This window comes from Magallana gigas, chromosome 8 (genome assembly GCF_963853765.1).
Source record: "Magallana gigas chromosome 8, xbMagGiga1.1, whole genome shotgun sequence".
Lineage (NCBI taxonomy): Eukaryota > Metazoa > Mollusca > Bivalvia > Ostreida > Ostreidae > Magallana > Magallana gigas.
The window spans coordinates 15,615,513-15,757,055 of record NC_088860.1 but is presented as its reverse complement, the minus strand read 5'-3'; the positions used below and the strand labels follow the sequence as shown (position 1 = coordinate 15,757,055).

Below are 141,543 nucleotides of genomic sequence, written 5' to 3'. Positions count from 1 at the left end.
TTTTTAATATCCAATAAGCAATATCCAACAGAACTTGGACTCGACGAACCCAATAAATAGCCTAATGTGTGTCAGTCCGTCTGTCTGCCCGTTTGTCCGTCCGTCTGTCTGTCTCACTTCAGTATTCCACACTTTTGTTCTTTATGCGTTTAAGGAATAATATGAAATTTGTTGCACAGCTTCAAAATATCAAACTACAGATCAAGTTTACACTTTTGTAGCGTCTGGTTGACATATTTTCGAGAAAATTTATTTTCTATATTCCAATTTTTTAATGTTCGGGTTCGATATTCTGCATAACAGTGCATTGTTATAAACAGGTAGGGGATGTGTATTGCTTATGCAATACTCTCAGAATGCTTGTTGTTTTTATTGTCTTACTGATTCTCGTGAGAGTGTGAAGTGGTGAAAATTGCCATGATTACAGGGAACTACTGGAACGATTAAAACAATGCATTACTGGTCTGATTTACTGAAGCCGAAAAATCCGTTAAATGAATGTGCAACTAGTACGAATATTTTTATTCACACACGCCTTGCCGGTAGAGCTTGATTCGCGCCGGCGCGGCTCGCTAAAATATTACATGTAGGGCATGTGTACATAAAAAAAAATTATTGTCAATTTATGAAAAAATCATATATAATCGACATAAATTGCAATCTATAATATTTTAAATGTGCAAAAATTTCATTACTGTAATCTTTTAAATCATAAAAGATGTATAAAATATCTTATGTTTAAATGGGAGCTACAGTGCCTACCATAGGAAAAATCTGCAATTTACGGCGCACAAAAAATTGCGCTAGTTTGGACTTATTAACCTTATTTTCACACAAATTCTGTAAAAAGAATTAGTACCATTAATTTCTTCAGCCAATTTACTACTGATATCGTCACGTTACATGCCTCAGACTTTCTCTTAAAAATGATAACCGACCTCAGAAAATGAAGTATGTTAATTTACGTCGAGATCGGGAGTCGCCATTTTTAAATGTAAACAAACTTGCACCACTTTAATTTACAGGGCTGCTGATGGTGTTTAAAAGAATATCAGATGCAAGTGAAGTGACGATATCTGTAGTAAAATGTCCGAGGAATTTTTTGGGATCAAATATTTGTACAGAATATGATCGTAAATGAGATTAATCGGTCCAAAACTAGCGCATTTTTTTGTGCGCAGTACATTGCAGTTTTTTTACTATGGGAGGCACTGTAGCTCCCAGGTCGTCCATCCGAATTTTTTCAGACCGGGAGCTACAGTCGTGCAGCTCGTCCGTCCGAATTTTTTCATACCGGGAGCTAGAGTCCTGCAGCTACGCAACTGCGTGATCGGCCCAAAATCGGCCCTGTGGCACAGAAGTGGTTAATGAAATATCGGGCAAATCATCAAACATAAAACTATCTAAAATTCCACATCAAGCATTTAATATCCCAGTCTGGCAACCTCCACCCCCACTCCCGACACAAAAAATACTAAGGAGGTATAGCGCCTTTTCCCATTATTTCGCCTACACCTTGTATTTGGACGGGAAGTACCTGTTACTAAAAATAGCTTCAAGTACCTAGCTGTTGCAAACCTGGATGGTGTCTGTAATAACTGATTTGTCATAAATTCGGGAAAATCCTCTGTGTATAAAAGTAGTTGGTATTCTAAACCGTGATAAGTTTAAGCAAAATAGAATAGATCTAAGTGTAAATAGAGTACATGAACATAGTGTTAAAGAAGAGATCTATATATATTGGGTGTGCTCATACTCAGAATGAATTAAGGTAGTCCTATACTCGGCATTAAATGGGCTCAATCATTAAAAGCTTAGCTTTAAATGATAAATATACATTCTAGCAATACATATACAAAAGAAAATATATATGTTTACATGCTAGTTTGTTTGTTATCACCTCTCAGACGGGTGTACCCCCTTGCAAAAATTATTTACAATTATGACATTTGCCAGACGTCTGTTTTTCCTATAAATAATTACCAATTTTGGGAAAATTAGAACTGAACATACAAAATAGAGTATAAATATTTATCTAAGCCATATCTCATCAATAATTTTGCGCAAATTTTTGTAAGTAAGTACGCTTTATGGACCTGATGTATCAAAATAGAATACAAAAAATGCAATGCTAGTATCGCGTTTGGTAATTTTTTTTACTATTTATGGACTCAAACTTAAATTCATGGTGTTTATTCTATAGATTGACATCTTAGAAAAAAGATTTGGTAAAATAAATTAAATGTTGACGGATTACTTTTCACGCTATAAGCTCTAAACCAAGTAGACCCTGACGAAAACATCCGTAAAAATCACATTTTGCTACAGTTTTCTGCCTAGATCTGTCAACAATGTTAGATATCATTTAAACATTAATTAATTGACAATTCATTAAATTCGAAATAGCTTCTGTCTCTAAATTTAAACCGGTTTTAGTAAAAGAAAAAGAAAAATTCCGGGGGGGGGGGGTCAAAACAAAGAAGATATAAGCATACCTGAGATCCTGGTTAATCAGAAACTTCGTTTTTCATTTTACTTTAACAGAATCGAGTTTCTCAACATTAATCATTTCTATCTCTCATAGAATACATATATTACCGTTCTAATTGCTTATTATTGCCATTGTTTACAACAGCGATGGAGAGCAAAATCAATACCGGGTATAAAAAACGCTTTGTAAAAGTCGAACCAATATTGTAAAATCCGTATTATGACGTAGTGCGATACTCGGACTACTTTAAACAAGATATTTTTTTTTTTAACCAGAAGAATAGATACATGTAACTTAACCTCTCTATTCTGTTCATGTTTTAATTTAAGTGAAAAAAATTACTACTTAGTGGATTCGATCCAGCGGCCACAAAATCATAAACACCTACGCGTTACCACTAGGCCACGCATATTACATTTTCGTCAGATGCATTTTCAATATATATTGCTTTATACATGATTGTATTAAAAAAGACACTAACTGAAATATTTGTCTTATTTTCAGTACGAAGACCACGTTAAACCAAAGCTAATTCAATGTAAACGTGTACTACAATACCTGTAGAACATAATTTATATCGGATGTTTTTGGTTTATAGTGGTTCAAATAGTCAAATATCCAATTCTTTATCGTATACAAACTACTTTCCTATATATCCCTAACAAAACCTGAATATTTTAATGATGTCGTGTAAGATAATTAAGACTCTTAGAGCATGGTGATTGTGTAAATTGCGTTTCTTTGAATATATTTAAACTAAATATTGTTTAATATGGAAAATGTCTGATGTTTGCAAAAGGCTATATTTGAGGCCAAATGGTATATCAAGTGCGCTATACCTCTTTGTCTGGTTTATAAAAACATTGAATAAACATCTGTTACATATTATGTTTATTCTATGCGCCTACTCCGGAGCCCTAGTGACCAGAATATCTGATACACTCGGTAAAATTTTTAGGTAAAAGCAACTGTAAGATGAACGCAGTTGTAGAACGCAGGCGCTTGTCAATTTCTCTTTATAAAAAATCAGTAACCTCCGATGCTAAAGAGTATCAAAACAGTCCACAGTTTCTTACATATTCATGGTATTTTTAGTACTTTACTTTACTGATAAAGTATCAGTAAAGTAAACCATAAATTTAATTAGATAAAATTTAACAAATTTTCACTAAGTAAAAAAAACAGTAAAACATTTCAATGCACAAGTATTCAACTAAACTGGAACCCCTAGCATCGGAGGTTAAAATGGCGACAATAAATCATTGAAAAATCAAAAAGTTCATACAATGTATATTGTTGGATTAACCAATAAAAAGAACAAATCAAGTTTGTGCTAGGATGTTAGAAGGATGTCTAATGTGAAAGGGTAGAGCGGGTAAAAATTTTTTTTTTATCAAAATCGCTGGGCGAAGTTTGGGATTATTTTTCCGGATCATTGTGTGACACTCGTCGGAGATTCGGAGAGACGTCAGATTTGAATTTTCAGTCTTGACGAATCTCGCTGAGTTTAGCTGCGTGCTACCTGCTTGCTACCCGCCAAAATATGTTTACAGAAAGGAACTTTCCTTTAAAAATTAAGAAATGAAAATACATAAAATACATAATATTCATGAAAGCACTCAGACACATTATGCATGCAGCATTGTGCACTATTAAATGCATACATTGACAATGTTAGCACGATAGGCCATAGTTTTTAATGCGCCCATGATTGACATCATTGATAATAGTAATATATTTTTAATAATTCAAATCTTCTTAGGCAATCTGAGGTTATTTTTCGACAATGTTTGAATTTCTGTTAAATTACATTACTGCTTTTGACCTCAGCTAACGTGATCTGAACTAATCTCTTCTAATCTTCAAAAGAATCGTCTAGTTCGTCTAGCATGGAATAAGAAGGATAAGTGTCAGAGTAACGCCCATCTACTAGAGTGATATCATCTCGCCGATCGTCCATTTCAATAGCCAAATCTTTGGACATGGGTTTAACATTTGATCTCAAATGAAAATAATAATCATCACTTAACCTGCTGACTGCGATAGAAGGGACATAGGGCTTTCCAAAAAATTTGCTAATTGTTGTGAATTTTGTTTTACTATCAACAAACTTTAGAGAGCTGTGTGATGAACTCTGCAAAAGAATTAGCGCCTGTGCAGGTTGGCATTTAGCGGCTTCATTAAGATTTTTCTCTAAAGGAGAGACATGTTGCTCTGCATCATGAAGTTTTTGATCAATCACATTAATGTGTGATTCGTGATGTTTCTTAAGTATTTTTACATTCTCCTTTAAAACGTCATCAAGCTTATCTTTTAGAGATTGGTGTTTTACTCTCATTCTTATCTCTATATCGCTCATCTGTTTTACTAAAGTGTTTTTTTTCCAACTCCATTTGTTCTTCAAATGTGTGACCCCGTTTGATTTCATTATTAATCCAGGACAATTTGTCCTGCAACATAACATTGAGGCTGATAAAGCTGTGATTTTTGTGTTCAGATATTTCAATACATAATACACAGACAGGAAGTTGGCATTGCTGACATGCCAACGTGTAGTACTGGTCTGGATGGTTGGCACATGTCTCAACACAGGCCAGATGATAAACTGTATGCTGACTTGTCACCTGAAACAATGGATTTAAAATTACAAAGTTAACTGTTAACTGTCTTTTAAACAATTAATTAAAAAAAAATACTGTTAAAGTGGTTGTGCAATCAAACTCTAAGTGAACTTCACAAAATTAATTTGCATTACGTTTGAAAATCATTCTGTTTTGTGAATTTATTTGTTTGTAAAATCTATCTTTTATTGCATACCTTTGTTATCCTCTGTAAGTTCTTGGTCATTCAAACATACAATCAAATCTTCGGCTGTGAAATCAAAACTGGCTAGATAAGGCGGATATAGAATGATCTGCAGAATTTCTTCTCCAATGATTCCTCTATCAAGGTCTTTTTTGTAGTGGCTATAAAATTCCTTTGAGGAAAATGTTACTGAAAGGATGATGCTCCCATACTGGCACCGTATTTTTTCTTCATTTTTAGGTTAAAGTTTAAAAATTTGTTTAAAAATATTTATTCTGTTCTTCTCAACCAGGTTTGCATAAGCCTTAATTTTTTCTTCCAGTCTTTTTAACAAAACTTGTAGTTGATCATCTTCAATGTCTTTTTTGTGTTCCTTTAGGAATTTTTTTGTTGCTTTATATATTTTATTTAATTCTGATTTTGATGTCAATCTGTAAGTCGGATCCACCATTTTATTAAAAATACGAATATATACATCAGTAAATGATTTCACAATATATTTCTTATGGTCTTTCCTAGCTTGAATTGTGATCTCCTCTTTAGATGTAAGGTATATTTAAAGAAAAATATATTTATGCCCATGCATTGATCTTAACAGTTACCAATAAAGCTTATTCCATTAATATACTTAAATCTTTCGTTCCATCTATGAACTGCAGCTTGTTAATTTTTTACCTTAAAAACAACAAAATGGTCATTGACGAAATAATGTCATTTATTAATGACGAATCAAAAACTTGTACAAATAAAGCACATCACAAACAGGGAGATCCCTGACAAAGTCAATACTTAAACTTATTAAAATGACTTATGTAACAGGTACTGTGGGATCTCCCTTATTAGTTAAAAACACCTGAACAAATATTGAGATCACCCGGTAAAATATAACCAAAAATAGTAAACAACAATGGCAGGGTGATCTCCCTTAATATAAACATGTAAAAAATTAAGGTGGCATATACAAAGTTCTGCCATAAATCTAATAAAACCATGATGCACACAATGTAAACATTAGAATGGATTTCTGATATTGGCACAAGCTATTATGACTGTTTTAAATTATAAAATTATTTGGACGGTTAGATGGGGATGGTGGTGGGTTAAACTTTACAAATCGATCAATATCTTAGGTTACGAAAACACGTCCTTCTCACACTTGAGTTTAAAACAAAAGTTATATACACGTGATCGAAATACTCTCATTTCATTGGCTAATGACACGGTACAAGCACAGGCATTTATAAATAGGTACATGATGGACAAATTAGCTAAAAATAACCATTAAAAACCGGAACTTAAATTAGAATTTCTAAAAATAGAATTAGCGATACAATGATGACATAAAACATATTATTTGGCAATAATATTTCATTATGCCAATGCATTGATCTTAACAGTTACCAATAAAGCTTATTCCATTGATATACTTAAATCTTTCGTTCCATCTATGAACTGCAGCTTGTTAATTTTTTACCTTAAAAAACAACAAAATGGTCATTGACGAAATAATGTCATTTATTAATGACGAATCAAAAACTTGTACAAATAAACCACATCACAAACAGGGAGATCCCTGACAAAGTCAATACTTAAACTTATTAAAATGACTTATGTAACAGGTACTGTGGGATCTCCCTTATTAGTTAAAAAACACCTGAACAAATATTGAGATCACCCGGTAAAATATAACCAAAAATAGTAAACAACAATGACAGGGTGATCTCCCTTAATATAAACATGTAAAAAAATTAAGGTGGCATATACAAAGTTCTGCCATAAATCCAATACCCATTGGATTCCCGCCGGTATTGGATTCCCGCCACCCAAAGGAAATATATGGAACTGGAGACTTTAATAACTGTATTATGCATTGTTTTAGTAAAACTTAGAACAATGTGTAATAGTATGGCCTACTGAGATGTAATTATAATAATTGACGTTTTTGATATGACAGAATATATATGAAATATGATTAACTGATTTTGACGGATGGCCAGCAACATACCCTATTAATACAAACACTAAAATACAATACTAAAAAACAAAACTATGTTTTCTAAGGACAGAGTGGTAGCAGACATTTATCTGAACTACATGCAAAAAAGGGGGGGGGGTACACTAACATATCTAATCTAGAACAATGAAAGCAGTGGGGAAAAGTAAATGCCATGATCTAATTCCAAGATGACAGACATAGTAGCAGACCTGATCTGAACTACTATCAATGTAAGTTGTATATATCATAATTATGGTAGCAGACTTGATCTGAACTCTAGACAATCCTACCACTTTGAAGAGGTAGTAATAAAAATCACTCACAGGCAAACAACAGAGCAGATCTATAGCAGACATCATCTGAACTAGTTATATAACGTTATCTTGCTGATAACAACTTATACCCAGGAATGATATAGATTAATTTTAAGTCAAGTGCAACATTAAATGAACCCAATCGAATGTATCATTTAACAGCATCAGACTTCCATCTACCCATATTCTGAATCGCATTTTCAGAGAAACCAACCTTAGATGCATGAGTTGCAGCACCAATTCTGAAGCTGTGACCCTTATATTGTTTTGGATCCAAACCAATATTTTTGATCACTTCATTTAACTTTTTTGCCACAAAGGAATAAGGCACCGGACAACCATCTAAAAACTGGAAAAGGGGGCCACCAGAATGGCGATAATGTTTTAAATAGTAAAACAATGCATGTACTGGACATGACTTAGTGTTTTTTGATGCTTCTAATGTAATAATCTTTGGCTGTCCATAACTGACTGTTTTGAAATGTTTCAACACCACTTGCACCTGCTTTAGCTTTCCATGAGCTGTCTCAAAATGGACATCCGATCTCTGAATGACCTTATCTGACTGAGTCTTTGATTTTATAACCAATTCCCCTAACCTAAAAAACCCATGAAATGCCATCAAAAACAATGCCTTAAGTAACAATGAATGTGCCCTAGTTGAAACAGATTGATCTAGTGAATTCACAAGTTTTTCAAAATTTCACCTTTAATTGGAAGACGGGTAACAAACTCTTAGCAGCTTTTGTACTAGGAAACACTGAGCAGGATCTGGAAATTTTAACATCTTATGAATATATGTCAAAGCCGAAATGTGGGATGCTATTGAGCTTGGTGAATAACCAATTTCGAATAAATGACCTATAAAATTACATATTGTAATGTAATGTACAGGTAAGGATATGGAGCCTACCAATTCAAGGAAAATATGCCATGAATGTAGATATGCTTTCCTTGTTGCAGGGGCTAAGGAAGCCTGTAGAAGTCTTTTTGCAGAGTTTTTCAAATGTAAAGAAGATCCACTGGGATGTTTGTTTGTTGTCTGTGTAAATGAGGTGTTTCTTGAAAAGCTTCCTTGACCGTCTTGTTGTAATAACGCACTAAGTCTGCAATATTTTGCTGAGGCTGGTTGTCACTAACTGTTGATGTTGTTGTTTGCTGACTTGTCATTGGATGAGCGTGGGCGTCGATATCACCCTGGTTTTGAACAAATGGCTGCAGGATTTCCATGGTGGTATCACTCGAATTTGTCTGGTTTTGAGACAAAGTTTGGGATTGTCTTAAGATTGCTGCAGCTAATAAGTCATAATTAATAGCATCACTCGACACTGGTTCTGCATGAGTAACTGGTTCATCAGACACTGGTTCTGCTTGAAGACTTAAGTCATCATTTCGTGGTACTTTTGCCGGTCTCCTCCTTTTTGTTGACCGCCCCTCTAAAGCCCGCTTAGGCATGGTTTTCTGAAGTGAAATTTTTATACTTATTAATAGACATGCTTACTACCAGAGTATTAGCCCTTGAGGGCTAATTGACAATTTGTTTCTTTTCATGGATGGTTGTAACTTATATTTACAAAACATGTAACCATCTTTAAAGACTTGCATGACTTGACTTCTGTGATACACCTTTGTATCCAATTAGTAACTTAGAAATCTAAGACTTTGTGTATGTTTTCTTATTTCTTTTGATATAAACACATACATAAAACAGATGATGGCTTACTTAGATATAGCCAATCTGCTCATGCTTCAACTTAGAAAGGGCTTTAATCAGAATATAACTTAGAATTCTGACAACTTTCCCATAAGCAGAAATCATGTATTTTAAATTCTTATTTCTTCAAATACATATATATCCATTAAAACAGATGATGACATACTTGGATATAGCCCATCCAATCATGTCTCAGCTTTGATAAAGGTGTGTATCATAGACATGAACTTAAATTTTTTGGTCACTCTCGCAATTATTGCTGTATCAATCTAAAAATTCTTACTATTCCTGCATTACATTGAAACAGGATTACAGTACTGTACTTAAACTGTACAGATTGAATTGAATATTCTTTAAATATCTTTATAGAATATTTCCAAAATGTTATTCCATATGCTTATGTAAACAAAAAGAACTTGAGTCAGCAAAGTGCTATATATGGCCTATTAAATTCATGAAAATACAGTGTACAATATATAAAAGTTTTATTGTGTTTATTCCATCTACTCCACGTGGCCTGTTTACCTGTGTGTCATTTTTGTCACACCGGATGTTGATATGGTTTTAACAACTGTTGAAACCTATCTTGGTTGTGAGCTTTCCGGAATTTTCTTCATATTTACGAACATTTTTCTTATTTTAACATGGGGCGCATTCCTCGCGGAAAAAAATAAAAATACAATAAAAAACATCAATATAAAATAAACAATTCTGTACCAAATTTTTTTTCCGCGAGGAATGCGCCCCATGTGAAAAAAAATAAAACGTAATTATCGTCTGATCAGCTGGCGTTTGCAACTTTCCAAGATGACAGTGTTGACATCCGCTTGTGTCATAGTTATCGATTTGACAGTTGTGCTATAAGAATTTCTCATTATTCAAGGTAAGAAAATTATTTTCTATCTATCTGAACTGATATGATAAAAAATTTCACGTTAGACTAAACTTTTATACATGAAGAACAAAATTCTTTCTGCAACATATTCTGACACGATGTATTTCATTGATAACTGCAGATAAAGACAGATCTGGAAATCCCCATTTTTGAAATTATGTTTGCATTTGTAATACATTTGCCTTATAAACATACCAAATTAAAAAATAATCATTTAATAATTAATTGACAGGTTAAAGGTCACAACAGTATCACTAAGCAGAGAAATCGTATCGGTGCTCGCACATCGAACTGATCAAGTAGCACCGTTACAATCGTGTCAATCGAGAAAAACAAAAACAAATTGGAGACATTTACTATTTTCTTCTTTTACTTATATAAACACAGACACACATTAAATTTTCACGCATTGTTTCCTTCCATGGCGGTTTTGTGGAGTTTTTATTGCAGAAATCAACATTCATGTCTGCGATGCCCATTTTGTCGTCTGAATGCATTTCACATATAACGTTATGCGTTGTTTTTTCTCTAAAATTTTTTACAAAAGACGTTTTTTAGATCAACAAAAAATGTGTTTCAATACGCATGAAACAGTAATCGTAAACATTCCCGATTTATAAATTAAACAGTAAATATAAAGTAGGTTAACCCTTACCAGTGCTTTCCGAAATTCCTCAACTTGTAACTCCATCTCGAGTCGTTATCCAAAACTTTACAGCCACACACAATAATTATCCGTACAGATAGTATAAAATGGTTTTGTCGAAATAAATCTCCTTCATTTTACATTTAAGCCTTGGTTTAAAGTATTTCGTCCATGTTTCACACATACGCTATGTTCCAGATAAACTAGATCTACACATGTGAGGCGAAGGTCGTATTGAACCGCGTCACAACTTCTAAAGATTTACTACACTTACTCATGCAGTGTATATACAAAGAAATAATGTCTTGTCTAAAAAAAAAAACCCCACAACAATATTCAATATTTTATGATTTTAAGAGAAATAATATTACAAAAAAATATATAATCCAACAAGGGAAACAACTCAAATACAAAACATGTAACTCTAGACAAGCAAACATTTTAAAATCAGATTTAGAAAACAAAAAGTTAACACACTGGAAAAAAATGGAAAATGAAAACCATGAAAATTAACATGTTTAAGAAATTATATATATACATCTGTATTGACATAGATGCTTCACTGGTAATAGAATAATTTCTTTCAATGAAAAATAATTAATGAAATTTCAAATAAAACATAGCATTAAAAGTAAGGCCTAATTTTGTGTTTTACTTAAAATTTTAGATGCCTCGTTCAAAAAGCTGTGGACCTAAATCATACGGTTGTTTTAACTGCCAAAGGAGAACTCGCCAGAAAGACAGATACCCTATCCACAAGAAATACAAGTCTCTTCTGTACAAACCTACTGGTAGGACACCATGTGAAACAGACTCTTTATGCAACAGATGTCGCCACATGTTTGACTCTATTCTGCGAAGGAAGGATGACAAGATAAAGAGCAGCACATCACTGCAGCAACCTGAGGAAAAGGTCCTTCACCCCTCACAACAGGCTCCATTCAGTCCGCCTTCGGTTACCCTTCCATTTCCCTGTACCACCAGAGGTCATTCTTCATGTTGCCTATGCAAGAGACCTGGTCCAAAGCTAGTAGTGGTGCCCGTTGACGTTCGACACAGGATTTTCATTTCCCATGAAATTGTCATACCAGCTGGAGCCCGTTGTTGTCCCAATCATCTACAGAGAAACATAGAGAAAATCAGCCCTTCAGCAGAAACCACTACAGTGAACAGATCCTATATATCTCAGCTCATAAGATTTCTAAGAACAGAAGTACTGAAAACTGAGAAGACCAGGCTGAGCTTCGACAATTCAAGTCACCTCATTGACAGCGACTATGTTGATCTTCTAGGAATTCCGAAAGCTGCTTATGATGATCTCCTGAAATATGTGGACGGCAGAGTGAAAAGTACACCATCAAGAACTGTCAGGACAAGTCTGGCCATTTTTCTCATGAAGCTGAGAGGAGGAGATTCCAACAAGGTTCTTTCTACTCTATTCAACATTTCAAAGTCTGGGATAAGAAGAAGCATTAAGGTCATTCGCTCTGCTCTCATTGATGGAAACTTTGTTAAAGAAAACCTTGGGTTCCAGCACATCACCAAAGAAGAGATCATACATCAACACACTCGTCCACTTGCACAGACCCTCTTCGGAGACAACACACAGCCACAAGTTATACTCGTCTTGGATGGCACATATATCTATATCAACAAAAGCAGCAATTTTAAATTTCAAAGACAATCCTTCAGCTTTCATAAAGGGCGACAACTTGTCAAACCCATGGTCATTGTTTCCACTTCAGGGTACTTTCTTTCAGTTTTGGGGCCCTATTTTGCCAAAGACAATGATGCAAGCATCTTGACCCACATAATGAGAAGCAACCTTGAAGATATCCGCAATTGGGTTGAAGAGGATGACGTCTTCATTGTGGATAGAGGGTTCAGAGACTCTCTGATGTACTTGGAGGAACTTGGAATTCAAGTCAAAATGCCCTCATTTATGGAAAAAGGGGATAAACAGTTGTCTACAGATGCAGCCAATACAAGTCGTTTAGTAACAAAGGTAAAAAAAAACAATTGTAAAATATATAAAAATGTAATTAAAAAGTTATTTATCTGCAAAATAGATATTTTAAATACCAGTATTATCAAAATTCCAAACTAAAATACATGTATAAATTTTAAAAAGATCATAGAAATTGGCTAAAACAACTTGAAACACTTTACAGTGTATTCACACTCAAAAAGTCAGTAAAATATCAATTCCAAACAAAAAACATCAATTAAAAATAAATTTAAAAATTGATAAATAGATGTTTAAAGGTATTAATATGTGTGCCATTACATGGATCATGTAAATGTTAATTACATTTTTATTTTATCTCTGCATACCTCAATTTACTTTACAGATAAGATGGGTTGTTGAGAGCGCAAATGCAAGAATAAAACAATGGAAATACCTCAGTTACATTTTGCCATCCAGCCAGATCCCCTTTATAGGGGATTACGTCAGAATTGTATGCAGCATTTGCAACAGGTAATTAAAAATTTACTTTTAACCTATTTTTTTTTCGTTGAAGACTTGAAACAGTTCTAATACATTTATAATATTTTAATTATACTTTTATTATGGGTAAATGTTTAAAAAAAATTCAATTTTTGCAGGTATTTGAAACCCCTTGCCAGTGGGAGTGTTGAAGAGGACCAGGCTCTTGGAGCTAAGATGCTGTTCCTGTCCAAACAGGTCAACCAGCTGAAGGAGCAAGTGGAGGAACAGCATCTAGACCGCCGGACTGTATGTTGGAGAGAAGTGAGCGAGATGGTTGACTTCCCACAGTTGGATGAGGAGAGGCTGCGTGAACTGACGTGTGGAAGTTACCAGCTCCGTCTATCCCCCAGCTATGCTCAAGAGCACATAGAAGGGGGCTGTACCATCCACATGCACAAGGAGGAGGAGGGACTATTGAGGATACGTATTCAGAGCAGGCACATTTCTTCAATGACCTACCAACTCTGGATTAGGTACAAGGATGGTGACATTGTTGCATGGTATTGCAAGTGTAGAGCTGGTGCGCGGGTTGTTGGCATGTGCGCTCACACAGCATCCATTGTATGGTACCTTGGGTATGCGCGGCACAGATGTAACCCAGGCAGAATTGGAGTGCGTGACTGGGGAGAGTTCTTGGAGGATGCCACAGCCGTGGACGAGTCTGAAGAAAGCGACAGTTCAGGTGATGAAAGTCCTGTAGAGGAATAATTTCATTTTCTTATGCAGTCTTAGTTTTAGGTACGGTATTTAAAAATTCTAGTTCAGTTTTCTACAAAAAATGATTAATTAATATGTATGGAAAACATTCATAACATTAATATATTGGTATTTTGTATTCTGTAGAGACAAAGTATGATTTTATCACAAGAATTTTCTTCTATTTACATGACCATTGACCAAGCATTTAATCATATTAACAATTACATGTACTTTTTTATGTCAGCATTCATATGTCCTTGTGTTCCAATGTTATTCCCAATGACCTAAACTAGACTGTTAGTGTTAGATGTTTCATTATTGATGAATATATTGTATATTTTGATTTTTTTTGCAATAATTTTTTTATGATGATGTGATTAGATAAAAAATTTTATGTTGCTCTCTCATTTTTATTTCTAACAAGAATTTTATATTTTAATTTGCTACTTTGTAGAGTGAATTTCATAGCATTGGAATTTTTTTTTACAATAAGAATATTAATGTCTGGTTTAAAGGAGCTTAAACACTGAACTGTTTTAACGGTGTTCAGAAAAATAATAATTTTAATTGTTGTAAATGTTAATGAATTACATTTTAATTAAGATAAACTTGATTGCAGTTTAAAAGTTTAAATGCTTTACTAATTTTAGCAATATGCTATTACTGAGTGAGTGAGTGAGTGATATCACTGAACTATGGACTGAATTATAAGGAAAATGCAGAGAGAGAGAGAGAGAGAGAGAGAGAGAGAGAGAGAGAGAGAGAGAGAGAGAGAGAGAGAGAGAGAGAGAGAGAGAGAGATATGAAGAAATCTTATCATTTTGGGAAAAAATCTGATATACACATATATACAGTCTGTATACACACTGCATTTTGCTGACGGGCATAATTTAAGTACAGATGTATAATTCATAATAAGATAAATTTCAGTTTTTGTTAAGAGAGTTCATATCTTAGATTTGTTGTTGTTGATGGTTGTTTTGTTTGTTTGATTTCATGGACTGAATGTGAAGATTACATGTATAAGGAAAATGCAGAGAGAGAGAGAGAGAGAGAGAGAGAGAGAGAGAGAGAGAGAGAGAGAGAGAGAGAGAGAGAGGGTGGTGAATGTGTGTGTGTCTGTTTACAACTTTACAACAATCCTAGATTATAAATATTCTTCAAATAATTTGATTAGTTATTATATAAATGACAATTGATTGATTTGAGTTGTTTGTTTTTATTGCGTAATGTTGACAGAAGACAAAAGTGAAAGTAGGTTACGAGTGGTGCATCAGATCTTTAATTTCTATGGCTATATTAATAACTAAAATACATGAATTAGCTAACATAAATGCTAAAACATGTATTAAATAATTTGAATGAATTTTAAACACTTACCTTTTAGTCTTCTCACGACTTCTGTCATCCACATAATCCGTGGTCACCACGGTGGTGACACCATTTAATTGAACGGTGCCCAAATAGCATCGCACCATGGGTAACTCGAACCCGGATGTTTTATCAAAATATTTTTTTAACATTGTTCATTATAAACAAAACTCCCAAAACAAAACTCTATGAACAAAAAAAATCCTATGTTTATTGATCAAGTTTATATCTTTATTTTGGAGGAAAACTTTCAAGACATTGCGTTTTTCCTAGAAATGACGTAACTTTCAGGTGACAATAAGAAATGGATATGTGTAGTTCAAACTCATGTAACACGCTCATTTTTGAAGTTATTTAAAAAAGAAAGGTATTTCTAGAAAATACAAAGTCTCAAGATATTAATAAGATACACATTTAAAAGTTTTTAAACTGGGCCATTTTTAGTACTTTTTGACTCAAGTTCTTTACCATGTTAAGTATGCATACTCAATTTCTAAGAAAATAACTCAAGTTATACTCATTAAAAACTTTCTTGAAATATCTTCTTTAAATTTTCTTTGACAAAGTGATGTTAATTTACTGGCCTTGAGTTTTTGAACTCTGTTATGCACTGCATATTTTATGCTCCTCAAGTATTTGACCATGGGTGCTGGATAACATCCATCCGAATCTACCCCAAGGTGAACTCCATCGCGCCCAAGGTATGCCAAATTAGTCCAAAATCCTCTATGTTTCCAGAAATGGACATGCTCCTCACTACTTGTCAAATGTTCCAAGTGTTTGTTTATACTGATGACCTCCTCGTTATATCCAATCGGTGATTTTCGAGGGTCGCGGCGCAACAGTTGACCAATGATCACGGATTTTACACCATATCACTGTATCAAATAGTTCGCAAATGAAAAAATGTCTTGTGCAATGACATGTGCTGGTCAGGTCGTCGCATCGTTACCCCCTATCTCAAGAACACATAAAGTAGGAACTGCCGAAAACGCGCACAATCTTGACGAGTTAGCAAGTCCGTAAATAGACAAACCCCCTTGGCTCCGAAAATACACATTAATTTGTTCTTCATCGAGACCCAAGTTTTCATACACAGGGTTTTGTAAAAATAAATCGTTCCAATCGTTTTACATACGAATGCCCAATAATGCACACTGATGTTCGATCTGCCATTTTGACTGTTTAAATACCCCGGGCGCCGATGGTAAAAACTTACACAGTACACCAATTTTTACACTTACTTTAACTAAATAACAAAGTTCCAAAGCAAATCCTCCCGCGTCCAATACTTCTCAAACTATCGGAAAGTACATGGCCGTGAATTTAAACTTAACAAAGCGATCAATATCTTAGGTTACGAAAACACGTCCTTCTCACACTTGAGTTTAAAACAAAAGTTATATACACGTGATCGAAATACTCTCATTTCATTGGCTAATGACAAGGTACAAGCACAGGCATTTATAAATAGGTACATGATGGACAAATTAGCTAAAAATAACCATTAAAAACCGGAACTTAAATTAGAATTTCTAAAAATAGAATTAGCGATACAATGATGACATAAAACATATTATTTGGCAATAATATTTCAGCTGTAAACTTATTCGGCATACATAACTTTTTAATAGGTCGAACTTTTTTATAAACAAGGCGTCTGCTCTTTCTAATATCAATTATTCCAAATGTTAACAATAATTTCCATAAGAATACATTCTTGTATTTTCAAAGTTAAGGTAATTATTTGGTTTGTATATTCATTTCTAATGAGCAAATGTGACTCCATCAATGATTCATATATAAATGACATAATTATTGTTTTTTGTGGGGGGGGGGGGGGTAATAATTAATAATAGTTGGATGTTCACAATATATGAGAATAAGTACTACCTTTTTTTTGGACAATTTCCAGTAGTAATGTTTTGACAGACATTTCTTCTTTAGCAAGTTCTTTAATCTTGTCAATATATGTTTTTTCCATGTCTGAATCTATTGTTCTTATTTTGGACTCTTCCAGCATTTGGACATAATTGTGCTGAATATTTGGTAACCTAGTCTGCATTCGTGCACAAACAGCGTGAATTATTCCCCATTTTTCATTAAATTCGGTTTCGGATATTGCAGGAATAGAGACCATCACACTGTGGTTATGTTTGTTTCTAATAAGACGAATGCGATCTATGTCATCACCTTCTGTTTCCTGTCCCTTTTCTGGCATTTCTTGTTTTCCCCAACCCTTGGTGGGAGGTTGAATACTTTTTTTTTTAAAGGAGTTGCGTAAAAGGGTATACAGCAGCGTGATATCAAACTCACTGTAACCACTGGCCTTTGCATTGTTCACTTGAATTATCTGATGTGGTACTAAATGTTCAAGACCTTTTTAATGTTTAATAACCTTTTGAAGTAACATATTTGGAGATACTTCTCTATACAGTACATCTTGTAATAACAGTGGTAATTCTTCAACAATAACTAAACTTAATATGCAAAATCTTGTCCTGTCCTCATCAGGTACTGCTTTACTCATGGCCATTCTGATAATATTAAAAAGAGCTAATAAAATGGTACAATAAAATTAAGGGTTTTTTGTTTTTTGGGTTTTTTTTGTCATTTTGTCCCGAAAAGACGGGAACAGACGACAAAATGAAGGCGAAAAGATGAGAAACACAAGCCGCAAAACTGCGACCTAAAATCTCGTCTTTTCGTCTTTCGCCTCGCAGTTTTGCATTTTTTCGTCTTTTTTGGCTCGCAGCAAATTTGCGACCTACGTTTTCGTTTTTTCGTCTTTTTGCACCGCAGCAAATTTGCGTCTTTTCGTCTTTTCGTTTTTTCGGGGCGAAAAGACGAAATTGCAGAAACAAGCCACCATATAATGCTGATTGGGGTTTCATAATAATGCTCGAAAACTTGGTTATTTTACAATACTTTGAAAACAAGTATTTTAATAATGAATAAATTATGGCATGTCAAATGTTGCAATATTCAATCATTCTATTTGTATTGTATAGTAATCCATTTGTATTGTATATTTGTCCACTTGTATTCTATATATTCCATTTGTATTGTATGCTCTTTATTTGGATTGTATAATTTTCCATTTGTATTGTAAACGTTTTTATTTTTCCATTTGTATTGTATAATTTAGGCTTTCTGTTTCCAACGGAAGACCTTATTCTTATTGCTTTCTTTCTTTTTCCCTATTATAATTAATTTTTTTCTACTGATTTTTGTGCACGCGATTTCTCAGAAATGGCTCGGCCGATCTCCACTATATTTTTAGATGTGATCGATATTGGTCTGAACATGATAGCAAGTTTTTTGTATTGATGACGTCACATCCATTTTTGAGATATTGAGATTTTTCTTATTTTTATATGGGTATTTTGTCTTCTGTCATTCTTCTAATATATTAGGAAATTGACAAGGCCGGGTCTTATTTTTTCTGCCCTAGATTTTTGAATGAAATTTTTTACATGAATTTCTATTGATACAATTATTATCTTTAGATAAAAAAAGACATTTACCACACCGTTTGTTTAGGGGATCATCTCAAAGTTTGTTAATTTTTAACATAGGAGCCTATGGGATTTTGCTTGAAATGAATCAATTTTGCACATTTTTTTTTTTTTACAGTTTTCTTAAACTTATGCCCTAGGGATTTCTTTTTCTGTTCAACATATTAAAGTTTTTGCTAAAATGCATCAAATAGTCAAATAAAAATAAACCTTTTACCTCCTGGTTTGTTCCAGGGATCTTATCAAAGTTGTTTTTTGTATGCCCAGTTTCCCAGTTTGTCAGATGATGGCTGTTTTTTATTTGACAAAGACACAAATGGTGACCTTTATAGTATTAATAAAACATTTAGACATATTTTAGTAATAAATTAATATATAACATCACATATTTAAGGTCATTAATATAAAATACATGGTTACTGTTTTGAAATACATGAATTAAGCTATATTTAGGCTTGTAAAGAAAACGTGACAGAGGGCTAGGCTTGCTGAACCCTCTTCACGTTTTCAACCCGAGCCCAAATATAGCTTATACTTCGAGACATTTTATGTTTATTCTACAATATAATATCAATTTTACGCATCAAACGAGCTATTTTCAACAAATTACGCTGAATATCTGCAGTTGAAACTCTCACGCCATGGCATCAACAAAGCGAAAAGATGACGTCACAATACAAATGAAACGCTGCGCAAAAGCGTGCGTACTCGTTCTTAACTCGGCCTCGTTAAGCTAAAATATCTACGGTTGCTAAAGGAAAGATTGAAGTTTTGCATGATTATGGTCTCATATGTCTAGCACTACTGGCGCCAAAGCTCGCTAGGACTCGAAAATTGAGATTAAAAAAGCGTCGTGAATTTTTGTGCTTTTCTTTCTTTACTTTTTTCTGGAAAATATTGTGTTACAACATGTAAAGTAAAAAAAGTTTAAATTTACAAGACCTTTCAGCGTATATCAAGAAAAAGGGGCTCGTCCCTCAATTTAGGGACCTAGAGGGCTCTGAAGTCTTTTACCCATAGCTCTTCATCGAGGGATATTTTGTTATAGATTATATAAGCGAATATGTTTACCTTACAGTTATGAAGCCCAACAGTATAACGATTTTCTTATGTGTTACGTAATTAGGGTTTTTAGGGGTCAAAAGTCCAAAACTTTGATCACCTATATCTCAAAAAGGAAAATATTTTGAAATGCAGTATAAAAGAAAAGATGCTCAAAATGATGTACTTAACAACATGCAACCTTCAAAATTTGGTTCAGCGACTCCAATTAAGAGATAAGGGACTGGCCCCTAAATCATTCTTTCTCAGATATCACAAGAATGGTAACGGGTTTTTAAACAACTGTTGAACAAAATGGTTTTAAAATCAAATGCCCTTCCATTTGATACCAAGAAAAAGATTTTAGTCACTGTAAGTGATTGAGACACGAACTTTTATAAATGATAGACAATCAATTGAAGATACGTTTGACGGGTTTTCTTTTGTCAACCGTCACTTCCGGTACTCACCAGAAGAGTTCAAACAATTCATTTTTTCACAAGTTTAACTGATTATCTTTGGTGTTTCATCTTCCATGATTAACAGTGGTGTACACTAAACAAATGTATAAAAAAAAACCAACTTTTATTTTCATACACCTCTTTTGTTCGTCCGTTTCCGGTCTCGAGACAAAAAACGTAGATTCACCAAGATCGCAGATTTGGCAGACAATAGGGTCTGTAAGTCTCGTCACGTGACTGCCGAGATATTGCGTGAAAATCGACTTCCGGGTACATCGCTTCACAATGGCGTTATCGATTGTATACTGGGCGAAGTTTGTGGAGGGACACACGAAGTTAACTAGAAAAAGCGAGGCAGCGGTAGAAAGCGGACGAGTGCTTCGGTTTGATATGACGAATTACGTGTCATAACAGCGTGTGTACAGGCATCAATGAAAGATACATCGTACAAAGTACAGGTACATATTTTTGCATACACATGCCTCTCGGATGTGATGTGAAGATTGTTTATATGAATTTTGTTTATTTCCCTTGGAGGTAAGATTGTGGAATAAATTTTTATCAAGTGCTTGTATCATTGTTTGATGTAACTATTGTAGATATTTTTGGACGCTGAAGACAACGGCATTGTGAAAGATTTCACATGTCAGTGCCCTATGGGACAGTTTAGATGCCACCATATGGCTGCAGCATTGTTGTTTGGGTAAAGAAAAAAAACTTGTCGTTTGAGAAATTATAATACTTATTGTCTATATTAATCAACAAACATGAACTCGAACATGTATATTGTTTTATTCTAGGTACAAACGTGCAAGTAAAACGGATGTCAAATGCTCTTGGCTGAAACACCCCAAGTCAGCACCCCCCAAATCAACTGTAACAATGTCTGATCTTTATCCTCCTAAACAGCAGGAGTACAGTTATGTCTCTCAAAGTGACACCCCATCATTATATTTCGATGAAAATTTCTTTACCGTGGACAGTAGGGTTTTTTTTAATAATATAAAGTGAATAAACATGTTTAGAGCACTCACAAGGAAAGTAACAGATGATGACAGAGCATTTTTATATAACCAGCTGGGACAATTAGGACGCTTCACAGGTTGCTCTTCTGTGGAGTTTATTTTTAACAGTTCTGCGTTGTTTGCAATATGCATTGTATTGTTGGAGATTGAACTCTGATTCTTTGTTGATGTTCTAAATTTCAAAATTCAAGATGTTGATCTTGTTGTCATGCAAGGATCCAGAAATATTTTCAGGGGGTTGGTGTCTGACGCATAATTTTGTCTTCTGTGGGAGGATGGGGGGTGGGTGGTTCAAGGCCTATTTCATGAATTTAACTAATGCTTTAATTTTCAGGGGTGATCCAGACCCCCCCCCCCCCCTTTAGATCCGAGCATTATTGTTGTTGTTTATATTTGAACATTTCTTGTTACATGTTCAAGAGTATTTACTTAAGAAATTTTATAATTAATATTAGTGTTGTTAACAAACATTCTTGTTATTGATCACATGTTAATTCAATATGCAGTGGATGTCATTATCACTCATGTAATCGAATTTTGATATTACACTGTGTATTGTTATTCAACATTACAACATAATTAAACATTACCTAGTTTTAGGCTGTTGATGGATGTAGAATGAAAAAGTACAAATATAATTTAGTTAAAAAGTGTGATGTTGTAATTGTAATGCATTTTGTGCTGTTTTATTATTTTTCATGATTTGATAAAAATATGTTTGAAAATGAATTGGTTAGTTGTTATCTTCAATATATGATTTTTATCCAACTCGTGTGTTTTCTATCCCCACACCAATGCTCGGGGATAGAGAACACACAACTTTTTAGATGAAAATCATATACCATTGCAAATCATGAGAGACCCTATATATTATGTATTTATTATTGATTACAGCTTTACATTGGATTCTCTCTGAAGAACCGAAAGCACAGACTAGTCCAGTGCCTCTGATTGAGGACTTGCTCATGAGTACAGAGTACATCTCAAGTGAAGACCCAAACACATGGCTGCGGAAGAACCTCATTCTTTCTCCAGAAATGATACTGGAAGCTGCGTTTATCTCTTCTGGACAGAGGGAAAATGCTTTGTGGGCTGCCATTAGAAAACTTAGGTTTACAGCATCCAACTTTGGGCAGATTATTGGAGCTGCAAAACGCAATAGGTATTTCCATATCCAAATATTGAATAAATTATTTCAAGTGTTAACTAAGATATAAAATTTCATCTTTCTTGTTAAAAAAAACCTGAAAAAATTCAAAGACTTTTTACCTGGCTAAAAAGTAATTTTCTGTAATTTTTAATGACATTTACTTAATTTTTCAGGAAATTTTAATATGCAGTGCTATTAAAGTATTACATCCAATCTTTACATATAAAACTATATAAATTTAATATTTCTGTAGATTGACAGAGTCTTTGAAGAAGAGAATTTTGAGTACCTACAATTTAGAGAGAAGAGCGCTGATACAATGGGGCATTACACATGAGAGAGTTGGTGTGAGTGAATACTGTAAAGCAGGTGGAGTAACAGTGTTGCCAACAGGCAAGTGGTGCTATTTTTGGCAGTATCATTTGCATTTTTTGTACTTCATTCAAATACATGTAGGTTCATGTATATTAAATTTACATTGATGTGTTAACTTTTTTATTTTAAACACTTAAAGACACTGGAAAATAACTTTTGGGATATAGAAATAGATCTTTCTTTTGGTTATTTATATACTTATTACTTTTTATAGTTCGATATGAAAGTGTAGAAAAATCATTGCTATTATATCAAGTTTTCTTTATATCTATAAACATATCATTACTATAATTAGGTATATGGCTCCATGAATCTGGTGTCTTAGGAGCATCTCCTGATGGTTTTGTGCAGGGAGATTTTTTAAAATCTCCCATTGTTCATCATCAGCAGAAGAATCAACCCCCGACACTTCCAGCCATCATTGAGGTGAAATGTTCTTTCACAGCAAAAGACTTGACAATTGCCGAGGCTTGTTCATCTATCAAGGACTTTTACTTAGGTATGGTAAATTCAGAGAGATATGACAAACAAATTTATATTTTTGTATTAACTTGTAAAAGCCATTATTTGCATGTGAAATAAAATTAATAACTTTTTAAAATTAAGAAATATATCATGTGGAAACTCCGATGTGTAACCCTTAGGTATTATTTTTCAGTAAAAGATGTCGGAGGATTGTCCTTAAAGATGACACATGACTACTGGCACTAAATACAGGGTCAACTTTTCCTCACCGGAACTGAGTGCTGTGATCTTGTGGTATGGACCACCAAGGACCTTCAGATCATAAGAATACTGAAGGACAAGACTTGGATCAGCAACATTGCAACCATTCTGGACTTTTACTTTACAAAGTTTCTTGAAGGTTAATAAGACAACAACACAGCTGAAAAATTTTTGTTGACAAGTGTCTATACTGAGCTGGAATGTGATTTAGTATGTCATAGTTTTTAATTCGCTCATTAGCCCTCTCTACATGGATCCTTGCTTTTCCAATTTTGTAGCACAGCTTTGCCTCCTCCTTCGTGAAATGTGCCTTGTTTGATAAGAATGGGGGTATGTTCAAGGAGACACCAGACGGCAGCTTGTCAAAGATATTAAAACCTTTGTCTGCTAATATCAAATCACCTGCATGAAGCTGGTTCAACACACCACAGTGGTCCACAATAGCAGAGTCAGATGTTGAGCCTGGATACAACTCGGAGGAAAACACTAGAGCACCATTTGGAGCCACGCATGTAACAGCCTTCACAGTGTGTCCACTTTTATAGCTGCTGTATGAAAGCGACTGGCAATTCATGTCTGAGGGAACGTCCTGGATAACCTCTGTTGCATCCATAGCAATGCGGGCAGAAGCAAACTCCTCAAAAGACTTCGGCAAAGACCCCTTACATTTAAGCTGACTAGGCATTCCTACTTCTTTGAGAACACCGTCAAAGAAGATTTCATGAAGTACTGACACATATGTGTTTATAATGTTTGAAACAGTAGCACGGCTTGTCCCAAACCTCACTGCCAAATCCATGTCACGGTAATTCAGCCTCAGCTTCATAAGTGTTATCAGGAGCTGGTCCTCAATAGAAAAGCAGGTCACGGCCCAACCAGCATAATAATTAAACGGCGCCATTCTACTGAGCATACCGACAATGACATTGAAAACATCAGCTGGGAAGGAGGTGTAGAGCAACATCTACAATTGAATTAAAGCACATAGGAAAATGTTCGGTGTGTTCGCTTTCATTTCCTGTTACATATGTCAAAGCAGAAAAACATTCCAGACACTTCTTGACCATTCCATTTGACCAGTGTGTTAATACATAAATTGGTACTTAGTAGGAAACTGTGATCAATATAGAAGATAAACCTATTGTTATTAAACTAGTTCAGTCATTTCCACCACAAATGTGACAAAAAACAAAACACTAAATATGAGTTTTTATCTTTCTTTATTTGTAAATCTTTATATTTAATATAAAACAAAGATTAAATGTATTGGTATCCCTTCAGGTTCAAATATTTATGTACAAGGAGATATTGTGTTAATTAAGCATAATAACATGTTTCATTATCAGCACACTAATTGAACATGTTGTAAAGTCTATATTTACTAATATATCCACATTTATGTAACTCACCTTTTCAGTATGATCTATTATGTCGCTAATCGACATTTTTGGCTTCTGTAGCTTTAATCGTGTAACTTCTTCTTGTAGCTTAGCAATCTGCTTCTCCAAGACTGATACTGTAATTTTAATTTCTACATATAATTGTAATCATGTGTTGTCGGTTCTTCTCCTTTAATTGTTTCATTATCGAATGTGAACATGTTAAATAAATTTCATTGTATTAAAGATAAATTGTATTAAAGGCTAAGTTCTGTGAAGTCATTAATTCATGTAGAACAGTTTTTATGTATTAAATACTTTTTTGTGCTTTTGTGGGATTTCAATGCATTCAGTATATTGTATAAAAACTTAGTCTCATTATTTTAGGGAAGATATTTGTAGTTAAAGGAAATCCACAAACACTGAGCCATAATGTTATAAAACAATTTCAATTGGTAACAGATGATGTAAGCAATGTCACAAGATAAACACTTATGTTGACTACCTTCTTTAGACTGATCCTTGGAGTGTGCTTGGCAGTCAGCACTTGTGTCACAATAGCTGTGATCTAGAACTGGATCAAGGGGAGTACATGTAGTTGTTTCAGGGGGGTTTAAAGAACTGCTTAACCGTTTCCTGAAAGTATGTTACAAGTACATATATATAATTTAAACTATTTTGGTTGTGTCAAATATCTTAAAATTTAGATATGTCTCAACGTACAAAATGATAAACCAATTTAATTTATTTTATAAACTGTATTGAGATGGTTTTAACAAACTTGATTTTTAGCTACCTTTTTGTTGTTAGTATCTCTGGGAAATGACCTACAATCTTGCTGTATGAAAAAACAGTAGGGCCCAACTCCTTGTTTCCATCTTGGAAATGGCAGCTACATATCCTGTCATTGGTATTCCATTCCCTGTCTGCTCGTCTGAAATACAATTTTTTTTAAACATTTGAAATTTAGATTTTAAAAGTAGTATCATGCTATTTAATTACTTAAATAGAGAATAAAAATTTAACAATTTAGAAATGAATGGTACTTCATAAAATTGGTGTTTATAATATTCGCCATTGAATTTTTGAAAATCTTATAAACAGGGTTCCGGGGCTTTTTTTAAAAGTTGAATAATTATTTTGTTTACAAAAAAAGGGGGGGGGTTACATGATATAACGAAAAAAGGACAACTATTTTGACTGATATTATTATGTCAGTACAATAAAATATGGTCAAAATAAAGCTGCTAGAGATTTGTAGAAAAAAATGTTCCCTGAATAAACTTAATATATGCCAACAACTTTGTTTACGAGTATATCCTCTCTGTGACCTCTAAAGAAACATTGCAGATTCAGTGACATAAACATTCTAATCTAATGAATATCACAATTTTATTACCTACATGCATCGTTCTATTCATTTTTTCTTTTCTTTGGCATCGGGTGGGAATCTAAACAAACTACAAGTCGCGAAGCAGTATACCATTGTGTTACTACGAACGCTGATGTACCCGGAAGTTGTAAAACGAAAGTGAAACCAAACGAGACTTACAGACCCTATATCGATATTATACTTCAGAAAAGTCATAAGATATAACATTGCAATAGCTTCCAATAATAGCTCTAAAAATAAGAAAATCAGCTGTTTGTAGCCTGTATTCCCCTATAGAAAATTTAGACTCACCCACTCTCAGGTAACACACCTGAGTGACCAAATCGATTGCTTTCAATTTTAGCTCTCGAGGTGTGAAGTCGATGTGTTTTTCGTGCGCGTTTGATGGCTCAATCACAGCTATCGTCGCCATACGCCGAGGGAAGGCAGACTCCTCGGAACCAATTACGAGTTGATGTTTCCGAATCTGAACAAATGGAGACAGAAAATGAAATTTCAGGGAACGAAAGTACTTACACGCCAAGAAAGGGCACTAAAACACGTTCGCCAGTTATGGGCACAAGTAAAAACACGCCGTTTCGGGGCACGAGAAAATCGCCTGTTCAGGGCACTAGAAACAATACAGACATTGGGGTAAGAAGCTCGTCTGAAAGTCCAGAACGTGAACGTTTGAGAACTAAACGCAAACGTAAGTACAAGGAATCCAGTGACGAAAGTTCAGATAACTTATCATCATCAGAATCGAATAATTCTAGCGACTCCAATTCGGGTCTTGATTCGGACACTAATTTTGATCCTTCCAGCATTATAGAAAAAGGTTCCAAGGTTCCTAAAAAAAATCACAAAATACATTGCTAAGTATGCAAATCAAGGTATCTCAAATAGATCCGACAGGAAGTCACTAAAAACTGTGGAATTCCAAATAGTAAACAATTACAACCTAAGCAAACAGACAGATTTGTAAAGAAAATATTTAGAAAAAAGTTTAATCAGCCTCTATCAGATAAGAAAGAAAGAACTATTATCAATACTCAGTCACGAATTTTAGACGCAACATGCCCTTTGGCGATTTTATGGAATGAAGCTGAAAAATTAAAAAAACGGGACAAAGGCGTTGATCCCGTTGATGTCATCAATATTGTTCAATGTGCCTTAGTTTTAATTGGGAATGCCCATTTTGTTTTCATGACCGATAGAAGAAAGGGTCTTTTGAGTAGAATCTTACCAGACTGTGTAGATTTAGTTGACGACAGCATGGCTAAGAAAGCCTTATTAAAGTCAAAAAATTATTAAGATTTTGACAAATGATGGAAAAGATTACAAAGAACTGTACGAGATGATTCCCCAACGCAAACGGGTACAAAAATGTCTATTTCGGTCAAAAGTCTCATTACAGCTCAGAGAACAAGTAGCAACAACAGCAGTTTTTTCGTTACGGGCCCCCAAGCAACAACTTTCGGTTTGGGGGCCAGACCAGCAGAGGCCGATATCAGAGAAAGTATTGGCCACGAGATCAGAACCAGACAAGAACGATCAAGAACTAATACAGGTAAGAAAAGCTTGTTTATTTCCCCAAAACCCAGAACAATCATCAGTGCCAATCGCAAGGAGAATAGAATATTTCTATCAGAATTGGAAAGTTCTTACGAGAGACCAATGGGTATTGCATTTAGTCCAAGGCTTAACTTTGGACTTTGTTCAAACCCCAGTTCAAACCCACCCCCCTTTTCAACCATCTTTCAATCAGATCAAAACGGATCTAGTCGACCAAGAAATAAAATCAATGTTAGAGAAAAGAGCAATAAAAGTAGTAAAAGATCAAAAGGGTTTCTTAAGCTATTTATTTCTGGTACAGAAAAAAGGAGGGGGGGGGGCAACGCCCTGTTGTGAATCTAAAGGAATTAAACGGGTTTCTGAAATACCAACATTTCAAGATGGAAGGCATTCATTTAGTAAAGGACCGGATATAATACAGGAGAAAGATTGGCTTGTGTAATTGGATCTAAAAGATGCATATTTCACAATACCGATTCACAAAAATTTTCAGAACTTTCTGCAATTCAGATGGAAAGAAGAAATTTACGAATTTACATGCCTTCCATTTGGAATATCGGTAGCACCCCTTGTTTTCACAAAAATGATGAAGGTTCCAATCAGTTGCTTGAGAAAAATGGGTGTTCGTCTGGTCGTTTATCTGGACGATATCCTCATTATGAATCAGTCGAAACAAGGAGTTCTGACCGATTGCAAGTGCGCGATAAATGTATTGGAAAGCCTGGGTTTTGATGTAAATTACGAAAAGTCAGTGTTAGTCCCATCCAGTGTGATGGAATATCTAGGATTTACAGTAAATACAATAGATATGACTCTGTCACTTCCAAAGCAAAAAATTCAAAAGATAAAGGAGCTGAGTCGACAAGTTATTCAAAGCAATCATGTGTCGATACGTTTTCTGTCCGAACTGATAGGGAATTTAACTGCGTCAATTCAAGCGATATTCCTGGCTTCGTTGCATTATCGCCACTTGCAATCAGAGAAGAACATGGTCCTAAGACAGGATGGGGGATACAACACAATTGTGACGTTATCCGATCAAGCCATAAAAGAGGTAAACTGGTGGGTAAATCAGGTAGAGGTGTGGAACAGAAAGTCCCTTATAAATCCCAATCCCGCAGTTATAATTCAAAGCGACGCAAGCAAAAAGGGGTGGGGTGCAGTATGCGAGAAAATGTGCATAGGAGGGATTTGGCTGTCAGGGGAGTCTCAAAACCATATAAACGTTTTGGAACTTTTAGCGGTAACGTACGCGGTGAAAGCATTTTTAAAAGAAAAATCGGATCTGCAAGTTCTAGTTCAAACCGACAACAAGACCGCTATGACGTATATAAACAAAATGGGGGGGAACCCAATCCGCTCAATGCAATCAAATTGCCCTCTATCTCTGGGAATGGTGTCTTCAAAGAAACATAATAATAAGAGCAGATAATATACCAGGTGACCAAAATCTTATTGCAGACTGGGAATCGAGGCATCATTTGGATTCGAGCAGTTGGATGTTGAACCCACAATTGTTTCAGACACTTTGTCAAATGACCATAGATTGCAATGTAGACCTTTTTGCCGATCGAACAAACGCTCAACTACCGACTTACATGAGCTGGCTCCCAGATCCCCATGCAGTAGCGTACGATGCTCTTCTCCATCCATGGAACAATATCAAGGGATATGCCTTTCCCCCGTTTTGTCTTATAGCTCGTTGTCTCAAAAAGACGAGAATGGAAAAGACGACGATTCTATTAATCGCCCCTGCTTGGACAACACAACCATGGTACGCAACTCTCCTAGAGATGTCTGTACAGGACCCAGTTCTCCTCCCGGTCCACCCGCAAACTTTGATAGCCCCGGACGGTCAGACTCACCCAGTTCTTCAGAACGAATCCCTACAACTAGTAGGCTGGGTTGTTTCAGGAATAATCTTAAATCGTATTCGCTATCAGAGGACACTGAAAAACTACTTTTCAGTTCCTGGTCAAAAGGATCAAACAGTTCTTACGACTCAGCCTGGAATAAGTGGACACTCTGGTGTCTGGAAAGGCAAACTGATCCCTTTTCGGTATCTATAAGTTCCGTGTTAGAATTCTTGAGCTGGTTACATCATAGCGGTTATCAGTATCGTACAATTAACGTTCATAGGTCCGCTATTTCATCCGTTTTGTGGGATGTAGATCTTGTACTTTCATATTTAAAGGACTTGCCAGATAACAAAGATTTATCTTTAAAAGTATTCTCCAAAAAATTAGCTATATTGTTAGCTATTGCAGCCTCAAAACGTGTCTCTGAATTGGCACGTTTAGATATACGTTTTATGAAATTAACACCCGAGTATGTTGTTTTTCGTTTACCAGGTATATCAAAAACCCAGAGGGACTGCAACGCTAAAGAAGTCACCTATCACAGGTTTTCTGACGAACGCATCTGTGTTCTGGAGTGTTTATGTGTCTATTTGGAAGCCACAAAAGGTTTCAGGAATGGGGACAATGCTGAGGTAAGCGATCCTTTGCTTCGTGCAGTAGTCAAGCCTCATAAAGGATTAACACCAAACACCATTTCAAACTGGATAAAAAACATTATGACTTTATCTGGAATAGATACTGCAAAGTTTCAGGCGCACTCTGCGAGAGGGGCGTCCACTAGTAAGGCTAATAACAAAGGAGTTTCTTTAAATGAGATTTTGGATATGGCTGATTGGACAAATGTATCATCTTTCAATTTTTTTTTTTGCAGACCAGTCTCATCTCCAGGTTCATATGGGAATGCAGTATTATCGTGTGGTGAGTGCACAAATTTATAAATTGTGAGCTTTGAACGTGCAATGTTATATCTTATGACTTTTCTGAAGATTTTATGAAGGCGCTTTAGCGCCTGATATAAAATATAGATTATACGAAGAAAAGTCATAAGATATAACATTGCAATCCCGCCACACCATAACCCTTATATACACTCTTGACTTTGTAATATACAATATATATATATATATATATATATATATATATATATATATATATATATATAAGTTTAAAGCAATTACTTTTGTATGCTTTTAGATGATGTGGATGCAGCCGGTTTTCCGCCTTAAAAGGATTCCTGGAATTATTTTGTATATAAACTGAAAATAAATGGTTGTATAAGATTTATTTCCGATGTTATTCATTAAAAAAAAATTGAAAGCAATCGATTTGGTCACTCAGGTGTGTTATCTGAGAGTGGGCGAGTCTAAATTTTCTATAGGGGTATACAGGCTACAAACAGCTGATTTTCTTATTTTTAGAGCTATTATTGGAAGCTATTGCATTGTTATATCTTATGACTTTTCTTCGTAACATCTATATTTCATATTAGGCGCTAAAGCGCCTTCATAAAATCTTCAATTTCATCGTCTCATATGAAAACATAATCGGACGGAAGACCTACTCGTTACTCGTAACGAGATCTAGTCTTTTGATGTATTTGAGAAACATTTGTATTGTTATCTCAAAGTCAGGAAATTTATTTCTTTTAAATGAAATATCTGCAAATGCAAATCATCAAACAAAAAACTATCCAAAGTTCCACATCAAGCATTTAATATCCCAGTCTGGCAACCACCCACCCCACTCCCGACACAAAAAATACTAAATTTGTCTTGGTTATAGAAACATTGAATTAACATCTGTTACATATTATGTATATTCTGTGCGCCTACTCCCGAGCCCTAGTGACCAGAATATCTGATGAACGCGGTAAACTTTTTAGGTAAAATTAACTGTAAGATGAACGCAGTTGTAGAACGCAGGCGCTTGTCAATTTCTCTTTATAAAAATCAGTAACCTCCGATGGTAAAGAGTATCAATACAACAGTTCACATTTTCTTACATATTCATGGTATTTTTGCACATAAAGTGTCAGTGAAGTAAACCATAAATCTCATTGGATAAAATTAAACAAATTTTTCATTAAGTAAAAAAAATCAAAACATTTCAATGCAAAAGTATTCAACTAAACTGGAACCCCTAGCATCGGAGGTTAAAATGGCGACAATAAATTACTGAAAAATCAAAACGTTCATACAATGTATATTGTTGGATTTAACCAAGAAAAGAACAAATCAAGTTTGTGCTAGGATGTTAGAAGGATGTCTAATGTGAAAGGGTAAAGCAGGTAAATAATTTTTTTTTATCAAAATCGCTGGGCGAAGTTTGTGATTATTTTTCCGAATCATTGTGTGACACTCGTCTGAGATTCGGAGAGACGTCAGATTAGAATTTTCAGTCTTGACGAATCTCGCTGAGTTTAGCTGCGTGCTACCTGCTTGCTACCCACCAAAATATGTTTACAGAAAGGAACTTCCCTTTAAAAATTAAGAAATGAAAATACATAAAATACATAATATTCATAAAAGCACTCAGACACATTATGCATGCAGCATTGTGCACTATTATATGCATAAATTGACAATGTTAGCACGATAGGCCATAGTTTTCAATGTGCCCATGATTGACATCATTAATAATAGTAATGTAATTTTAATGATTCAAAGCTTCTTAGACAATGTGAGGTTATTTTTCGACAATGTTAGAATTTTTGTTAAATTACATCACTGCTTCTGACCTCAGCTAACCCGTTCTGAACTAATCTCTTCTAATCGTCAAAAGAATCGTCTAGTTTGTCTACCATGGAAGAAAAAGGAGAAAGGGGATCGGAAAACCTTTTGCTCCTTATAAACCGATCGTCCATTACAATAGCCGAATCTTTGGACCTGGTGTGTTTTGAATATTCAAAATCTGAATCTTCCTCATCATCACTAGATCCGCTTTCTTCGCTAGAAAAGGCAGAGAGCTTTCCAAAAATGTTGCTAATTGTTCTGAATTCTTTTTTCCTTTCATCAAAACTTGGTTTGTCGACCTTGTATGTTTTGAACAAATCCTTTTCAAGAGAGCTGCGTGATGAACTCAAAAGAATGAGTGCCTGTGCAGGTTGGCATTTAGCGGCATCAATTAGATTTTTCTCTAAAAAAGAGACATGTTGCTCTGCATCATTAAGATGTTCATCAATCACATCCACGTGTGATTCTTGATGTTTCTTAAGTCCTTCTACATTCCTTTTTAAAACGTCATCAAGCTGATCTTTTAGAGATTGGTGTTTTTCTTTCATTCTTAACTCTATATCGCTGATATGTTTGACTAAAGTGCTTTTTTCCAACTTCATTTGTTCTTCAAATGTGTGACCCCGTTTGATTTCATCATTAATCCAGGACAATTTGTCCTGCAACATAACATTGAGGCCGATAAAGCTGTGATTTTTGTGTTCAGATATTTCAATACATAACACACAGACAGGAAGTTGGCATTGCTGACATGCCAACGTGTAGTACTGGTCTGGATGGTTGGCACATGTCTCAAGGCCAGATGATAAACTGTATGCTGACTTGTCACCTGAAACAATGGATTTTAAATTACGAAGTTAACTGTCTTTTAAACAATTGATTAAAAAAAAAATACTGTTAAAGTGGGTGTGCAATTAAACGCTAAGTGAACATCAAAAAATTAATTTGCATTACGTTTGAAAATTATTCTGTTTTGTGAATTTATTTGTTTGTAAAATCTATCTTTTCTTGCATACCTCTGTTATCCTCTGTAAGTTCATGGTCATTCAAACATACAATCAAATCTTCGGCTGTTAAATCAAAACTGGCTAGATAAGGCGGATATAGAATGATCTGCAGAATTTCTTCTCCAATGATTCCTCTATCAAGGTCTTTTTTGTAGTGGCTATAACATTCCTTTGAGGAAAATGTTACTGAAAGGATAATGCTCCCATTTGAGCAAGACATACTGGCACCGTATTTTTTCTTCATTTTTAGGTTAAAGTTTAAAAATTTGCTCAAAATATTTGTTCTGTTCTTCTCATCCAGGTTTGCATAAGCCTTAATTTTTTCTTCCAGTCTTTTTAACAAAACTTGTAGTTGATCATCTTCAATGTCCTTTTTGTGTTCCTTTAGGAATTTTTGTGTTGCTTTATATAGTTTCTCTAATTCTGATTTTGATGTCAATCTGTAAGTCGGATCCACCATTTCATTAAAAATACGAATAGAAACATCAGTAAATGATTTCACAACATCTTTCTTATGGTCTTTCCTGGCTTGAATTGTGATCTTCTCTTTAGATGTAAGGTCTATTTAAAGAAGAATATATACTGTAAAGTTAGTCTGTACACACAACTTTTATATAGGTCGAACTTTTTGTATTGAAGGCGTCTGTTCTTTTCTAATATCAATTATTTAAAAATGTTAACAATAATTTCCATAAGAAAACAATCTTGTATTTTCAAAGTTGAGGTAATTATTTGCTTTGTATAGTCATTTCTAATGAGCAAATGTGACTCCATCAATGATTCATATATAAATGACATAATTTGTGTAATTATGGGGGAAAAACCCTAAAAATTAATAATAGTTGGATGTTCTATGATCAATCTATGAGAATAAGAACTACCTTTTTCTTTGACAAGTTCCAGTAGTAATGTTTTGACAGACATTTCTTCTTTAGCAAGTTCTTTAATCTTGTCAATATATGTTTTTTCCATGTCTGAATCAATTGTTCTTATTTTGGACTCTTCCAGCATTTGGACATAATTGTGCTGAATATTTGGTAACCTAGTCTGCATTCGTGCACAAACAGCGTGAATTATTCCCCATTTTTCATTAAATTCAGTTTCGGATATTGCAGGAATGGAGACCATCACACTGTGGTTATGTTTGTTTCTAATAAGACGAATGCGCTCTATGTCATCACCTTCTGTTTCCTGTCCCTGTTCTGGCATTTCTTGTTTTCCCCAACCCTTGGTGGGAGGTTGAATACTTTTTTTGAAGTAGTTGCGTAAAAGGGTATACAGCAGCGTGATATCAAACTCACTGTAACCACTGGCCTTTGCATTGTTCACTTGAATTATCTGATGTGGTCCTAAATGTTCAAGACCTTTTTTATGTTTCATAACCATATGAAGTAACAAATTAGGAGATACTTCTCTATACAGTACATCTTGTAATATCAGTGGTAATTCTTCAACAATAACTAAACTTAATCTGCAAAATCTTGTCCTGTCCTCATCAGGTTCTGCTTTACTCAAGGCCATTCTGATAATATTAAAAAGAGCTAATGAAATGGTACAATTAAATTTAGGGTTTTTTGGTGTGTTTTTTTTTTTGTCATTTTGCCCCGAAAAGACAGGAAAAGACGACAAAATGAAGGCGAAAAGATGAAAAACAGAAGCCGCAAAACTGCGACGTAAAATCTCGTCTTTTCGTCTTTCGCCTCGCAGTTTTGCATCTTTTCGTCTTTTTGGCTCGCAGTTTTGCGACCTGGGTTTTCGTTTTTTTGCATCGCAGCAAATTTGCGTCTTTCCGTCTTTTCGTTTTTTTCGGGGCGAAAAGAAGAAATTGCAGAAACAAGTCACCATATAATGCTGATTGGGGTTTCATAATAATGCTCGAAAACTTGGTATTTTTACAATACTTTGAAAAAAAGTATTTTGATAAATAAATTATGGCATGTCAAATGTTGCAATATTCAATCTTTTCTATTTGTATTGTATAGTAATCCATTTGTATTGTATATTTGTCCACTTGTATTCTATATATTCCATTTGTATTGTATGCTCTTTATTTGTATTGTATAAATTTCCATTTGTATTGTAAACGTTTTTATTTTTCCATTTGTAATGTATAATTAAGGCCTTCTGTTTCCAACGGAAGACCTTATTGTTATTGCTATGTTTCCTTTTTTCCTATTATTGTAATTAGTTTTTTCTACCAATTTTTGTGCACGGGATTTCTTAGAAACAGCTCAGCCGATCTCCACTAAATTTTCAGATGTGATAGATATTGGTCTGAACATGATAGCAAGTTTTTTGTATTGATGACGTCACATCCGTTTTTGAGATATTAAGATTTTTTCTATTTTTATATGGGTATTTTGTTTTCTTTCATTATTCTAAAATATTAAGATATTGACAAGGCCGGGTCATATTTTTTCGGCCCTAGATTTTTTAAAGATGAAATTTTTTACATGAATTTCTACTGATACAGTTATTATTTTAAGATTAAAAAAAAGACATTTACCACACCGTTTGTTTAGGGGATCATTTCAAAGTTTGTTAATTTTCAACATAGGAGCCTATAGGATTTTGCTTGAAATGGATCAATTTTGCACATTTTTTTTTTTACAGTTTTCTTAAACTTATGCCCTAGGGATTTCTTTTTCTGTTCTACATATTAAAGTTTTTGCTAAAATGCATCAAATGTTCAAATAAAAATAAACCTTTTACCTCCTGGTTTGTTCCAGGGATCTTATCAAAGTTGTTTTTTGTATGCCCAATTTCCCAGTTTGTCAGATAATGGCTATTTTTTATTTGACAAAGACAAAAATGGTGATCTTTATAGTATTTTTCAAACATTAAGACATATTTTAGTAATAAATAAATATATAACATCACATATTTAAGGTCATTTATATAAAATACATGGTGACTGTTTTGAAATATATGAATTAAGCTATATTTAGGCGGGTAAAGAAAACGTGACAGAGGGCTAGGCTTGCTGAACCCTCTTCACGTTTTCAACCCGAGCCCAAATATAGCTCATACTTCGAGACATTTATGTTTATTCTACAATATAATATCAGTTTTACGCATCAAACGAGCTATTTTCAACAAATTACGCTGAATATCTGCAGTTGAAACTCTCACGCCATGGCATCAACAAAGCAAAAAGATGACGTCACAATACAAATGAAACGCTGTTCGAAAGCGTGCGTACTCGTTCTTAACTCGGTCTCGTTAGCCTAAGCTAAAATATCTACGGTTGCTAAAGGAAAGATTGAAGTTTTGCATGATTATGGTCTTATATGTCTAGCACTACTGGCGCCAAAGCTCGCTAGGGCTCGAAAATTGAGATTAAAAAAAGCGTCATGAATTTTTGTGCTTTTCTTTCTTTACTTTTTTCTGGAAAATATTTTCTTACAACATGTAAAGTAAAAAAGTTTAAATTTAAAAGACTTTTCAGCTTTTATCAAGAAAAAGGGGCTGGTCCCTCAATTTAGAGACCTAAAGGGCTCTGAAGTCTTTTACCCATAGCTCTTCATCGAGGGATATTTTGTAATAGATTATAGAAGCGAATATGTTTACCTTACAGTTATGAAGCCCAACAGTATAACGATTTTCTTATGTGTTACGTAATTAGGGTTTTTTAGGGGTCAAAAGTCCAAAACGTATATCACCTATATCTCAAAAAGGAAAATATTTTGAAATGCAGTATCAAAGAAAAGATGCTCAAAATGATGTACTTAACAACATGCAACCTTCAAAATTTGGTTCAGCGGCTCCAATAAAGAGATAAGGGACTGGCCCCTAAAACATTCTTTCTCAGTTATCTCAAGAATGGTAACGGATTTTTAAATAATTGTTGAGCAAAATGTCTTTAAAATCAAATGACCTTCCATTTGATAACAAGAAAAAGGGGCTGGCCCCTCAAATTAGGGATCTAGATGGCTCTAAAGTCTTTTTCCTTTAGCTCTCATCGAGGGATATTTTGTAATAGATTACAGAAGCGAATATGTTTATTTTACAGTTATGTAGCCTATCAGTATCATGAATTTCTCATGTGTAACGTAATTAGGGGTTTTAGGGGTCAAAAGTCCAAAACTTTGATCACCTATATCTCAAAAAGGAAAAATATTTTGAAATGCAGTATAGAAGAGAAGATGTTCAAAATAATGTACTCAACAACATGCAGACTTCAAAATTTGGTTCAGCAGCCCCAATAAGGAGAAAAGGGACTTGCCTCTAAAACATTCTTTCTCAAATATCTCAAGAATGGAAAAAAAATATTAAACAATTGTTGAACAAAATGTCTTTAAAATCAAGCGACCTTCCATTTGATACCAAGAAAAAGGGGCTGGGCCCTAAAATTAGGGACCTAGAGAGCTCTAAATTGTTATTCCTATAGTTCTTTACCAAGGAATATTTAGTAACAGTACTATAATGATTTCCTTATGTGTTATGTAATTAGGAATTTTTAGGGGTCAAAAGTCCAAAACTTTGATCACCTATATCTCAAAAAAAATGTAGTATCAAAGAAAAGATGCTCAAAATGATGTACTTAACAACATGCAACCTTTAATATTGGTTCAGCGGCCCAAATAAGAAAATAAGGGACCGACCCCTACCACGTTTTGCACAGATATCTCAAAAACGGTGACGGATTTTTAAAAACACATTTTGAGCACAGCTCGTACACCTGAAACAAAATAGGATCTGGTCCTTAGAATGTAGACCGTGTTTTCCTGTTCTAAATCATATTTAGCTATTAAATAGCAAAATCAAGATCGAACATAAATCTCAAGTTCTAGAATCAGGCGGAAGACCTCCTCGTTGCTCGCAACGAGATCGTGTCTAGTTTTTTATTTATATTCTATCTTTTCGATTTGTATTGTATAATTTTCAATTGTATTCTATATTTTTTATTTGTATTGTATAATTTTCATTTGTATTTTATATTTTTGATTTGTATTGTATAATTTTTCAATTCTATGATATAATTATACCCGCACTTTCTAAAGAAAGTTCGGGTATATTGTTATTACCCTGTTCCGTCCATCCGTCTGTCTGTCCGTCCGTCCGTTTGCCACGTTTTACTTTCTCAAACTGCTCTTACATCTTATAAATAAGCAAACTCAACTCTTGGTGTTTGATATATTTGGGGTATCATGTTGTTTTGTAAAAAGGTTTTAAAAATTCTCTGTTAGTCCTGGGGTCAAATAATTGGTAAAAAATGACGTTTTTTTAAAAAAAAACCCTTCTTCCTCGAACATTTTCAACAGTAGACAAATCATCTCTTGGAATATGTTTTAGGGTATCCTATAGATGCGCAGTAAGATTTCGGAATTTTCAATTTTGTCCTGGGGGTCATTACATGGCTGAAAAATGACGGTTTTTTTTACAAAAAAACTGGTTTCAAAAATGTCATTTTTTTTTTTTTGGCATTAGCCAAATGATCTTCTAGAATATAATTGGTGGTGTCATATTGAAGTGTGATCAGGTTCCAGATTTTTTTTTTTAATTAAGGGGATCAGTGGGCAACAAAAAGTGATTTTTTTTGCAAAAAAAGTATGGTTCCAAAAACTCCTCTTACAGCTTTTGGAGTAGCTACGTCATCTCTTAGGATATAATTTGGGCTGTCCTATAGATGTGCAATAAGGTTTTAAAAAGTTAAATTTCATCCAGAGAGTCAAATAGTAGCAGGAAATTGACGTTTATCACTAAAAAAACAAACATTGATCCAAGAGCTCCTCTTATGATTTAATGGAGGACACATCATATATTTATATATTTACAATAAAGTCTACGATTCTTCCTACAAGGTTCAATGTTAGACCCCTCCCCCCTTTTGACCCCCCCCCCGGAAAAGTGGTTGTCTAACCTCAAAATGAGAAAAATCAAACCAGGGTGCACAACTAGATATGCAGGCCTATCATATCGTAGAGTTTTATACAATTCTGTTCAGCCATCTCTGAGAAACAAGTTCAGAGCAGGAAAGAAGAAAAAGAAGAAGACGAAGAATAATAATACATGTATTAAGAACCGTACAAAAACAATAAGTCTCAAAATTTCATTCGGGAGACTTAATAATAAAGATTAAATAGAGATAGGATCATCAAACATCAATAATTTAAAGATGATTGACAATCTCTGATTCTAAGGGGGTCAGGATGACCCCTTAGGGTCATGACTTACATGCCTAATTATCTGATGCGATATGACCTAAGGAGGAATAATATCTTTGGATTGAGGTGGGGATCTCAATGGTTTTTATGATATTTGTTAATTTCAGGAAGTACACTTGGGATCATGACCTACATACCATCTGAAATGTCTTGAACAAAGAAACAATAATATAATATGTACATGATATATGATTCAATTTAAGAACCCAGATATAGATCAATCACTATGTTTTGTAATACTTCCTATGTATATATACATGTATAAGTTTGTGTTTTGTTCTATACTATTCATGTTCATGACTGTAGTATGGCTTAGTCTTATTTTAAATTACATTAAAAAAATTGTCAAATATATGACTTGGAACCCCCACCCCCAAACAAACTCAAATATAAACTGTTCATCCCCCACCCCCTTAATTGTCGAATGTTCTATTAAAATCAAAATATAATTTGCGTGTCTAAAAACTTTCATAAACCGGTAAAAAATGTTATTTTAAAAAAAAAAATTATATACACCTTGCATAATTGACAAATGATCTATTGAGATATGATCAGAGGTCATATTTCTACCTTGGGATCAATAACTAGTATTCATTGACAAGTTAAAATTAATAACAATAAATGATTCAAATTATAAATGTTTATACTCAACATTCACCCCCCCCCCCCATCTAACCTGGTTCTAAAGATTCAGTCTTCTTAATACATTCTTACATGTGTACAGTAGCAAATTTTAAATCATCTCTTGATTGCTTTTTCTCTCCTGATGCACATTAACATTTTGGAAATTGCTTAATTCAATTTTTAAGATTTATAAACAAAATGTTATATGCATGTGTATTCGCCTATTTGGGGCAACTGTAAAGTCTCCTAAACAAAGCCGTGTCATCATTAGGCTAGGAATTACCCACATGGATCAAACACTACATATGAAATGGATAAAATATTCTATTATTTCTAGTTCTAGAATGTCAGAGTGTCTCCATGGGGGCATAATCTATATACAATTTTAAGTGTAATGACACAAAGAGCAAGAATAAATGATATGGTTTAATTAGGGATGAGGATCTCAGATCTCAGAAGTTAACAAAATATACAGTGTATCATCATTTCCTATTTCATAAAGGCGGGGGGGGGGGGTGTTAAAGACAGCACCTTGGGGTCATTAATGTATTTTACACCATATGATGCATCAAAATGACATTACAAGATATTTTGTATTTTCCTGTTTGGTGGGGTCAGAACAGTCCCATAGGGTCATGACCTACATTGTATTTGATGCATTATAATACATTAAGAAAGAAATACTCCTTCCTTCCTATTATAACTCATATAAAAATGATAAGTGTCTACACTTACTTACATGTAATATACAAATTTAATACGTAATTATTTATACCGGGTCAATATGGGGTCAACTCAATAGTGCAAGTCTGACATTTAAATGAAAAAAATAACTTTTGCAACTAAAATGACAGAAACTTTACAAATGCGGTAGGATAGGTAACGATGATAAACTTATTTAAATATTAAAAGATGATGATACAGTATGCTGTCAAAGGGAGATCACATTTAGAAAGTGAAAGTAGAACTTATGTATGCTAGCTGGCATCTCATTATATTGTGCTACTGCTACTACATGTATTATGCTTACCTATATTGGTCAACATCATAATGATAATCCAATTAAAACACAATAATGAATTCCTCTAGCTGATCTTAACTTAAATCCTTTTCTGCATATGGAAAACACATACATATATGTATACACGTGAACCGGCCATCTAATCGAAGAACTGGGTAAAACTAGTACCCGCTGATGAGACCCGCAGATCTGTGTTGTGTACGTAATTTCAGACAAGGATCAGTTATTTATAACATGCATGTATTTTCATGACCAATTCTTCAAATCCACTTGCACTATTTTATTAGGTAAATAACAGCGTTAAGGTGGTGCATTTTGTGATGTATACTTCCTATTGAGATAAGCAATAAAGTATATTAAATATTAATTAAATATTTACCCCCCAAATAATGTTACCTAACATTGAAATACAGCATATACAGCACTACATGTATATAGGCGTTACTTGCACCATGAAACGGTGTTGATCAGATTTCGGAATGGGGTCCGTGAGGGGACACGTACCCCCCTCCCCAGGAATCTGGAACTTAGTGGCACACCCTCCAGTTTTGGCGTAAGGCGTCTAGAGCATATATACTTTTAGAGCATATTTACTTATCGAACACAGTCATATTTTTATAGTCGATAGCGATTGACTGAGTAACACGTGTAAATTTCCCGGAGCACCTCGGGCATGACCAATTTCGATATATGATTAGATTAAAGCTATATGGTCCGATTTATTTTGGCATTTTCAAACAGAGAAATGTATCGGTTTTTAAATCAAGCCATATAAGTTATTAACTCTCTGTAAATTATACATTTCCAATCAATCACGTTAAAAAGAAATGAAAGATTTATTGGTAATAATTATTTATTTGCCGAGTCGGCCAGTAAAAGTAGCAAGGGACAGCTTCAATATTTTTGTAAAATTTAGAGTTGCTGTACTTATAGGCTTATGAGTGTTGCTAAAAATCATGAAATGATTTTTAATGATTATCATTACTTAGAGGGATGTCTCTTGTTGAAATTGATATGCAATATGTAGGCCCCAAATTTTAGGTACATGAGAATCCGAAGTACAATGCAAAACCTGCGGCTATGACTGTTGTGTTGATTTTACACAATGAAATTGCAAGTTACAGACGGGAGGTGTTATATAGTGCCTCTTCCCCCTACATGCCCTAGCCATCTTTCCCCCCGGAAAAATGGCTATATAGCAGTTTTTCCCCCAGGGAAAGCTGACTATATAGTGGGCTCCCCCCTTTTTATAGCCAGATTACCCCCACGGTAAACCTACTATATAGTGGATTTTCCCCCTTTTTTTACATTCTGGCCATGTATATGGGTATATCCCTCTAACTATATTAAGAATCGGTAGGACAACAAAGTAGTGCCTTTAAGCAAAATAGTCCCTATACTTGCAGAGTGTATATACATTTATTGGGACATTTTAAATCAGAATGCTTGACACATGTCAGAAAAGAGGATTTTCAATTTAAAAAACAAGTGTCAAAATTGAATTATCATTTGAAGAAAAGAATTGAAATTGTTTGATGTACACCCTTTCCAAAACTGAGAAATTCCCTACTTTTACTTTCATTTTCAGAGTTTTTCAATACAGACGCAATTTGCCGGAAAACGAATCTGACTTCAAACCACGAAATTTTAACAGGAAAGAGACAATTTGATGAGCTTTCATTTAAGAGGTCCCTCGTTGCTGAACGAAAATTAGGGCCGGGGCTATAAACCATAACGTTAACATTACCGCCTATGGAAAATGCATTAGTGGACTATACCGATATGGCGGACCATTCGTGGTAATAATTTGCAATAATTGATATGATATTAATTTCTCATAAAAAGGATAGTTATGGCATTTATTAATACATAGAATAAAATAGTATTACATGGTTTTTTTAACCCCAAATTTGAACTAAGGCACGCGCCTCCATAACATTCATGTGTCATCATCGTTTATTTCACCTGTTCTTACACCTTTTTGGAACACCTTTTACACGGATTTCGGAATACCTCGAATCTTTTTCATCTAATCGATGCTTATCTACAGTTCCGACTTCGATGTTAAGAACACGTGAGAATACATTTGAGTAAAAATACGCTGGTTTGGAACTTTAATTTTCCAATGTATTACCATCTCCGAGGGAACTAACTGACCAGTCTTGACCTAATTTTGTAGAGGAAGGGAATAAAAAGTGGAAATGTATTACTCCCTTCGTCCAAAAGGCTATCAATTTTAAATTAATACCGTTCGAATTGACGATCTTAAAAACAATTATATATTTCTTCTTCTAAATATCAAACGGGAGACAGGATGCAATGATATGATGATAACTGAAATGTTTTAGTTTTATTTTGATTGATGGGGTTCTAAATCATGGGTAAGGGGTATTTTAATTGATTATATATTAAAAGCCTGTGAAGTTTTAAAATTTTGTTTTAAAGTTACGCATATTCATATTTTTAGCACATTTTTTACGAAACTCGAGATTTTATGATGTAAACATTTTGTTTAAAAAAATGAAATGTCTTCACAACCAGAACAATGTCGGTATCTTTGCTGGTTACTTTGGAAAATGTGAAATGGAGCCTGAACTAACCTTATGTATATATTTACACTCACTATTTGCTAATTTTTCCATTTTAAGTTTGCAACGTGATTTATAAATATACAATTTTGAAAACGATGCCAAATAAATCAAGATATACGATTCACTTACCTAAAAATCGTATAATTCTATTTGTTTCATATTTTTGCAATAAAGATTTACTTGTGTACCATATTATTGCTTCGAACAATGAAACAAGGGTTATTTAAAAAAAACCAAAACCCCCAAAAAACCAACACATCTATTGTGATGAGCTGACTTATTTTTTTTTTAATATAAGCTTGGTCTTCTAATCAACTAACAAGTAAAAAAAGTCGTATACATGTATGCGCTTAAGTTGGTTATTTATTTTTGATTTTCGGTTGCTCCTTTTATGAATAAAAGTTTATTGATTTATTTATCTAGTTATCTATTATATCATTAGTCATCTTATGAATTGATTAAATGTTTTGAAAAATAATGAATTTACCCGCGTACCTTTTTAAAAAATTTTGTTCGTAAACTTTGGACTATATATGATATGGGCGCCTAAGATGGTCCCCTACATCGTCGTTTTACTTCAATTCTTTTTTTTCTTTGTACAGATTTATATGTGATGTTTATACATAATGTTCATTTTGATTCAAGTGCTCACATTTAAGAAATATGACATCGTAAAAACAACCTTTTTCCGCCAATTTTGCAATTTTAGCATAAAACAGCTTGTTTTCAAGCAGTTTTTCTCTCAGAAAACATAGAGCGCATACTTGAACAAACAAAATAGTTTAATCAGAGATATATATATAGCCAAGACTAATAAGTAACAAAAAAATATCTTTGTTCAAGCATGCGCTCTATATTTTCCATTCGTAAACGGATAAGAAAAATGTCAATTTTTGACCGATTTTGATTGAATTGTAGTATAATAGCGTAACTTCTGACGCCATATACTGCAAGTGAGTGCAAATAAATCAATGAATAGGTAAAAAATATATTTTAAATCAACTCTTCTAAAAAAAAACATAACATTTTATTGTACCCGAAACACAAAAATTGCGAATTATGGGGGCCAAATTTAAATCATATTATATATAGTTCTTAAAAAAGAAAAGCAGAATTAAACGTAATTTTCAATCATTTTGGAAATATATGAGCGATTGTGTATTTTTAAATGATGTTTTTTCTTTTAAATGACCGTAAAAATACGTTCATGTGGTCATCTTGAGTTTTTGAGATATGGGGCCCTAAAAAATACATTTTCTTTTTAATTGGATTTCAAACATCGGACTCGGAAACAACAAAGGTCCCTACCCTGCATGGTGGCTAAAATTTTCAGTGTCATCTACTAGTGGTATAACACTATCACTGTGAAAATATGGTTAAGTGGTCATCTCTAGAATATGAGATTCGGATCCCCACTTATAGAACACTATTCAATCATTATAATGAGGTTTTAAACATCGGGCCCTGAAACATCAAGGGCCCCTACCCTGAGGGCTGAAATTTTCAGAGTCATCTACAAGTGGTAAACCACTGCCACTATGAAAATATGGTGATATGGTCATCTCTAGTTTATGAGACATTGAACCCTTAAGAATATGCACTATAATCATTATAATAGGATTTTAAAAATCGGGCTCTGAAACATTGGAAACAAAATCTCTCTAAAACAGAGGTTTAGCCTGGATGAAATTTTCACAAACAGGCAGACAGTCTGATAGATTTATCAAAACATTCTTAAAACATTTTCGCTTAGTACAATTTCAGAACACAGAATTATGCATATAAGTGTTTAACTTGTAAAATAAGTATTTTTTTTCAATTAATTACTAAAATTAAGTTTCATGTGTAATTCCATTACACACATGTTCAATTTTCAGCATAGCCTATAAAAATAAAAAATCGGCAAAACGAAACTTAACCTTTATAGATGAATGCAGTTATACATGTATGCAACCTTGGAGTGTAGAAACATTAATTATAATCCTTACTGGATTTCCATCAATATTTTTTTATAAAATCTGAACCAAAAACGTGAGGGAGAAACCCTACTATGGGGGAAAAGCTACTATATAGTAGGTTTTCCGGGGGGAGAAGCTACTATGGGGGAAAATCTGCTATACAACACCGGTAAGTTTCTGACATGTGATAGTGCAACATTCATGTGGTACGGAAGGTCAACCCTCTGCAGGGAATTAACTGGGGGAGGTCTCAAAAGCTGAAAAATCATGAAAAATTAGCAAAATATGAAAGGGTCAAAATCTCATAAAAACCAGTATGTAGAGAATTTTACAGGTTTTGACTAGTAATTTTTATCAGAAATTAGTGATTGGCGTTATAAAGAGTGAATTAAAGATATTTGTGCTGAATGGGACCTGGGGAAATTCTATTTACAGAGTTCCGAAGACATGCACCCCTTGGCTACAATGAATTGTATCCAAAAAAATGTCTCCTGCCACCTAAATGCCCCTACTTGAATTATTTATGAGCACGTGACCTGAGTTTAGAAGGACGAAATGTTGGTAGCAGCATTCGGGGATACAAAAGAAAGAAAACGACAGTGTACGTAGTGCGAGCAAAAAAATAATGATAGCATAACAATGGACCATCTAATTTAGGCGCGAGTTCCTTACTAAACAAGTCAGTCGCACAACAATGGATTTGGTTGACTGTCGTTGAGGGGCCAGGAAAAGGGTAATTTTGGCTAGTCCGACATCTTATCTTGTTTTAAAATTTATGAACTCGGGTATATATGTATATTCTTTTTCTTTTTGTTACCAATCCTTTTGTATTGAATGGTGTAAGGTTTTATATTTAAATGACAGTAAATATTTACATAATATGAAAATAATTTCCTACGACTTTTTTAAAATCAAACCTGCTTGCCCTTTATGTACCCTTTTCCTCTCTTGAATACCTTTGCCGCGCACATTCTCAGATCCAGTAATAATGGCAGTCCTTCATAAATATGCATTGGAATGTTATTTTCTTTTTCATTGTAGAACTTTGCTAGTACTAGATTTTAACCCGTGCGTGCACGGGTTGACATAGCATATGATATCAGACATTTACGAAATCTATACATCGATACACCGTATGTTGTCGACATTTGCAGAACCAAGTTTTAAGCCTACAATAATCTACTAATTTCACTACACTCTGCTGAGTTTGAATAATGTAACTGTGTCTGGGGAAAGGCCTTCACCACAGTTAAAATGCCTTTCATGTGTATCCGTAATGTAACAGAAAATTGCAGAATCGCCCCTAAACGATTTTGAAGAAAATTAATAAAGTTGCATTTAAAATAACAATCAAATTGTTCATAACAAAATCATTTTGAAGCTGTAAATACCTTTCTTCGAAAAGTGTAATTCTATAATTGCAGAATTCAATATTTCTTCAACAACGTTTTTACCAGTGTTTACAGACCATGTTGACATTCAAAACTCTCAGGATTTTATTTAGTAAATGTCCTGTGTTAGAGTTATCTCCCGTATTTTCTTTGATGAACAGATGAAAAAAATTCCAATGCATGCGCAAGATTGTAAAATCCAAAAATATTATAAATGATTTCCGGAATTTTTTGAGGAATTTTCGTTCATTATTATTATACAATACAAATAAGCATTATACAATACAAATGGAAAATATAGAATACAACTAAGAGTTTTTAGCTCACCTGAGCTGAAAGCTCAAGTGAGCTATTCTGATCACATTTTGTCCGTCGTCCGTCTGTCCGTCCGTCTGTCTGTCCGTCTGTAAACTTTTTACATTTTGAACTTCTTCTCTAAAACCGCTTATCCAATTTCAACCAAATTTGGCACAAAGCATCCTTATGGGAGGGCAAATATTAAAAGTCCGATCTGTATTCAAAGCGGAGAAAACCTTGAAACTGTAGAAAAAGGGGGGTGCATTTTTAAAAATCTTCTTCTCAAGAACTACCGAGTCTAATTCAACGTAGTTTAGCATAAATTATCCTTATGGGAAGGAAAATATAAATTGCACAAATTAAGTGCTAATTCTGTTTCAAATCTGAGTTATTACGAAAATAATAATAAAGGAAAGGCGTGTTTCAATCAGTTTAATAGCTTCGGGTTCGGCATACGGTAAAATGGGTAGGCAAGACTTGGCCTGAGCAAAACAAAATATTGGCAGGTATTAATCTGCCAATCTCATTAAAATTTCAGGATATTTGATGGACCAGTATATTTGTATTCGCTGTAAATATTGCTGCAAAATAATGCGTATTTGGAATTGACGATTGCCGATCTTCCCTGGCTTTTATTTTGCCACGGCCCGGGTTTGAATACCCATTTTACCAAGACTCGTATTCCATACTTCTAAAACGAGGTTCTTTGTTTAAAGCAGCCATGACATTAAACGAAAAAGGGTCGATCTGACTACGATGAATTCGCTTGCTATGCAACAGTTCGCGTATGAAGGGAAATTTTTGAAACATGCAAAATATATTGGTGCCGATTTTGTGAAGTAAATTGAGGCTAAATATTTCAATGCGTTGACAGTTTTCACACATGACGTTGGTGTTACCTTGTTCGAATTCTGATTTTCGTTTCGTTTTCATTATTTATGCTTTGTAACCTGGGAACTATCGTCTGTATTTCGTGATTTTTACGTATCAAATCAAACAGAGACTTCGGTAAATCAAACAGTTAACTGTTTACCTGCGCAAATTAAGCAAAATCTGATGTATCAAAAAAGTACTGAAATACTATCGGTAATTCGGCATTATCTTTAGCGTAATGGTAGATTAATGCAGTAGGTTTTGTTGAGATGCTCGGCATTTTCTCGAGTTTATTCAGTTTAAATAGAGTTTGATATCGCTGACGGAAATATGTAGGTATATACATGTATATATATGATTCATTTCGAAAAAATAAATTGTGTTCTTTATTTCTTATAGTGCATGTTTTTTGTGTTTAATTGTTTACAATTTCTATTTACTAACCATATTTGAGTGTTAAGCTTCGAATTATAAGCAAGATATAGAGATTTGCTCACAATTCTATGTTTGTACACAGATCTTAAAAACTAAAGATTAAAAAAGTAAAAAAATTGGTCAATATTTATTAAGAAAATTTTCAAAGTCTGTTCTTCCAGAAACCAACTTTAAAAACTAATTGTATTGTAAACTTAACCTTTTTTCGTCATTATTACTCCTACTGTACATGTGATCCTTGACTGTGTTTGTGTTCATTGGTATAAACTGATTTTGAAGCTCAAATACCAGTGAAATGGTCTTGAGTGAATAAAAGAATTGAAAATCTAAGGCCATTCTTTTTTTCCATTTTAAATGCTGAATAGGAAATACCAAGTTAAAAATCTTAAGCTGAATGTAATAAACTCATGTGAACAAAATATGACTCAAACCTAGGCGAACTATGAGCTTTGTATCTTGCTTATAATTCTACGATTGACGCTGAAATTTTGGTTGAACATTAGAAATTCTATATGAATTAGAGTATGTTAAATACTTGTACAAACAAAATAAAAGAATGATATTCTGTATATACCTACTCTCTGGGGCCCCCTCTTTATACAATAAATAATGTGAAATCTACATTAATTTTGATAGTTTTTCATACACGAGTAAATAAAAACGACATCTTTAAAACAGTTTTCATAGTTCTGACACATTTCTGTTGCGGGGATAAAGTAATTATCGCTATTCCTAAGAAAATATCACAGCGAAAAATTATCCTGGTTTGAACGCAAAGTAAATAACAGTCATTTAATTATAATGGAGAAGACAAATAAAATTTTTGAATGTTTTTAATTTGAGGAATTGAACACATTGAGGTACAATTTTCTTCTTCACATCTATACATGTAGGATTTTTAAAATAAAAAAACAATAACTATTATATATTTTTTAAATACAATAACTAGTAAGTAGTTGATGAAAAAAATGTACCTATATGCTCTCATATATTTTGATCGCTTTACAAAGTGGGGGGGGGGGCAGGACGAAAATATAGGGAATTGGAAGTTAACAACCTAACAGTGTACCCCTACCAAATGTTTAGTTTTATATCTTGCGTAGAATTTTCTTATTCTGGTAAAAATTAGTATTTTATGAAGGTTCAATGTCACAGATTACGTGTATGCAAAACTAAGTGTAAAATTCGAATACTTTACAATATTTATTTTTTGTTATTCTACCGATGAACCATATGGCACAATATCTTTTGAACGCCCATTGTTGCTCAGGTGAGCGATGTGGCCCCATGGGCCTCTTGTTACAATACAAATGGAAAATTATACAATACAAAGAAAGAATTACACCATACAATTCTTTTTTCGTTAAGCTGGACTAAATGTGATTTTTAAAACCTTTTTTACTGTTCCAACCGCACCCGTTTACTTCACTAAAATTAGAAAACGCTTCAAGTGGACCGATGACTCCTGACATTCTGAATATGCTACCTTCTTACATATTCGCATTAACAGACATTCATAACTGTAGATAAATTATATGTCTACTTACCTTATTTTTGTAAATCTAAATCAGAAGTTCATATCAAATCGGCCATTTTGGCATACGTTGTTTGCATAAGATGGCTGACTTGCAATGGTTATGATACATGTGTCACTACAGTATGGCTGAGGCAAAATAATTCCGAATTTTCCTTTGAATTTGGGGCGTTTCCGCTCGAGAGAGGAGCCGATTTTTTTATGAGATGAAAAACAATGTGTAAGAGGTCTAATTTAACTATCCCCATTTTGTAATAATGCGAGGTCATTTGAATTTTTGATGCGTGTTGTTTCTGGGGTTTATTCCCACGTAGCTAAAAATCTGAAATTCTTATTCCCACCTAGCTAAAATTGTGATTTTCACACCTGAGTGAGCATTGTGTATAGTCTGTTTTAGGTGTGAACTACCTGTATAGAAATCACCTGTGATATATAGTTACATGTATATATTCTTGACAATAAACATTAATTTTGATTTTAGATCTATCAATTATTGAAAGGTTAAATATTTATAAATTGAAAAAATAGAATAAATTTAAGAAAAAATAAAATAAATTTTATAGGCCTGGCAAGCAATTGCGTAAATAAACAACACACCACAGAAATTGATGGTTTAATTAGATCATATGAAACTTCAATCAAACTAATGCTTGATTTAAATGCCATTAAATTTCATTAAATGCTATACCATTAACTATCATACATGTACATTAAATGTAGTTTTATGTGTGTTCTTCTAAAATGTAAAGGTTCCCAGCCCAGTCCATCATACAAACATGATCTTTTTGAAGCATATATAAAAGCAAAATAGATTTTCATAAACAAATTTCTATCTATGACACGTTTCAGTATTGTAAGTATATTCAGCCTCTTACAAGCCTTTTCATGTATATTTGTTACAATAGTATATGATAAGTCAAAGTTCCATCAGCCTGAAAATGCATTCCTAAATGTACATGAGCATTTGATTTTTTTTTATATAATCACCACCGTAGCCATGGTGTATCCTGTATGATGTGATAATTTCTCTGCTATCTTGTAAAATTAACATTAATTGTTTTTCCGCTATTAGAATCAACACCCCAAAATTTGGACCATATAATTTTTATTTTTTTCAAGATCCTCAATATTAAGGGGCATAGAAGGGGTAAAAATGTCATTATCAACAATGGCAAACAGAAATGTATCATCAGCAAAAAATCTAATGTTATTTAATATGCCATCAGCAGTATCATTAATATATGTCAAAATCAAAAAAGGGTCAAGCACTGATACTGGCCCTTGTGGTATCCCAGATCATTAATTTCAATCTCAAAACCCCTTTACAATGGTATAAAGAGACTATGTAATACATAAACATTTCTAAAAAAGAGATTTTCTAATCAAATAACAATTATCCCAGCATGTATAGTTTTATAAGTAGATGAAAAACCTTCTAAATTCACTCTATGTTAATTGTCTATCGGAAAGATAAGCTTCAATCCACCCCAGGATATTTGCAATAAAAAAGTAAATTATAACTAACTAACATGCTAAAATATTTATGTACATGTATATGATATTCAAAATAAGTTATAACTGCTAAACAGAGTTTGTTGTTGACTGTGATTGTACATGTATTTAAAATAAACTTTGATGCAACTATGTCTGTTTCCCCTCTCCTCAAAAGAATGAATATTGAGTAATTTTACATACAATAAAATTTAGCTACTATCCATCATAAAACAAACCCTTTTAATAATCAAAATTTACTTCTATTACATGTATGTAAGTTTTTAAAATTTTGAACAAAATCTTAAAAAATTGCCTGGTATTTTTTTTTTATTTAAGGTCAATAATTGAACAGACTATAGTTCACCTGTAATTAATTTCCTTTGTTCTTTGACACCCTTACCTGTGCACCATTCCCACTTAGCTAAAATCAGTCACCCAGAAAAAATTCAGAATTTTAGCTAAGTGGGAAGACACCGTTTCTGGAGGGAGGTGAAATTTAAAGGCCCGGGATTGATTTTCAAGCACATGTGTAAATTCGAGGTTAACATTTTTAAATGCACACATTCAAGTAACCCAATAAGCAATGATTGACACAGTGGGCGTCTGACCCAAGTCGACCTAGGATATGCGAGTAGGCATACATCGTACATTTACCTTTTAAAAAAAATCAATGATGATTTAAACACTTTTTTGAAATGGTATTGTGTGTCACAGACGACTTCAAAATCATCCGGTACCCAACACGACACCACAACAATGGTTGACACAGTTAGTGTACATCTCATCAATCGGTATTTGACGTAAAATTAAATAAAGTTGGGGCGACCTTAGCATAATTGAGTGAATTATGCATAAAAAATGATATCACTGTATTAAACTTTTCTGGCTTCATTGAATAATGTTGCGTGTAAAAGACGTTCAGGTACACCCCCCCCCCCACCTCTGTGGTGGTAGTTAAGATAAATTCACAACGAATAGATCTGTGAACAGATGCCTTGGTAAAAAGAAAATTTATCTCAAAGATTACCACATTCATAAAGGATTTGACCCAAGTAGGGTCTTGATCATCGTCGGAACCCACGGTTTCAACAGTGTAACGGATAGAAAACCCGTGGGTTCCGACGATGGGTCTTGATATGAGGGTCATGTCTGCAGATTACGATTTGCAGTTAAGGGTATTGCACAACATTTCCTTTTCTGATTAAATGAGAAAATGAAACAATGTTATAAATTAAAAAGACTTGCTCTCTGGGAACTGGAATCTTGCTGACTCCCTCACCAGTATACGTTAACTGTATATTATTATACCTCTACTTATGTTTCACTTTATCAAAGTAAATCGATAAATTTTGCTGATTTCCTGAAAAAAAGACTATTTTCCTGCCAAACAGACTATTTCCCTTGAGAAAGGTGTTTTAGTCTGTTAAACTGTCACACACCTATTCCGAACATTTTGCATTTTCTAAGAAAGCAATTTGAAATGTTCAATAAAATCATGAATATTCTTTATCAGACGATCAATAAGATCGCGCAATGTTCATTGTGACGTGAATTTTTGACCTATGAACTGATGAATGTTTTTTGCGTATTAGAGAAAATACGTGTAATCTTGCAAGTGAAAATTTTATTGACTCTTTTCGTCATTTGTGGTACCTGTTAAATGCGAAACTAAATAGAAACAAAACGAAATGTTTACATACCCCCCGAATTAAATATCGATCTATAATTATTTAACCAAGGATGGTTTAACTTTCTAAATGAGTTGACAAGTTTACCTAAGCTATTCACTAATCAAAATCACCGAAAAATCGGCAGGGCCACGCTTACATGACTGGAAATGCAGGTGCTAGAGCTCGAATTTCCTCTATGTCAATCATTTAACATTATCATATTAGATTTAGCTTGGAATAAATTAAAAAAGAGTTTTTGCATAGTTTGATAAGGACATGATGATAATATACATTATTTGTCAATAGTTATTGATACAGAATGTAGTATTCCCGTCTGTAGTATTGAGCCCTATCCAGGAAATGTGGGATTTCATTAAAAAGAACCTACTTAATATCTTAGAGGATAGTGTACCATCAAAACTCTCGTCAACCAGATTTCACCAGGCATGGATAACGAGAGATATTAAGAGATTATCAAGACGAAAGAAAAGGAGCTTCATCAAAGCACGTAACACCAACAATACGGCCGACATCAAAAGATACCAACGCCTAAAAAAACTAACAGAAAAAGAGCGTAAAACAGCCTATAAGAACTACATCGAGGACATGATCAGCCCTGAGCTAACAAACAACCCAAAGCGATTCTTTAACAGTGATGAAGATGTAAGTACCATTCCAAATAAAGGGCCAAGTCCACACCCTGCCATGGATAACATCCGATGACAGAGAACGGAGTGTACAAACTGCTACGTAACTTAAACATCCATAAAGCAAGTGGCCCAGATGAAATACCAACTCGACTTATTAAAGAACAAGCAGAAAATTTAGCTCCAATTTTTACAACATTCTTTCAGGCCTCCATTACACAAAGAAAATTACCATCAGACTGGAAAGAGGCAAACGTAGTTCCAATCTTTAAAAAAGGAGAAAAGTGTAAAGCTGCCAACTACAGACCTGTTTCTCTCACAGTAGTCACATGCAAGATCCTAGAACACATAATATGCAGTAGCATCTCCAAACATCTGGAAAAACATGGACTTCTCACTGTTGCCCAGCATGGATTTCGAAAGAACAGATCATGCGAGTCCAAACTGATCCTGACAGTCCAGGACCTAGCCAAGAGTATGATCTCGGAAAACAGACAGACCTTATCCCTTTGGACTTCTCCAAAGCCTTCGATAAGGTCTCCAACGAGCGATTACTATACAAGGCAATGTATTACGGAGTAAGAGGGTCCACACTCCAATGGATTAGGGACTTCCTCAGTGGAAGGAACCAGCGAGTAATAGTTGATGGGAAGAGCTCCAACAATGCCCCCGTCCAGTCAGGAGTCCCTCAAGGGAGCGTTCTTGGTCCGCTGATGTTCCTCCTCTTCATAAATGACCTCTTGGAATATGTCCATCACTCCAATGTGAGACTTTTCGTTGATGATTGCGTACTTTATCCCAACATCTGTACCAACACAGACACTGTTAAACTACAAGAAGATCTCAATAGTTTACTACAGTGGAAAACAGACTGGCAGATGGAGTTCTACCCCAGCAAATGCCAACTGCTGAGAGTTACCAACAAACGCAAACCTGTGACCAACTCTTACAACATCCGTGGACACAAGTTAGAAGTTGTGGACTCTGCCAAATACCTCGGGGTTACCATCCACAAGAACCTCGGATGGAATGAACACATCGACAACATCACGAAGAAAGCAAATTCCACCAGAGCTTTCCTACAACGCAACTTGCAGCACTGCCCACGTATTACCAAGGCAGCATGCTATACAACGCTGGTGAGACCCTTAATGGAGTATGCATGTACTGTGTGGGATCCACACACAGCCCTTGACATCCAGAAATTGGAGGCAGTACAACAACGATCGGCTCGATTTGTGATGAACAACTACTCACAAACTAGCAGTGTAACATCAATGCTTGAAATTCTCCAGGGCCCGGTTTTTCGAAAGGTGGTTAAATTTAACACTGTGTTAAGGATAACGACGTGTTAAATCCTAATCAAGTGATTAGCTAACGCAGTGGTTAAATTCTGTTGATCAAAGGCAATTTAACGCATTGGTTAGTTAACACTGTGTTAACCGAGTTAACCAGTTGGTAATCACTTGGTTACCCATAATTCATTTCAACTTCCTATATATGAAGAAAAAAGAAGATTTTGCTTTGGGATTTCAATAAATTTGAATTAAGTAAAATATTATTAATATAATTATATGTTGAACAACTATATCATCTCCAGGGTTCCATCCTATATAGTCTGCAATTTTCCAAATCCTTTCTTTTCTTGTTGTCTATATAACACTGTTAGAGTACAATGTAATAGCTTCAAAATACCATTATAAATTCCTTTCAATATGTAAATTAATAAGGTACATGTATCATAAAACATGGTCCAAAGGCTCAACAAATGTTTCTAATTAATTTATAGGGTTTAACTTACACTAACATTCTATGAAAAAACAAATCTTGTCTTAGAATAAGAAAGCTTATGCAATTTTGAGTTAAAGTATACCCCATATTGCCAATTCCATTGAGGTTTAAGAAATATATGGTCATTTAAGTGAACCCACATTTCCACTTCACTTGATATAACATAGATTCATATGGTTCTTCTTCAGCAAAACATCTTTACTTAATCTTTTAGAGGTCAATTGTTGTTCAACCTCTTGTAATAAGAAACCTTATTCAGTACTGCAGGTATCTACATGATATTATCATTATAAAAGCACCACATCACTTAGAAATACACTGTACCAGCTTGCATGTATACCTTATGTATTGATTTTCATGAAAAGCAGGGGTTTGAAATCTTTCACCTTATATTATGAAACTCAATGTGGCAATTTCATTGTGTGAATTCTCACACATATTTAAAAACAAGTATCACCGACACTAAAAATTGACTATTTTGATAAATTGGATGAATTGTAGAATTTTTAGAGACAAATATACATGCCGTCCTGCATGTAATTTCTTGTTTTTATTAAAAGTAAGCTTAGCAATCATATTTAATGAAAATCTTATTTATTCTGGTTTCTAATTCTACTACCTTTTAAACCATAATAAAAAAAAATAATAAGACCTACCAGTGTGATGCCTGCCTTTAATCAAGGACTTGATTTTTTTTTACAATTTGTATTCAATGATAACTGCATTTGTCTCCATGTAAACTTAATTTGAATGAAAAATATGCCTTAAATAAAAGGGTATTTATATCAGAGGCTTCCTGGTATTAATGCATATTTTTATAAAAGGACAAAAACATACAAAATAAATGTATTAAATATTTTATATAACATATGGGTAATTAAAGACTACAATTTGTCATTAAAAAACACAACATTTATAACATTTACACCTAAAAACTGTGATAAACAAAAATTGAGTCATCTATGTGTAACATTCTGTGTATACTTTAGTTTATTTATTGGGTATTTCATATTTGGATGCAAATCTCAGCTTTTATAGTATAAAAGTACAAATATTAAGTAATCAACATACTGTTTTACAGGAGAGAGAGAGAGAGAGAGAGGGAATGCAAAGGTTTACATTAGTATTGTTTTACATATATATATACTTTAATAATTATCATTTCTAGTTTATGGTACTTTAAACAATTTCCTAATAAAAATATGTTAGACATGTTAATAGTAGAGAGAGAGAGAGAGAGAGAGAGAGAGAGAGAGAGAGAGAGAGAGAGAGAGAGAACAACAAAAAAATGTCAAATTTTTTTTGTCTACTGTAATGGGTATTATGATTTAAGCTTATTAGGATGTAGTCATTGACTAAATGTCACAATAATTGTTCTCCTTCTCTTGGTGCATGGTGTTTGAGGCTTAGAGGTTGGTTGTTGTCAAATACTCATCTTTCTCAGTCTCTCCAAGTCCTCTACAAATAAACAATGCAGGCAGTTAATTCCTGTATCATGCAAATCTGTGAATTAAAAAGGATAAAATGTATACAAAAAGACAACAAATGTGAAATAAAGACAAATATAGCCATATTTTGGGACTAAACTTAATTCATATTTTAAAATTACTTCAAATATTTAACAGTTCTGACTACAAATTTTGTTAAAAACAGACTTAATCAAAAAACATGTACTGATTTATGTATACATGTATTACCCTGTTGTATGCATATGAGTCTAATATGAGTTACATGCATAAAGATGTAAAGATTATGATTTTGGTAATTAAGCAGAGCAGTTCACATCCAGGTGACATAAAACTCTTTTTAATTCAGTAATGGAGACTAATCAAGTTTTTTGATTGAGAGTATAGTAAATGTAATAATATTTCATTTGAAATTTTCAGGTAATATTAAAATATTTAGTCTTAAAGCATATGGATGCTCTGTTATATATTGTTTGTGAAATACCATGATAATTTGAAAAATTGTCAATACAACTGAAAATATCAAACCTTCAGTGAAAAAAAAGTAATAGAATCACACCTTATGCAAACAAAAGAACCTCTCTATTTCACTTCTGGTCTTGGTATGCATGTTGGGTTAAATTTCTCCTCGGCTGCAGTTTGTGGGCCTCGTGAGATATAGCATAGTAAGTGTCACCCGGCCAGCAGAATACTTTTTTCACACCTGCCATGTTCTCCTTCTATCAAATCTTCAAATCAATAATTCCTATATTTAAACTACAGAACAAATGATTTTTTTAATTACAAAGATACTTAAAACTTGTCAAAAATATATTTACTAATAATGTAAAATACATATGAAATATATACACTAAAAATATGTGCATCATGATAGGGATCTGCCAAGTGAAATGAAATAAATAAGGTCAAATTTAAATATCACTTAATTTATTAAATCAATGTAACTATATGGAGTTTTAGAAATTAAATGCTTCAAAAGATTTTAATGCAATTACTCTTAAGAAATTTAATTTAAAAAAAAACAGGCATGCAGCATCGTTTTTGAAAGGGGGCAGATCATATGACAAGCAAAATAAATTATTTAAGAAATGAAGATAATGGAATAGTATGTATAAGCGACTTTTGTAAACATTGTGGTAACTATATAGCCAGTAATGTACTTAAATGGTATACTATAGTATCTGCCGCTTGGAATGCGCCGAAGGAGTTGATGCATTGTACTCAAAACGATGCTTATTCTGAATTTCTGATGACCGATCATGTAGGGTACTGTGTCAGTTTAAAAATCATCGTTACCAAGTTTGAACAGCAGTGTTTCCGTGAAAGTGTATGGGCCTATATGTTCGTTATGATTATTCTGGAAAAGGAACAGCCAGCCTCGCAGTAATGTTGATTGATCTGTTCAAGCAGACGAAATCGTGAGAAGACGCTTAATTTTCTATTTCGTGAATAAGATATTGTGTTTTGTTTATTTTTGAAGGTTAGACTTTCAAGTTTTTATGTTTATAAAGTTGTATTTTGTTTGCTGACAATAAAACAGACACAACTTTACACTTTGTTGACAGTGTTTAATTTGGAAATTCCCGTTCTATAAATAGTGTTAGATCAGAACAGTTGAGAAAAGTAGATCCGGCGAAAATTTTATTGATGCAGGTATCAAAGAAATTTTTCGACCAATCAGAAGCGCCGATATCTCATCAAACGAATAAATATTAAATGATTTCCAAAACATTCAAAATCCTAATCCGGGGGAGGGAGGAGGGGGGGGGGGGGGGGGGGGGGCTTTGCTACGTGCCTGAAAAAGGAAGATATGTACACAAAAATCATATCAATAACTTAAAACCGATTTTGTCAAAAGGGAGATAAATCTTAATATGCAGTAACCTACATTGAAAATAAGATTTTGCTAACATGTTCACTCAATATTTATCTATCAAGAAGCTAAAATTCTTTTCTCATTGATGTTTTAAAAATTAAAGGAAACATTGTACAATGTTTTTGTACTTACAGTACCCATTTCACTAATGATTTTAGAAATGTTTGTTGAATGTGTTAAGTGACAACAACAATATAACCAATGTGAAGGTCAAAAAAGGAAAAACATACCTTTTTCTGCTGTCAGCCTTTCCCAATGAAGGGATCCTTTAACATAAGGGGTATGAACCATGTGCAAAATCTTTCTGCCATAACTATTTCACACAGATTACTGCAATTTTTCATGTCAAGCGGGTTGCTTTTCCATAGTTTTAATCATATGCAAGATTTTTTAAACTTTAAATTTTTTGGAAAATGCTTCTTTGACCAACTTTTCAGTTGAAGTGGCAAAAAAGTACACCGGCGGCCATATTTAATCACTGTGTTAAATCTTTAACCAAGGTACTGGGGGTGGATTAAAGTTAACACAGAGTTAACACTTGGTTAAACTCTAACACACTTTTGAAAAACGTTTAACCATGTGGTTAACTTTAACACCGAGTTTAACACAGAGTTAACACGGTGTTAGAGTTAACCACCTTTCGCTTTTAAAGGTGCATGTCTGTCTCCTATTCTATTGTGACATAGCGAAGGGAAGGGGATTGGGGTGTTTAGCACTTCTTATAACAATAGATTGTTTTGATACTTAGATTATCCTGGGGGCATAGTGTGTTGTTGACACATTTCTTATTGAAGTGCAAACTAATTGGAGTAAATTGTTTAAAAACTCTTAATAACAACACTCTTAAAAATGTTATGAAATTGTGCTGTTATCTTTAGTAATATAAACAATTCAAATATGAATTTTAAAAAACCTTTTTTAATAAAACATGTACAATTAAAACATTTTTTTCTCAATTAGAATTATTTCTTTCTTCTTTAAAATAAATTTAATAAAATTCAATTTCAACTATTCATTTATTCATCACATTTTTTAAAGTGAACATGCATAAATATGCATAGTAATGCAAAGTAATGCCATGTAATGCCAGCATTACACTAGATTTTGGAAAGTAATGCATTACATTAGCATTAGCATTCAATTTCAACTATTCATTTATTCATCACATTTTTTAAAGTGAACATGCATAAATATGCATAGTAATGCAAAGTAATGCCATGTAATGCCAGCATTACACTAGATTTTGGAAAGTAATGCATTACATTAGCATTACTTGTAATGCTAATTCTGAGGCATTACACATTACTAGCATTACTTTGAAAACATGTAATGCATTGCAATGCATTACCATTACATTTAGCATTACCCCAAGCCTGTCAGCTACTAGTACATTTTGTTACAAATATCTTTATTTTTGGCGATTTTGACAATATATCTCAAGTACCTGTATAAATATATATTGAAGATATATGCCAGACATGCTAACAGTGGCGTAGCGCCCTTTACGCAAAAACGCAAATGAATACACAAAATTTTGCAAAGCATAGGTCTTATGATTTGAGTTCCCTATTGTTTGCACGTAAACAAATCGTATTGAGACTCCACTGAATTATAATCTGCATATTTAGTGTTCAGTTCTCATCGTAAACCATGCAATTACTACGATTCCGGAAAATACCGCCATTCCATACTTTACATTGAAATTAATTGGAAGTTCGTTTGAATCATAAATTGATATGGACGAGCTATACCTTTGACTTTCATGTAATTGGCTTAAAGAATGATCTACAATAAACTTATTAAAATGAGATGAACAACTTTTAACTCCTTTCAAGTTTAAATATTCATACTAAAATCTGAAAGCACATCAAGTTTTGAGTGTTTGTCCGTAATTGTATTCTGTCAGTCTATACTTACATGTAATTTAAAGTCGGCGGTCGGGTGATTAAAATTTTGACAAAGTCAAAATACATTGTGATAAACTTGATCAAAAATTTGTCATTTAGGTAAGTATGTTACGGTTTGAATGATAGACCTGTTTCAAAACGCCTATTATCTTTAGTCATATGCAGTTGGTTTCCGCTGGGGTATCAGTGTTTCATATATAATTACACATTCTTTTAAAAATACATTTCCCTTACACATACAGTATGTAAAATTGTAACATTTTGAGATAATATCTCATCATCAAAAGCCTGTAAATTTAAAAGCTAAAACCTTAAATCCAAGAGCATCGGGGGTCTTGAAATTTTAAAGAAAATATTCGAAGAGTACCAGGTAAATAATGTTTGTCTCGGAATTCAGCAACTTTTGTTCATATTTATTGGAATCATAATACTTAAAAAATGTCATATTTTAAGGCTGTTTTGTCATTCAAATAACATAAAATCCAGGAGCTTCCGGGGGCTTCGCCCCCCCGGCCCCCACCAGGGCTCTGCCCTGAACCCGCTGGGGGCCTCAAGGCGGCCCCAAGACCCCTTACCTTTTTTGAATACAGTAAATTAAAAGGTATCTACGCCACTGGCTAATATCAACATTCCTTCAAGTCATCCACATATTATTACGACACAATTACTCAGATATCTCTTTTTATGTAGTCAGCTACTAGTGTATTTTGTTACAAATGTCTTTATTTTTTGGTGGTTTTGTCAATATATCTCGAGTAGCTGTATATATAAATTGAAGATATATGCCAGTCTTGCTAATATCAACATTCCTTCAAGTCATCCACATTCTATTATTACACAATTATATTAATTGTGTCGTAATATTATGTGGATGACTTGAAGGAATGTTGATATAAGCATGTCTGGCATATATCTTCAATATATATTTATACAGCTACTTGAGATATATTGACTAAATTGCCAAAAGGATAATCATGAACATAGAATAAAAATCAGAGTTATCCTACAGGAAAAATGTAAGCATGAATAAACCTATTGATTGTGACAATAATGTTGATGTTAACAACCCTTGAAGATGTTTTCAATCTTTATCTAAGGCTACCTGAGTTGCATGAAAAATTGTCTTTGAAATAAAGATAGTTGAAACGAATTGCACTGGTAGCTGACAAGATTAAGAGAGATAGCTGGGTAATTTTGCTGTAATAGTAAGCGGATGAAATGATAGATTGTTATAATTAATAACACTTGTTGATATTTTCAATCTAAAAGTACAGCTACTTGAGTCAACTGGACAATATTGTCTAAAATAGAGATATTTTAAACGAAACGCACCAATTATCGATGAGAGTATGATAGGAATATGGGTAAATAATGATATAGTGAAATGTACATATTAAGAACACAAATAGAAATCCTAGGTAAGTTTTCTCACTAGGACAGTAACTAGTAACTAGAAGCAAAGTTTCTATCATCTCGTAACCAGTTACTAGTAGCTAGCTTTTCTAATTTCTCGAAGCCAGTTACTATAGTCTGTCCCAAGATATTTATGCTGCATATTTGAACGATTTTTAATAAAAATACCATACCTGTGACTGAAGTGCAATTAAAATCGATGAAAGGGAAAATTCCCAAGATAACTTCATTCACACATTATCCTTTTTCCCTCGTAAAATTTCACAGGAACGAAAACAGATTTCCTACGGAGATTTATAATGGGGAATGTTGACATCTTTTCTCCATTCGGAAATACTCGGGACCCCTCGCGCAATTTTTCAACGTTATCATCCGGGCGTCTTCATCTTCTTGGCAATGGAAAAACCTCGTAGACTTTTTATTTTTAGCCGTGTACTGATACCCGACAAGCTAGAGGGGGCGTTCAAAGGGGAAATCTTGGGATTTTTTCATATTATTGAATGAACATCGTCTGAACCAAGAGGTATAGTAGCCAACTTTGATTTTATCTCTTAGCCAGTTACTAGTAGCTAACTTTTCTTACTTCTCGTAGCCAGTTACTAGTAGCTAACTTTACCTATCTTTTTGAGATACAAATAACCAAATTTTAATGATGTATGTTTTTAATTGCATTCATATACTTTGCTGTCTTCATATTTAAATTTTAATCAAACTGCATAGAGAGCTCAGCTATGTAGCCATGCATCTTACATCGTATCATGTTCAACATTGTTACTGAAACTAAATAAGATTATCAAATAATAACAGTTACACGTGCATTGTGTTATATACAAACGTATATTTTATTGATAAAGACAACTTTCTTATATATTTCATTCATATTGAATTAATTTCCTTTTGTAAACCGAGTGGTATTTTATGTTTGAAATTTAATTTGTTTGATCATTTTAGAAATATATTGCTGCATCTGTTTGTGATCTCTCATGTTGACATCTCCCTCCTCTCCCTTATAAGGGATGGGGTATATCCATTTCTCACAGTGATCCCCTGTTTATTGCCATTTGTTTATTTTCGTTTATGTGATAGATGGTCAGATCTTAGACTGGCGTGTCTTTGAATTTATTATGGTAATTCCCTCCTGTATCCTGTTTTGAGAATTTATGTCTTTGAGCGTTCCCCAAATTTTCAATCAGTCGCTAAAAGGTATGTAAATTTGGACTATGTGCGGTTTTATGCATTTTTTGCCCCCAAAATCAAAGTTTTAGAAAGAGCTTTAAAAATAAAGTGAAAGATAGTTTAAATCATATTGGAAGTAAAGGTGTAAAAGTTTATCACCACAGTGACGTCATAATGTAGAAATGACGTCATGAAGATTGCATTATTTTGATAATTTGGTGTTTTGTAGGAACATATGGATGTTTTCCGATGGTTTTTCGACTGGGAAACATCGAGCGCAGGCTTGCTCAAGTACCATTTTTTAGTATAATGTGTATAACAATCTGAAGAAAAACATATGTTAAAATCGCACTTGAGCAGACCTGCGCTCTATACTTCCGAATGCAAAATATAGTGCAAAAATGAGAATATTTTCATTTGTTTGCAAATGCGGGAATTAGGTCATTTAGGTAACGTCATAGATAAACAGCGAATGAGCAATGATGACTAAAATCAATATTAAAGTTATAGGCATCCTCTTTACAATGATTTGTGAAGATTTTATTTTATACGATATTATTTAAAAATTGGTTGAAATCAGGGGCAGATATTTGACCATACCGCACATAGTCCTTTGCTTTTATTTCTCGGCCAGGCTTTCCTCTGTCGTTGTTTACGATATAAAAATCCGACCAGAACAACACTACCGCGTATATATTGAACTTGAAATTTTATACATATCGTTAGTTTGATCAATACTTAAATTGAAAAGTGCTGCTAAAATCCCAAATTTTGTGTTGTTTTGATGCAAAACACCGTTTTCCGTGCAAACTTTTTTAAAACTTGGGAAGGTTTTACGAGAGCCGGATGAATAACTATTTAATTAAGAAGAACACAGAATTCTAGCAGCGGTTTTGATGAAACTGAGATGTTTTGCCTTCACTTGGTATGTTTATTATAGCATTGAATGATTTATTTTTGACGGCGTCGTGTCAATAACTGTCGTCAGGTGAGCAGACAGATTGAATAAAGCGCCCCAAACAGAAAAAATAGCGTACGGGATCATATCAATGGCCTGTGTGTAAATCATGGTTTTGAGATGATTTCGGTATAGGAAAATTTCACATGCAAATGAGTTAATGGATCATGATTCTCGGGTGATCTGTTAAACTAAACAAATTGCAAGAAAACCATGGTCCTGGTATGATCTATTGTAACTAACAACTCATATCAAAACCATGGTTCTGGTATGATCTGTTGTGACTAACAACTCGTATCAAAACCATGGTCCTGGTATGATCTGTTGTAACTAACAACTCATATCAAAACCATGATCCTTATATGACCTGTTAAAGGACAATTATACATTAATTTCTTAAAGAAAAAAATTACCACTTAATTAATATTTTGCAACAGACAATTATATACTTTTAATATTTGAAATACATTGTCAATTACCAAATATGAAAAATAGTATACATATATGTCACATGAACTGTATCGTTAAGCCAATATAATCTGAATTAGAACGCAGGATCAAAGTCTTCCATAATTTAGATGATAATTATACTGTTATTTCAAACTCTTCTAGCAATTATTACATGAATTGTTCAAATCAAAATATCATGTATGCATTTCAAAACCTAGCTGCAGGTCTGTAGCTCCCGGTCTGAACTAAAGATGCATGTACATCCATGCATTAGTTGCTTGCTTCACTTAATAAATCACTTGATAGTGTATTGTAAATTAGTCTTTATAAAATATTATTTACCTCAAGTGAATAAGAATATATTCCCCCAAAATACTTCCATAAATTCACTGTATAAATATGCCAAGATAGAGCAAGATGCCCAACAATAACAAATTTTCCTGACATGTACATCACATTTAGGCTCCAAGATGAACATTCAAAATTTGCAACTCAACTTCCTGTTATGCAGAAATCTTAATTCTTAGTGGTCAGTTTATCTGGCAATTAACGAATCATTTCAAACACATGCTCTGTTGCCTTCTAAGCTAATAGCACATACCAGAATCACAAGAAAATCATAGCAGACTCAAAACCAAGAAACAAACCACATCAGGATCATACTTCCTTATTTGTCACCTATGATTTGGGTATGATTCATTTAATGGATCTTGTCTAAATCATAGAACAAAATCATGAATTTGTGAGTTGGATATGATTTTTAAGTGATTTTGATATGATTTCTTAAGAAAAATTTTTGTTTGGGGCGCGTTAGCGCGCTATGATAATTTGTCTGCTCACCTGACGGCAGTTATTGACACGACGATGCAAAAATAAATCATTTAATGCCTATATTTACATTCCATTACTAAAGAAATCCATTGTTTACTTAAATAAATCGATATAAAGTGCAGATCACGGAGGGAGTAAATTGGTAACAGCAAGAACAGCTGTTTTGTAAAACCGGTTAAACTGGTTTTCACATAGACTGTTGAGATGAGATCGACAAGCATGAAAATATAATCCATGAAAAACAACTCTTGAAATGTTGCTTTTAACAATAAAGTCAACTTTTTTGTTGAATAATTATAAAACATTGTGTTTTGACAACTTTCATAAAATACATGTTTTAACCGATAACATAGAAATCATTATTACCTAATCAAAGGGATTTTGTTGTTCTATTACAAATTAAATATTTGTGTCTATTTTGAACTGCCGGTCAATAGACTGTGATCTATTGGACCGCCGGTCAATAGACTGTGATCTATTGGACCGCCGGTCAATAGACTGCGATCTATTGGACCGCCGGTCAATAGACTGCGATCTATTGGACCGCCGGTCAATAGACTGCGATCTATTGGACCGCCGGTCAATAGACTGCGATCTATTGGACCGCCGGTCAATAGACTGCGATCTATTGGACCGCCGGTCAATAGACTGTGATCTATTGGACCGGCAACGTATATCAGAACGCCTGTATGTTATGATGTTACATTCTTTCTCAGGGAGTGTATATTCCTTTACATAGACGCTGTTTTTAGTACTTGGGGAAACAAAATTCAATGTTATCAAAATGAAGTATCAAATAATCAACAGTTTTAAAGCCTCATATAAGGTAAAAGACTAAATGCATGCAACAAGTTTGATGCATGTAAAAGATAAAAAAAATCTTAGTATATTGCATAATGGCATGAAAACCATCTGCAATATGCCACATGTAAACCCGGAAAACTTAAAAAAGAATTAGGTAATAAAACAATTATTTAATGCTTGAAAAGTCAATAGACCAGAATTTTTCCCTTTGTGCAGGGAAAAGCTCAGTATGATCTATTGCCCTCGGCCGTTGGCCTCGGGCAATAGATCATACTGAGCTGTTCCCTGCACCTCGGGAAAAATATTCTGGTCTATTGACTGCTCAAGCATTAAATAATTGTATACTGTTTGAGAACTACTTATGTAAATTACTCGTAAATTCATACGCAGTGAATAGGTGTTGCATTTAGAGGCGTTTAAACACCACGAAATTTAATGGAAAAACACATTAGAATGTAAATATTTTATTTTGGAAACCGCGGGGTAGTGTTTTTCTATCACATTTTACGTAAGATATTTATAGTTGTCACGTGATAATGCACCAATGTGGCAATAATGTACAGCCCGATTGCACTGACATCTATTTAAAAGGATAATACTAAGTTTTTGATATTATTCAAAATAGTTATATAATTTCACGATTTTCAATATAACAGTCAAAATAAGACGTTAAATTGCCCATATGCTTCCTTAACACCCCCCCCCCCCCCGCGTCGTTTCTCGTGAATGTGTGAGCGAAGCTGGAACGACAGCTCTGGATAGAGAGTGGTGATGTGTATCAAGTACAGTAGCACTACAGTATTAGATTTTACTGTATATTCTTACTTTACATACAATGGAAATTTTTGTATATTTCAACATTCTGTGGCTTATATTATCAGGGCCAATAGCCTTATTAACAACAAACATTGATATAATGTCAAAAACTTCTTGAACTTTTATGTGAATGTCTGAAATATTCTATTACACATATAGTATAAACTGGGTAATGTACGATTCGCAGATTCAATATTTGAAATAGATGAAAAATATTTATTCAAAGTTTCTATTTCATCAATATCAGAGAGAGCTAATTAAGATCGTCTTTTTTCAAGAAATTGCAATGGGGGTACTAGTATTTCAGTCGTTTCTTTAACATGGAATAAATCTTTCATCAATTTCCAATATATTTTACCATTCTTACTACTGTCGTGCAATGCAGATTCGATATTATCGTAATAATTAGCTATAGCATATTTCTTCATATTGTTTACTTTATTGCGAACGTGTCGACATTTTGTCCAGTCGGCATCATTATTGGTTCTTAAAGCTTTTTTGCGTAAGCAATCCCTAATCCTCCTAGTTTGACGAAGCACCGAGTCGTACCACGGTTTATCATGAGATTGCATATATAGTTATAGTTTTTTCAGGTACATATTCACGAATATATGACATAAATGCTGAAGTAAATTGTGCAACTGCCGCATCAATATTTGAAGCGCTATTAAATATAATATCCCAATCGCAGTTGTAGATAAGAGAATTTAATTTTTCAAAATCTGCGTCTTTATATACCCAAATATTACGCTCGTATGATGCACGGTAAAGTTTAATATCGATGGAAAGGGAAATGTAAATAGCCTCGTGGTCGCTAACGGACGAGTCTATGTTAAGTACGTCGAACTCGTGTACCTTTACAGTCGGTGTTGACAAAACTAGGTCAATGGGTGTGCTCGAAGTGTTTGTAACACGGGTGCATGGGTTCATTGATATTGTTAACAAGGTTTGTAAATTTTGATTTTACTTGGTGGTATAAATAGGTTGTTAATTTTGTTTTTACACCAACCGAGAATAAAATTCAAAGTTTACAGCATGACGGGGGATGCTATGCAATCAAATAATTATAATTTTTTTATTTGATCATACTATAACCACGTAGAAAAATATTTTCCCTACATAAAACCAGAAAAAAGTCAAAACTACTAGAAGATACGTATAACGAAATAAAATTGAACTTTCCGCAAGGTATCACTGTTTTCTGATTTATTTTTTATTTTTCAAATTCAAAACTTTAAATTGGAAAGAACAAAATAAATGATTTAGTTTTCGGACCCGACATCTGTATAAGGGCGTATATTTCCTACTTTAACTGCTTGTACAAATTAATTGTAATCATTGTGATTAAACATCTTGTTATTTTCCGTTTAGAGGATTGATAAGAGTAAATAATTACATGAAAAACTAGAGGTACTGTGAGCAAGCTCACAATTGATACCCCCCCCCCCCCGCTAAGATAAAAATCATAATGTGTGTATTTTTCCAATTATAGAAAATATTGGATGAATCTATTTCACCGTCCATTTTCTATAAATAACAACTGCTCTATTATTTTTAAAACTGTTGGTCATACAAATGTAAGCAATATTTGTGGGAAGTACGAACATTCAATGCTTATCCATAAGAAAGATAATGACCGGACACGAATTTTTCACTTTTTCTGCCAGTGACCTTGACCTTGCCCAAATGACCTTAGGTCAAGGTCATGACACACCCTTTGGTCATAAGCAATATTTGTGTGAAGTTAGAACATTCAATGCTTCTCCATAAGAAAGATAATGACCGGACACAAATGTTGCACCATTTTCCCCAACAACCTTGACCTTGCCCAAATGACCTTTGATTAAGGTCATGACACACCCTTAGGTCATAAGCAATCTTTGTGTGAATTAAGAACTTCCAATGTTTCTCCATAAGAAAGATATGGACCGGACACGATTTTTTGTATTTTTTCTGCCAGTGACCTTGACCTTGCCCAAATAACCTTGGATCAAGGTCATGACACACCAGTCGGTCATAAGCAATCTTTGTGTGAAGTAAGAACTTCCAATAACTCTCCATTGGAAAGATATGGACCGGACACGAATTTTGTATTTTTTCTGCCAGTGACCTTGACCTTGCCCAAATGACCTTTGGTCAAGGTCATGACACACCATTAGGTCATAAGCAATCTTTGTGTGAAATAAGAACTTCCAATGTTTCTCCATAAGAAAGATATAGACCGGATGGAATTGGGTTAAAATCGCTTGACGTCGACATGGTCATTGTAGAACACAAATTTTGTTCATAACGTTATATTACTATTGAAATATGTTGGCAATTCTTATTCATTAAATATAAATCATGCATAAATATGTCTTTGTCAGACATCAAATAGCAATACGTGTGATTAAATCGTGTATTTTTCAGTGTTGTGGTGTTTTACGTAATGGGTTATAGATTTGCTAGAAGAGCGCGTTTCTTATCTACAAAAATAGCCCCTTAGATAGACTCTAAAAAGTATGCAAGAAGACATTTATGCTCTTTATATGAAATTCCTTAGAGCGTTACCCTAATCACGTTTAAAGTTTTAAAAATTTTACCCTAGTCACAGAATTGCTTTACCCTAATCATAGTCGAAAACTTTCCTTCCTCTTTCGCTATTGTAAAGAAAAGATTCTGCAAAAGTTTTACAATTGTTACGTTTAAGTTCAAATTCAGTTTAGCAATATATTTAGCAATACATACCGCAAAACCCGACCAAAGACGACCGACAGGTAAACTTTTCACTAGTATTTTAGCCAATCGTCTGGAAGCATACGCCACTGAGACAAATCTTATCTATGAAAACTAAGTTGGGTTTAGAAAAAACTATTCAACTTTAGATCATATTTTGACAATACAATTCTCTGTGACAGTTTCATGAAAAGAAAAAAGAAATTATTTTACCTTGCCCCTTTTTTATTTTCCTTGTACATCAACGACCTAGAAGACTTTCTATTGGAAAATAACATTATTGGTCTGCAAAGCATAAGTAATGAAATCGAAAACGAGTAATCATTACATTTGAAACTTCTTATTTTATTTTACGCTGACGATACCGTCATAATGGCGGAATCTACTGAAGACTTACAAAATGCCCTCAACGAATTTTATTCATATTGTACTCGGTGGAAACTCAATGTTAACAAAACAAAGCTAATGGTTTTCTCCAAAGGTGCAACATCGAAAAAGTTTTTTTTATTATAAAGAAGAAGTTATTGAAAATGTTAAAGAATTCAAATACCTGGGTATCGTTCTGTCAAGAACTGGTTTATTTACTAAAGCAAAAAAGCATTTGTGTGAACAGGCTCAAAAGGCCATGTATGGTGTTATAAGAAAAATTAAAAATTTTAATTTACCAGTAAATTGTCAATTTGATTTGTTTGATAAGGTTGTTTTACCAAGTTTATTGTACGGCTGCGAAATTTGGGGCTTTGAAAATCTAGATATTATTGAACGTGTACATCTGAAATTTTTGAAAACAGTACTTAATTTAAGAAGCACAACACCAAATTTTATGATATATGGAGAAATAGGGCGCTACCCGTTGTATATTAATGTTTATACAAGAATAATTACATATTGGGGGGAAATGCTAATAAGCCCTGAGAACAAAATTGTATATACAGTGTACAGATATTTATTTTTACAACATTTTAATAGCGATTGTAAAATCCCATGGATAGATTGTATTCAAAGAATTTTGAACATGTGTGGGCTACAATATGTCTGGCAGAACCATAATTTTGTCAATATAGAATGGTTATCTGCTACTGTAAACCAAAGACTAAAAGACCAATTTATGCAAATATGGTCCAATGATAAAAATTGTTCTTCCAGAGGTCATGTGTATAAAATTTTAAAACCATATTTAGGCTTTGAGAAGTATCTTGATATTTTACCTGTAAAACTAAGAAAGAAATTCATTAAATTCCGCACATCAAACCATCGTTTCCCTGTAGAGAAAGGCAGATGGTATAACATTCCTTCAGGTTGAATGAGAGGCTATGTCTTTTGTGTAATAAAGGTCTCATTGGTGATGACTTTCATTATATTTTAGAATGTTCAGCCCTAGAAGAAATAAGGAAAAAAATACCTAAACACAGAATATTGAAAAAGACGAATTTTTTTTAAGTTCCCTGAAATCGTGACTAATTGCAATTGTAAATCGCTAAGAAAATTGTTTGTATTTATTTCAAATATTTTTGATGCTGTCTGCTCCTCTTAGTTGTTCTCCTATTTTGATCCTTTATAACATAATCTTACATAAGTAGTGATTCTGTAGTCTGTCCTTTTTTATTCATATTTTTTTCCCTGTATGAAAATGTACCTGTTTGTATGTACCTCTGACGATTTGTATTTATGTGTATTATATATGTTTCTCTTGTACCAAATTATTTGGTTTGAGCGAATAAACTGAACTTGTTACGTTTATACATTTCAAATCGTGTAAATTAGTGTATTTATTTCGTCATACCATCCCAACAAATGCGTAAATTTAGTGTAAAATAATCGAAGCGTGCTTTCCTATCGCCATCGTAAAGAGCGTTACCCTAGTCCGTTTCTACACAGTGGCTACACTGTTTGGGAAAGAAAACATTTTCAAAAAGTATACTTTGATTTATTGTTTATTTCGATTCATGTGCGAAAATGCTTAACACTGGAGCCACGTTAATAGAAGAAGAAGAAGAAGAAGAAAGAAAGAAAACGTCACATTATGGGGTTCTCTCCACACTGCGATCACAGACGCCCGACGTCAAAAATACTCTTTTTCATACAAGGGTTGTCCTAAAATAATGTAGACAGGACACATAATTTATAATTTGTTCACTGCAATTTCATTAGACTTCTATGTTTTCTCAAATGACCCTTTGGCAAACAATACTGAAAAATTCAAATCTGTACTTTATTTATTTCTCGAGAAAATAAATAATTATCAACAAGAAGTTTTGTCAGGCGGCGCAATGTGCGACGTCGAAATTTTCCAGTTTTACGTTGTTGCTATACCCTCCACATCGTTTTACGATAACATTTACGTTTTATTTCCGAAAATGTCTTAGAAAAAATATCATCTTTGAACATGTACCCTGAGTGCATATTCAACATATATTTCTAGTTTTGTTTTTTGTTTTAAATATTTTCTAAGTACAAACGATCTGTCGGCTCCAAACTTGCCCTGTACGAGGGTCAATCAAAAAATACGAAGACAATGTGGCTCTCTATCATATATTTTTTATATAAGTCATTCTTGACAGATTAATCTGTGCACCAACACTTATGTTATTGATATGCGAAGTTTTAGTCCATTTGATGAAAGGGTATTTTTGTTACCCCTTTTTAAAAACAACATGTTTTGTCACCACGGCGCACGGTAACGTTCAAAACATGACGTCAAGATTAAACACGCACAGTTTATAGATATACCCCATCTTTATGATGCTTAGTCTCTTGAGCCTTTCTCCTTTCAATTTAAATGGTACTGAACCACTTAACATCTTATTTGCACACATTTGTTCGAGAATCATAAGTTAGTTCTTCAAAGTTTTCATTTGCTAACCGTGTATCTCTTAGTTTACAGTAAGGATAACCCGAACGTCGGTTGACGTTACTTCTTTTTTTAATAAATATTTACAGATATTCTACTCTCTTTCGGACTGTTTTATATTCAAAATACAATGACCACCACCCCAACAAAATTTATTACAGTTAAACACAAACTTGCAAATAATTGTTGACTTATTTTTTGCACCATTGAGCATTTTCACAGCTTGTATCGGCTTTTTCCTGAGTTATATCCATTTTGTTTGTACTTCTCGTTGCGCCGTGACGTCCGGCGACGTCGATGTTTTTAGTCAATTCTAAAACGGACTTTTTGTCTTTAGTTACTAATATCTGTTCGACAAAACAATATATCCCGTCATTATTTGGTAAATAAAATACCATGAATATACTCAATATGAAGTTTCAATTTTATTTGGTTTTAAGCCCAATTAATAGAGATATTACTTTCAACATTATATGGTTTATTGTTGACATAACACAAATTTTGACCGTGCGCCGTGACCTCATATTTGCAGGATTAGATTCTAGATAATTCTTAGAAATAAAGAAATTTATCAACTTTTTTTCTTGCAAATTGTTTGAAACTATTGCTATATTATGTCTACCAAATTTAGTAATGATATGACGTTAAGTAACATAGCTATGACAAAAGTCTTCGTATTTTTTGATTGACCCTCGTATTACCTGTTGTCTAACGTCCGTCTTACCGAAATTTTGACGTCCATTGATATCGTTCGGGGTTTCTTTTCTTTACTAATTGTCATCATAATTGTTCAAATATTTTCAATGTTCTTTAACTACTTATTCACAAAACGCATTTCTAATCGATTTTGTTAATTTCATTTACTTACAAAGCCGCTTAGGATTTATTTCATGGTTTTTACAAAATTGTACCAGTTACTGCTGCGCCGCCTTAAACGCTGACATCGTCATTTCATTACGAGTTAACTTTCCAATTTGTCACAAAACGCGCTATATAATATTTAAAAGTTTTGTTTTTATCATAATAATAGCCCAAACATTTTCTAAGTAAATAATAGAATTATTATCAAATATCAATGTATGTTTTATTTGGATTTTTTCATTCAAAAAGTACTTTTCCTCGCAATTTTCATTTCATTATGTTGATTTTAACTTTTTGTTTTTGACTTTGCGCCTTATGTCGAATTTCTGATCTAACATGCTTTCATTTCACTTATTTAATCTCAAACAATATTTGATTTTAAAACATTATTTGAATGCAATTTTTTTAACCCTTTGTGGCACAAATTTCATCTTCCTTTGTCTTCTATTAACTGAATAACGCCACTTCTCTACGCTATTTTGGGACAACCCTCGTATAACAAGATTATTTCTTCAATTATAATAATAGGAAATGATATTGCCATAAAAAGAAATATTTTTTACGTCAAAAGCCCGTGACTGTGACATATTTTTAGGACTTTATGTCACATTGTAGTGATTTTTCTAACGTAATCTGTGGATAAAGCATCATCTACTACTGACTTGTATATCCAAAGTTCAAATACAGCAGAAACAATTATTTATATATACATTTATACAGAGTACTAGCATTATTTTTTTTCTTCAAAATATATTCTATTCCAAAATTGCTATATTAAATGAATGTCTTTCAAATCATCAATACACATGCGCATGCAAGAATATCTTTAGAGAATCCAATAGTTTTTAAGCTGATTTGAGAAACTGTTCCCCAAAAGTGTGTTGGACTGTCAACTGGAGCACAGTTATTGTTTCTCACTTTTGAATATATTATATGGTTAGTATGTAATAAATACATTAAAGCAGTTAATGATATACAACCAATCTATTTTCCTTTGTTTATATTTCTACCCCTTTTCTACCATCTACTTCCACTAGTTACTTCAAGCAAAACTAGCTGTAGAACTGTGGCTCTTCAAAAAAAATTCAGGATGACAAAAAAACTAAAAAGCTACACTACCTATAGTTTTTTCATATTTAAAATAATTAATTTTGTAGTTCATTTTGCAAAAAATAATTGACATAAATAATGTTATTAGACATTTATTTCAAGCCAAATTTGAGTATAGCGCAACAGTTCTGCAGCTTTTTGAGACAAATATATAGTACATGTATCACAACTTCTTTGCAATGTCAGATTTAGTGGCCCATTAAGGTGGTGCATACACTTTGTCTGGTTGAAAAATGGCATGAAGTGAAAAATGAATGGCTCGGAAAAAGAATGAAGGTCTCTCTCCATCCTCTGAAAAATTAAAGAAATGGTTCATTTGTGTACAAGCATAATTATAAAAATGTACATTGGCTCTGGTTTGTCTTCACTGAAGCTCATTTGTAACAAACTTTTGTGGCAATACATGTAGAACTATAGCTTAATGAAAAAATCTGGGTTGACAAGCCATAGAGCAACAGTTCTGTACATACAAAAACAATGCAATTTGGGGCAAACAAAAGTTATGGGAGTTTTGGACTACCTGTAATTAATCTAATTTCCATATATATTTTATTGAAATATAACCCATGTTAAATTATTCCTTATACATTTTACAACTGAATTTATCTCATCATGTGCCTGAGACTTATCATCAACCTTTGAAAGTGAAGCGTGTTAAATTCAACATATTTTACTATAAGCAAATTAAATCACGCTATGTCACTTTCAGGGCAGGGGGTGGGGGAGTTCTCATCTTGAGAATTTCAGTGGCAAAGAAGAGAATCTCAGTGGCAAGCAAAATAACATAAGTAGTAAAATGTCAATGAAAAAATTCTGTTATCAAATATTCCTACAAAGTTTAAGAAAATTAGGCTAGTAACTGTAAACCCAAACCTGGGACACATTTTGTGCACTGTTAATTTCAAAATCTTTGTACATGAGAAACAGTAGCTATATGGCCTGTCAACCTGGATCTACGTGGGATGGTGCATTAAAATCATCCCCACAACTTGGTATCTGTTCTATACTATAAAAGCTAGTAGTAAATCTGATTATAAAAATGTACCAGTATTTTAAATAAGTACTTGCACATGAAATACACTTTCGCGAGCCAAGGGTTTTCAGTCCACTTTGCTCCCCATAAACCCTTGGCGGATTTCATTAGAAAAACTCGGTGACAAACTCCGTTTTATGATTGGCTGCAGCTGCGAGTAGCTGATCCAATCGCAGTGCTTGTAAAATTATGGTCTAACCAGATCGCTTAAAAAACGTATATATTTTACTGGGATTGAACTTGTCAAGGCTCGCGTGATAGAATGGGAAGTAAATATGGCGAATGTAGAAGTTGCCTATCCCGTTAGTATATATACGTTCCTGCTTATGGTTATTGCTTTTAAAGGTTCAATAAGCTATGTTTTATTTACCGGGTAATTTCTTTTGTCCACAATATTCACGACAACGATACCTGGTTTTATGGCATGACAGCTTTTATATAAATCGGCGACTTTTTCACTCCCGGTACAGGTCCTGAGTAAAACATCCAGTGCTTTCCCTATGTTATAACTTAATTCGTATTTAATCACTGTTAATAGCATCGTTAATTAGGTAGTCAACATGTTTTTAAGTTGTATTAATGCCATGATGTGCATATAACCCGTTGTTTGTATATATATGCAAGGGGTGCAACTCGAGTTGCTCGCTAGAAAGTGCCACCACATCACCGAGTTTTCGTAATGAAATCCGCCAAGGGTTTATGGGGAGCAAAGTGGACCGAAAACCCTTGGCTAGCGAAGATGCATGAAATATGGTAGGAAAAAACTTGAATAAAAAATATAACAATAATCACCTGTACATGTTTTTGGTCCCTCTGGACTTTGGTTTACAGCTGAGTCAGGCTTATCCTGCAGTGTGACCGAGTTATCAATCTGATTGCTTGGATAAAGGCTCTCTGGTGCCTCACCTACAGGCAAAAATGAGGCCACATTGAGGGACCCTAATTCAGGACTCATTAATCCAATGCCTGAATCAGAAGTGCTCTGTGAAAGACTAGGAGTAAAGGAATGATTCTGGGGACTGGTTACAGATTGCTGGACTGTTGCTGCTGTTGTAGAGGTCATGGGCTGAGGAGCATCCGTTTCCACGGTTGACTGCAAACGCAGTGTTCTACAGGAAAGGAAAACATAGAGTACACAACATATACGTGAAGTACATTCAAAATTTCATTATTTTACATTTGTACAACTACAGTGTATAAGAGAGGTGACTAAGGTAATTTGGATTAGATTGTTATATTTTATAGATGTACATTGGTTATCAAAAACAGCTTTTAATTTTGAAGAAAATAAAATCATTTCAAAGCTCTACTTTGATATTAGTAAATCATGAGTTAAAGACTGAATATTTACAAATTTCACCATTACATGAAATTTTACAGTGCCATAGGTAAACCAACTATTGCAGATAGGAATTTTAAACATTAAAAAATAAATACAATAGACAGGGATCATAATTAAATTAATGCATGTATCAATATTTCAAAGGAAAATGCATTTTGAGAATATTGCATAAGCAATAAACATCCCCTCTCTCTTTCTTACTTTCTTACAGGAATGTTGTTTCCGGTGCTAAATAGAATTTGAAATTTGGACAAGTTGGAACAGATATTGAATGACTGAAAGACATAGAGACTACAGTTCAACCCCTGTGGATTCCTCATTAGAAGACTAATAACCTAAACAAAATATCAATTTACTACAAGGGACTACCATATTGAATGTGAAAAACATTATAGCAATAGGCCATCCGGTTATAACACCCTAATAAGTGAGTCAGGTGTGTTGACTGTGTTTTGATTGGGTAATATGGCAGACCTGCATGAAGGACCATTGCTTTTGGGATTGACTCTTGGTTCCTTGGACACTGCTGGAGCATATTGGGGTTCTGGGGTTAGTTGCGGGTTTTTGGCCAAATATTTCTTGGAATTCTCTCCTGTCCAAAATGCGAATCTATGGCTATCTTAAGATTTTTCCATTTTTTGTCTATGTCCGATTCCTCCATAATCTCTATTGGTGTTAATGTTTTTAACGCAGATGGGATTTCATTTTTTTCTAAATGAATAAGTACTGGAATCAAACGGTTTGATGTGGTGCATTTTGGGTCGGTAGATGTGTCAATGAGGTTCTTGATTGCTGCTTCTTGGGAAAAACACTTCCAAGAGTTTCTTAAAAATCCTTTATCCAAAATCAGTAGTATAACTTGTGAAGATTCGATAACTCTCTCCAGTTCGTAAAACACACTTCTCCCAGGAATACTATCTCTATCAAGATGGTGAATACTATATTCGCATGAATTCAATTTGCGATCGACAAAATCAACATAGCGGAACAACAATGAGCTGTCCTCCCTTGTGCCCCCATCCGAAAAACTAGAATCTTCGTGGTTGTAAATTAGTAAACAGTCATAATCCAAGTCTCTTCGAGCCATAATCGCTGTTGTGAACAAAAACAAAAAGTTACATTTATAAACACTTATTCAAACCTATGAGTCTATATAACACTGTATAACCACAGGAGTCGGCGATTTTATCAAGTTGTTGTAAATAAATGAGAAACACGCATAATCATACCAGTGAGCTTTTTTCTCATTTATTACAACAAATTGATAAAATCGCCGACTCCTGTGGTATAACCGCCATTTTGATCACATATATACATGATACAGTCGTTTGATCAGTAAGGTTCCAAATAGTTCAGAAGTTAAATAGCAAATAATTAATGAAATAATAAAAGGAGAAAAAAATCAGTACCTTTAATATAAACACGTATTAATGCTTGTTTGAATCCAGCAGTAAATTCATTTTGCGGTATTTGATATCGGTCTTGATCTTAGATTATAGTTGTCCTACTTTCGCTTTGTAAAAAAAATCAAGCACGCTAAAAAACAAAAAATCAGATCCTTTTATCCGCTCACTTAGATCGCTATCTAAGTGAGCGGATCAAAGGATCCGATTTTAATCAGATTGGTTTGTGAACAAGGTGAGTTTTTGAGATTTTAAAAGTAACTTTTTACTTACGACCACATTTATTTACAGATACAAAATAATTTATTAGCTACTGAATGATTTAACATTTATTTTTTAATTGAATGAGTTGATATATAATTTACACTGTGCTGTTACCCATTGCTGTTGTCTTCTTGAAGTCGCTTGAACAAGTGACAAAAGGAGGCCCATGTATTTACAGGGTCTATTCTTTAAAGGGGCATGGTCACGATTTAAGTCAAATTCCGTTTTTCTGTTTTTATTATTTACAATGCTTTAGAAATGCATTTCTAATGATCTAATGAAATTTGAGAGTCAGTTGTTAAGTTATAAGCAATATAGAGAGCTCAGAATTCTTCGTCATGTAAACAAGGCTCGTGCCCTGTTTTTGTTTACATAGGTTCAATATACCAGTAAAAAATCTTTTTCAAGCTGATTTGTCTATCTTTTTATTCATTTTTAGCATAAATAAACAGTTTCTAACGTTAAACATATTTATTTTAGGTCAATAAATTGGAATTTTCACTTCAGCATTCAAAATATGTAAACAAAAGCTTTGTTTACATAGCAAAGAATTGTAAGCTCTGTAATGTACTCGCCTAAAACTCAACAAATGACACTCAAATTTTGGTTTCCTATTAAAAATGCATTACTGAAGCATTGTAAACATTAAAATCGGAAAAATAATTTTTGCCCAAAATCGTGACCATGCTCCTTAAACTTCCTCATAATTAATACCTCGATCACGTCTTCCGTGTGTACGGGGATCGAATACACTGTCTTACAGCACCTATATAGCTGGTACCCCTTCCATGTATACTAGGAATACACTGCTGTCATCGTGTTTTTAAAAAAATAGCAATTAAACAAGGTACACATTGAAGAGCACATTGTTTTAAAATGTTTATTATAAATATGATGCAGATAATATAAGGAATAAATTATATAATGTGCTTTAAAATTTACAGTAATTCTTTATTATTAATTATTAATATTAAACATATATATCTTTTGTAGTTTGTTGTTTAATTTTAACTGTTTTTCATTCACGAATAGAAATTAGTTTTTGTTTGTTTGGGGTTTTTTTATATCACATTGTGTTTTGTTTTGGGGGGTTTTCCTATTTTTTCCTATCTTTAACAACTGTTTAATAATGTTTTAAAAAATATCAAGGTGTCGAATTAACCAGATTCACAATGTCAAGATTTAGTAAATGATTCCAGACTGCTGGGGTTATCATCACTCAGTCAATGAGGTCAACTGCTTATTAACGGAGGAGAAGAAGAAGACTGTCTTAGGTTCTAGAACCATTATGACGTCATGAATAATTGATTTGAAGAATCTTTTTCCCGTACTTTACGGTGTAAAGGAATTATGTAGAACATTAAACAATTTCATGACATTCTATGTTAAATCATGGGAAAAGTAATCCCGATACCTATATATTCAATTTGACATCATTTTAAAGAGGAGGTCAGGAGCTTGTTTAATTCCGTTTTGGGGAAGACTGTAGGAATTCTAGATATATTTTATTAGTTAAAATGGACAAAACTTCGAAATTTGTTCCTCAATTCCTTTCATTGAAAATGACAGTATAAACATGATTTTTCATTGTGTTTACCAAAATTTTAGCCCCGGCACAACCTATCAAACAAAGTTATTGTACATGTATATCAGGAGCTGCAGGCACCTTTCATTTACTAGATCTTGACCTTAAATTTTCACTTGTAGCAAGATTTCTTTTATTAAACGTATGTTTTAAAGTATGTATTCTAACACACCCAAAAGCATACAGGATATTAACGATAAAATAAAATCGCATGTGGATGCAGAATTTTATTGAGCCGTCATTTTACGAGTTCCGAATACCCAATTTGTTTCCCTCTGTTTTAGGGTTGAATGAAGGGGTGGATTAAAACAAATACTTCTTGAATTCATTAAATGTCTTTAACACGATTTTAGATCAAAAATTTTATTTTTTTTTATTTATAAAATGGTTTACTGGTGCATTTTAGATGATTGACCAAAATATTGAATGTTAAAGTCAAGTTACAAGCGAGACGCAGAGGTAAGAATTGATTGTAATATGTAAACAAAGCCCGAGTCTCATGGTTTTTGTTTGTTTGTTTTTTTTGTTTTGTTTTTTTTTTTTTACAAAAAATGTGATTTGTTCTTAAACAAAATGACTTGTAAAAATAAATTTAAAGTAATTTAATATCTTCATAAATACTATTATCAACAAAAGAACGATACATTTGATTGAAACTTACACCAAAACAATACATATGTAAACAATGACTAAATTCGAGCTTTGTTTACAAAACAAAGAATTATGAACTCTGTTCCCTTGCTTATAACTAATTGATATTTGACTTTCAAATTTTGACATAGCATTATAAACTTCTATATTCATCATTATAAACATTGAAAATGGAAAATGAAAATTTGAAATACATCTACCAAGTAGTATTTCTTCTATTTCTTATGGAAACTTATAGTTAATTCATAGCTCTATAGAAACAGCCGGACTGAAATCTACACGCCCTGTTCATCGATTGGTCGAAATCTACAGCGGCTGAAACTAACAGGACTAAAATTCACAGCCCTGTTTATCGATTGGTCACGGACTGCACGAAATAATCAAGTTGATGTTAGAATCAGTCTCACAGGAGACGATTTGGCTGTTTCTTTTACCTGATGTACGTACTTATGAACGTTAACAGTAATTTAGTGAACTTTACTTACATTTCATAATCAATTTATTAATTAGTTGAAAGATGTTAATATAAACTCTCGCTTGTGTAGTACGACCTCTGGTGAGAGAATGTAACAACTTACATGTATCAGTTAAAATTCAATTATACCTTACGGACATCATCTCACATGTGTTGAAATACCAAAGGTACAAACAAGTACTCTGGTGCAGGCATTTTGTAGTTTATTTGCAAAATGCCTTAATTTATAAGTATAGATATCTTTTAACCATCAGAAGACCTATGATAATTGATTACTTTTAAAGGAAAATCTTTTTAATAAAGCTTCGCGAGCCGACTAAAAAAAATATGGTTGAACATATTACATGTAAGCATTGTGTAACCGTTCAGAGGGCGAAGCCAATATCAATGGGGCAAGATAAGATTATATATAATAATGTGTAAAGTGTTAATTCCCGCGCTTGCGCAGGGCATAATCTGGTTACTTTAAAATTGAGGGAAGGCATCATCTGATCAAACAAAACAAAAAAAACTTCACGTGTTATCATTATTTAATGTGTCCAGCACAATATTTCATCTTTATTTATAAAATAATGATTCTTAAATTTGATAGACCTTATGTTACAATAAACATTTCACACATGACTTTGCAAACAAACAACTATCACAAGTATTCAAAATGGATACATCTACAGACAATACAACAACAAGTTTTAATTTGACTTCTAAATTATTACAATTATAACATATATCAAATCATAATGTGTCTTTAAAATTAATGTTGAAAAAAAAGTTCAGTGACTACATTATATACTAGTACATGTAGTAGAGTGCTATAATATAAGTTATAATGGAAACCAATAGAAAGTTTGGATTTCAGAAACGTATATTTTTAAAAAACGTTATTAGACTTAAGGCCACTCCAATATCATTTCTTGTTTGTCGGACATCCACTGGAAAAGAGTGTGGGCGGGCGAGCGATAAAACAATAAAATCATTTTTAATGGTAGTCAAAATTTTTAGGCAGTACATTAATAAATTTGTGTGGACGGTTATATTTTTCCTACTTGTTTCTGATTTATAAATTTAAAATTTTCAAAATACAAAAAAAATAGAGCGAAATAAAACAGAAAACAGCGCAGAATCTACTGATGCGGAAAATTATAATAATATTATTTGTACAGTTTTATTATAATATGAGCACTCGGGGTCCAACAAACAAGAAAATATATTGGTGTGGCCTAACATAATTTTTATGAAAGGTAACATTAAATTGGTTGACTTGAATATTAAATGGTTAGTATGCAATAAATACATTAAAGCTGTTAATCAAAAACTTGTACAAGTAAGTCATTTACTGGTACTATATCATTCTATCAACAAATTTTGCTACGGTACCTCTACTTTAAAACTAGCTGCTTAAAGCAAAAAATTCGAATTATTGATAGACATCAGCGCTACAATTTTTTTCTCGATCTCCCCAAAAGTTGACAATTTTTTATTTTTCACAAAATATATGCCATAATATTTCATCACTCTTAATTTTTTAATTCAGTGTGGAAAAATATTTGATTGAAAAATGATATTTGACATTTTAAGCTAAATTTGAGCACAGGGCAACAGTTTTGCAGCTACTCTGAGATGAATACAGTCATAGTCTTCCATTTCCTTTACATTGTCACATTTGATTTCAGTATACTATGGTGGGTAATACACTTTGTCTGGTTGTAAAATTGCATGAAGTGAAAAATGAAAGGCTCGGAACATGAATGAAGGTCCCTCTCTTTCCTCTGAAAATAAATGCAAAAAAAAATTATTTATGTACAGGTGTATACAAAAAAATTAACACTGCCTCAGTCTTTATGGCTGCATGATAATTTGGCATTAACTTTTGCACATCTTCCCAAGTCAAGGGTTTCTGATCTGCTTTGCTCTGCATAAAGTGTAGAGCTGAGCAGACAGAAACCCTTGACTTGGGAAAATGCTTTTACAAAGGTAACTGCAGAACTTTACCTAAATAAAAAATTATTTTGTTGAGAAGCCAAAGACCTACAGGTTTTTTTTTTACCATACAAAAACTTGCTATTTATGGCATACAAAAGCGTTCATGGTGTAAAGTTATCCTTTAAATAAAATATTTCCCAGCTTTCACCTGTATTCGGCCTCTCTGGACTTTGGGTAACAGCTGTGTCGGGCCCATTCTGCTGTGAGACTGAGTTAGCAATCTGATTGCTTGCAGGGGAACTCTCTAGTGCTCTATCTACGTTCAAAATAGACATCACATTAAGGGGCCCTAATTCAGGACTGCCCAGTTCAATGCCTGAATCAGGGGTGCTCTGTGAAAGACTAGGAGAAGAAGAATGGTTCTGGGGACTGGCTACAGATTGCTGGACTGTTGCTGCTGTTGTAGGGGTCATAGACTGTATAGACTGTAGAGCATCGGGTTCCACATCAAAGGACAGCAAATGCATTGTTCTACAAGAATGGGGAAAAAAAACAGTGCATACATGTGAAGTACATAAAAAAAATTATTATTTTTGTTTGTACAACCATAAACAAAGTGATTGAGGTAAAGGGGTATTATGGAGAACATTTGGTTTTTATTGTTTCTTGTGTTTCATAAATGAGGTTTCAACAAATGTCATATTCTAAATTTTGAAAAAAATAACCTTTGCTAAAAAACATCCGCTTGACATCAGTAAATGATTAGTTAGAAACTGGGTGTATTTACAAATTCCACCAATACAAGAATATCTAAATTGCAATAGCTGACTAAATATATATTTATAAACATTCCAAAACTGAATGATCATAATTTAAATATGATGCACTTTAATCATTGCATATATTTATAATTAACAAGCATTTTGAGAGTACTGCATACTGGTAAGTAATACATGTCGCCTATCTCTTTCTTTATTTCTTAAAGAAATGTTGTTTTGTAGTGCTAAATAGGATTTCAAATATAGAAAAGTTGGGACCGTTCTAGAATGATTCACCTGTAGAGGACTATTTATAATCAAAATACCTGGTAACAGTTTTCTAACAAGGGAATTACTACTATGAGTGTGATAAACAAAGACAGCTTAAGAGTAATAGGTCATCTGAGTGACTCAGGTGACCTATTATAAAAAGAGGAATTTAAAATAAAATTACATCATATTTTGGTCATTTTTTATAATTGCAATCAAACTGAGTCTAAGATAGATCTGTGAAAGTGTAGTTTAAAATTTTGGGAAATTACTGATATTGGTAAACCAAAAAGCCAACTTCCGTAGCTTGCAGTTTTTCGCAGATACATGTATGTGATATGTTCTCAAAATTAAATGTGATATGTTGATCAAAACTGAATTGCAAGTTTGTTTTGAAATAAATCATTACCCAGGAGTCACAGTCGATGCCGTTTCTTTAGGTATCGTGATGTCCTCATCCCCAGTAAAAGAATGACTTATTGAAGAAGATCCATCTATACTGGTGTCTGAAAAGTCACAAAAACAAATCAAAGCTGGTTTCTGAAAGTTCAATATATTTTATAAACAAATCACAACAAGAGTCTATAAAGTCAATAGATAAAATTGCAGCAGGAATAAAGATAGGAAACTTTGTCCTAGCTATTTTATGATTTCAAATGAAAGTTTGTACAGTATTTTGAATTTTTGCTAGATGCTACCATTTTCCTCTGATTCTCACTTGCGAAGCACTGGAAAACATCACCTAAGATTCATTAGGAGTGATATTTGGACAGAAGCCTTAAAATATCAAGACTAGCTGAATTTCATTCAAAGTTAATAATAATAACTAGATATGATCTCGCTACGAGTAACGAGTAGGTCTTCCAGTCGATTTCTGTTTTAAAGGAAACCACAAATAATCGATACAATTTCAGAATTACCCCCCCCCCCACTTTCAGATAATGTATTAAAATCCTTTATTACATAATAAATGGGTGTGGCAATGAATTTTCCAGATAGATATCAACAACTTTGCTTCTATAATGTATAACAAAATCTTAATCGTTTTTAAGTTATTTGTAATAGACCTTACGAGTTACTTGGCCCCTAAATAAAGGGGCCAGCCGCTTTGTATTGATTTTGTTGGAAAGAACTTTTCATTCTCTACCACTTTTGTTATATATAACTTAACAAAATATCAACTGATAAAAAGATACCGACCAAAACGTACAAAAATTTATAAATTTTTATTCAAAATTTGTACCCAATTGTTGTGCCTAGCTGATCTTCAAAAAATGGCACCACTGGCATAAAATAAAAACAATTGGCACAACTACAAACTGTGGTCTAAGCTTCCTGAAGATTTCATTATTATATCTCTAATAGTCTCTGAGTTTATGCGTGCACAAAATTGGTCGAAATTTTTTTTTTTAAATCGGCAGAGGTGACGTCATTCATATCAACAGTACATGTAACATTATAAATTATGAAAGTTTTTTCAGGAAAAGACAACACATGGACCTCTTGAATTCTTTCACCAAATCTCATAACCCAAATACATACAAGGCAAGCACATTAGCAAAGATTTAATTTATCTTTTCATGATTCCATCAGCATATAATACACATGCATCACACAGCATGTAGTTACTTTATATAATCTATAGTATTTTTAAGACTTACGGTACCCCCTGAACACTAATATACACATCATACTTTAGATACTCCACAGTCTACTCAAGTCTTACCTCCCTGTACACTGCTGGTGTGGGTGACTGGTCGATTTGTCTCACTCAATCTAGTTCTGATAGATCTCGCTACTGGTTCGTGAGGCTGTTCACCAGATAAGGATCCATGTCCAGATAATGTGACAAGGTCCTCACTCTGTCTATGTGGTACTGCAGAGAAAATATTAATATCATTCTATTTCAGTTACATGTAAATGCACTTTAGTTTAGTTTTATTTACTTTTATAATATCCAACATTAAATTCTGAATTATGTTAATGCCATTAAATATGATCAGTGATCACTGGATAACATGGTTCATAATTATGACAAAAGCCTTATAATGGTTTTTTGAGCAATTTTTACATGCACAGATATTATTTAGAATTTTTGGAACATTCATTGCCAATTTAGTATATATTTTGGTATAAATTTAGCTGTACAAATGTATGCTAAAATATTCGATAAAAGATTCTATAGATGTGTACACCATTTACCACAGAACTTCTTAATTACTTTTAAAACAGACTTAATTAGAGCACTGACTTGAATTTTGGTTTTGATTAGATTGCTGCATTAATGGTACATGCTGAGCTGCACTGCTACCTGTGGAAGAAGCGTTGGTACTGGTCGATAATGAAGGACGTGAAAATAATAAACTACTTGATAAAGAGTTCATAGAGTCCATGGAATCCTCAGAAGATAATCTACCCTGATCACTCTGAGCATTATAGTTTCCTGAACTGTTGGGAGTAACTATGGCTGTCCGGGCAGACCTGCTAGAAGGGGCATTGCTGATGGGACTGGCTCCAGTGTCGCTGGGTACTGCTGGAGTGTTAGGGGATTCTGAGATTCCTTGGGAAAAATGCTGCCTAGTTACTGGTGGTACATCAGCACCAATGCTTCTTTGGGTTGATTCCTGCATAGGATGACCATCCAATGCATTCTTCAACTTTCTCCATTCTCTTTCATTTGTGTCCCAATCATTCATAAAACAAATGTGTTGTAATTGTCCTAACTCTTGTGGGATTTCATTTTCTGATATATTGATCAGAATGGGAATTAAACGATGTGATGCTACGCATTCGGGACGGGTGGATTCGTCAATTAGACTCTTAAATGCTGCCATTTGACAATAACGAATCCAGCAATTATTCAGAAATCCTCTTGTCAGAATCAGCAACACAAACTGAGAAGAATCCACAACTCTAAACAGTTCGGTAAACACATTCCTTCCGGGAATGCTGTCCCTGTCATAATAGTGGTTGTTCCTGTATCCCCAGGCTGTCAGTTGCTGGTCTGCACGTTCCACAATCCTTAGCGACAATTCGTTGTCATCCACTCTTGATAATCTTGACCGGGCATGGTTGTAGATCATTAAACAGTCGTATTCTTTATTATTGACTCTCCCGGACATATTTTAAATCAGTAGAGAATACTTATTATCAGCAAATTTTGATGCACAACATTTCTCCAAAGTTAGGTAAGACAGGGTTAGTTGAAATCAAAACATAAAATGATAAATATCTAAATCCAGGGTTTGTTTGTTTCGTTTCGCTTTGAGGATTTCAGGAAACAGAATGCCGATCCCGATTCTTTTTAATAACTACATTGATAAGTATTTTTCATAAGACAGTCCTATACCAATGAACATAATTCACATGCAGTCCGGATAATATACAAACTTATCTACATGTATTTCGAAAGCAATAATATTATTTTATTTTAAGAATGTCGATATGGTGGTTTGGTGTTTTTGTTGTTGGGTAAAACCTACGCTGATCGAATAGCAAAATTCGAAGCATAGCATATTAAAACAAGTGAAAAGCTGTCAATGATTTTCTTTTATGTGAACAGTCTCCACAAGACATTTATCATCCCTGAATTTATAAACACTACCTATCCAGAGAAATGGGGTACCCTATACATGCCACCAGAGACATAAATAAATGTTATTTATGTCTCTGATGCTATATGCAATATTCTGCCATAAAAATTACTAAGTTCAACTAGTAGCATTTTTTCATTAATTATCAAAAAACAACCAAGTAATATGCACATATCTGATAAATGTACAATTGATTCGCAAAACATCAACTTCCTATCTTGAAAACTGTATAGGAGCTGTCCGTACAATAGGGGTACCCTATATTCAATATTCAGCGTTCAACAGATTTTTCAAAATGCAAGTAACATGCATCTCTCTAAGATATGTACAATTGACCTGCAAAATATCAACTTCCTAAATCTTAAAAACTGTAGGAAGAATTATCCGTACAATAGGGGTACCCTTTTGGACAAATGATAACAATCATTTTAATTTTTTATGGCACCAAGACTCGGCGACCAAATGCACTGCATCATGAATGCTTGAATTGAGATTCGCCATGCAACGAACTATAATAAATCTCGAGAAAGCAGGGTTAAATTAGTTCTATTTTATCAAATTTCAGTATATCTTTTGTTGAATACTACAGAAATATTTGGTTTTTCATTTCTTTCGGAGGCTGTTTATAATTAAACCCACGTTGTAATTCTCAGAAGCTCTTGAAAGAAAAACCAATTTTTTTCATCAGATAAAATATTTCAGCATGCACTCGAAACAAACAAACATCATGATTACACCTATGAAGAGTTCAATATCTGCATGTGTTTGCTTCTGTCTCTTGGCAAATTCCCAAAAATCTTGGCAACATCTAGTTTTAGCATAGCTTTGTATTTGGTAGAGGGTATGAGGGACATGTGCTATAGCAGACACGCTTTTTTTTGTCAGTTCCTTTATTCTCTTAACAGAACATTCATAACCTTCATTTTCAATTAAAAAAAAAATGGGATGTAAATTAGAGATACTGCATGTATACATTCTTGCAAAATAGTGTTAAAATTCATGTATTTTTTTTTTGGGATAAATGTAATAAATTGATGATTCAAACATAAACCGTAAATTCAAGAGTAAATATATGCAACACTTGATTCAATGTTTTCACAATGGTTTAATAAATCTGTACTCTGAAAAAAAAATCTGCTACATGTTTTAGCCCAGAGAGTGCATGAGGAAAACAATTCACAATAAGCATACATGCATTAAAGCATGTTGTCATTTTCTATTTCTTTCTTTTTCTTCTTAACTCTCATAAAGTTCGGAATGATCAGTGAATGAAATTCTTTTCAAAAGAAATGTCTCTATACATAAATATGCATCAGATTCGCGTGGTGCCAACATTTCACATTACCGATGTTTCTTGACACAAGAGTATTTTATAGTTATCCATCAACTTCAATACGGAAAAAATCTATAGATGTCGTAATTTTTACCAAATTTTAATTTAAATAATATACACAACACAGAAAATACATTCTCCAAACATGGCACCGTTACGCAAAAGCACAAAGTTTCACAATTCAAAAAGTTTTCTTTTTCACAAATAAATAAATCAAATAGTATACTCCAGTAAAGTGTCAAACTTGTGACTCCGCCCCGATTTAACGTTGAGCTTGACTTTGGCACCAGCGGGGTATCCGGCACTGAAATCCACGTACGCCTCGTATATATCCGGCTCCACTTGATCCATCTTAATCCAGTCCTCGTGCACTTTGAGTTGCACATCCACCGCCTTGGGTACCAGCATCCTGAATTTGACCGATGGCTCCTTGATCCCTTTCATCAACATGAGGGGCTCGTACAGGAAACACCCCTCCTGCTTCCACAGGGGATACTGTTTGGGGAATGCTTCCACGTACCTGTCCACTTTCTGAATATTTAACAAATAATTGTAGACGTTTATCATGTTTGGTCCGGCCTCGGAATTGGGCAAGGCATAGATCTGAAACTTAAAGAAGCCCGTCCTTGGAACAGCTATAGTGAAGTGAAACTCGCTCCCTTGGACCTGTGTGAGAACAAACTGGTTACACTCCCCCTTTGGATCCACGCCCAAGAGTTTGGTGGTGAATCTGGTTTTCTCGGTGGTTCCTATCACGATTTCCACCTGGTTGGTGTCCGAGTGGATGACGGGTTCTGGATGGGACATGGTCGTCAGTCCGTAGGAGTAAAACTTGGCCTGTGGGCCGAGATACCCCTCTGTCAGCCTGGGAAGCTCTACTTGTGCCATATTGTCCACTCAATGCAAATCCTGTTCACTCGTTTAATAAAAATAAAATACACACAATGTCGAGATGCGTGATTTTGTTATTCGCCCCAAGGATCAGGAGATTATACACGCTCCAATAGAAATACACCAGTCCTATTTTTAAAAAAAATAGAAACAGTGAATGTTTCGTTGTTCTTCCTTGCTTTGATATTAGTGTACGGTAATTATTCTCTCACTTGTAAGATGCCAGATAGACGAGGAATATGATGTAGCATCTCCCCTATTGTGAGTGGCAGTGGGACAGACTTATCAGAAATCGCCGAACAGCATGTGTACGGAGAAAATGCACAGAGGTTCACGACGGGTGTGGAGATATCAACTTTCTCCCTCCGTTTCTTGTTTTGGCCGCTAGCAGTTACACGTTATGATCAGTCATAAATTCTCTCCCCGAAAAAATCCGGTCTTTGTTAAAAGAACAGCTGGTTTAAAAGAGTTAGGGAGGGACTCATCACTGCAACCCACTCACTTCTTCAAGGATGAATAATAAACAACATTCATAATAAAGTTATTCCCGAGATTAAGCCCTAGACGTCTCGGAGAGAGAGCTGTGTTTACTTTGGAATTTGCATTTATATATTTAGATGCGCAGGACCCAAATTCCAGCGACTTTTGTGAAACATTATCAATTAACACCGCTCATGTCCAGAATCATGATAATATAACCATAAATATAATTATGACATCGCCTCTGACATTGGCCCCAGATTGATTAAAATGACTTTATATTTTTCTACAAATTTTTTATCAATTTCACAGATTTACAACAATTATTATTGTCAAACTACTTCATGTACATGCGTAATAAAATAAATTAAAGACAACTTCTATAATAAAATATGATTTCAAGACTCCAGCGCGTGCATCTCATTAAATCACTATATATATAACTACTAATTTTACTGAAAACACACTTGAATATCATAATTCCTACTTTAAATTCCTATTCTAATCAATTTAAATGTTTTAATAATAACTTATTGGGCCAAACTTTTACTGGCACATGATTGTAAGCTTACGCATATATATATATATATATATAATGTATCGCTATTTTTATAGATGTTTTTCTGAGGGTTCGTTTATGCACCCATGGTTGAAATATGTTAGAGATATTCTTAACTCATGTGGTCCTTCCTATGTCTGGATTAATCAAAGTTTTTCTAGTATCAACTGGCTAAAATCTATTGTTAAAGAGACGCTCATAAATCAGTTTTTACAAGATTGGTTCAGGAATGTAGAAAATGCACCCAAATGTTTGAATTACAGAATCTTTAAGAAAAGCTTTGGACAGGAAACTTATCTTAAAAATCTTCCAAATGATTTAAGATTCATTTTTGCAAAATTTAGAACCTGTAATCATAAATTACCGATTGAAACTGAAGTTGGAATATATATAACATAAAAAGATGTCATAGAATTTGTTCATTATGTAATAAAAAAAACTTTGGGTGACGAATACCACTGTTATGGAATGCCAGGCATTTTCTTCACTCCACAACAAATTAATTGAAGAAAAATATTCCACAAATGTTAATGCTTATACATTTGGGAACCTTATGAATACCAATGACATTGATTCATTAAAAAAATTGTCCATATTAGGTCGTTTCATTTAACTCTGTACTCTTCCTAACTTGACCCTGCATTTGTACAATTGTAAATATTTTTGTTTTTTTGTTCCTCATGTACCATTGATATGGTTTGAGAGAAATAAACATTCATTCAAAAATGTTGAAATTTTACAAGAGACAAAATTGTTCAACCAACACCTCAGACTTATCACACGGATGCCATGTAAATACATGTAAAAAGTCGGGTTAAAAAGCAACACAAATATAGATAAAACTGTTTATTCAGCAGAGTATTTCATATCTGAAACAAGCTTCATATTCATATCCCACATGTATCCTCCAAAAAAAGAATTAAGTGAATGTACAATGTACTGCAGGCAAAATTTATGTTATCTCTTTCATATATATCATATATTGTGTCCAAAATCAAAATACGATCATTCAAAATAGCTATCTGCTAAGTATTAAAAAAAATCAATAGAAGAAACAAAAAATATTTAAAAATATGTTCATAATACAAAATGCCATTATTTCACAAAAGCATACTGGTAAAATTCTTCTTCCCATGGTACATGTAGTACCGGTACATGTACCCCAGTATCTCTCACAAGAGGCCATATTTTATTGTTAGTTAATGTTAATTAGACAAGTTTTAAAAAATGGAAGGCTCAAGTAAAATGAACTATCTAGCTTTGGAATGACAAGAGACAACATCAAATTTTGTTGATGTTCTAGCAAATCTTTAACATTTAACTTTATATTCAGGTACAGTGAAGTTCACTGCTTTTACACCATCCTACTTTCACATGCCAATGCTGATTGTTTTACTGAATGTTTAATTAAAATTTCATTGGATTTACTGAATTTTGTCAGAAGCATAATTTATCAAGAAATCTAATTTGTGTAAAAATCAGAAAAGAGCTGTGAAATGACAAAAAATAAGCTCCTTCTTTTGCATCAATTTTAGATAGACTAGGAGATTGGAGGGCAAGCAGTGGACAAAATTTGACAACTTGAGGATGAACACATCATGAACTTGTTACAAAGATTCAGACATATTTTTCTATATATAATAGAAATACATGTATAGTCTTGATCTACCGCAAGTAATTTTCATAAAAAACAGCACCAATGACAATCAACACTTTAAACAATGCAATTCAATTTCAACCAATAAATGGAATAAAGATTTCACATAAAGAAGATACACACCCGACTTTAACCAGTATACACCTGGTGAAACCAGTAAATACAGCATAAGAAAGGATCAAAACATTGTTTGATGAAACATACAAAATCTAACTACCCAGTATTAGAATTGGACAGTCTGAAAAAACACATACTCCATCAAAAGTTTTACTTAGCTTTTAGTAAAAAGATTCTATTGAACACAGAAATGGCACAGGTACAAAATTAAATCGTGAATGAGGTGGGGTGAGGGTGTGGGATGGGACATGGGACCCTACTTTTCCTGGGGTCTAAACATACCGGTAATATCTTACACTGTAATTCAAATTCAAAGATCTGAATGTACATCAACCAATACAATTATATTAAAACAGGGACTATTTTTTCTTGACACATTTCAAATTCAACTACAACAAAACAAAACTGTGGTCCCAGCGTTATAGATTGGTCAGGTAAATCTGACGGAATCTAAAAGCATATACATGTATTAACATGCTCAGTAGCAACAAAAATAAAGTGAAAGTAGTAGTACAATTGATACAAATATCTCTGAAGATTAATGTTTACAAAATTGAACACAGTAAGGTATGAAATGTTACAATACAACCTGTAATGAATGATGTGTGAAATTCAACAAATATTTAACAAGGCTTTTGACCAGTTAAAAAATTAACAGTAACAATGAATGGGAAAAAAAAAGAATACAAGATATACTATGTTGACTATCAAAATTAACATGCACAAACATGCGTTACTGCTCAACTACCCTAATAGAAAAAAAGATATTTCACTACACTACTATTACAGATAAATCAATGAGTTGATTCAATTCATGCATAATCAATTTAGAAAAAAATAGCATGCCCCATTTTGTAAAATAGAAAAAAATTTCAATTCTAAGCAAACATAAATTGTAATATTTGATTGGGTTTTATGGAAGTTTCAGAATGAAAGAATGATTTATGTTAAACTTTTTCATATATTTAATTTGTACCAGTATACAAAAATATCTTTAAAAAGGACTGAGAATTTGTGGAGTATGAACACCACCCAAAACAAATATCAGTTGTAAATTGACACCACCAGTAATAAATTTCACCGATCCTTGCATAATGAACACAATAAAAACAAGAATAAAACAGAGAAAATCTGACTAGTTCTTCCACTAGTTAACATCTGATAACAAAGCGTACAATCAAACAATGTACAACAATAACAAAGGTTGTTTGATCACTACAGAGTATTACAGTTGCAAAGTCTTTTGCTGAGATGCACTGTCTTCCTGAATGATACACAAAGCGATTTTCCTCACACACACACTGAAGCACCTTGATCTCGCTCCATTTCTCTTCAACCTGAGGTCCATTGATACACATTTTTCCTTGGTTTCTACAATGAGACAAATGACAAACTCATAAGTTTGAAGAATTAATAAATCTTTACAACTGTTATTGAGTGAAAAAAACCAAAGAGCAAAAAAAAAAAAAATCACCACAAAAAAACCCTGGTATATTCCAATCAGAAGATGCCCAAAATGGAAATCAAGATGTCATCCATGACAGAGTCAAAGTTCTTGAATGACCTTCACTGAGGAAACATCATACAGATTGAGGACACAAATTTTGTGCACTATGAAAAATTTACAAGTTTGTAGAGACAATGATACAAGGGGGGAATGATTTTCCTGAATCATTTTCTTATTTCATTCAACAATAAACAATGTCAATATTGATGGGGACTTAATTTATAAGGATAAAACAATGACAATGAACTATCAAGACTGCACTGTATACAATTTCTACTTTACCTACCAGCCCAGCTTTTTCCTTTTGGCGGACGATGCTCTCTCTAAGGAGTCACTTCGTGTGGCCCTTCTAATCACATGACCATTTTTCCCACTTCCTTCTTCTTGGCTCTATAAAAATCAAATCATTACAGAATTTTTTTTAATTCAAACGATCTCCGATGAACAATTTTACACAGTTACTGCTGTGTTTTTATGACAATACCATGAATTAGCTATAATAGTACAGTGATTACTATACCGAAGACATTTTCCCTCAAAATATCAAAGTTCTACTGTTTAGCATTTCCTCTGTTCATCTGCATTTCCTCAGATTTAGTTAAAACACTTTTCTTTATAAAGTACATGTATATTTATCCCTCCACCGAAAGGTTAATGGTGACTCTGCAGTCAGAATAACTACTGAACACTTGCCTGTTCATCAAGCTCATCCTGGTAATACAGTACGTGGTTTAAGAGAGCTGCAAATTCTCTCCGTCTTTGAAGTCCACTCTGGCCATAGAGACCTGCAACACAATCATATATAATAAATACCCTTTAAAATTACTGTAAACAACTCTTGCAAAGAGCACAGACATATAAGCAACCTCTGCTGATGGATATAAAGTATACACAAAAAACCCACTTTTTTTGGAAATGAATAGAATTGCTCTTTGCTTGCATTAACTACCATACTAATAATCTTTGTGGATTAGTTCTTAACTGGCTATTCTACTCTAGTGTAAAAATTGGACACATATTGGGCTTTATATACAGTATCAAAATATCAGCATAAACTTAATTAAAACACAAGAAGTTAATCCACTGGCTATATCTTAGATCGACTTACCTGGAAATGCTAGGTTGGCCCCTTCTAGAAACCTTATCCTACTGGTGATGATCCCGGGCTCTCTCTGGATCTCCACTACATCCATGTAGTTGTTCACCGCATCAATGAACTTTAATGTCCTCCCTCGTAACTCTAATTTTGGAACATTTTCAGGGGACACAGTCGTTCGAGTATCATCTTCTTCCAAGAATTCATCGTCAGAAATCATTACAGGGGAGTTTAATGGGATAATACTGTCACTACCAATGATATCTTCTTCCATTGCTTCAGTTCTCTGATCGGTCGACAGCATTCCGTCATCTTCTCTTTCAATAGCTTGTGTATTCTCTGTATGTGGTACATCATTTGTACACGTTTCTTGATCCATTGAATTTGTTGGTCCATGTACTGCATTTATCTCACAATTTACACTTTCACACACAGCACTTTGTTCAAAAGATGTTGCTCTTTGTTCAGATACTTCAAACTGCTGTTCATCTGACACAGATTGTTGGTCACATGGCAGGATTTCTTTATCCCCTGACTCTGTCACCACTTCTGCTACTGTAGCCAACATATGGAGAATCCTATATTCATCCTGAGAAGACTCCAAAGCTGCCACTTTATCACAAGCTCTTTTGAACCTTGAACTCTTGGATTCCTCTGACTGCGATGAAGAGGTGGTGTTTGGGCTAGATGGTTCACTAATATTTCCATAGTTTTTGATTGGCGAACACAACTTTTCAACATTGTTTTCATCTATCACTTCAGGTGATTGTTCCTTTGAGTATGAATGTTCCAAGGCTTCTAGTACTGGTACATTAAGAATTTTATCATTCGATGTATTGCTAATCACCTCTTCTACTGGAGCATCGTCACTATGTGTTGGAGATGATACCTCCACAGCATCATCAGTAACAGGACTGATTGAAGCAGCCTCTTCTGCGTTTCTAGAGACCATTTCTACCATACTGTCCATCTCTGAATGCTTAATCACATTCAGAATTTTCTGTGTTGTTTCAGGTTCTTTCAATTTTTCTCTAAACAAAGGTGCATGTAAAACATGCAAGTTCTTGGTGTCTTTTGACTTTTTCAGCAGATTTTCATTATGTTTCACTGTTGTACAGTAGCCATCACGGTGAATCTGCACCATACCAAGGTCATACTCTTCAAAGCGTTTTGGAACCCTCTTTTTCCGCCCTTCCTTTCTTTTTTCAGGTGGTTTATCTTGTTGTGGTGCTGACCTCGGTTGTAATCGTTCAGGCTCTTTTACTGAATTTTTGTCTGAAAGTGCTTTTTTTTCTGTTTGTCTATCAGCAACACTCACCTCTAACTGAGACCTTGAACCACTGTCTCCACAAATACTAGCACTAAGTACTCCATCAAACAGATTTAACCCCCCTCTCTCAATCTCCTGCATTACACACTCCTCTGAAGGCAGGCCATCCCCCATCCCAATGGACTGTATAACAGAATCCACAGAAGTAGGGTACTCCACATCCATGTCATCATTCAGGTCGTCGGGCATCAACATGGCTTCCCTTGCAGCAATCTCCAGAATTGACTCCTCTGTCATTGCTGGAGGTTCATTCTGTGGCTCCATGTCTGGATTCAAGTTTGTCGGTATCCTATCCCTGTTGTTGAAACTTCTACCATAAGAGGTGCTGGCCAGATTGACATCTTCGAATACTTCTACGTGGTTTTTTCCAGGAATATTACAATCACTCAATTGTGTCTTAACAGGTCCTCCATAAATACCATTTTCAACTGTCTTTTTTACAGGTTTTTTTTCTGACAATTTGTATGTCCTGTAAGCTGGTTTCATTGTAAATCTCTCGCTTGTTGCCAAGTCTCTCACTTTGATCTTCAACGGCTTTGTTGTTACTTTTTGGCCGGGACCAAGTGTTATTTGAGTTGTTGCTGAGGGCAAGGCACTGAAGGCAGATTTTGGAGGAGTTTTTTTCTGGATTTTTTTCCTGTTGGAAATAGTGACTGTGTCTGGGTTTAGAGTATAAACCAAACCCTTCCCCTCCTCTCCTTCATCCACACACTCCAATTCTTTATCCCAAATCTCTTCAAAGTCTCCACACTTAAAGTGCTTCTGTAAGGGCATATGTGTTTTTTGCTGTCCAAGACAACACATACATCGGACAATGATCGTGTCGATCCACAGAGTGTTATGGACCTCGATGTTATTTTTCACAAAGTACTTGTCCACCAAGGAAGGCGCTGGACGAGGCCTGCATGCAAGGTTTTCCAATCTGCTTTGAAGAACTTGCAGAGTCAAGAGTTTATAAGCCACCAACTCCCTCAAAGAGATGTAACACTTTTCTTTGATCTTAAATGTGTTAAATTGGGTTCCTCCCACCATCAAACGCCCAATTTTGATTTTCTCAATTTTGAAAGATTCCGAGTTCAGTTGGGGAAGAATTCTGTTTGGTGAGCCTGTCTTCTTTCCAAGGGCATTCTCAATCACCTCTTTCTGCAGCAGTGCCATTTTCTGCTCTTTGTATGTAATTCCAACAGGACAATCAATAGCTTCGTATCGGTCCAGAATATCACTACACTTCATGGCTCCTCCACATTTGGAGCATCTCGTATGTTTTTCCAGGATCTTTCGATAGTATATACCAGTCGCTGCCTCCGTTAGCTTCTTGGTATTTGAACTCAGCTCAGAGTGTACATTTAACAAGTATCTGCACATTTTTCGTAAGCTTTCCATAGAAATAATTTGAAAAATTTCGACGTCTATACAGCCCCTCTGCTTCAAATATTCAAACTCTTCAATTGTCATTGTGCCTAAATCGCACTTGCCTTGTAATATATAACTTTCTACTTCTTCCTGAAATTTTGGCACCATGCGGATCATGATTTCTCTAACACTGATGTAGTATTTCTCATCTCTTAAAATGCCCACAAACTCGTCAGAACCGATGGCAAGCACCTGAACCTGAGGTAGGTAGTACATCTGATTCATATGCAACCAGATCTGCTCTACATGGATCTCTGTCCCCATGTCATATTTCTCACAGACACACACCTCTGGATAATTTGAAAAGTCGGGCTGGTATTTACTGACAGTTTTCTTCACTTCCGTCATCTGGTTTTTTGGCATGAGTTTCAGCGGATGACTTGAGCGACTTGGTAATTGACTCCTCGGAACACCAGTCATGGGGCCATTATTCTGTGCATATCCTGGATAGGTCTGTGCGCTGTTATGTGGCCTGGGAGTGTAAAACTGTGGAGGATACCGTGGAAAATTAGAACTTGGGGTGCCTGGAGTTGGTGTTATAAATCCAGGATAACTTCCAGGGACGTAGCTCTGAGTGTTGTTTTGTGGTCTAGGGGTGTAAAAGCCTGGTGTAGAAGAAGACATATAGCCTCTGTATGAGGATCCATTGGATGGAGACTTATACTCAAAGTTACTCACAATTGTAGGGGGTGCCGGAGAAGGCGTGAGGGATAGTCCCATATTTCCGTAATGAGGCTGTGTTAAACTGGTCGAATAGTTCTGTGAATACTGCTGCAACTGTGGCAAGGCTTGGGGGATGTTATACATGGGACGGTGATTGGGAATATTTGGTGTGGGAAGTCCTGAATTCTGTGTGAAGCCATTCCTGCTTGGACTTGGAACCTTGGCTGATAACAATTTTCTTTGATCAAGTGCATTTGAAAGAGGCGTTTTTGTCGAAATTTGTTTCATATATGAATATAATTCAGCCACCTCAGAATTCTGCAGTTGAATATTATTCATATTCTGGTCTGTCAGATTTTGTGGAGCAGATCCTTCACTTGACTGAAGTGCTAGATGTTGAGTTCCACTGACAATGGACTGATGGGGGTTCAAATTACCATGGTTTTGTGAATACGACGTTGATGTGGACACACTCCCATCTATTTGAGGTAAGTATTTTGGGGTAGACATGATGCTTTGTTGGTACTGTGATGAAGGAGTTGAATACACTTGAACAGGATGGTATGAGGTGAATGCTGATGAAGGTTGTGTAGTCTTGTCCACAAGTAATGCTGTAGTCTGATCTACACTTACAGCCAATGAATTGAGACTCTTTTGTGGTTGGCCGATGCTCTCTTGCGCAAGTCCAAGTTCAACGGGTATTTTCTGCAATGAATTCACTAAATTTCCAGATATTGAACATCTTTGATCCGTCAGAACAAGAGGTTGAGTCACTGTTTGATTTGTAGACACAGTACTGGGATCCAAAATGCTTGTCGTTCCACTGGATGGAATTGGAAACTCCAAGCTCTTTGATTGAAATGAATTTTGATGAAGTACAGTTTGAGTTGATGGAATATTGCAATTGTAGTTTATAGTTTGTGAAGTTGATTGTTCTTTTCTAATTTGACTTGAAGCAACAGAAATGGCCTCCACAATAGGATGTGCCTGGGACATTTGAATGTTGCTGTCTTGTTGATTTGTCACAGAATTTAACTGTGAAACTGAGTTCACACACTGACTGATGCTAAAGTCATAACTACTAATAGGATTGGCTGTAGTGGACCCCAAAAAGGAGCTGCTGGATATGTCATGTTGTGTAGGTTTGTGTGGGGGTAAAAGACAACTAGCTGGAGGTAAAATGCCCCCAGTCTGTCCCTCCAGTGGGGCGGACAGAGGGGGCACCCCCTGTGAACTGGCAGTAGAATTTTGGACGCTCAAGTCCCTTGCCGTACCGGGATTTTCAACAACCTCATCCAGGAGCTGATTTAGGGAATCCAAGGTTTCTGGATCAAACCTTCCCAGAATGTTCTCGGCACTAATGGTGACGACACTGCTGTTTTCTCCTTTGGAAGGTGACAGAGTGATAACTTGTTCTGTACTCTTAAGGGATTTATCCAATGCCGACACTAAGGTCTTCATTGTTGGGGGATTCCCTTCAGTGGAAGTCTCCGCTTCAGCCTTGTCTGGTATGTAATACACGAAGTTCCCTGCCAAATCCTTGGCAACCTTGGGCTGAACAGGTGGTACTAAAAACAGGATCATGTTCATTAGAATTAATACTATAAGTGAGCACCAATCATACTTAAGGATAAAAATTTATGTCTGCTTCAATTAACTTCAAGAGTAAGATTATTTTAAGAAAGCAACATTCTGCAGTTCACATGATGTAAACCAACTTTTATTCCTAAAAAACTTTTGAGATTTGTGTGTGATACTGCATAAAAGCATTATATTTGGCTCTGTATTCTATTTATCGTTTTTGGCTTCCCTTAAATCAAGAACATCACTAAATGCCATAAATGTATGCATAACGATGGGTACATTTAGGAATGTGCCGATTCAAATCCATGCTAACATGTTGAAAAATCAATTTCCACCAAATATCATACAGGCTAAATATAATACGTTTACAATTAACTGATGATAAATGATAAACTAAAGTCAACTGTGTTGAAAAAGACATTAACATAAAATGACAAGTTCATAATGAGATATGCTCCCTATGACAAGGATCCTCAAAACCTACCATAATTAACATTTTTAATACACATATAAAAGTTGGTATAATATACATGTCATCTAAATAATAAATCTGTCGATCATACCTAGTTCTTCACTTTGGGTTGTTGCTGGACTTTGCTCTGACATTTTGCTTTATCCTTAATCTGTAAAATAAAATCCAAATGGAGTTACTTGGAATGCATTTCATACTTCTAATCAAAGGTATGGTTATGCACAATGCTGTAAAGTTCAAAATCATTATTTAACATCATAGGATAAAAGTGAAATCTCATAAATTTTCTGTGAATATTCCAATAAACATTGTGCCTATCTCATAAAAATTAGACCCTCAACACAATCATATACTGGCACATATATTTGACTATGGGTGTGAGGATCCAAGAACATACTGCTTGGGGTCACTTCACCGTGACCATCATATAAGCAAATTAAATTGCTGTCGCCATCAGCAAATCAAATTGCTGTTGCCATAAGCAAATTAAATTGCTGTCACCATAAGCAAATCAAATTGCTGTCGCCATGAGCAAATTAAATTGCTGTCACCATAAGCAAATCAAATTACTGTCACCATAAGCAAATTAAATTGCTGTCATCATAGGCAAATCAAATTGGTCGCCATAAGCAAATCAAATTGCTATCGCCATAAGCAAATTAAATTGCTGTCGCCAAAATCTTGGCTAATAGTTTGGGCATGTGGTTTTTTGTCACAGACCTTACAGTTTAATAGATCTCGTAAGCAGTAAATGAAATAAGGGTGAAAAGCATGTTATTCAATACGATTATATTTCATATTCAATAGATTGCAAATTTGATCACTAAAATCTAAGTATGATTTTAAGCCAAATTTAAGGGGTTTATTAAATAATAAAGATTCACCTTTGAAATTAAAAAAATAAATACATATTAACAAAGGACTATGTGCTGTTTTATGCATTTTTTGTCCCCAAAATCAAAGCTACAGAAAGAGCTTTAAAAATAAAATGAAAGAAAGTTAAAATCATATTGGAAATAAAGGTGTAAAAGGTTATCACCACAGTGACGTCATAATGTAGAAATGACGTCATGAAGATTGCATTATTTTGATAAATTGATGTTTTGTAGCAAAATATTGGTGTTTTCCGATGGTTTTTCGACTGGGAAACATCGAGCGCAGGCTTGCTCAAGTACCATTTTTTAGTATAATTTGTATAACTATCTGAAGAAATACATTTGTTAAAATCACACTTGAGCAGACCTGCGCTCTATACTTCCGAATGCAAAATATAGAGCAAAAATGATAATATTTTCCTTTTTTTGCAAATTTGCGGGAATTAGCTGTCATTTAGGTGATGTCATAGATAAACAGCGAATGAGCAATGATGACTAAAATCAAGATTAAAGTTATAGGGATTCTCTATACAATAATTTGTGAAGATTTTATTTTTATACGATACTATTTAATAAAATTGGGGGCAGATATTTGACCATACCGCACATAGTCCTTTATCATAAATTGGAAGTTAACATTAATATCTATGGGAAAAATTTATTCTTAAATATATTTTTTAGACAGTACAACTAATTTTCTCACATTTTTTGTGGTAAATAGTTGCAAAAGCTTTCCTTTTTATTCGAATATGCTAAAATAATTCATAATTTACTATTTTCTAAAAATATTTTTTAAACATTTTCCTAAAAGGCAGACAGCTCTTTTAAAAAGGTCAAAGTGCAAAAAGTTCATATAACTGACTACATATATACTCCCATGTTTGGTTTATGTCAGCCCCATAATAACTTAAAAATACGTATTTGATGTAGTATAGATCAATCAAAGTTGTTAAATTCGCCTTAGTTACAGATGGACTACCTTAATGTGACAGTACATGTATTTTGTAGTTTTTTTGTTTGCATTTTTCAATAAGTAATGGCTGATCAAAATTTATAATTTGTTTCCGCTTTGCCGACCAACCTAAGCTTGTAAATTAAGATACCACCCCAAAAATTTTAAAACAATTTCTTATTATTGAATTCAAACTTTACGTTTTTCTCAGATTTTCAATATTATTTAACACTAAATTTATAGTCATAAAAATGCTTAAGTAACTTTTTTTTCTCTAAATAAATATTTGTATTCAATTGGCAGTGCATCCCCATAATTTGTTGTTGCTTGGATTAGATACTAAATGCTCTTATCACTGGCATCATCCAGAGAAAAGGCTATCAGTGATAAGATTGTTTCCTGTTTACATTCAGCTTTTGTTTAGGAATTTGATGACATCCATGATAAAGGTTTTGCATATCAAACTTGCATATCATGCGCATTATATGGGTCACTTGCACCCAATCACCGTATTTTTCGAAAATTAGGTCGATACTGTTTATAGGGCGAAGGAGCCCGTTTTTAGCAAAAAAAATTAAAAAGCATAAATAGGTTGACTTCGAAGAATTGGTCGAAAAATTACCGCTAATTTGAATGAATAAATGGTTTAAACCAATAACATTATCATAGTAGCCTTTTATCTTATTTTCCAGTTTTAGGCAAATGGGAAATAAAATGCATTCCATAAATTTACACATCGTATGAAAATGTCTGAAATTGCATCAAATTTACCAAACCAATTTATTCAGTACGGCCACGTGTACAAACTGGTGTTAACTGCAGTATAGTAACCTAGCCTGGAGGCATGAATACGGTAGCACATGCAACCTTGTGTCTTTGTTGTTGATTGAGTCTAATTTAAAGTAACATGAATTAGTTCACCGGAGATTTCATTTCACCCGGTACTGTTACTGTCCATCTATCGTCATTGCAATTATTCTCATCGATTTTTTTTATATATCCTACTGTATGGCTTAAACAATATGTACATAATCATGATAATCGTTCACACCTCTGTGTGACTTTTCACTGTGTGTATAATACATGGGTCAACCTCTCAAAGCCTGCGGGCATGAGTAGCACATGCCGAGAGTTCAACTGTGTATACACAAAGTAGGCCCTAGTACCCAGACTGATTTCAGAGACACCTGGTTTAGATTTCATCAAGTTTTTTTTTGAATATACAAAAAAAAAACTTGAACATGTATTCTATCATAAAAACAATCTTTCTTTTTTTAATTCTACCCGACGATATTTTTTCCCCGTAATTACCTTTTGTACGGTTCTCATTTTACTTAAACCACGCGAAATTGATTTCCTGTTTATCTTAAGAACATTACATGACAGCACGTTTTAATGATTGAAAGATGATTCAGTATTAGTGATCGAAGTAAGAATGTAAGAAGAAATAAATTTATTCACATTTAATGTTGTTATGATATACTACTACAGTATATTGATAAAAATTCAAACGATTTCTACATAGAAATTCAAGCGGTATTATAGTAAACTCTCCTGATTTTATTGGAGGTTTGAATGAATTTTTGCAAAATTTCATATCAGATTTTAAAAAAAACAAAAAACATAAATAGGGCGAAACGATGAATAGGGCGAAGTTCACGTGCCAGGGAAAAAAGGTATTGACCTAATTTCCGAAAAATACGGTACATCTAAAAACCCATCAAATATGATCACCTGCCATGTTTGGTTAATTATCAATATTTCCAACAAAATAACCACACAATACAGCTATTAGCGTAAGTCAGATAGTATATAGTAACTCTGCTCATTTCTTTGATAGTTATCTCATGATTTTTCAAGACAAGCTCAGTTGTTAGAATGACCATGTCAAGGGGTATGTTTATACATGTATATAGCATGCATTGTGGTGAAAATAAATTTCAATGAATCCAGCAGCGGTTCATAAAAATATTAAAATATCTATTTTATATCCCTCAGTATAAAAGATGGAGAGGGGAAACATATTTCTTTTTAAATTGCCAAGTTACCTATCCTGTTTGAGTTTTATTCTTCAGCATGTAAGCAGAAACAAATTGTTCTTAACAGGAAAAACTTAAATCCATTTAATCCTTGTAAGAGAGATTACTTAGCATTAGAATATGTACAGGTCCCTTACCTATGGATACCTCTCATCACTTAGATATTTGTGGATTATGATAATAGCTGTATCTAACTTACGTAATCACTTAATTAAATCTTTTGTTTAAATTTTAGAGAATACATCGTACCAATAAATGCAATACACAAGGAAAGAACAAATATTTATCACATTTTCTGTAATGATTGAAATTCACTGAAAAACGAATTTGGAGATTGACACCTTGCATATTCATCATAATCTTGGGTATACTCATTGAGTATACTCAGTGGGGTATACTCATTGAGTATACCCAGTGATAATAAGTAAATGAAAATGAGATAAAGAATTAATAAAATTATATACGTAAACAATAATTGTATTGCTAAAAGTCTGCTGCACTTGTCCTACTTATAATGTGTTTGTACTTTGTTAATGAGCTGAAATTTCAATTCAAGCACTTTCATAAAATTAGATTTGAATGGCATCCAACAGTGAGATCTTGAAAACAAACACAGGGTATTTTGTGATGTTGTACATTGTGACAGAGGGCCAAAGTTCACTGGCCATTCACAGATCCCCCACCCCCAACAACACATAAGAGGCAATTATAGGCAAAATGTTCAATAAAAAATCATTACATCAAAACTGAGACAATAATCTGTGTACATTTCTGTTAGATATATGGAAACACGTGACAGCAGGCCACCATGGTACCTTGTTCAGCATCTTTGAAGAATTTATCAAGATTTGATTAAAATCCATTGACGTCTTAGCTAATGCACCCCATAATTTCTTTCCAAATTAAACCTTCATTAAATTGAGATGCTTTGATTATCCTGTTACATGTGCATTGGTTAAAACCCTCGCAAACTTCTTAGATTCCATTTGCATTGTCAGAGTCCATTCGGAACGGAACAATGGCGTTTTGCATCCACAATGCTGAACATATAGTATTCAAGAATGCAGAGGTGCAACGCTTTAACATGCATAAACTTTCATAGCAAGTAGACATTCAAATAGATTTACCATGGAATTCGTTATAGGAAGGCTTACATTCATGTTCAAAGAGTAAAACTCCAACAAGTCGATGAAATATAATCTTGCAATTTTACCGCGACCAGTCAAGCGCCTCGTTTTCGCGCAATTTTTATAATCCGATCCCGATCTGATATATTTCGGGCAAGTCAGTTGTTTCACCCCATAGTGTAATAATTAACTCTGTGAATAATGGGGCGAAATATTGCATGTGGTTGGAATTATAAAACTTGCAAACTAAGATATAACTTGATTTGGTATTAACTTTTTTTCCGGGGGGGGGGGGGTACGTTTATAACCATTTTGCACATGCATGCAGGCAGTGTTAAAGGGGCATGGTAACGATTTTGGTCAAATTTCATTTTTCTATTTTAGTGTTAATAATGCTTTAGAAATGCATTAATGATCAACCAAAATTTAGGTGTCAGTTGTAGAGTAAAACAGGGCTCACAATTCTTTGTCATGTAAACAAGGCTCGTGCCCTGTTTTTGTTTACATTGGTTCAATATACCAGTAAACGTTCTTTTTCAATCTGATTTCTTAATTTTCGTATCCGTTTTAAGCATAAATAAATTATACCTGGTGTTTATCACATTCATTTCAGGTCTAAAACTGGAATTTACATTTCTACATTCAAAACGTTAACAAAAGCTCTTTGTTTATATGACAAAGAATTATAAGCTCTGAATCTCGTTTATAACACGGCGACTGACTCTCAAATTTTGGTTGACCATTACAAACGCCTTACTGAAGCATTGTAAATATTAAAAACGGAAAAAATAATTTTTGACCAAAATTGTGACCATGCCCCTTGAAAGTAACTTACAATATGTCACATGGGAGGAGCTCATTGTGATATTACTATACAACATAGTTCAATAATCGTTGAATTGGCAGGGAGTAAAAATCTTACATATTATGAAAAAGAAAAAAGAAATCAAAACTTCATTTTAGTCAAATAAAAAAGAGATATTAACGAGAAAATGGCACCTTATCTAAAAAGGAGACAGGATTTAATGGTGGCTGCATGAATTTTATTAACTACATCATACACGTCCTTTACAATTATTTACTTTTAAAGTTATAGCAGGACAAGAACATATCATAAAAGAAAAAAAGTCCCTTAACGTTTAGGGATTGCTTTGTGTTGAATGTGTGATCACTTCTCTCCAAAGCTCATGCAAGATTTATGTCAATCTGTGTTTAAAATTTTATTTTTAATCAACAACCTTGCATTACTTCATTGCTAAGTTGTCTTGATATACTTTTTATGCTTGGAGGCATTTTCGAATTAAATTAACTATCGTCATTATCATCAATGAAAGTCAAAATTATGGTTTTAGAAAAAAATATCCAAAATTCTGAACTATATTGATTTTAAACATACTTGATAGAAAAAAACATGTTGTGTTTTAATTCATTATAAAGAAGTATTTAGGACACTTTGGAAAGATGTTATCCTCTATTCGTGTATAAAATGAGGAAATGGGATGACTGAATGTGTCATTCTATCGAGAATTCAGTCTGATTATAACCACTCCCCTTCTCCTCACACTTGACAATTGTAAGATGAAGGGGGGGGGGGGGGGGGTAATCAGACTGTATGAATGAACAGGGATGGATATGATAAGTTTACTATATATATATGCCTTTACTTACTTGCATATTGGCTTACAGTATAATAAGATGTACTTTGTACTCGACTGTACACCAAAATCGAGACTTGATTTTTGTTCACAAATTTTATTCTTTTATCATTCTTTGGTGAAAATGGGATTATAGACAGTGATCAGAACAAAAATCAAAATGAGAAATACAGTTGTGGATTTTACATACTTTTAGCATTTTTATTGTTTTTGTTTTGAACGTATTTTAAAAAATATTTGTTTTAATCAAAAGTATCAGAAATAATAAGTTCTTTCTTTTCCTCAAATGATAGGAAAACTATTGCAAATTAAAAAGTCAGAAAAAAAACAGAAAAAAAACTAATTATTCTACATATTTCAGCTTAAAATTGTAGAGTAAATCACATGTATAGTTTTTATTATTTATTGTTTTCGATCATTTTATGAAATAACTGGCAAACAAATACACGAAGTTTTTCATCATTTAATATAAATCAAACATGTACAATACCGCTTTTGATTAAAGCTAAAAAAAAAATTAAGATATAACTTGCTAAAGAATATGAATAATTTTGTAATAATAATATACTTGAGATGTTTAGATTAATCAATCAGTATGCTAATTAAAAAATCTAACAATTTAAATAATACAAAAATAAAATTTTGTTAAACACAACAGAAAATAAATTAATATAATGAAGTTCAAAATTCATTTATTTCAAAAACAACCCTACAAAGAAAAATAATACTCAAGAATACGCGCCACTCATATTGGAACTTGTCAAACTTTGTTTGCTGTCTTTTTTTGTGGAGACGTCTTTCCGTGTAACGCTATAAATAGACGCAAGTGTCAACTGCAAGAAAAATACAATCGGGATCAAGATACTCTTTCGTTTTGTAATAATTTCATTCTGAGAATTGATTTACCATCCGGAACATCTCTTTTTTCTTCATGTGTTTACAGTGGTATATCTTTTCATCGTCATTAGATGCTTTGTGATGTACAAGTGAAGATGATCGAGAAAGAGGATGGAGAAAAATGTGTTTTTTATTTCTTTTGTGGGATTTCTGCATTTGATCTCAGTTTTAGGTAATGGGTAAAGCAGAATTTACTATACTTTCTGTATGCTATTTACATATCGGTTTTTTTTTTTCATACAAAGCTTTATGCTGATGAACCTATCCCCAGCCACTTACGCAACGTTTAGAAGATTTGTGACTCACTTGATTAAAACTGTGATATTGTTATGATTTTTAAATTGATTCTGAATGATCTTGTTTGTAGAAAAATATGAAAATGTCTTGTTCGGGCAATTTGGAGATGCAATTGCGTCTGACTGGAGTTGATAACACACTGTTTGTAAATTGACCTGATTAATTTGTAGATTTCATTTTCAAATTAACTTCTTACATTGTCTTACTTTTAATTTATGTATGATTATGTGTAAATCTTAAGTGTTTTAAGTTAAAGTTTTCTTCGTTCTCCAGATTAAATTTCTATCAAACACCAACTTGGCATTATTCTCATGATCATGACACAGATATTGGTAAAAAAAATCACATTCCTCAGAATATCATTTAAACATTACCATTCATTTTGCTTAATGATAAAGTCAAAGTAGATAAGATAATCAATTCAGCCGAAATCTTTATTCTGAGTAGTTTCTCATTTTGAATAATGAAATTAATTCTTTATTTCAGCTCTGGATATTTTTTTGTAAATTACTACTTTTTCATCAGACTTGAACTCATAAGTCTCTTCCTATTAGGTAGCAATCAATCATGTTTTCACTTTTTATTTGTAGGTGATAACTTAATACATCAAAATGTGCCGGACAAAAGGCATTTCCAAGTCATAAAACCAGTGTTCTACCACAATCGACAAGCAAGGGGAACCACACATATCAGAGTATGTTTCTTGAAAATATATTTATTTCTTTCATTATATCAAAATCATGTAAGATATGTAATTTTGTTTTCTCAAATTAAAATCAACAGGTGCTATAAAAATAAATTTGGCACGCACAGGAAAAATTTCATTGGGGGGGGGGGGGAGGTGGTTATTTTAATTTAATTTATTTTGACCGCATTGAAGGTTCATTTTGATATTTAATTGAATTTGATCACTGTGAAAATCCCTTTGATTTACGGTCATCTAAGCCGATTTTTCTTTTCTAAGGAAGTAAAAGAAGTTGAATAAATACATATACTTTTAATACTAGGAGGTTGTTTTCAACCCTTATCATATAGTGTCCTTTTAAGCTAGTCTGACATATAATTAATCATTATCCAGACACAAAATTTGATACATTGTTATTGCTATTGATGATGGAATGGATTGAATCCATTGAAAAATAAACTTACTAATTATCATATTTTTGGCCCTAGTTAAAGCCATTGAATACCACTAAAATATTAGGGAGTAAGTTGTTGGGGGTTTTGATCATGTCATAAGATGTATTATTGACAATGTTGTATTTGTCAGCCACCTTGTGCTAAGTCAGATGGTTGATTGATAATTCACTGTTTATTTCATTTATACAAGAGTCATTGTGCATCATATGTTTTCCTATATATCCTTTCCATCTTAAAGTTAAGTGGTATAAACTAGTTCTGTTTATCGATTGTCGCAATTATCCTTTGTCACAATTTGGTTGAAATAGCTAATGCACGTCATAACCTAAAACATTCTACTTCACAAACGTTTATATCATCAAAAAATACTTAGATTATGTAATAATTTTTGTTGAAAGAAAATGATTAATTAAACAGTATACAGAGCCCAGTATGCCAATATTCTCCTTTGTATTTGGAATTACATATACTCTCATAGATATGTTTATAATTTACACTCTGGCAATTTAGTATTGGGATCACCCCAACCCTGCCCTTATATGAGGCATCACTATGTGGTGTCATTTGTCATCATTCTAAATCATTATTAATGAAACCTTATAAGATGCTGCCACAGTCTAGTTTGTTGTTCCTCATTATACAAAGATTCCAACAGTGACCACGTAGGGACTGTCAACCCTTTGCTCTGTTGCCCAATAATATATTCTACAGCATCACATTAAAAAGGAAAAAAAAAAACCTCTTTAAATGACTAATCAAAGTTGTTCTTGATATCATTGTACTTGGAGGCAATGCTCTCTACTAAAGAACCCTTGCCCCTGCAGTGTAATGACCAATCATAAAAAAGGTTTTTTTTCTCTGTATGCCTTTGACATATCCTCTCTCTCTCTCTCTCTCTCTCTCTCTCTCTCTCTCTCTCTCTCTCTCTCTCTCTCTCTCTCTCTCTCTCTCTCTCTCTCTCTCTCACACATGAAGTTTCTCATGACATGACTCAGAAAATGCTTCTAGCAAAAATACCTCATCATAGTCAGTATATCTAAAATTGCCACAATACACATCAGGTAAATAAAACAGAAAGGGCTCATAATACAGTGCATGGCTCTGAACAGAGATAACAGTGGATAAACTAGGGCTCCAGATGCACTGCTTTATTGTTTTCATGGCAGGGATGTCTCACTGTCTCTAATTTATTTTAATTAAAGATAATATCTTTAAAATGTGAACAATACATTGTGCTTCCTTGAATATCAGCATGTGTTTTTGGCACACGTCTTTTTGAAAAATACTTTTAAGTATCGAAAATCATTAGAACTCCTTCAAAACTGACTTAAAAACTAATCAACTTTTGTTATTGGAAAATTTTTATTGCTGTTTTTTCTTCATTTAAATTGAGCAATTAGCACCAATTTACATGAATTTTGCAATCAAGTGTTCATCAAAGTACAAAACAAAACATGACAACTATTTGTTTTGGTAGAGTTCAAGATTGTATGTGAATTTGCATATCAAAGAAACTGTGTGTCTTATAAATACTGGTACATGTACATGAAAATTGATGCCCATAACATCAGTAAAATCATTGTATACACAATTACACATAATTAAGTAAGTTAAGAATTTTTTCACCAAGGAAAGTCTCTGGTAGCTAAGGACATTGCTAGCAAGGATATTGGTCTGTGGGGAAATTACTCTTTTCCTACACACAGACAACATTGAACTCCCTGGGTCTGATGGGGGAGGCTGCTACAAGAACTGTGTCAATTTAATTGAGAATTTATGACCAGTCTATAGTAGTCATTGATTCCTGATCCGGATTGGTATAAATTGACCCTCTGATAAAATCCCTGTCAGTTTATAGTGTCTCGAGCTCAGTCCTATCTCTTTATTCCTGTAGAAAATCACAGTGACATACATACATCTGTTGAACGATTTTTCAAAGCATTTTCATTCAATGTAGTGCCATTAATGGTTGTATCCATAATTGTAGATATGCCATTGTTAATCTTACAGTAGTATACCATTGGATGAAGTCCTGTTTTGTCAGTGTGCTCTCTGTTCGTGAATAGCCTTTTATTAATACTGAAACCCCAATCATACTCGCTCAGTCACAGTGCTTCAGTGGTGGAGGAAAAAGCTGGAGCATCCGACACAACATGTCCATCATTGACTGCTGAGGTTTTCTATGGATCAGCCCCAGCCTCTGTTAACACAAAGAATCAATTCACTTTTATCGAAAATGTTTGTTGTAGGCATTTCCCAGAATATCGGACAAAGCGATCTGGTTGTGATGTACCAGTAGTCCATTACACTGTACATCTACATCTTGATCATCATAATTTAACTTTTGTCTAGACAGCTCTTAATATTGAGTATCCATTAAAAAGATTTTATGTTAGAGGGCATCCCATTGTTTCATTTTAACCTATTATGTATTTGCAGATAACCTATTGTTCTCAACAGCATAATGCATTTTTTAAAACTGAGTTTTATTCATTTTAATTGTCATTGTTCTTTTATAAAACATCATACCATATCCTCCCTTTGCATCACATTACAATTTTCTCTTTTCAGATTATTTCTCTTTCTTCTCCCCTTCTTCATTGGAGGGTTTTTTTCTAAAATTCTTTATTTTCGTTTTTTTTTTGCAGAATGGTACCCATCTCCAAGATGTCACGTTATATTTTAAAGCATTCAACAGAGATTTCTTCATCGATTTAAGTGTCAATAAGTAAGTACATAGATAAGCTATTGATACATAGATATTTGGCCTTCAATGCTAGTTACACATTGTTACATTTAGAATGTAAACAACGAATTGCATACAGGAATTGCCAAACCAAAGGGTATTAATCATTTGTACATAGAACCCACAACAATTTAATTGAGTTCTATTCTTCATCTCTGAGTGTTAATGGTCGTGTACCTGCGATATTAAGTTTACTCTGAAACTGAGAGATCATCTGATGCTGAATTATTCACCAGTACATCGGTGATACGGCTCATTAACCGCTTCACAAGTCTGCCAGCTCCTTCATATTTTGTCAACATAAAGTAGTGAGCCAGAGATACTGAAGCTCAACTCTTAAATGACAGGTATTAATGCACAAAAGAACCTTAAAATAACTCCATAGATATTTCAACATGGAAATTTACAGGAAATCAATAAAAATTAACTACAGATCTCGATAGAATGTGTTAACGAAGGTTTTTATAACAAAAGCTATCACCAATTTAATTATTTTATCACTAGAGGTGTTGCATATACATTGTCTGGATTTCATTTGTATATTGACTTGATATTCTATCTTAATAGGCTTCAAGACAATGTTCTACAGGAATACACCAAAATGTGTCCACCTTTTGCAGGTCATAAATCTCCATTAGTCTCTGCCCCTAATCTTGACACTTACTGTGCCTGTCCAGAAAATAGCTTGGGCTAAATTGTGATCATAGTATTGACAATTTATGGGGACCTGCATTTGATGTATGGATTTCTTGTCGGCTAGCTGTTGCCTATCTATGCATCTATATCTGATTATATGGGCATAGTTTGTATTCCACAGCAGTGTAGAATGTGTTTATGGTCTCGTGGCATGTTCATAATAGTCTTTGAAGAAAAACAGCTTTTTAGTGAGAGAAATGTGGCTTTGCTTCTGCACAGAGGAGAACATCTGTAGACAATGAAATAAAAATTATAAAAGTTCAAGCTTAACAAACTACAGCACACAAATCTAAGTTAATTAGTTGTGTTGTAAAACTCCTAAGATATGGTTCTGATATCTTGTTTAACATAGAGGCTGTACATGTACATGTTTCTCCATGTTAATTAAGATGAACAGGAAGTGTGTTGGGAGTGCTTTGGAAATAAACCATGTCAAGTAAAACATGTTTTGTGTTAAATGTAACTGGCCGGGGATGCACAGAACTATGAAGATTTTAATGTTTCCCTGTTGTTCAACTGATAAGTCAAGAAGTTATGATGGTTGAAGAATTTCCTGCCTCCTTAGTCAAGCTCAGTTGGAGCAGTTTACTTTTTGGATGGGAGATGATTGGTAGCCAAGAAATGGTGTCAGCTCTATAATAATTTACCTGTTGGTTTTGCTTTTTTTTTTTTTTTTTAGCTCTATGCAAGTCTTGTGTAATGGAGCAGGGTATTTTGTGGTGTCAGTTTCTTAATTTACCTGTAGGTGTGGTCAAGGTTTTAGAAGCTGTGTACCCACGTTATATGCAGCGATTGTAAAAACAATACACAGTGTGGTCGTACATCGAGGACTAGAGCTATTGTATTACAGGAAACCCCACTCCTTCAGACAAAAAGATTCTTATACTATGTGTATTGATATTTGGAGAGGAAGAGGAAAGGGATTTTGAGGTAGATTAGGAGTGGATATATTGAATTACAACACATTCATCCTCGAGAATATCTTGCCTGTAGTTTTGTCAAATTTTTTTAATACAATCAATTTCATAAAGCAACAAACCAATTACAATGGGGCATATCAATTGACATGAATTTATTTTTTTTTCTTTTTGGTGCAGAGCACTTGAATTAAGACTATATACCCTCATGTGATATTCACAGCGAGGAGATCACATACACTCTACATAGAGGTAGATGAAAGAGTATCTGGATGTTTTGATCTTTCTCCATTCTTTAGTCTCATTGGTTCACAAGCACTCTTGACTGGTCAGACAGGTTTGTTTATAGGTTAATATGCTAAAGGAATGGATATTGATGCTGTAGACTTAATTCTGTAGGGGTCCCAGGGTAGGCAAATGGTCCCTTGACATCAGAGGTTGACCTTTTGGTACACCATGTATATGTGAGTGATCATCGACTATGTAAATGGAAAGAGAGAGAGATAGAGGAGAAAATTAGGAATTGAATATTGCATGAGGCATGTTTTGTAGCAGTGAAGACAGGCAGTCTGAAACTGGAAGCTCAAAATCAGTGTAGATAGTAGATCACGAAGCAAAAAACCAAAGGAAGGATCAAATGGAAACAAGACCAAGTGTCTCCACCGACCTCCGGAGAGGATGGATGACAGTAATTGTAGCAGATTAAGATTGGTCCCCTCCGGATCCTGGTCTGGGTAAAAAGGTGTCAAGGAATATCTGCTAATCAAATCATCATTACGCAGATCAATATCCACAGCAGTCAAACACCCCGCCATTAAAGCACTGATACAAGTTTCATTATGTATACTACTCCTCCAATGGTTTTTTTTTTTATATCTCAAGCCTCTGTTGATTAAGTTTCTCTCAGGAATATGCTCAGCATTCTCTTACAGCTAATGGTGATCAATAGTGACACAGAGCCCCCATTGAGGCTTGGTGCATTAATAAAAAAACGGCCTATGTCCTAAATTTGTTTTCTAACCCTTCAGTCAGGATGCTCCCATAGTCTCACAGATTTTAAAGCATATTTGTCATGGAAGGCTGTGTTCTCCGTCCTCATCAGTTTAAATTGATATTTTTTGCCAATTTTCCATGGCATTGATTGGAGATTCTACATCAATATGATGGTTGCATGCAGCAGCCGTAGGTCTACAAAGTGCTGATTCAGCAGAATCTGCCAGTAATTATTGTCCATTGCTTCAGACCATTTACCAATTTTTTTTCGTTTTGTCTGGGAGTACAGTTCTTTACAATGGTTGGATACTTTATATGTCTGTTTTAATTTAATGAAAAAAGGAAATGGAGAAGGCAAACTAAAGCAGTTGCAGAACCAGAAATAAGCCCATCACTCAATTTTGGCTAAATCATGGAAAAAACAGAGAAAAAATAAACCCAAGTGCTAGCTAACTGTCCATGACAGAGAGGGTTTTTTTGGTGAAAGATAAATCATCACAGGCAATATAGCATTGTCTTCATCTGCCGGGCCGCTAGAACACACACTGTTGATTTATGTTGGTGTGTATTGCTGTTTGTCCTACAGATTCTCTGGCAGTTGAATTTTCCCCAGTTTTGTTAAATTCAAGTTTGATGTAACTGTTTGATTAAAGGCATACAATGGATTGAATGCATGAGGACAGGTACATGTATTGGAGAAATGATTGAAATACATTGATTTTTTCTACATTTGTATACAGCAGCTACCGGTATATCTGTATTAGACGATAGGTAGACAGACTGAAAACTCATAGTAGATGTATATAAGGACAATATGTTGCTGATCCAATATTCTGGATGATAATCAAAATAGATATGTTCAATAGAGGAAGGAACAGAGCATAACCAACTCCTCTTGACTTTTTATTACTCTGAACAATTTGTGGTGAGCTACAAACAGTGACTGGAGTGGCATAGAATGCGATATTTAACATGTTTTGAACTTGTACAAGCGAATGAAAGCTTGAGAAAAAAATATCCATTTTAATAGCTCACTGGGTAATTGAGAAGGAAAGAAAAATATCAGCTGTATATACTTATTGTGATCAATCAAAGCTCTTTTTTTTTTAAAGTTGGGGGGGGGGGTTAAGTGTTTATATTATACAGGGATAGTAAGTGCATCAAGATAATGGGGATCAGGCATTCATAAAGTACAGGGGGAACATCGTTGAGGAGGATGAAACTGGGTCTCTGTTGATATGGTATAATTCACTTAATGGAGATAAAAAAGATTGGAGGTGGCTGAGGTCATTTACTTAGGTGGTTATCCTCAGGGGCCAATGATGTACTGGTCTCTCTCTCTCTGCTTAGTAGTTCAGCCATGAACATTCTGAAATGTCATTCAAGGATATCATTAGAGACGCTGAAGAGGGTAGTTGAAAGCGCCCTCGAAAACAATTATATTATGGCCTGGTAGATAATGATGTCAATTATCCATCATGGGTTTTTTTTCTTCTTTTTTTTTGTTGTTGATTGATTCAGTGGTATATGACTTATCACGTTATGATATTGATGCATTGAAAACTTAAAAAAAAAATCCCTTTTGTAGCGGACTATTTTGGTCACACGCAACATGCATAAAGTGTAACAATCACAATGATATGAAAACGTAGGAATGTCAGAGGAGCTGCAATCAATGTGTCAGATAGGTAATCTGTATGATGATAAGGCCGCCGTCTCCAGTAAATGTCACAGAAACATGGCAAGACAAAACAGGGAGTCCGGGCCAAAATTAATTGCATCCTTCTCATCCCATTGGCTTAAAAAAGTCATCATTGTCAAGTTTTTAGTAAGGGTTTGGTGGGCCATATCTATGAGAGATACGGGCAGAATATTTTGCTGAGGGGATTGGATAAGGTTCAGGAATTCTTCTACAGATTGTATGATAGTGGATGACAGTTGTTATAATGCTGGTACAAGATCAGATGATAGCCCTCATTGGTCTATCTGCTTTTTTTGCTGACTTACCTAATTAGATTTATGGGTAGAAAAATTGGGCCAATACCGATTTGTGAAAAGTTTTGAGTTAATTGATATCAGTACAGTATAGATTATTGATCGATTTTGAATTTTTAGGTTCAGAATTTGTCAACTGTTTGATAAAGCCATTTACATAAGATATAAACCCCTGCAAAAAAAAAAACGAATATACCTGGTAAATAGACAAATAGAAAAACCATGTTTCTTCTGCTGAAATGTATTTCTTGTCATGAATGTTTAGTAGTAAAACACAGAAAAAGGCACTATCCTCTTAGTGCCATATACATTGTATGTGGATTTAAAAATCTCTTTGTTCTCTCTCTAAAATTTGAAGTTTATCTCTGTCAGTGAGCGGTGCAGGTGAGGGGGAGGGGGGAGGTAGACATGAGATGCTGTTCAGCAGTGATCTATGACTGATTGGCAGGGAATCAGTATTTAGACTTGTAGTAGCAGAAGCACAGACATTTGTTTACATAACAGGGGGAGAGATGATCCCCTCATCATCAATTTATCCCTCGGCTGAGTCATTAAAAAGAAGCCATTGCCTTCAAATATTGAAGGATTCTCTTTTATGCCAGTGTTACTGAACCAAAGAGAGAGACACGAAGGTTTTCCAGTGCATGCGGGGCAGCTTGCTCTGACTGTGTTAGGGTTTTCTTACAGTTTTATCATCAGACAATGAACATTTATTAGAAGTAAGGATATTGAATGATTACTTGGGGCCTAAATTAGGTTAATAGAAAGAGATTGTTGTATCGATCCTAGCAGCAGTATGGCGGTCTTTCTGGGCTGTACCAAAATGGCTTCAAGCATGCATAATTCAGAGGACATATGCATTGCTGTTGTGTGTTGGTCCTCCTTTGTTCTCCACAGAACCCTCATCTGATCAGCTAACTAGCACCTGTTGTAATGTGATGATAGGGGGAGTTAATTGATTGATGATTTTATTTGAGGAGGGGGGGGGGGGGGTGAAGCATTACTTTCATGAAAACCAGTTGGTTACACTTGGTTGACAGAGCAAAACTGGATTTTTTCCTCCCAGCATTTTGACCATTAAATGCAAATATAAATGTCAGTGATATTGATTTTTGTCTTGATCACAAAGAAACGTGTGTATTTTCAGTAGCTGGTTTCATCTTTATTTGTTGAACATCTCTTCTATTTTCATGGATACCATTACCATGTTGCAAAATTGAATTATTCTCTCTGAAAGAGAAGTGGACGGGCTTATAATTATATACTGCAGTATAGCATTCAGTGATTCACCCAAATTAAAGGCATAATAAAGACTATATAATAATATCTGTCTACTTTTTAAAAGAGAATAAAGTTAAATTTTCATCATAGTTAGAAAGATGACAAGAACTTAGTTTTATTGTATAAAGTTCATGTTGACACATATTCATCCTCAAAACTATGAATATTACTTAATGCACAAAAATACCCATGAAAATTAATGCAAACACAGATAAAAATTACTTAATTATGTTCTATAGCAATTTTTAGGAGAGATATGATTGTTATTTTTGATCAAATATTATTAATTTATTTTGTAGGTATTTATTTTCAAAGAATTTTATAGAGAAGAAAATTCATAGAAATAATGGCTTCTCTATACACAAGCCTAGAATAGAGGTACGTACTGGATTTTTTCTCCCTAATATTGGATTAGTTTTTATAAATGTATTTACTACAGAATTAATTTTACTCGCTTGGAGAAAAACAACCAACATTTATCTCAGAAAAAAAAGCTTGTAAAAATTAATGTAGTGATTGATCAGAGTATTATTTGAATTTGGAATTATTTTGATTCTTTGAATTTAGGGCTTTTAAGAAAATTGCCCATAGTTAGACTATTCATAAAAAAAATTCATGTTAGTTGACTAAGTTAGTTAAAACTAACACATCAAACAATAAAAATTCATGATACAATATGTCTAAGTTAGTCTAACTGAAGGCAATTTTCTTAAAAGCTCTTAATTCCAAGAATTAAAATAATTCCAAATTCAAATTATATTCTGTTTGAGTTAAATACACTGTTATATTGAAAAATTGATTGCTATAATTATAGAGTAACAATAAACAATTATGAAGTGCAAAATTTTACATTAAAATGCCATAATTTATGAATTTGCGTAATAGAGTCTAGAATATTAGAGATAAGAAACATGCTGTGCTTGTTATAAAATCATTTAGAAAACCAATTGTGATAATAATGATAATGTACCGGTATGTGAATTATGTATTGCATTTGGATACAATTTGTTCCTTTTTCTTGCAGCAATCTTCTCATTGTTTTTACCATGGGTCCCTCCGTGGATTTCAACATTCCATTGTAGCTCTAAGCACCTGTGATGGTATAAGGTACGCTCTCCTGTTTTTAATAAGGTTGTCTGAATCAGACCGCATCCTTTGATGTTTTGATATATTCTGAGTCATCGGGAGTTAGAGGTCATCATAATTAGTGATTGCTGGCCAGGTACAAATGCCTCCAGGTGACTCTTGTTTATGAAATGGTGGACACAGGGGTTCTCAAAGATTAATGAAGAGATTATAACTAAGACGCATTACAATATGTATCACTACAGAATTAGCATGAGTTCATATAGAGAATCTGTCAGTGTGGGATAAAACAATTTTTTTAACAAGTACATGTATACGAATGTTGATGAACATTGTTTTCATTGTATTGATTTTATTCTGAAACTCTAATCTGTGATTGTGTCATAATTAGATCTGACCATTGCAGAATTAAGTTCTGCTCCTTTTAAGATGATGCTATTAGAAATGATACCTTTTGGTGTATAGTCCTGAATTGATTAATCACCTAGTCTTGATGAGATTTGCAATCACCCAGTGCAGATTGCATGGAATTGATCCTCCAACTCGTTTTTCTTCATTAATTGAAAATTTACTGTGGCAGAGCTGTCTTTAGTATAATTGGTTTGTCAGGTTGAGCCTTAATCTGGAACGCCACCACCGAAATGGTGCATTCCCCTGTATTTCTGATGCAGAATCTAATAAGTGATATAAGCAAGGAAAGTTCTAAAAATAAAGAATGCTGGAACCCACATATAGATGCTGCTGATTGCCATTATATAAGTCACATTTCAAACGTCTCGTGCCGTTATTTGATACAATAATGCTTAGCCTTTCTGTATGATATTAGTGTGGGGGTGATCCATACTTTCTTGATTAATTAATTACACTGTAGAAATTTCCAAAAAGTCGTTTTTTCAACAATTAAATTATGTTGCATTGTATTTTGTCTGACCTTATAGCCTACAGCCCAGGATTGGCAGTACATAAAACCTGTACTGTTAATGTAGGGGGAAAAAATATGAATTATGACTTTCCTTTCTCTGCAAAATGTCAACAGAAATGTGACAACAGGGGGTGTTACTAGGGCCTCGATAGTGGAGGGATTAGGCTTATCTCTCTGCAGGAGTTCTAGCTAGCTCAGCATCAGATTAATTTTCTCACGTGATAGATAACCACAGATCTGGGATGGGGTATTGATCAAATGATAATTTTTTGAGGATTATGTGTGTTTAAGGGCGAGATTGTCAGGGTATCTGAACTTCATTGCAACCTCTCTCCTGGTTGTCTTGGTTTTTTTATTTTTTTATTTTTTGATAAGTCTAGTGTAACATTGTTATATAACAGGTGTTTCATATATTGATGCATATCTGAAGTTGCGTGCGATATTCTGAATTATAAAGAAGAAAGGCAGATTGAATTCCCTGCATTTGATCTTTCTTAATCACCATAAAACCAGAAATTCACAGTCAGCAGAAAAGTTTATGTAAACTGACAACTTCAAAGAGTTGAATTGTCATGGCCATTTTTAAATCATTAAAGCTTCCTGGAAAAAAAAAAGAACTCTGTATGAAAATAAAGGAAATTAATACTCAGATTTTATTTTTGATTTTTTTTTTTCGGAACAATGATTAATTGCTAGAAAAAATCATGTACATGTAATTAGAAATTTAATGTGGATCTGATGGTTTTAACTTGTTGACCATAGGTTTCGGAACCAACATAATTGTTCCTAAATAAACCTTAAAAAGGATAAGGAATTTTATGATTTTGGAATTATTTTTTTGGAGAGGTATTTTTGTTTTGAGATTTATTTCATGATTTTGGGAATTAGGGTTTTTTTTTTGCTTGTCAAGATAGCCCCCCCCCCTTTCAATTTGCTTCCGACGCCACTGTATCCACCCTCCATGATTCATAAGTCATAAATACCACAACAAACTTTGACCAGTTTACAATGATTAGGAGATGGAAGAAATGTGTGATCTGTCAGTCTTTTTACACTTACGATTTGGAGAGGGGGGTGTAAGCAAATAAAGGCTGCAAGTGATTGTTAAAGAGATTGGTCAGTGTTTGATGAGGGAGGTTTTCATCCTACTGATGAAAGAGGGGTCAGGCCAGCCTGGATACAGAAACAACTTGTAAATGAAAACATACCATGGGTATATATAAACACAGCTCTATGGTGTTGTTTGGACATCAGGGAGCCATCGATAAGATCCAAACGTCACATTTAGGAGGCATAGATGGATTGGTTTATGGCATGATTGAAAACAGATAGCTACAGGAAGGATGAAAATCCCCCACTGAGTGTTTGATTCTTTGAGTTTGATAGTAGCGAAGTAATTGATTCTTAGTATTCAAAAAGGTTTTGGTAAGGGAGATAATGCAGCCAATTTTTGATTTGAAGGGAGATAACTCACAAAGGGCAGATGTAAGTGGTAGCTTGGGTAAGCTAGCTTACAAAAACCAATTTGTGTGGATTGCAAGAATTAGTAATGTATTTCAAGTATTTCAAGGATTCTTGTTTTTATGATCGATCGAGGGATAAAGATTATAAGATTTCCAAGACTTCTACTGATCTTCTGTACGGATAATACTTTAGAACATACATCGATCCTCAAAGACAGATTTTTATGTTGTTTGTTTTATAGCTGTTTGGCTCATTTGGTGTATCTTAAATTCAACTGTCATTCCTTTCATCAAGATATTGCTTAAATACAATTACTGAATTGATACAACTTTTATACATTTATACAACATTTATGCATCTGAGGGTGTATCCTATGAAATCAAAACACTTTTTCTTACGTAATGTTTTCTTTATCACACAGAAATGCATGCTCAATATTCTGATTGCTCTGAGAGACTAATGCCAACTAATGTTTTTGATTCCTACAGGGGTTTGATATCAGATGGGCGCGTCTCCTATCATATAGACCCTTCTCCCGAGCATGGACCGGGGCATCATAAATTGTACATAGAACCTGATGATCCGGTGCAGCGGCGAGGTATGTCGTTGTCCTGTCTGTGGTTACTGACCCCACACCATCAAACTCTCATAGTGGCTTAGACAGTATAAGTAGATAACACGATAGTCACAAGTCTGTTTATGGTTGCAGGTCTATATCATAATAAGACTTACAGTCCATGATAATTAGTCTAGAACCTTATGTTCACTAACCAGTGTTTAGATGCTGTTTGATATTTGTTCTTTCTCACTCAAATATCTTGAATATATTTTATTTTTACAAGCAATTATGAGATAGTGGTCAGATCCACATACTGTGGAATCATTTAATTTCGTGGGGGCCAATTTTCGTGGATTGTGGGTTTTTTGCATATTCGTTGGGATGTAATTTCGTGGATGCGTCAGTTTTTAGTTTCAGATGGTAAACTAAATCTTTTATAACTAATTTTCGTTGAGGATGTAAATTCGTGGGCGAGGGCTACCCACGAATACCACGAAAATTGAGCCACCACGAATTCTAATGATTCCACAGTATTTGTTTTTATGTGTAAACATTTTCATTGCTAAATGTTTTTTTTTTCATAAATTTCTTAGTGATTAATACAATATTTAATAATGAACATGCTGGATGGGATAAGCAGGAAACATGTACACCACACGTAATGTTATGTACTTATGGCTTTTTATGCAAAAAAAACAAAAAACAGTAATCCAATAGATTACCTCTTTTGGAACTAAACTCATAACAGATACTTAAATTAATTGAATTGCTGGAAATCATTTATAAGTCTCATGGGGCCATTTTTTGTGGCATATCTCATTACCAAATCAATCTTCAGAGTTGTTGAAGAGGAGTAATTGATGGGCAATATAAAGTATGCATGCATGCATCAATATAGATGTATCCAAAGAAACAAGCAGTGTAATTTCAGCCGTTCGATTCTAATCTATTTGTAAATTTCAGTTTGAAGACAGCCCATTATATCTAGCTGCAATTAGATTGCCCATATTTGCATATTGGTTTAAATTTTTTTCATTTGTTTATTCTTTTTCAGATGAAAAATTAGTACATTCCAGTTTGCATGCAAATGCAACATTAAATTATTTACATACCAGAGATTTCCTTCATAGGGTAGGTGATTTCTGTAAAAGTAATTAAAATAAAAACAGGTAACATATTAGAATGATAATTGGTTGCTACATGTAGCAAGCCTACCAGAGTAAACAATAATATTATTCATGTATTAGGGGTTTTTTTCTTTGGTCTGAACCAAATGAAACACTGTTTCATAATTAACTTCACATTTGCATGTAAGGCTATCATTAATCATCAAAGGCTTGAAACATACCGTAACTTTCATATTGCAACCAAATTTACTGTTAGTTCAGTTTCATATAACTGCTTTCTCGATAATTATGTTGTAACCATGGTGACACATTACATTGTAGGTCCGTCGTGAACTTCGGGGTCCCTATGATGGAAACAGCAATGCCCGGTTTATTGAGATGTACATTGTGAATGATCAAAGAATGGTATTCTTCACATTCTTTTTCCTTTATTATGGAAATATTGCTTTTTGATAAGACATTAGTGTCCTGTACCTATGCCTTATATTTAATTTTGCTAATAACAAAGGCTTTTTCTTTTATGAATTTATTCATATTAAACAATTTCCAAATATTGCTCAAGTTTATGAATTAAATCAGCAATCTGAAGATGGCTGCTATATGAAATAAACATTTCTACAGTTTTGCAGCAGCGACTTGTATTCATTATTTCATTGTTAGCTTTGTCTGGAGATGTTTCATTGTGTTTCAGTATGAGAGATACATGAGGCAGGACAGACAAGTGATACAGCGATCAAAAGACATCGTGAACATAGTCAGCAAGGTAAATCACTACTATATATAACATAGTCAGAAAGGTAAATCACCAGTATATAATGTAGTCAGCAAGGTAAATCACAAGTATATAACATAGTCAGCAAGGTAAATCACAAGTATATAACATAGTCAGCAAGGTAAATCACCAGTATATAACATAGTCAGCAAGGTAAATCACCAGCATATAACATAGTCAGCAAGGTAAATCACCAGTATATAGCAAGGTAAATCACCAGTATAAAACATAGTCAGCAAGGTAAATCACCAGTATATAACATAGTCAGCAAGGTAAATCACCAGTATATAATGTAGGCAGCAAGGTAAATCACCAGTATATAATGTAGTCAGCAAGGTAAATCACCAGTATATAACGTAGTCAGCAAGGTAAATCACCAGTATATAATGTAGTCAGCAAGGTAAATCACAAGTATATAGCAAGGTAAATCACCAGTATAAAACATAGTCAGCAAGGTAAATCACCAGTATATAACATAGTCAGCAAGGTAAATCACCAGTATATAATGTAGTCAGCAAGGTAAATCACAAGTATATAACATAGTCAGCAAGGTAAATCACCAGTATATAACATAGTCAGCAAGGTAAATCACCAGTATATAGCAAGGTAAATCACCAGTATAAAACATAGTCAGCAAGGTAAATCACCAGTATATAACATAGTCAGCAAGGTAAATCACCAGTATATAATGTAGTCAGCAAGGTAAATCACCAGTATATAATGTAGTCAGCAAGGTAAATCACCAGTATATAACGTAGTCAGCAAGGTAAATCACCAGTATATAACGTAGTCAGCAAGGTAAATCACCAGTATATAACGTAGTCAGCAAGGTAAATCACCAGTATATAACATATTCAGCAAGGTAAATCACCAGTATATAACGTAGTCAGCAAGGTAAATCACCAGTATATAATGTAGTCAGCAAGGTAAATCACCAGTATATAACGTAGTCAGCAAGGTAAATCACAAGTATATAACATAATCAGCAAGGTAAATCACTAGTATATAACATAGTCAGCTAGGTAAATCACTAGTATATAACATAGTCAGCAAGGTAAATCACTAGTATAAAACATAGTTAGCAAGGTAAATCACTAGTATATATAACAAAGTCAGCAAGGTAAATCACTAGTACATGTATATGACTATACATGTGTACTGGGCCCAAACCTGGGGTCCATAGAAGCTATCAAAAGGAATTTGGCAACGAATTAACAAATATGTTTGTATTTATGTAAGAATCAGGTTGCAACCTGCTCTAAACCATCTTCCCAAGTCAAGGGTTTCTGATCTGCACCTCTCCTCACAAAAAGAATTTTTAATAATGCAACTTCTGTACATATTTGTATATCATCTTGGCAGGTCTGTGACTTAATTATAGTGAACTCTTGCAGTATCAAGTGAAAAGGATGTAAAAACAATTAAGTAGTGAACAGTTGACCACTTAAAATTATGATAATCATAAGATTTTCAGCATTGCACTGCGTAAATTATCTCTGTTATGCGTAAAGATGACTAGTAGTCAAACGGTTTAATGCACAACACATCTTATGTAATTTTAAATACTAGTGAGTTAATTTAAGATAAACGGTATTGGCCTGTGTCATCGATAGCTGTTAATGGTTCAGTATTGGCCCTGTCACATGACAAACACTGGTTCCCTACCACACATCCTTGCTGCTGATGACTAGGATGGGGCATGGCCTGCTCTGGAACTCATTATCATTGCTATATTTTATAAGTATAAATGTTTCAAAATTTATATGAATTTTTTTTTAAATTTCATTTAGGCAATTTTCACTTCAATCAAATTAGTGTTCGATTTTGCAAATGATTCAAGATATAGTCAAATACGAGGACAAACTTAGGTAAAAAGAAATATACTCTCTGAGATAATGCCAGTAATATGATGTATCAGGAACAGCTGCAATGAGGAAGTTATCTATATATAGTTTTAACAAAGTGCTGTTTTTTGTTTAATTTATCTAAAACAGAGATTCATGGTTTTATTTTAAAATAACTCATGTTTGGATTATAACCAAAATTCTGTATGCATGTATCAAGTATTCCTTCCTTAACACGTACAAGTTTGGAAATTTCCATTTTTCGATTTAAGTCAAAAACAAGAACATGCTATCTTTATAGATATAGTACATTTTATTTTTTTTATTTTCTATGTTGCTAAATGGCCTTCAACAATATTTCTGTAATACACCTGTAGTGTCTAGGTGTGTCATACATACCGTATATCCTTTAATTTTTTAAATGATTTATTTTTTCGCTCTTTTCACGATCACTATTACATTGCAAATTATTGAATACGCAGAAATTTTATTCTATATGATAATTTATGATAAGAAAATTTTTAAATTGTTAAAAAAATGGCTGATGCAAATTAAAAATGTTTGGATCCTCATTTTCCCCATTTTTGCAAATTTTGTGACACACAAAAAAAAAAAAAAACCCAGATAAACGGTATACTGAATGGGTATGTTTTCAATTTGATAGCATGAATAATGATGGTATACTTGGTAACTCTTATTTAAAATTTCATTTTCTTTGAACTCAAATCTGTTACATGCATTGTCATCATGATAAGGTCAATCTTATTTCATTTGTTTTGTTTTAATTTTGTAGCTTTACAATCCACTGAATATCTACATAGCTTTGGTGGGAATTGAGATTTGGGAGCAGGACAATTTCCAAATACAGCCCCAGGCCAACGACACACTGGAGCGATTCCTGAACTACAGAAAATACAGCATTAACCCCAAGCATGAAAACGACAATGCCCAGCTGATCACGTAGGTTGCCAACCTCACTTAATAACTTCCTCTTTGAGGTGTTTAAAACCTTCATGTTTTTGCCACAAGTTGAAAGAATGAATCCTCTAAACATCAAAAATTGGCCCCATGATTTGCAGAGGAATCAGATTAAAGATTTTCTACATATTATTGACTCATCCTTTCCTTCAAACATTGAGGTTTTTAAATTTCAATTTTACTTTTTACTTACTTGCACTGTAATTAGGCATTGTCTCTATCAATATAGATATGTAGTATATTTGTCCAAAGAACTAAAATTTAGATTATCATAACAGTTAGTCTTGCAAAGTGTAGAAAAATCATTCTAAAATGATAATTATGGATTATGCCTATAAAGTAGAAGAGTACATAATGCTCTATTTAGGGCTGCTGCAATAGCTCAGTGATTAAGACACTTGCTTTGTTAAGGAAAGACTTTTTGAATTCTGACAATAGCTACAGCAGACCTCAGATCTTGGTATCTCAGCTCACATAGATCTCTACTACACAAAGTAGCAATATTTTGAAGCGGATCCAAGGATCTGATTTTAATCAGAAAGTTCATACATGTAATTTGAAATGAAAGAGTGTCTTGATATTAGGCTTGAGCAACCAGTTCACTGCATTGGCCTAAAATCACTAAAAGTTCAAATATATGTATAATGCTTTTACCAGTAGCTGCTTATAGGTAATGGTTTTCGCTCAGGTGAGAGATGATTATCAGGTATCCTGCACCTCCCCAAAAAATTCTATTTTCAAATACAACCCAAAAAACCCTATAACATAAGCTAGTAAGGACTGACACTTAATGTGTCCTCAAGTTTGTTTTTCATCATAGATGTCCTGGTAATTGTGAATATACAAACTGCAGTTGTTTGCTAGCAGTGTAAATGTATGTATATTTCAGTGGCATGACCTTTCGTGATGGCGTGGTGGGAAAGGCCATCAAAGCATCTATCTGCACCCATCAGTATTCCGCAGGCGTTTCCATGGTAATCAGAGAGGCACTTTTATTTGTTGACGGCAAGACAATGAGGTTTAACAAGATGACCATTATTTCCCAAATATTATAGTAACTCAATTTAAGGAAATGAAATCTATCTGTTGCCTTACTGTTATTGTATGGTATTTTTTGTATTGAAATCTTAATTTTAAATTAGTACATGTAGTTCAATGTACCTGCAAACACATATTATATTTATTATATCACAATACACTAGCTTAAGAAGTAAGGTTTGAGAGCTTTGCTTTTGACTAAATTTACAGGCAAAATCATTTATATCTAATCAGATTTTGAATTTCTAATGTTTTGAGACATTAAGATAAACTTTGAGATTACGAATACTGTAAACAGGGTTATTTTCACCATGTGTTATTTTCGCACTTCTTTACTTGCAAATGGTTTTGCCCCATCTTGAATTCGCCTAGACAAAGTTGTGTTTACAGAGATATAATTTAAGACATTGAAATTTGTCCAGTCTTAAATTTGCCCACTGACAACGAGGGTAAAAGGGGCAAAAATAAAACGGGGGCAAATATTTCCCTGTATACAGTAATAAATTAACCAAGGAAATGGTCGTCTTTGTAAACCATGTTGTCTTGTCTGTAGTAAATGGTGTTGAGTGTTGTAAACTAACAATGCAACCAATTATTTTGTTGTAGTGGCCAGCAGTTTAACAATAACGTTTTGGGAAAAGCTTATGTAAATACCATCTGTACGTTTAGTTCCTCTGGTGGTGTTTCGTCCGAGCCGGTAGTAATTTGTTTTACACGATTCAAAACTATCCACACTAATCTCCTCTTCGACAATCCAAAAATTTTAAATTTCAGCTAGCATGTTCTAGAAAATTAAAACCTGTCATATTAGACATAACTTCACTTTTTATATTTTCATCCCAAAACTTGGAGAAATCTGTGTTAATATCAACATTGCATTTACTTGATCATGCAAAGTTATATGATATATCAATGCATGTATGATTCGAATATATACACTGATGAATCTGCATGAATGATTGGTGGATATTTTACATATGAACTTTAATAAGATATTCTAATTGAAAAGAAATGGCATGAAATGTTTGATGAATTTTGCAGTGGATTTGCCTATTGCTAATTGCACTTGGCAATGCATTTACTGGCATCATTTTCAAGGCATGATTATACTGTATTTAATCTTAGACGCATGTTATCAAAAGTCTGTAAGTATGTTATATTGTACAGTAAGCCAAGGCTAAATCTGTTCAGATTTAGGAATGCATTTTTGTGTGCCTATTTGTTATCAATTATAGTACATGCATATACACATATATAGTGTGTTAAACAATCACAGATTTACTGCCATAAAATATTGAAAGCATTTAATATATCTGCATATTTTGTTTTGATATCATTGTTTTGAAAAAGATGATAAACAGATATTTGCAATTTAGATGTGAAAATATTTTCTTAGATCTGAAACTACAAGCCAAATTTAACTTCTTTTCTTCATGGTTTGGTCTAAAAGTATATTATAAGATTAACCATTTTTTATTTATATATATATATATATATATATTTTTTTTTTTTTATTTAATACTTGATATTATGCAAGATGAATAATTTGAATTTGTATGTACAAGTTTGCCATCATTTTAATGATCTGTTAAAGCAAGTACCAATACTGCAGTGTAAGCATAAATGTACCACTGTTGTCTGTATCTGATGTTGACCGTTTTCTCTCTGGGACAGGATTCCAGGAACCAGCTGATTCAGGTAGCCACCACAGTGGCGCACGAGCTGGGACACAACCTGGGGATGGCCCATGACAACTACTCCTACTGTCAGTGTCCAGACGACAAGTGTATCATGGCACCCACTCAGGGCGGGTAAGTCATAACAAATACTGTGCATTCCTAATTAAATGCGAGGAATTAATATCCAGGTAAAATAGATAGAAGAACATCTCGTGGATTTTAAAATCTCGCTTTGATTTTTTGGACAGATGTAAACTGTAATGAAACTTTGATAAAAAAAAAAAGTTTGGCATTCATGATTTTATATTCTCGTGATTTCATGCAAAACTGTTGAATCGCAGAATTAAGTACTTGAGTAAAAATAAAGAATCTACAGTACTGCCAGAACCTAACAGAATGTTTTAAATTAGAAATATCTGTATCAGGGTTGTTTACTTCTGTAACAATTGTACGTAGAATAATTCTGAGAAAAGCACTGTCGGGTACATTTATTTAATGGAAAGGAAATATCTTTGATTTATCATAAATTTAAGAGTTTCATTTTGTATTCAAGAAGTATTTGTGAGGTCAGAATATATAGAATATTAAATATACACTTGTATATACCGGTAAAAAAAAATGAAATGAATAATTGACATTATTTCAGCATTGCCCCTCCCACAAAATGGTCAACATGTTCAAAGATATCGTTGGCTGAGAACTTTGAGATAGGGATGGATTACTGTCTACGAAACAAACCAGAGAAGTTGTACGATGGTCCGGTCTGTGGGAACGGGTTTGTGGAGATAGGGGAGGAGTGTGACTGTGGGCTGCCAGAGGTGAGTACATACCTACCTGTATACAGTACACACCTACCTGTCTACAGTACATACCTACCTGTGTACAGTCAAACCTACCTGTATACAGTACATACCTACCTGTATACAGTACACACCTACCTGTATACAGTACACACCTACCTGTATACAGTACACACCTACCTGTATACAGTACACACATACCTGTATACAGTACACACCTACCTGTGTACAGTACACACCTACCTGTATACAGTACACACCTACCTGTATACAGTACATACCTACCTGTATACAGTACATACCTACCTGTATACAGTACATACCTACCTGTATACAGTACACACCTACCTGTATACAGTACATACCTACCTGTATACAGAACACACCTACCTGTATACAGTGCACACCTACCTGTATACAAGACACACCTACCTGTATACAGTACACACCTACCTGTATACAGTACATACCTACCTGTATACAGTGTGCACCTACCTGTGTACAATACACACCTACCTGTGTACAGTCAAACCTACCTGTATACAGTACATACCTACCTGTATACAGTACATACCTACCTGTATACAGTGCACACCTACCTGTGTACAGTACATACCTACCTGTATATAGTACATACCTACCTGTGTACAGTACATACCCACCTGTATACAATACACACCTACCTGTATACAGTACATACCTACTTCTGTACAGTACATGCCTACCTGTGTACTGTGTTCAATACACACCTACCTGTATACAGTACATACTTACCTGTGTACTGTGTACAATACACACCTACCTGTATATAGTACACACCTACCTGTATACAGTCCACACCTACCTGTATACAGTACACACCTACCTGTATACTGTGTACAATACACACCTATCTGTGTAAAGTACACCCTTACCTGTGTACTGTGTACAATACACACCTACCTGTATACAGTACACACCTACCTGTGTACAGTACACACTTCCCTGTATACAGTTCACACCTACCTGTATACAGTACACACCTATATTATGGATGGAATTTATTTCTGTGAAATTTTTTTTTTCTGCATCTATTGGATAAAACCATTTGTTATTTTTCGGTACCAGGACTGTAAAACAAGGTGTTGTGATGCAAGAACCTGTAGACTGACCACAGGGGCAGTGTGTGCCACGGGGAAGTGCTGCGACACCCAGGCCTGTGTGGTAAGTGGGCCACGGATATAATCATTCTCCATTGTAGTCTCAATGAAAGTGCTATAGCTTTCACATTCTGATTTAAAGGAATGAGATTTACAGTACATTCAGCAGTTTTGAGAAGCCACAGAAGCATTGCACTTTTCCTTCCATTAAAAAAAACCTTTTTTCTTTGGAGGTTAACATGAATTTATTATTTTTGATTATAGTTAAACTTCTAGTTTCATATCTCCAAGTTCTTAAGTCCACTGTATTTAAATGAAAATAATAAAAGTTTCCCTGTCCTTTATTCAGCTTAAGCCGCGAGCCACTCTGTGTCGAGGATCTTACGAGGAATGTGATCTCCCAGAGTTCTGTAACGGAGAGTCAGAGTACTGCCCAGCAGACGTGTACAGGAAAAATGGAATAGAGTGCGGGAATGGCCAGGTGGGTACTTCAGGGGAAAATGGGCGGAACAATTCCAATGTGGGGATTGGGCGGAACAGATCTTTAGGTAAAGGAAAGAGGGTGTATGAGGATTAATGATATTGCATCATAAGTCTTCAGCAGTTTGATGGAAGACTTTTTGTATTTAGATGTTGAAGCGTGTGTCTCATGTGTATGTGTGTATTTTAATCTCTACCTGTATCTACACAAAAGTATATTCAAAGATCGGCTTTTTTTTCAACTCTAAACTTAAAAATTCTTTGCAGTCATATTGCTTGAATGGGAAATGTAAGACCCACACAGGACAATGCCGCCTTCTCTGGGGGCCAACGGGGAGAGTGTCTGACCCCATCTGTTTCCAGCACCTCAATGTAAATGGGTCCAGTACAGGGAATTGTGGGTACAATTTACCCACTCGGCGATACACTCGGTGTGACAAAGAGTAAGCACCTTTTTAACAGTATATTTCACATATTAGATATCTAAATCAATGTGGGACTTGACCTGTAACAAAAGGGGATTATGTTATTCATTTCTGTTTTTTCCCTTTTGTAAGTTACTTTTTTTAAGATAACCAGTAGGTCCATTTTCCTGTGTTTTAGCTTTCTTGTATTTTATCATTAAATTTAGATATAAGTTGTTATAAAGAATTATTTTTGCAATTTTTTTTACCTATATATTCAAAATTACATTTATGGTTCATGTGTTTAACAGCAATACATGTACTGGTATATGATATTTAATGACAATGGGTCATTCAGAACTTATCTCTCACTCTTTGCTAGCAGTGATGTCATGTGTGGACTACTTCACTGTGTTCATCTGAATGAGAAGCTCATGTTTTGGAGGGAAACCCTGAGTGTTGCCCTGCCGGCCTCCTTCCTGACCAAGGGGTCAAAGACCTACATCTGTCGATCAGCCACGCTAGATGTTGGGCTTAACATGCCTGACCCGGGCCAGGTCCCTGATGGGGCCAAGTGTGGGCATGAAAAGGTAAGCCTTTCTCTGCATATTAGTTGGGCATGTGTATTTTCTGCTCTCTTCAGTTCACTGCAAACTGTTGCAAGCTGTGGGGTTAAACCAGCAATGTTTTTCTTATAAATTTTACCGTGAAATGTCAAAAAACATTTTAGAAATTAGTTCAAGCATAATTTTCGTGTTTTACAGATATGTTACAACCATTCATGCACATCTTTAGCCAGAATTCCAACAAAAGAGTGCCCAGACTGCAACAATAATGGGGTATTTCAGTTTTTGTTCATGCTATTTAGCTGATCAATTTTCTACTATTTGGTGTAGGGATGCTTCTGTTCATAGATATAAAGCAAATCGGTCCATTACAAGATTCCATGAAAATTACCTATTCCTATCAATGATGTTGATGAAAAATATTTCACTGCTTAAGTTTATCGGTATATTCTCATTGATTTCTTTCTGCAGTTTTGAGATTGACCATTCTAAACCTTTGTCATCATTTACAGGTGTGTAATAGTATCGGTCAGTGCCACTGTAATGAAGGGTTTGGTCCTCCTTTCTGTAATGAGCCCGGGTATGGAGGAAGTATACACAGTGGACCAATCAAAATTAAAGGTAGGTCTAGTGTAATAGAAAGGTCAAGTGTAATAGAGAGGTCAAATGTAATAGAAAGGTCAAATGTAATAGAAAGGTCAAGTATAATAGAAAAGTCAACTGTAATAGAAAGGTCAGATGTAATAGAAAGGTCAAATGTAATAGAAAGGTCAAGTATAATAGAAAAGTCAACTGTAATAGAAAGGTCAGATGTAATAGAAAGGTCAAATGTAATAGAAAGTTCAGTTGTAATAGAAAGTTCAGTTGTAATAGAAAGATTTGATGTAATAAAAAGTCAGGTGTATAAGAAAGGTTCGGTGTAATCAAAAAGTCAGGTGTAATTAAAAGGTCAGGTGATTAGAAAGGTCAGATGAAATAGAAAGGTAGGTTTAAACGAAAGGTCAAGTGTATAAGAAACTATTTGCCAGGAACTATTTTTTAGGGAAACTGGAAAGTGAATTTTATAATTTGTTATTAATCCCATTTACTAACCTGTTAATCAAGGCATAGATTAACACTTGATTAATCTACATGTTGTTAACATGCTGTAAATGATAAACAAAGCTGTGGTAACAATCAAGTGTAGAACCACTAATGGACTAGTAATGGTAAATATCAAGGGGACAGATTTATAGGTGTATTGCCTGGTGACCAAAACCACAGATAAGCTAGTCAAAGTCATTCAGTAACTAAAAGAAGGAGTTGGCCATATTGCCCAAAGATACATGTATTGCCAAAAGAAAGAGCTAGAGTTTGATAGCATTAAAGCAAGGAATGTAATGCTTCGAAAAATTACTGTTTATCAATTGCAGGGTACTCTTTAACGTACTAGTATTCAAAATCGAGATATTAATGATTTTTTTATGCAAATATAAATCAACTAATTACTATTTGTATGGTGTATCTTTTAGGATGCAGTAATTGTCTACATTCCACCAACCAGATTAAATAATTAACATATTAAACTTATATAAATGGTTCAAAAAATCATCTTATTTGTTTTATGGGTAGTTATTATTTAGATAAACTAAGTGTTTCAGAGATTAATGATAATCATGTCTGTTAATTGTCCTCCTAATGTGAGCATTGAACTTGCAATGATAACCTAATTAATTTAATAACACACAACTTATTAAATTGATTTCTAAAAATCCAGTTTGCATCCTTATACCCCTTGTTTTCCTCATTATCAGCATTTTAAACACAGATTTCCAGAATACAATGCAAATATTAACATATGTATTTTGAGTATTGTGAGGGTGCTGTAAGGTTTACCTTTTTGGGGTCAGATAATTCAAACAAATGAAACATTCTCATAGTTTTATTTTCTAATGTTTGAAGAAAAAATCCACCAAGATATAAGGAGCTTTTATTACAAACTATTTATTTTCAAATGATATTTGCCAAAATATTCCAATACCAAAATAATTACAGTTGAACCTTGTTATCTCGAATACAGTGGATATATCAAAGTGATTTGTAAGTCCCAACCGCTTATCTTTTAACAATTTTACCCCGTATATATTTCGAATACTCGAATATCTTGAGGTTTTATAACAGTCCCATCAAGTCTGAGATAACCAAGTTTGACGGTATATTGTATTATATTGTCATTTACATTGAGAAAAGTAGTTGTCTATATAATAATGAAATACATCAATTATTAAGGATTATTTTCTACAATAATGTTAATATGATAATATCACATAATTGATCGGCACATACACTGTGAATTTGCATGTTTCTTTACAGACTCATCTGGGAGAACAACTGTGTCTTCAGTGGACAATGTTGCTTGTGATATAGATTGTCTAAGTTTATCTGCTAGCACCAATAATTCTCTCTATGTGGCAATCATCTTTGCCATTGTGTTGCCAATTTCTAGTCTCTTTCTTGTGATTTTGTATTTTAAAAGGAAAAAAATAAATTAAAAAATAAAAAAAAGCTGTGCTTTAGAAATCAAGGTTCATTTATTTAATTACTAGGGAAAATTATCCTGTAGCTCTTTTTTTTTTAAATTGTATATCTTTACAAATTTAACAGATATGGTGACAATACATGTATAGGTACTAGACTGTTCTAGTTATGACATTGTTTTTCAGGGGGTTTTGAAATATGATTTCTTAAATTACAAACTTCTTAAGCATTTTGAACACACATTATCTTTAAATAAGAAAAAAAAACAAAACAGAAAAAAATAGACAGATTTCTCCTTATATATTTTGATCTTATTTTTTTTTCAAAAGACTCTACATGTATTGAAGAATATGTATTATTAATAAGCAGAACTCATTCTCAGTATGAAATTGGGCTGAGTCTTCGATCCCTTCTAATATTTTTTAGACTGCCAATCTTAAGCAAAAGAGAATTTCTGAAAATATCTTTTTATACAATTTTGCTCTCCTAGGTTGCAAAAATGTAATAAATTCATTCAAGATCAGTTTAATTTTTTCAAAATAAATTATTGTTAATATTCATAAATATGGAAACTAAAAAATAAAGGTTAGTTGAAAATTCAAACATTCTAGCATTCTTTGATTTAGCAAATTAGAAGAATAGTGACAAACCTTTCTTGAAGCTTTTAGTCATGGCCTAATCTTGGCTTGTGAAACAGAGCTTTGAAACAGATTTTAATCCTATCTCTTTAATTCTATGCACCCTTACATAATAACTTTCACCAAGTGGTTTTTCTTCTTGTGTCTTTGATATTGCTTGTGTTAAGATTTGGAACTTGTTAATCTGAATTCAATTTTTCTTTTATTCACTAATACAACAAAGTGGATGTGAAATGGATTCGTAAGTTTGAGATAATTAACATTGTGTATTTTTATCAGTTTGCTTTTATAAAGTACACGTATAATAATTTGCTCTCTGCTAATATACTATATAACTGAGCAAACAGTTTCCATCAAATTTGCAACATTTGTTTCACATACAAAGTTATTTTTTTTGCTTTTTTGATGGTGGTACATGCTTTTAGTACACTGGGTTTTCCCCTCGTTGTTCGATCAGCTTAATGTTTTGTTTCGATCACTAGTAAATGTTTGATATTGAAACATGCTGTAATTTATACTCCGTCCTGAGATGTTTTTGCATCACTTTTTTGCAGAGTATTTTCAATGAAATGAAAAAATCACAAAATTTCTGCAACAAAATTTCTCATATATTTTTTCAAATTTAAGGACATGGCTGACATAAAGTCTTTTTGGTTTTTGCATTGTAAATGAATTAAAAATTCCTGGATTATAATGTTGAAAAATTGTGCTAGGTTTCCTGAAAAGTTTCTATTATTTTCGTAATAAATCTCCATTTTTTTAAATTTCCATTGGGAATTTTTCTTTCTTGACAATATCTACAAGTTAAGAGAAGGGAAAAGTCGTTTAACCTTTTTATATTGATTCCAATTGTTTTTCAGTGATTGATATGTGTGTTGTCTATAAGATCATCAAAAAGTGATGCAGGAATAATGAGGGACAAGATATACACAGTGTAATACTGTATAGATTGTTTATACCTTTATGTCAACTTGAATTATTTAAAAGAGTCAGGGTATACAGTACTGATATAAAAACATTGAATTTTTCAGACAATAACGACCTCCTGATTGGCTTGCTGGTGACGTTTGCGATGATCATTGTGTTTGGCTGTCTTGCTTTCTTGGCCTTCTTCTACAGAGAGTCTCTCAAAAAATGGTGGATCAATCACCCGGGAGGCTTGAAATACAGGTCATTTACATATCAATGAACATTCATATGTCAAGAAATAAATGCAATGCATAATTTACTATTGTAAAATTTTGATTCACTGAATTTAAATAAGTTTGTTTTTTTGCATCTTTCAGGGTTCCATGTTTTTCATTATCATCATGGAAACGTCCAAGAAATACCTCGGGAGGAACAGCTGCTCAAACGAGAACTCCAAACACACAGAGAGATATATCAACACCTGTGTTTCAAAGCACAACTGCTAGCCAAAACCAAAATAGAACCATCAAAAATGAAACCAGTCCAGAGAAAGTGGCTCTAAAGCCCCAGTCTAAATCCAAGACCCCTGCTCACAGGCCAGATCCCCCAAAGTTCTTCAAGAAAAAGGAGAAACAGGAGTCAAGTTCTGCAACCTATCAAAATGTTGCTGTTAAAATGCCCCCCAATCAGACCAGACAGCAGGAGTCTTCATTTCAAGAAGTGAAACTTAATCCTGTGCCATCTGAAACAAAAGAATCTAAATCACTCTTCTCCAAATTTTCAAGAAAACTGTCCAGAAGTGAGGAGAGCAAACCAACAGAACCAGTTAAACCACCTTCATTTACTTCTACACCCAAACCCATAGTCAAACCAGGAACACAGCCTATTGGCAAGCTGCCAAAATCGGCATTAAAACCTTCCGCACCTGCAGCAGCCCTTAAACCATCAGCACCTTCTGCTGCTCTAAAACCAAATGCATCTGCTGCAGCACTTAAACCAACTTCATCGTCTGCTGCACTAAAGCCCTCAGCCCCATCGGCTGCACTGAAACCCTCAGCACCTAATGTTGCTCTTAAACCTTCTTCTCCAGCTACTGCATTGAAACCTGCTGTGAGACAAAACTCTAATTCTTCTAATTCTAGTCCCTCCGTAACGAGGCAAGATTCCAATTCTTCTGGAAGTGGAGTTGCAATGCGCAAAGAACGTGTCACACGTGAAATTTCTAACCCTGTGCTTATTAGCACAACAGACAGACGATCTCAAGCTTTTGTGCATGAGATCAAAGATGGTCAGTTGGTTCCACCTGTTCCAGCTCATGTGAACCGCAACAGTTCTAGTAGTAGCAGCAGTAGTCATTCACCCTCCAGACCAAAATCTATGCCACTGCAGGCTCAAAAATTAGCATTCCTTGGGGACCAAAACCAAAGAGCTGCAGAGGAGCCTCCCAGAACATCCCCCCAAAGGCCACCTCCCAGCTATGAAAGTTATCTTAAATCAGCAGGTCAACCAGAGAAAAGGTCTGGACCACCAAATAGATTTGAGTCTGGATCAAGTAACTCTTCTGCTTCAGATGATGTGAATTTTCCATTAGCTAAAAATAGAAATCCCATTCCTAAATTTGGAGGCAATTCAAAGGAAGGAGCTTCTGGAAAGCCCCTGTTACCTAAAGTGAAATCCGCAGGTTATGTTACGGATCAACCGGATTCCAATGGCAGGAAAGTGAAACCATCCAGATCACCACCTAAACCAGGAAAGAAGCTACCAAAGAAGCCAGCACAGGCAAGCTCATCCCTAGAGAAAACAGACTCTTTTGAAAAGGTGCAAGAAGCACCAGGCGTATCCCATATAAAAGCAATGTTTGATTCCATGGACGTTGGCAAGAAATCAATGTTTGGTTCTGATAATTCTCTTGGACAGGCAGGAATTAAATCTCCCCCTGTGACCGGTGAAACAAGACCCAAGCCCTCACCAAAGCCTGGATCTGGTTCAAAGTTCAGGAGTGTAAATGTTTGAAAAATCGAGAGATCATTTTGTGATAAAAAGTTAGAAGTGATAGGGTGCCATTAACATGTATATAAATATTTTATATACATGTACCATACATAGTTAATGTTAGAATATGTTTATAGAAAGTAGGCAGATATTCAAGAAAATATTTGTGTAGTTTGCATATTTTTATTAGTACATTTACTATAAAGTTAGAGATCAATAGAAACTTTAATATTAAGTGATATACTCATGAATTCAGACATATGAATTATTTTTTTTTTTTAAATGCTTTTAAAAACACTTATGGACTTTGTACAAGATGCTCATATTTTTGCCCATTATTATTAAGTAAATGTATTTACTTTCCAAACAATACTCATTTTTTTTTTAATGGAATTTGATTTTTTTTTCATTACACAGGTGCTTTAAACCAATTTGCAATAAATACCTCACTGATAAAAATGACAGGATTTTGAAGACACAAAGTTCACGCCAATCTTCTCTGCTGGTCAGATGCAATTTTTTTTTTTTGCTTTGCTTTAAACCTTTGTCTTAATTTTTAAATTAAAAAAATATTAGCTTCCCTCCCCTTCTTCCCTCTCTGTTTTGTTTTTGTATTTAAGTTACTGATTTAATAAAACTCACACATGTAATGATAATATTGAATAGAATTACACATTTATATTTATGTATCCCTCCATATTGAATATATAATTATTATTATATATACATATGTATTTGCACTCAATGTGATATGATTTAATAGTTTTATCCTATATCACTCTTACCCATTCCTTTTTGAGAGATTATTATATCCTAGCTGTGAGATTTTATGTTATATATCTGTGAGAAGTCAACATAATTACCTGGTATTCTCATTCTATGAGTGTCTGTGGAGAGAGAGAGAGAGAGAGAGAGAGAGAGAGAGAGAGAGAGAGAGAGATCATCCACGTGACCATGTGCCTTTTGTTTCAGAAACTTCCCGATTTTGTCTATCATTGACATGATAGACAATATGGTTATTTCGTACAGATAAAGAGTTGATCTAGAAAACAACTGAAACTTTTGAGCAGATGTACTGTACTTTTTTATCATTATTTTTTTTACATAGGGTGTATGATATTCTTGCCATATTGGTTTATATTAAAGATAATGGTGATATTTATCTTGATTCAATTCTTACTTTTTTTAATATACATGTATATACTGTGGTTTCAACAATATTCGTTGAATACCAATTTTCGTGGATTTCGT

General features: G+C 33.9%; 8 protein-coding genes and 2 long non-coding RNA genes across 18 annotated transcripts; 4 read left to right on the top strand and 6 right to left on the bottom strand.

Annotated features, from left to right (window-relative positions):
• Positions 1 to 11,528: 11,528 nt before the first annotated feature.
• Positions 11,529 to 14,439, top strand: LOC117685660 (uncharacterized). Its single transcript, XM_034460110.2, has 3 exons — positions 11,529 to 12,866; positions 13,213 to 13,340; positions 13,469 to 14,439. The coding sequence occupies exons 1-3, from the start codon at positions 11,529 to 11,531 to the stop codon at positions 14,058 to 14,060; spliced, it is 2,058 nt and encodes a 685-aa protein (XP_034316001.2). The 3' UTR covers positions 14,061 to 14,439.
• Positions 14,440 to 16,006: 1,567 nt separating this feature from the next.
• LOC105340995 (uncharacterized) lies at positions 16,007 to 27,876 on the bottom strand. The gene is made up of 5 exons (XM_034472743.2): positions 26,782 to 27,876; positions 25,929 to 26,031; positions 25,603 to 25,733; positions 25,128 to 25,234; positions 16,007 to 24,682 (listed from the first exon to the last, which is right to left on the bottom strand). The coding sequence occupies exons 1-5, from the start codon at positions 26,900 to 26,902 to the stop codon at positions 23,840 to 23,842; spliced, it is 1,305 nt and encodes a 434-aa protein (XP_034328634.2). The 5' UTR covers positions 26,903 to 27,876; the 3' UTR covers positions 16,007 to 23,839.
• LOC105334451 (uncharacterized) lies at positions 20,761 to 25,424 on the top strand. Of its 2 annotated transcripts, XR_010708751.1 has the most exons (8): positions 20,761 to 20,900; positions 21,042 to 21,145; positions 21,243 to 21,424; positions 22,362 to 22,629; positions 22,871 to 23,010; positions 23,288 to 23,491; positions 23,651 to 23,857; positions 23,997 to 25,424. XR_010708751.1 is itself a non-coding variant. In XM_034472748.2 (7 exons), the coding sequence occupies exons 1-7, from the start codon at positions 20,874 to 20,876 to the stop codon at positions 23,701 to 23,703; spliced, it is 978 nt and encodes a 325-aa protein (XP_034328639.2). In that variant the 5' UTR covers positions 20,761 to 20,873; the 3' UTR covers positions 23,704 to 25,424. The 2 variants fall into 2 exon arrangements, 1 of the variants encoding a protein (XP_034328639.2); XM_034472748.2 differs by having other exon boundaries at positions 23,651 to 25,424.
• A 3,718-nt stretch (positions 27,877 to 31,594) lies between the features above and the next one.
• Positions 31,595 to 52,506, bottom strand: LOC136269529 (uncharacterized). Its single transcript, XM_034472744.2, has 4 exons — positions 50,547 to 52,506; positions 34,524 to 35,164; positions 33,652 to 34,203; positions 31,595 to 33,464 (listed from the first exon to the last, which is right to left on the bottom strand). The coding sequence occupies exons 2-4, from the start codon at positions 35,161 to 35,163 to the stop codon at positions 32,671 to 32,673; spliced, it is 1,986 nt and encodes a 661-aa protein (XP_034328635.2). The 5' UTR covers position 35,164; positions 50,547 to 52,506; the 3' UTR covers positions 31,595 to 32,670.
• A 22,939-nt stretch (positions 52,507 to 75,445) lies between these two features.
• On the bottom strand, positions 75,446 to 88,370 carry LOC105343733 (uncharacterized). Of its 4 annotated transcripts, none has more exons than XM_034472750.2 (5): positions 87,325 to 88,370; positions 86,800 to 86,949; positions 85,483 to 85,579; positions 77,195 to 77,511; positions 75,446 to 75,660 (listed from the first exon to the last, which is right to left on the bottom strand). In XM_034472750.2, exons 1-5 carry the CDS (start codon positions 88,193 to 88,195, stop codon positions 75,569 to 75,571), a joined length of 1,527 nt encoding a protein of 508 aa, XP_034328641.2. In that variant the 5' UTR covers positions 88,196 to 88,370; the 3' UTR covers positions 75,446 to 75,568. The 4 variants fall into 4 exon arrangements, with proteins under 4 accessions (XP_034328641.2, XP_065924196.1, XP_011449505.3 ...); XM_066068124.1 differs by lacking the exons at positions 75,446 to 75,660; positions 77,195 to 77,511 and adding exons at positions 82,696 to 83,891; positions 84,422 to 84,576 and having other exon boundaries at positions 87,325 to 88,369; XM_011451203.4 differs by lacking the exons at positions 75,446 to 75,660; positions 77,195 to 77,511 and adding exons at positions 82,696 to 83,891; positions 84,254 to 84,576 and having other exon boundaries at positions 87,325 to 88,368.
• On the top strand, positions 77,504 to 78,562 carry LOC136270510 (uncharacterized). Its single transcript, XR_010708259.1, has 2 exons — positions 77,504 to 77,616; positions 77,956 to 78,562. It is a non-coding gene; the product is annotated as an uncharacterized lncRNA (long non-coding RNA).
• Positions 78,363 to 79,592, bottom strand: LOC136270509 (uncharacterized). The gene is made up of 2 exons (XR_010708258.1): positions 79,154 to 79,592; positions 78,363 to 78,836 (listed from the first exon to the last, which is right to left on the bottom strand). It is a non-coding gene; the product is annotated as an uncharacterized lncRNA (long non-coding RNA).
• A 1,381-nt stretch (positions 88,371 to 89,751) lies between the features above and the next one.
• On the bottom strand, positions 89,752 to 91,448 carry LOC136270508 (kyphoscoliosis peptidase-like). The gene has a single exon (XM_066068125.1). The coding sequence runs from the start codon at positions 90,885 to 90,887 to the stop codon at positions 90,213 to 90,215; it is 675 nt and encodes a 224-aa protein (XP_065924197.1). The 5' UTR covers positions 90,888 to 91,448; the 3' UTR covers positions 89,752 to 90,212.
• Positions 91,449 to 92,760: 1,312 nt separating this feature from the next.
• Positions 92,761 to 106,892, bottom strand: LOC105321184 (uncharacterized). Of its 2 annotated transcripts, none has more exons than XM_011419420.4 (6): positions 106,789 to 106,892; positions 101,860 to 101,919; positions 96,319 to 101,280; positions 95,904 to 95,995; positions 95,497 to 95,600; positions 92,761 to 95,074 (listed from the first exon to the last, which is right to left on the bottom strand). In XM_011419420.4, coding segments are annotated over exons 2-6 (5,202 nt in total). In that variant the 5' UTR covers positions 101,903 to 101,919; positions 106,789 to 106,892; the 3' UTR covers positions 92,761 to 95,073. The 2 variants fall into 2 exon arrangements, with proteins under 2 accessions (XP_011417722.3, XP_065924370.1); XM_066068298.1 differs by having other exon boundaries at positions 106,762 to 106,881.
• A 2,435-nt stretch (positions 106,893 to 109,327) lies between these two features.
• On the top strand, positions 109,328 to 141,233 carry LOC105321183 (disintegrin and metalloproteinase domain-containing protein 12). Of its 4 annotated transcripts, none has more exons than XM_020064448.3 (22): positions 109,328 to 109,485; positions 110,201 to 110,304; positions 113,399 to 113,478; positions 119,678 to 119,756; positions 120,403 to 120,485; positions 123,339 to 123,448; positions 124,464 to 124,540; positions 124,858 to 124,941; positions 125,228 to 125,299; positions 127,946 to 128,112; positions 129,775 to 129,865; positions 130,843 to 130,979; positions 131,494 to 131,665; positions 132,755 to 132,850; positions 133,136 to 133,267; positions 133,534 to 133,709; positions 134,056 to 134,260; positions 134,435 to 134,509; positions 134,749 to 134,857; positions 137,615 to 137,632; positions 138,423 to 138,561; positions 138,678 to 141,233. In XM_020064448.3, the coding sequence occupies exons 1-22, from the start codon at positions 109,425 to 109,427 to the stop codon at positions 140,311 to 140,313; spliced, it is 3,903 nt and encodes a 1,300-aa protein (XP_019920007.3). In that variant the 5' UTR covers positions 109,328 to 109,424; the 3' UTR covers positions 140,314 to 141,233. The 4 variants fall into 4 exon arrangements, with proteins under 4 accessions (XP_019920007.3, XP_019920006.3, XP_019920008.3 ...); XM_020064447.3 differs by having other exon boundaries at positions 134,053 to 134,260; XM_020064449.3 differs by lacking the exon at positions 129,775 to 129,865 and adding an exon at positions 129,020 to 129,104 and having other exon boundaries at positions 134,053 to 134,260.
• Positions 141,234 to 141,543: the final 310 nt, after the last annotated feature.

Bases quoted from the DNA above. Each gene is read 5' to 3' on its own strand.
- LOC117685660 (XM_034460110.2), top strand. From the start codon at position 11,529: ATGCCTCGTTCAAAAAGCTGTGGACCTAAATCATACGGTTGTTTTAAC. The intron at 12,867-13,212 runs GTAAAAAAAAAC...TTTACTTTACAG, and splicing joins CAAGTCGTTTAGTAACAAAG to ATAAGATGGGTTGTTGAGAG. The intron at 13,341-13,468 runs GTAATTAAAAAT...CAATTTTTGCAG, and splicing joins GTATGCAGCATTTGCAACAG to GTATTTGAAACCCCTTGCCA.
- LOC105334451 (XM_034472748.2), top strand. From the start codon at position 20,874: ATGAAAGATACATCGTACAAAGTACAG. The intron at 21,146-21,242 runs GTAAAGAAAAAA...GTTTTATTCTAG, and splicing joins GCTGCAGCATTGTTGTTTGG to GTACAAACGTGCAAGTAAAA. The intron at 23,011-23,287 runs GCAAGTGGTGCT...TACTATAATTAG, and splicing joins AGTAACAGTGTTGCCAACAG to GTATATGGCTCCATGAATCT.
- LOC105340995 (XM_034472743.2), bottom strand. From the start codon at position 26,902: ATGGCGACGATAGCTGTGATTGAGCCATCAAACGCGCACGAAAAACAC. The intron at 26,032-26,781 runs GTGAGTCTAAAT...ATTGTATTTCAG, and splicing joins GGTGTGTTACCTGAGAGTGG to ACGAGCAGACAGGGAATGGA. The intron at 25,734-25,928 runs GTAGGTCATTTC...ACATACTTTCAG, and splicing joins TTTTTTCATACAGCAAGATT to GAAACGGTTAAGCAGTTCTT.
- LOC136269529 (XM_034472744.2), bottom strand. From the start codon at position 35,163: ATGGCCTTGAGTAAAGCAGAACCTGATGAGGACAGGACAAGATTTTGC. The intron at 34,204-34,523 runs GTAGTTCTTATT...TTCTTTAAATAG, and splicing joins GGAACTTGTCAAAGAAAAAG to ACCTTACATCTAAAGAGAAG. The intron at 33,465-33,651 runs GTATGCAAGAAA...CCATTGTTTCAG, and splicing joins ACTTACAGAGGATAACAGAG to GTGACAAGTCAGCATACAGT.
- LOC105343733 (XM_011451203.4), bottom strand. From the start codon at position 88,195: ATGTCCGGGAGAGTCAATAATAAAGAATACGACTGTTTAATGATCTAC. The intron at 84,577-85,482 runs GTAATGATTTAT...CCATTCTTGTAG, and splicing joins GCATCGACTGTGACTCCTGG to AACAATGCATTTGCTGTCCT. The intron at 83,892-84,253 runs GTGAAAGCTGGG...ATTTATTTTCAG, and splicing joins TCCAGAGAGGCCGAATACAG to AGGAAAGAGAGGGACCTTCA.
- LOC136270508 (XM_066068125.1), bottom strand. From the start codon at position 90,887: ATGGCACAAGTAGAGCTTCCCAGGCTGACAGAGGGGTATCTCGGCCCA.
- LOC105321184 (XM_011419420.4), bottom strand. From the start codon at position 101,902: ATGTCAGAGCAAAGTCCAGCAACAACCCAAAGTGAAGAACTAG. The intron at 101,281-101,859 runs GTATGATCGACA...TCCTGTTTTTAG, and splicing joins AACCCAAAGTGAAGAACTAG to TACCACCTGTTCAGCCCAAG. The intron at 95,996-96,318 runs GTAAGTCGATCT...ATTGTGTTGCAG, and splicing joins GGCCAACCTAGCATTTCCAG to GTCTCTATGGCCAGAGTGGA.
- LOC105321183 (XM_020064447.3), top strand. From the start codon at position 109,425: ATGGAGAAAAATGTGTTTTTTATTTCTTTTGTGGGATTTCTGCATTTG. The intron at 120,486-123,338 runs GTACGCTCTCCT...TGATTCCTACAG, and splicing joins AGCACCTGTGATGGTATAAG to GGGTTTGATATCAGATGGGC. The intron at 134,261-134,434 runs GTAAGCCTTTCT...CGTGTTTTACAG, and splicing joins CCAAGTGTGGGCATGAAAAG to ATATGTTACAACCATTCATG.